This window comes from Homo sapiens, chromosome X (assembly GCF_000001405.40).
Source record: "Homo sapiens chromosome X, GRCh38.p14 Primary Assembly".
Lineage (NCBI taxonomy): Eukaryota > Metazoa > Chordata > Mammalia > Primates > Hominidae > Homo > Homo sapiens.
The window spans coordinates 118,722,949-118,830,513 of NC_000023.11; the positions used below are offsets into that span (position 1 = coordinate 118,722,949).

A 107,565-nucleotide genomic window follows, 5' to 3' on the forward strand; every position below is an offset into this window, starting at 1 on the left:
GCAACACTCCCTTGAGTGAACTCCACTAAAACTGTAGAAGAAAACCACCTGCTGAAGAGCAAGGACCTTTAATTCAATTAAACCCAAACATTGAGAATGAGTTATGAGCCACTAACCATGTTCCATTCATCTTTATATTCTCTGTGGTGCCAGAGGATGCCTTTCTCCAAGCTCCCCCGACTCAATCCACTCAGAATCTAAGTAAGAGTAGAGCTCTTGCTGTACATACATGGCTCCAAGACAAGGCCCCTGGGGATTGTTCCTTCCAATCAGATTACCACCACTAAGCTCCTCCTAGGTAGAAAACCTGGAGTCACCCTGGACAGTCTGACCTCCAGGAGCTTGAATCCAGTGGCAGAAATAGACATGCACACAAACCTCTGTGTGATTTGATATGATAGAGGAACGTGTCTGGTGCTATGAGCACACACACAGGAGGGAGCAAAGAATTTTGCATTTGGGAGTTAGAGAAGCCCCTAAAAAATGTGACACTTGAGAAATGGAAAAGCATTTTAGATAAAGGGAACAGCAAGATAAAAGGTTTGCAGTGAGAAAATATCACAGGTGACAAACAAGAACCGGGCAAGTCATAAGTGAGGAAACGCTGACTAGGCCAGGGAGCAATAGGGAGCCCTAGGGCATGTGCAGACAGGAAGTACATGCCCTGTTAACAAGGTGGCAGCCCATCTGACATCTGCTGACGGTTTCTACACTGAAACAGGTCCAATATTACCAGGACTTTTGATTTATTAAGAGAAGCTGGAAATCTGGGGCCTTAGGCAAAATCTCCTGACTTAAAAAAAACACTTTGGCATCTAGATCCCCATGAATTCCAACATGATATGGACCAAACACAATTGCTCACAAGGGAGATTCAGCCTGAAGGTGGCCAGTCAGCCACCTGGAACCTGGAAGCTTGGCTGGAAGTGAAGCTAGGAAGAGTGTGGGGAATCTAACCTGAAGAGGCAAGCCTGCAGGCAGAGGAGTTGAGACTGCCTTTTGTGGCATTTGATGAAGGGAGGGGTGTCACTTAAGCTTAAGCTGAGGAGTGACATGGACAGATTGCTCATTGGGAAGATCTGTCTTGTAAAGGGTAGACCCTCATGGCCAGTTTGAAGACTGTTTCTGGAATGGTAATAAAGTCCTGAAATAGAACCATAGAGGCGAAACTGGGTGGTCGGGGGAGGAATAGATCTGAGAGATGTTTTACCATCTAATCAGTGACTGCAGGACTAGACAGTGGATGGGGAACTGGGGGTACGAGATACAGGAAAGGGAGTTGTCAAGAGTACATACTTTTAGCATTCATCTCTAATTTTGGCCAGGCATGGGGGACAGTGGGTGGGTGGGGACCAAATACAAAAGACAACAAAGAGTATTCTAGCTTAGGATCTCTCTCACCTTTGGCGCTGTTGTCATCTTGAGTAGAGTAAGTCTTTGTTGTGGGGGCGGTCGTGTGCATTGTATTAACAGCAGCATCCCCAGCCTCTACTCACTGCATTCCAGAAGCATGCCCCCGCTTCAGTCATGACAACCAAAAATATCTCTCCATATTGCCGAATGTCCCCTGGGATGTAAAATTGCCCCTGGTTGGGGGCCACTGATCCAGAATCGGGAGGGAAATTCCCTGTTTTCAACTTCTCCTTTTTCTTTGTTTTGCAGTGGTGTGAGGTTTTGCTTAGAGGACTCTTTGTGAGATTTTTGTCTAAGGGACCAGCACTTTTAGCTAAGCCCTTGGAATATGCTGGTGTCTGTGTCCCTTTTGGACTCAGGAAGGTGTCTCTAAATGGATGGAAGGACACCTGACTTTGGAAAGAGGGACATCATTCTTTCCTGCCAGACATTTTCTTGCATATGCCCTTTTCAGCCTCCAGTTACAGAAATGGACGAAGACTTAGTGAGAAGGGCAAAGGTCAAAACAGTTGAGTGGAGTGGCCTAGGTACACAGGGCAGCGCAGAACTCCAGCCACCCCGGGCCAAAGTGAAAGAAAGGCCACTGGTAGTCTCGCACCCAAGTCATCAGGACTCTAAGGGTTAAACTTGATGTTGACTCATCATGATTTTGATTTACACAAAGCCAAACTGAAAGCTCCTTGTCTACTGCAGTTCCTGGAAAGCCTTCTATCTGTCTTCATTCTTCCTGCAGACCAGGGCAGTGGCCTGATTCAATCCAAGACGCTCTTCGAATCACACTACACGGAGATTACAAATACAAGTTTTATGTTGAAGAAACAGCATTCCTGACTCTTTCCACCCCCTTCCAAAAATTTGAAAAATCGTTGCATGATGTTCAGGGTCGGGAAGAAAGGAAAGTAACAATATAGTCTTAAGGCCAGCAGGCCGGAACTATCTTGGTGAAAAGAAATCAGGTCTCTCCCCTCTCCACACTGCCGTTTGTTTTTTTTCCTCACGATGTTCAGATTCTCAGGGCTTTTCTGGAAGCTCATGACAAGCTGCAATCCCTATTTTTCTAATCATTTGCTACCATTACTGTTTTATTAAGCGCTTGGTCAATCTATGCCAAGCAGTGCCCATGATGGCACTCAGCCAGTCCCCAGGGGCTCCTGTTCCAACTAAAGACTCCTTAAAAGGCAGATGACATAACCATTTTGGAAACGTTATTATAAACTTATTGTATAATGTTTATAGCAAATGTCAACAAGTGTATATGTCCGTGGTGGTGGAGGAAAGGCCTTGGGATACACAGTGGCTGACCTATTTGTGGGAGGGATTTAGAAATAATGATACTATCTCTCAGTTCTACAGGCCTTGATACTTTACAAACTGTTTTCATAAACATTATTTTGTTCGATAACACATGCAAGCCAGGATTTATTTTTTTTTTTTTTGAGAACGGGGTCTCACTCTGTTACAGACCCAGGCTGGTTTTGAACTCCTGGGCTCAGGTGATCCTTCCACCTCAGCCTCCAGAATAGCTGGGATTACAGGTGCATGCCACCATGCCTGGATTCTGGAATTTATTCTGAACCGTTAGCCAAAAGAATCAACATCCTGAGATTCAGCACAGGCAGGCCCTCCTCCTGGAAGCTTCCCTTGCTCCTTCCCTCCCAAAAGGTACCCTTTTTGTATCCCATAATTCCTTGTTCTTGCCCTTATCATTGCCCCTCAGACTGACTGCAGCTTTCTGTTAGCAGAGCTTGCTTTTGGTGAGTGTCTTCAACAGTTCCTGGAACAATTTCATAAATATTTATTGAGTTTGAGAGCCTTAATTCCAAGAGTGGAACCTTTGTTGTGAATAGGTTAAACAACCCTGTGCCCTTTGGGTGGGGTCTAGACTAGGTATATTATCAGCATTTTTATTGCTATACTTTTTGTAACTGTTTTCAGGTATATGCATTGGCTTAATTCGGCCAAAATACACCTCATTATGGGTCTCATCATCCACCTAGACATGATTCTTTTTTGGGAGAAGGTGATAGAATAATGTCCCCCTCCCATGATTCCATATCGTGATCCCCAACACCTGTGAATATGTTAACTTACATAGCAAAAATGACTTTTCAGTTATGATTAAATCAAGGATTTTGAGATGGGGAGATTATTATGAATTATCTGGTGGACCTAATCTAATCACAAGGGTATTTATAAGGGAAAAGGGGAAGTAAGAGGGTCAGAGTCAGATACGACAAGGGAAGCAGAGGTCTGAGTAGTTCCGCAACAAGCCAAGGAATGTGGGTAGCCTCTAGAAGCTGGAAAAGTCAAAGACACAGATTCTCCCCTAGAATATCCAGAAGGAATACATCTCTGCCCACACCTTGATTTAAGCTCAGTGTCACTTCTGACCTCCAGAACTGTAATAAAATAAAACTGTTAAATCACTAAATTTGTGGTCATTTTTGACAGCAGCAACAGGAAACGCCTAAGGACTCTTGTTTTCCTTCCTCCCAGCCTCACTGACCCTCATAGGCGCCCAAGTATCAATGTGTATTCTTCCGATTCACCTCCCATCCCTTTGAAAAATATGTAGAAAGTTTGTCGTGTGCTTTAAAAAATGCACGTATGGTATCCTCCCTCATGTTTGGAATGTTCCTTTTAAAATCAACATTATGTATTGCCAGCTTTCAAATATGCCCTTTGTCCTTTTCACAAAGCACAGTACTGCCAGTGTCCCCAACTCCACCCAGTGAAGTAGGGCTGGTATTACTAACCCTGGAGTCAGCGCTAGCAAACAAGGGCTCAGAGGTCAAGGGCTGGAAGCCAGGTCTCCAGACTCCCAGGCCAAGGCTCTTTTCCGCAGATGACTCTGTCCTGGTGTCCAGCAGGGCACAGCCCCTAGCACCTCCGAGGCCCCGCAAGTGTGCTGGCAGCGGCGACGCCGGCTCCGCCACGCGGAGGGAGGAGGCCCAGGCAGCGCCCGGAGTGGGCGGCGACGTGGTGGAAGAAGTTTTGTTCGGTCAGAGACCGGACGCGGGAGCTGCGGGTGGGCCAGGTGTCCAGCCTTGGGAGCCGTAGGAGCCGCCAGAGCCGCCAGAGCCGCCGGCGCCCCGCCCCGCCTCCTCCGGCCGCTCTCGCCGGCTCAGGTTACCTGAGGCCGGTGGGCGGGGCGGCCCTTCCCGTCTGCGCCGGCCCCCAGCCTCCAGGGCGGCGGAGCCGGGAAGTGGAAGAGGGAGCGAAGGAGGCGGGGACTGCCAAGGCTCCAGCCCGGCCGGGCTCCGAGGCGAGAGGCTGCATGGAGTGGCCGGCGCGGCTCTGCGGGCTGTGGGCGCTGCTGCTCTGCGCCGGCGGCGGGGGCGGGGGCGGGGGCGCCGCGCCTACGGGTGAGTGCGACCCTCGGGGCCCGAGGGGCGGCCGGAGGGCTGAGGGCGGTGAGGGTCACGGCTGAAAGGCCCCGGAGGTCAACGCCGGGCGGAGGGCCGAAGCTGGGGTGGGTGCTGGGGGCTGCCCTCGCGAGGCCCCGCGCTCGGCGGCTGCGGCTTCCCGCGCGGGATCTCTGGGGCCCGGTACTGGGGCCGGTTCGAGGTGGGACCCGGGAGCTGCGGGGTTTTCCCGAACTCCGGGTGCGGCGGAGGTGGCGGCAGCGAAGTAAGAGGGCTGCGACTTGTAGTGGGAAGAGCCCAGGAGGCTGGCGTCCAGGCGTGCGGGGGCGGGGGGCCCGAAACATGCCCACGGCGTCAGAGGGCCGTGGGTCAGCGCCCGGAATGTCGCCTGTGAGCCCGGGAGGAAATGAGGCGCCAGAGCCGGCGGGGACCACGACCGAAGTCCAGGCGAGCTGAGAACGCGCCGGGGCTCTTTGCCCGAGGCCGCGCCAATCCTCACTGTCTAAGGGTGGCTCTTGCGAGTGGAAGTTGAAGGGAACCTCTAAACATCTCAGTCCTTGTTGAAAAAGGACGTGACGCTCATGACCTCCTCTGGCGTCGAAGAAATCCTTTGGGAAATCCAGAATAGCATCCCGGCAGATGCTCCCCCCACCCCACTCTCTTTAATAAACCTTATATTTTAGGGTAATTGTAGATTTATGGAAAAGTTGCAAAGATACTTCAGAGAGTTGTGTATATCCCTCACCCTGTTTGGTAACTTCTAGTTAATCAACCTGGCAGTTGTGAAAAATTGGGAGTTAATGACTTCCTTAGGAGCAGCTCCTGGAAGGAATGGCCTTCTGGACGTTTTTGGTGACAATGAAAGCCCCAAACTGTATAGGTTTTATTATCACATTGACACAAACACTTATATATGCTTATTGCATTTTTACCAATGTGCTTTGAAATCCAAGTTGAAATGTTGATTAGGAAACCTTAATGCCCTCTATGGATTCAGTCAATAAAATACATGCTGCCAGGCAGTGTTTAGGGGCTGAGGATGCAGCAGTGAGCAAAACAGATGAGGTGCCTGCCCTCAGACATATCGGGGGGTGGGGGTAAAATATATGATATGTCTGAGGGTGTTAAGTAGAGAAAAACAGAGCAGGTGGGAAGGGGTTTGCCATTGTAAAAAGGGTGGATCGAGAAGAAAACAAATGTTGCTGAAAGGTGGCATTTGAGTAGAGACCTGAGGGAGACTTGAAGCTTGTCAGTCAATAATTATTCAGGTGTCTGCCTTATTTAGTACTGAGTCAGGCCCTCTAGGTTGACTTAGAACCTGAGAGTGTATAGCAAAATTCTTGCCCCAAAAGGGCCTCTAGTTTAGTTGGGTACACCTGATTTCCGTAATCATATGGGGACATTGCAGTCCAGAGAAGGGAAGGAACTTGTCTAAAGTTACCCGTCTCATTAGTCTCCTGATTTTCACAGTGCCACTCCAGCACCCTCCCTCCTACAGACTCACTCCCACACACACCTGAAACAACAGCTGGCCATCTAGAGAATACTGGCAACTCCCAACTTCATCAGTCCTGTCACAATGGTTTGTCGTTAGCTTGCTTATTTAGAAAACAAACTTCTTTCCCCATTAAAAGTATTGATAGAATTGCATTGAGGTATGGTGGGAAAAAATTAGATGTTTCCAGTGAGACTTGAGTTTTAGTGGTTCTGATATTTACCACCTGTGGGACTCTGGGCTGGTCATTTCCTCTCTTTTGTGCTGCAGTTAGTTTTCTCATCTGTGAAATGAGGAGGTTGAACTGCATAAATTCTAAGAGCTCCTCCAGCTCTAATCCTCAGAGTGTTTATAAAAGTGATTAGATTACTAGCTTAGTTTAACCTGTCCCACTCAATGGCCCACATTGTGGCATGTCTTAATTATAACTAGCATGTATATAGCATTTATGCCCAGCAGTTTTCTAGCTGCTTTACTTGTACTATTTCATTTAATCTTTACCAATAATATAACTTGTAGGTGCTGTTATTAGTCCCATTTTGTACACGAAAAAGTTGAGGCACAGTGCGACCAAGACCCTTGCCCAAATTCGCATACCTGGCAAAGTGGAAGAGCTAGGTTTCCAACCCTGGCAGCCTGATTCCAGAGGCCATGCCCTTAACCACTGTACTCATTGCTTCTGCCCAGCAGAAAAGACGAGAGTCCTTAGCTGGACACCTCCCAGGGTAGCAGGGCAGGACGGCTTGGGACCCACGAAAGTATGTGCAAGCCATTTGTTAAGAAGCTAATGATACTATATTAGGCCGGGTGCAGTGGCTCATGCCTGTAATCCCAGCACTTTAGGAGACTGAGGCAGATGGATCACTTGAGGCCAGGAGTTTGAGCCTGGCCAACATGGCAAAACCCCGTCTACTAAAAATACAAAAATTAGCCGAGTGTGGGATTACATGCCTGTAATCCCAGCTACTCAGGAAGCTGAGGCATGAGACTCATTTGATCCTGGGAGGCAGAGGTTGCAGTGAGGGAAGATCAGGCCACTGCACTTCAGCCTGGGCGACAGAGCAAGACTGTCTCAAAACAAAAAAAGAAGCGAATGATACTACATTGGAGACTGGCTTTATAGTGGCTGGGCTGTGTGGTCCAAACAACTAGTACTATAGGCATTCAAAAGAGAAAAAGCTGACGGTTGGTAGTGTTATGGAAGAGGTAAAACTTGAGCTAGATCTTCTGGATGACTGGGATTTGAGTAGGTGGAGAATTTATTCCAGGTGGGGGCAATAGCAGGAGCAGAGACCCAGAAATGAGGGCAAGAGTGCTCCTTTGTGGTCAAGAAGGAACCTGGCTTGGCAGGAGAGTGCATTGGTAAAGTCAATCCAGGCAGAATAGCTTGATTTGCCCTTGAAAGCTCTGAGTCCGGCACAGCATGGGAAAAATAACACAGAAGGAGGAAGCAAGCAGGGAGACTTCACTGGGTAGGGGAGCCCCTGGAGTGTGAAGCTACATAAGAATCTATGGTTGCAGGTCTCCACTAGAAAAATGTGCTGCGAACCCTTCCTGTCCAGGACCATGACTTACTGGTATCTTCCCACCTGGTGGGGCACAACAGAGCATATTTGCATGATTGGGGTAACTAAGAAAGATGTTGGAAGAAAAAAACGAACAGGAGTTGATGCCTGAGTGGATGTAAGGGAAGGGACAGATGACTCATATATGACTCTTGTGATTTCCTTAACTTTTCCCAAAATGTGCATGCCTCTGCTAGCTGCTGTGATTGGACAGGCGAGAGCAAAAGCTATAAGCTAAGCAAAATGCCTTCTTATGAAATAGTAGATTGTGTTAACTCTTAATTTAAATAGGATGTTGTGCTAGATGACTGTACAGACTTGGGATTTGAGGTTTAGATACAGACATACTTGGGTCCCTTCCTACTCCCTTTTCTGAAGTCAGTGGTGCAATCCCCAAGACATGGTTGAAATTAGGTGCCTAAGGGAAGCTTATCAGGTAGAAGGGATACTTGTTCTGTCTCAAAGGCCAGGGACACATATCAATTCAACAGAAAACCAAAGCAACCCTGGCCAGGCACAGTGGTTCACACCTGTAATCCCAGCACTTTGGGAGGCCGAGGTGGGTGGATCACTTGAGGTCAGGAGTTCGAGACCAGCCTGGCCAACATGGCGAAACCCAGTCTCTACTAAAAATACAAAAATTAGCCAGGCGTGGCAGTGCACACCTGTAATCCCAACTACTCGGAAGGCTGAGGCAGGAGAATCGCTTGAACCCAGGAGGCAGAGTTTGCAGTGAGCTAAGATCACACCAGCGCACTCCAGCCTGGGTAACAGAGCGAGACTCCGTCTCCAAAAAAAAAAAAAAAAAGCAACTCTTTAGAATTGTTTTGTCTTAAAGAAATAAAGCAGATAGCTAACACATAGCACTTGCTGCCTGTGGGCACTATTCTAAGCACATTGCTTGTATTAACTCATTTAATCCTCATAATAACCCTTTGCAAGAGGTTACTATTATTATCCTCATATTAGAGATGAGAAAACTGAGAAATAGAGAGGTTAAGTAATTTGCCTGCTGGCAAGTAGTAGAGGTGGGATATAAACTCAGGCAGTCAGGCTCCAGAGTCTGTGCTCTTAAACACTACACTATGTTGAAGTTATACACGAAGAGCTGTTAGAGACCTTTACAAGTAGTATAATCATCACTTAATCATATATATGTCTAGGCATGTTGTATACACACACAGTTCACATGTATTTGTATATATTTAAACATTTGGAGATTAAAGTTTCAGTGCCTGTGTTTTTTTCAATTTTTTATTATAAAATACACATAAAATTTACCATCTTAATCATTTTTAAGTACACAGTTCAGTGTTACGAAATACATTCATAATGCTGTGCAACCATCATCACCATCCATCCCCATAACTCTTTTTATCTTGTAAAACTGAAACTCTGTACCCATTAAACAATAACTCCTCATTTTCCCCTGCCCCTAGCCCCTGGCAAACACCATTCCACTTTCTATCTCTATGATTTTGACTACTCTAAGTATCTCATATGAATGTAATGATATACTATTTGTCTTTTTTGTGACTGGCTTATTTCTGTTAGCATAGTGCCCTTATGGTTCATGGTGTATCATATGTCAGAATTTTTCCTTTTTTAAATTTATATATATATATATATTTATTATACCTTAAGTTCTAGGGTACATTGCACAACGTGCAGGTTTGTTACATATGTATACATGTGCCATGTTGGTGTGCTGCACCCATTAACTCGTCATTTACATTAGGTATATCTCCTAATGCTATCCCTCCCCCATCCCCCCACCCCACAACAGGCCCCGGTGTGTGATGTTCCCCTTCCTCTGTCCAAGTGTTCTCAATGTTCAATTCCCACCTATGAGTGAGAACATGCAGTGTTTGGTTTTTTTGTCCTTGCGATAGTTTGCTGAAAATGATGGTTTCCAGTTTCATCCATGTCCCTACAAAGGAGATGAACTCATCCTTTTTTATGACTGCATAGTATTCCATGGTGTATATGTGCCACATTTTCTTAATCCAGTCTATCATTGTTGGACATTTGGGTTGGTTCCAAGTCTTTGCTATTGTGAGTAGTGCTGCAATAAACATACGTGTGCATGTGTCTTTATAGCAGCATGATTTATACTATTTGTCTTTTTTGTGACTGACTTATTTCTGTTAGCATAATGCCCTCATGGTTCATGTTGTATCATATGTCAGAATTTTTCCTTTTTAAAAGCTGACTAATATTCCATTGTATGCATATACCATATTTTGCTTATCTGTTTATCTGTCAATGGACACTTAGGTTGCTTCCATGTTTTAGCAATTTCACAATACTATTATGAACCTGGGTGTAGAATATCTCTTTGAGACCTTGTTTTCACTTCTTTTGGGTATATACCCAGAAATGGAATTATTGTATCATATGATAATTCTATTTGTAATTTTTTTGAGGAACCACCATACTGTTGTCCATAGTGAAATTTTAAATTTCCACCAACTGTGCACCGGGGTTTGAATTTTTCCATATCATTGCCAACATTTATTTTCTGTTTTTTGATAGTAGCCATTCTAATGGGAGTGAGGTGAAATCTCATTGTGGTTTTGGTTTGCATTTTCCTAAATATTAGTGATGATGAACACCTTCATGTGCTTATTGGCTATTTCCTTATCTTTGTTGGTGAAATATCTATTTAAGCCTTTGCCTATTTCTGAATTGAATTTTTTTTTATTGTTGAGTTTTAGGCATTCTCTGTATATTCTGGATATTAATCCCTTATCAGATATATGATTTACACATATTTTTCCATTCTGTGAGTCACTTTTTTCTGTGAATATTTTGATGCACACGTTTTAATTTTTTCCATGAAATCCAATTCGTCAATTTTTTCTTTTGTTACCTACATTGTTGGTGTCATATCCAAGAAATTGTTGCTGAATCCAATGGTATGAAGCTTTTGTCTTATGTTTTCTTCTAAAAATTTTATAGTTTTAGTCTTAAAATTTCAGTCTCTGATCCATTTTGAATTTTTTTTTTACTTGGTATTGGGTAAGCGTCCAATTTCATTCTTTTTCATATGGATATCCAGTTTTCCCAGCACCATTTGTTGAAAAGATTGTCTGCATTGAGTGGTCTTGGCACTGTTGTCAAAATCATTTGACCATACATGTGATGGTTTATTTCTGGACTGTCTATTCTATTACATTGATCAGTATGTCTGTCTTTATGCCAGTACACACTGTTTTGATTATTGCAGCTTTGTAGTAAGTTCAGAAATCAGGAAGTGTGAGTCCTACAGCTTTGTTTTTCCGTTTCAAGACTGTTTGGCTATTCAGGGTTCCTTGAGATTTCATAAGAATTTTAGGATGGATTTTTCTATTTCTGCAAAACTATGCCATTAAGATTTTGATAAGGATTGAATTGAATCTATATATCACTTTGGATAGTATTGACATCTTAACAATATTAAGTGTTCTAATACGTGAACATGGGATGTGTTTCCATATCATCTACAAACAGAGATAATTTTACATCTTATTTTAACTGGATGTCTTTTATCTCTTTTTCTTGCCTAATTGCTCTGGGTAGAACTTCAAGTACTATGTTGAATAGGAGTGGTGAAAGTGGGCATCTTTGTTTCATTCCTGACCCTAAAGGAAAAGCTTTCAGTCTTTCACCATTAAGGGTGATGTTTACTGTGGGTTTTTCATATATAACTTTTAAGTCAATTTTCTTACACTCCTAGTTTGTTGAGTGTTTTTATCATGAAAAGTAAATTTTGTCTAATGCTTTTTCTGTATCAATTGAGATGATCAGGTAGTTTTTTCCCCTTTATTCTGTTAATGTGGTATATTACATTGATCAAGTTTTGTATGTTAAAACATCTTTGTATTCCAGGAATAAATCCCACTTGGTCATGGTCTATAATCCTTTTGATATGCCCGTGTATTCACTTTACTGCTATTTTGTTGAGAATTTGTACATCAATGTTCATAAGGCATATGGGTCTGTAGTTTTCTTTTCTTGTAGCGTCTTTGTCTGGCTTTGGTATCAGGTAATGCTGGCCTCGTAGAATGAGTTACGAAGTTTGAGAAGGTTTGGTACTAGTTCTTTAGATGTTTGGTAGAATTTTATCTGTGAAGCTATCAGGTCTAGGGCTTTTCTTTGTTGAGAGATTTTTGATTACTGATTCAATCTCCTTACTACTTATAGGTCTGTTTAGATTTCCTATTTCTTTGTGATTTAGTTTTGGTGGTTTTGTGTTTCTGGAAATGTGTCCATTTCATCTAGGCTGTCCAATTTGTTAGTGTACGGTTGTTCATAGTACTCTCTTATAACCCTTTTTATTTCTCTAGAATCAGTAGTGATTCTAGAGAAATACTCATTTTCATTTTTGAAAATGAGTAAAGTTCTCATTTTCATTTTTGATTTTAGTAATTTCAGTCTTCTTTCTTATTAGTCCATCTAGCTAAAGGTTTGTCCGTTTTGTTGATCTTTTCAAGAAGCTTTTAGTTTCATTGATTTTCTCTATTTTTCTATTCCCTTTTTCTTTTATCTCTGGTCTAATCTTCATTATTTCCTTCCTTATGATAGCTTAAGATTAGTTTGTTCTTTTTCTAGTTACGCAAGTTGTAAAGTTAAGGTTGCTGATTTGAGATCTTTCTTGTTTCTTAATATGTGTTTATAGCTATAAATTTTTCCAATAGTACTGCTTTCGCTGCATCGTCTACATTTTAGATGTTTATATTTACGCCTTTCATCAAATTTGGGAAGTTGTCATCCATTATTTCTTTATTTTCTTTTTTTGAGACAGAGTCTCACTCTGTCACCCAGGCTGGAGTGCAGTAGCACGATCTCAGCTCACTGCAACCTCTGCCTCCCAGGTTCAAGCGATGCTCCTGCCTCAGCCACCCAAGTAGCTGGGATTACAGATGTGCACCACCACACTCAGCTAATTTTTGTATTTTTAGTAGAACTGGGGTATTGCCATGTTGGCTAGGCTTGTTTCGAACTCCTGGACCCAGGCAATCTGCCTGCCTTGGCCTCCCAAAGTGCTGGGATGAGCCACCACACCCGGCTCATTATTTTTTCAAGTATTCTTTCTTCCTCTTTCTCTCTCTTCTCCTGGAACCCCCATAATGCATACACTGGTCTGCTGATGGTGTACCACAGGTCTCTTAGACTCTGTTCACTTTTCTTCAATCTTTTTTTCTTTCTGTTCCTCGGACTCAATAATTTTTATTGCCCTAATTTCAAGTTTATTGATTCTTTCTTCTGCCTGCTCAAATCTACCTTTGATTCTTTTTAGTGAATTTTTCATTTCAGTTGTGCTTTTTCTGCTCCAGAGTTTCTTTTTGGTCTCTTTTTAGGTTTTCTATCTCTTTATTGGTATTTTCATTTTGCTTACATATCATTTTCTTGACTCTCTCCACATCTTCCTTTAGTTCTGTGAACATCTGAAGATATTTGTTTCAGAATCTTTCTTTAATATATTTGCCATCAGGTCTTTTTCAGGGACAGGTTTGCTGTTGTTTAACTTTTTTTCTTTGGGCCATAGTTTCCTGGTTTTTTTGTTTTGTTTTGTTTTGTCTGTCTTGTGATTCTTTGTTAGAAACTGGACATTTAAATCTGGTTTCTCTGGAAACCAGATTCCCCCTTCCCCCAGGATTTGCTGTTTTTTGTTATTGTTTTGTTTATTGTCTTTATTTTTTTGATTATTGTAGGCTGTCTGTGTGTTGAGCATCAACCTGAAGTGTAAACTTAGTCTTCTCAGGTTTTTTTCTGGGCTTTCCCTGAGCATGTGTGGTCACTTTCTGTTTTTCTCTGTATATATAGTTTTGTTTCATTTTGTTTTGTTTTGTTTTTGAGACCTAGTCTCGCTCTGTTGCCCAGGCTAGAGTGCAGTGGTGTGATCACAGCTCACTGTAACCTCGAATCCCTGGGCTCAAGTGATCCTCCCACTTCAGTCTCCTGAGGAGCTGGAACTACAGATTCATGCCACCACACCTAGCTAATTTAACCAAACAAACAAAAAAAATTGTTTTGGTGGAGATGGGATCTCGCAGTGTTGCCAGGGCTGATCTTTAACTGCTGGCCTCAAGTAATCCTCCTGCCTCGGCCTACCGAAGTGCTGGGATTATAGGTGTGAGTCACCATGCCCAGCCTCTGTAGTTGTTTAAGAATTTCTAATCTTTAATGCCTGGCTCCCAAAAGTGGAAAAGGAGAAAAATGAGGCGACAAGGGAAGAGCGCCATTCTTTTACATCTTCTGGAAATCACTTTAGCTAGATAGGGAGGGCTTGCAACAGTGGGGATAGGTGCAACCACAATGGCTGCCAGCCTCTTTGTCTGTACCTCTGTGATCAGAAGCAGCAATCAGTAATCAGAATACAAATCCCTGATATTTGGAGGACAGAGTACTTCTGCCCACATAGCCCACAAGCTGTGGGCAGAGGGCTCCAGGAACATGTGCACAGCCGCCTGCCATGGGGTTGGGGATGAAGGATGGGCAGCTACTACTATGTAAAAGCTGACATTGATTGAAATTTATGGCAATTTGTTGTTCAAGCCTTTCCTGGGAAATTGCAAGCCTTCAATGTAAGTGTTTCCTGATATAACTCTGCAGTCTTCCAAAATTGTTACATCAAACAGACTCTGCCACTACCATTGTTATCTAGGTGAGGAGATAGATGTCTGGTGCTTCCTACTCTTGCCTTATTCCCAGAATCCATGTGTGTGTGTTTTTAAAGTGTAGGAAGTAGAAAAATCAAAAGATATGGAGGAAACCAGAAGAGAAAAAGAAAAGGATAGCAGATAGCCCCAGGAAGCCCAAAATGCAAACCAGTTAGAAGATCTGACCAAAGGACACTTCAAAACAGATGGGAGAATATTAATCCCATTTGAAAGGTTGAATATAGGGCAGGCCATTGTTTTATTTCAAAACTGAGGTTAAAGTAGGTTTTAAATTACCTTGAAAATAAATTGGAGTACAATTGAAATGAACCACAAATAGGTATATTTTTATTATCAGGGCTTTAATATTTGTGTGGGAGTGGGAGGTAGGTGGGTAGGGAGAGTACTGGAAGTGCTAAACTAGGTTTCTTGGATGTGTTTCTGGGAACTGCAGAATAAGGCAGATAATCCTACAGTAAATTGTAGTCTCCAGTAGGAACAATGTTTTTATTGGAGGCTCTCTACCTGACAAATGATTTGTCTTCAAAAATATCATTGATATGGTGTTAGAAAGGCCAAAATGGAATAGCCATACATGCTTTTAATCACTTAAAATCCTAACTTTAGCACTGTTGCCTGAGCCATTGGTGCTCCCTGGTACTAGCTCAGTTTTAATGCAGTGCAATAGGAATTCTTTGTTTCCACAAGGCCTTGTCCTGCTGTGGGCTGCTCCTTCCCACAGTTGGACCTTGGGAAAAGGTAGAGTTAGAAGAGGGAATGATTTTTTTTATTTCAAATTTTATTATAGATTAAAGGGTATATGCACAGATTTGCTACATGGGTAAACTGCATGACGCTGAGACTTGGGGTCCAACAATCTGATCACCCAGGCTGTAACCATGGTACCCAACAGGTGGTTCTTCGGCCCCCAAACCCACCTCCCTCCCTCCCTTGTCTAGTGATCCCCAGTGTCTATCATTTCCATCTTTATGATCATGTGTATTCAGTGTTTAACACCCACTTATGAGTGAGAACATGCGGTATTTGGTTTTCTATTCTTGCATTAGATCACTTAGGATAAAGGCCTCCAGCTCCACCCATGTTGCTGCAAAGGGCATGGTTTCATTCTTTTTATGGCTGCGTAGTATTCCATGGTATATATGTGCCACATTATCTTTATCCAGTCCACTGTTGGTGGGCACTTAGGTTAGTTCCGTGTCCTTGCTTTTGTGAATAGTGCTGCAGTGAACATACAGGTGCATGTGTCTTTATGATAGAATGAGTTATTTTCCTTTGGGTATATATCAAGTAATGGAATTGTTGGGTTGAATGGTAGTTCTATTTTAAGTCCTTTTTTTTTTTTTTTTTTTTTTTTGAGACATAGTCTTGCTCTGTTGCCCAGGCTGGGGTGCAGTGGTGCAATCTTGGCTCACTGCAACCTCCACCTCCTGGGTTCAAGTGATTCTTATGCCACAGCCTCCTGAGTTTCTGGTATTACAGTTGTACACCACCATGCCTGGCTAATTTTTGTATTTTTAGTAGAGACGGTGTTTCGTTATGTTGTCCAGGCTGGTCCCGAACTCATGATCTCAAGTGATCCAACCGCCTCAGCCTCCCAAAGTGCTGGGATTATAGGCGTGAACCACTGTGCCTGGCCTATTTTAAGTTCTTTGAGAAATCTCTAAAGTGCTTTCCACGGTGGTGGAACCAGTTTGCATTTCCACCAACAGGGTATAAGCATTCCCTATTTTCCACAGCCTCATCAACATCTGTTTTCTGACTTTTAAATAATCACCAGGGAATGAATGTTGAGGGTCAAGGGCCTTTGTAGACTGCTGACCAAGTAGCTGCTATGTATAAAATTGACTGTTAGAGAAACCTCAACTACAGAGTGTCTGTGAGTTTGATGTTTTGATGTTTTGGGACAAATGGAATTTTTTGCTCAGTTAGGGAGGAAGGTAACAGTATAAATATTGCTGATTATGTAACAGGCCCAGTGCACTCCAAAGTATTAGCATAGAGTACAAGATTTAACTCTATCATTTGGTAAATTACTATTACTATAATCCTTAAGTAATTAATAATGGTTCCGTTCATCACTTTAGAAAATTTGGGGGAATTATTTTCAAATAATTTTAATAAACTTCTATGTTGAAATAATTTTTGATTTACAGAAAAGTTGCAAAGGTGGGACAGAGGGTTCCTGTATACCCATCACCCAGTTTCTGGGGGATGATTTTGATAGTCTCAGGAGAACTTCTCAGGAAAGTTTAAAATGATGTTTCACAGTTCCTCCTCTTTCTCTTCCCTCTTCAGATTAGTCAAAGCTCTAGCTCCAGCTGTTTAGTGTCAGACCTCAGGGGAACAAGGGCTGCTAAGTCTCTTTCTCAGTACTTCTTTGGAAAAGCTATAAAAAAACAATTACCAGGTCATGTTAGCAAGCAGAATTAAAGATGAGCTTCTTAAACTTACTTATAGAACTGCTGAGATTTTGAACAATCTGATTTTTTGTTGTTGTCATTGTTTTTGAGACAGGGTCTTGCTCCGTCACCCAGGCTAGAGTGCAGTGGCATGATCTTGGCTCACTGCAGCGGCATGATCTTGGCTCACTGCAGCCTCAAACTCCCGGGCTCAAGTCATCCTTTTGCTTCAGCCCCCCAGTACCTGGGACTATAGGCATGTACCAGCATGTTTGGCTAACTTTTGTAACTTTTTTGTATAGATGGGATTTTGCTATGTTGCCGGGGCTGGTCTCAAACTCCTGGGCTCAAGCCGCTTGGTCTCCCAAAGTGCCAGGATTACAGGTGTGAGCCGCCGTGCCCAGTCTGAAGAGTCTGTATGGAGTGAGGTGTGGATCCCAAGGTTAGGGAACCCCAAATTCCTGGAAGAGAACAACTTGGAAATATTAGTATTTAAGAATATCACTCTTCTCTATGGAAGTGGTTAAGAATGTGACCTTGGAGCCACACTTTTCAAGTGACACTCCCAGCTCTGCCGTTTACTGTAGCCATGGGATATGGAACAAATTACTTCACCTGCTTGTTGCTTCAGTTGCCTCATCTTTAACATGAGGCCAATAGGCCAGGTGTGGTGGCTTTATACCTGTAATCCCAGAACTTTGGGAGGCCAAGGTGGGCGGATCACTTGAGCTCAGGAGTTCGAGACCAGCCTGGCCAGTGTGGCAAAAACCCATCTCTACTAAAATTACAAAAATTAGCCAGGCGTGGTGGCATGTGCCTGTAGTCCCAGTAACAGGCTAGGTGAATCACTTCACCCCAGGAGGCAGAGGCTGCAGTGAGCTGAGATCGTGCCACTGCACTCCAGCCTGGGTTACAAAGTGAGATTCTATCTCAAAAAACAACAACAACAAAAACATGAGGCTAATACTAGTCCCTATCTCCAAGATTGTTGTGAGGATTAAATGGATTAATATGTGTGGAATATTTAGAATAGTCCCTGGCCCAGTAAATGTTAGATGTTGTTAACTCAGTTATTACTGTCTTGTCCTCTAGGACTTGGGAGAATTAAGCAAACCATTAAAAATACTGTTGATAAATTCATTTTTTTTTGTCCTTGATTTGAACAGAAACTCAGCCACCTGTGACAAATTTGAGTGTCTCTGTTGAAAACCTCTGCACAGTAATATGGACATGGAATCCACCCGAGGGAGCCAGCTCAAATTGTAGTCTATGGTATTTTAGTCATTTTGGCGACAAACAAGATAAGGTAAGTTTTCTGCAACATGTTACATTGATGAGGTAAAGTGAACACTATGAATTGGAGCCAAGAATAAGCCAAATTCTAGTCTTACGTCAAAGTGGAAATTGTATTTTAGGGTGTGTTTAAATTTCAGTTGGGGAAATTATAGAAGCAACTATTGACACAAGTGAACACTTAAAAATATTTGCTAATTATTTGACAATTAAATGCAATTGAGATTGCTCTGACAGGAAATACTAGATATCTTTTTCTCTAAGGTACTCAATAAATAATTATGTTATTGTTAAAATTTGTTCCTATGTTCCTGCCTGTAGCTGTATTGCCTTGTATCTATATAACACTTAATTTTGGGGAATTTTTACATTTACCATCTTGCTAATCACATGGACAAATAGATGTACAGGCACTATGTGGTGTAAAAGTAAACGGCCATATGGAAAGTGAAAAAGTAAGTTGTCAGTGGCAGGTGTGTTTGAGTAGAGGGTTCTGTAATGCCCGCGGAAAAAGGAGGAAGACTTTCAAGATTTCTAGTCAACTGATATAAGTGAATTTTTGTTAATAGGTTTGGATAATTTCAGGTCCTTTATGATAATCTTATTCAACTTTTTTTTCAAAATCTTTTTATACCTTCTTTCGGTGTGTATGTGTTTGTTGCAGGGTGGCGGCGGTGAGTGGGTTGGGTGTTTGGGGTTGAATTTGTCCAGGATTTTGAGTAGGCAGAATGAGAAGTTATTAGCAACAGTGCTTTGCATCAGTGAATTGTAGAAGCACCAAGTTCAGGCAGCTTTGGTGGCAGGAAGTCAGGAGAACTAGCTTCTGATTGGCACTGTCACTCTTAGCTGACTCTATGGCCTGGAATAAATTGCTTAACCTCTCTGAGCGTTTGTTTCCTTATGTATAAAGTATGGCTTTACTCACTTCGCTGGCTTGCTGGGACACAGAAAATAATGTATATATACAAAAGTTTAATAGTCAGGATGGAACATGCTCTTCCTCTGGAGGGAAATTTGCTAATCTGCCTTCCTCTCCCTTGTCCTGCTGAGGTGTTACTTATGGTTTAGGCGTTAATTGATAAAGAATTGAGGCTTATCAGAAGTATTTGCATTTTAAAAGAGGTCTTCTAAATGTGGAAGCCAATGATACTACTAGCAGTGAGACTGGAGTTTGCCTTTACATACTGTCGGCTTCCTCTTGTTCCTCCTAAGGAAGGGCCTTAGGCATTTGGAGTCTTAGTGGTGATTTTTGGTAATTGAGCCTTGAGAAATTCACAGAAAGACCCTAAGTGCCTCTGGCTGTAAGCCCTGTAATCACCCAAGTGTCTAACTGAAACCCTGAGCAGAGGTTGCTTTTCAGGTCCCTTTTCCTTAAGTTGTCAAGGATCAATCAGGTAGCCAGGCTGGTGTTCTAGCCTAGAAATGGGGCTATTTCCTCAGAGTATGTGCAGAAATCTAGAGTTAAATGTAACTTTAGGAGACAGTAGAATCAGATAGAATTGTGCTTGAAATTTTATCTCTTCCCGTTTCAAGCTGTTTGATTTTGGGCAAATCACTTAACCTCTCTGAGCTCCCATTTTCTTGTTTATAAAATATGGGGTTGTTTTGGCGGGGGGCGGGTAATAATAGTACCAACTGAATATGGATGGTGTGTGCATTAAAGGAGATGAGGTTTGTAATGCACCTGACACAGAGTTAGTGCTAGGTAATTGTTAGCTTTTATTATTGTTACTGTTGTTAGGTTGAGCCATGTGAAATTACCACTTTTATGGGTCAAAATGGTTGAATGTTGTCAGTATTATTTGTCAGCCTAATATTATCATTTAATCTTGTTTCCTCCATTTTACCCCTGAAGAAACCAGATAGAGACCAAAAAGGGTGACCTCTGCCTAAGGCCAGCTCATTCATTGTAGCCATTTGACAGCATTGATGGCCATCAGTCCTACATTTGTGATGAACACGGATTATTCCTTCCAGTCAGTGATAGGAGATATCCTGTCTGGACCTTTTTCAAGTTTATCATCAGGAGGCTGAAAATGAATGGCAGAAGTAATTTTCCTCTCCTCTTTCTGTCCTTTGGGTACAGCATTAGCATCATTGGGCCAAACTGAGGTATCCCTGAAGCATATTGAAGCAATGGCATTATGATAGTTTGTACATTAGGGGGCTTAGGAAAATGTTCAAAGGTCCCAAGTTGCTAAATGAGATAAACCCTTGAGGTCATTTTCAATCTTAAGATTGGAGGCTCATCAAGTTGAGAGACAGGGATTTGCAGAGGATTTTTGGAAAAGAAAAGATTAGTGTAAATGGCAGCCCTCCACCATTTTTTAGGCAGTGTCTAATAGTTCCTCAGCTGGCAAGTAGAAGGAGGATCTAGCATCAGATTTTAGATATCTTTCATCACTAAGAGATGGGCAAGTCCCATTAGGCAAACTAATCAAAAGGCCAGGCATCCAAATAGGAAGATGCTGAAGCTAACTCCCTTTCTTTTTGAGAAAGGAATTCTGGAGTTGAGAAAGGTGCAGTCCAGCCAAGTGAACATTGGTCTGGGGAGATCAGTTCAGGACTCTTGCCTTGGTTTTTGATAAATTTTCAAAGGGAATCAGATTCCCTGCAGGGTGGAGCATAACATCATACAGCAGCTACCAGTGGGAATGATTCACCAAAGCCAAAAGTCACATGGGAGCCATCACACATACCTCATCAAGATCTGATGGGAGGGTTGAACGTGGTGACTCATGCCTGTAATCCCAGCACTTTGGGAGGCCGAGGCGGGCTGATCACCTGAGGTCAGGAGTTCAAGACCAGCCTTGCCAACATGGTGAAACCCTGTCTCTACTAAAAATACAAAAGTTAGCCAGGCGTGGTGGTGTGCACCTGTAATCCCAACTACTTGGGAGGCTGAGGCAGGAGAATCGCTTGAACCCAGGAGGCAGTGGTTGCAGTGAGCCGAGATCATGCCACTGCACTCCAGCCTGGGCAACAGAGCAAGACTGTTTAAAAAAAAAATCTGATGGAAGGAATTTAGGAATTTAGTTTCTTGTGTGATACAGAGAGGTGTACTTGACTTGGCAGTTGTTGATAATCTGGGTTCCTACTTTATTAGTGCCAGTTTAATATTGTTTACCTTGAACTTTGAAAGAAATTAAAAAAAAATTATTTGAAAAAATTTTCCCTCTACTGTCCCTTTTCTATGTTATTATTCATATGCCTGAAGCATAAGGTTCGGATTTAGATACTAAGGCATTTTTTAATTTTTTATGTTATTTTATTTTGAAATGGAGTCTGCTCTGTCACCCAGGCTGGAGTGTAGTGGTACGATCTCAGCTCACTGAAACCTCTGCCTCCTAAGTTCAAGCAATTCTTGTGCCTTAGCCTGCCAAATAGCTGGAACTACAGGTGCATGCCACCACGACCAGCTAATTTTTTTTGTATTTTTAGTGGAGACAGTGTTTTGCCATGTTGGCCAGGCTGGTTTCCAACTCCTGACCTTAGGTGATCCTGACCTCAGGTGACCTTGGCCTCCCAAAGTGCTGGGATTACAGGTGTGACCCACCACGCCTGGCCACTAAGGCATTTTTTAAATTAAAAATTCCATTGTGATAATTTTTGTGTACTAAAACTCCGTAACCCTCTAACTGGAACAATGTCCATTATAATATGAAAACTGGGATTATCTTCATGATGATTCTAATTTGACTGTATTTGACTGTACAGTCTAATTTGACATTTGACTGTACATTTTCCCCTGATGTCTTCAAAGGGCAAATATAGCTTCCAAACAAGAATTGCCATGGATCCTTGGATAAGGGTGGCTTCTTCAAAGATATATGGGACTTGTGCTTAGTAAAATTGTGAGGTTGGTAAAATTTGTATTCGAAGCCTTCCTGCCACCACTACCATGATCCTGGAGGCAGGTCTTCAGCTTCACATACTCAGAAACTTCATTTCCTCAGCACACATGCATCTCTCAGGGGCTGATTTTTTACTTTGTTGTGAAAATGGAATGGTAATGGTGAAGCATTCTAGGAAGATTTCTGTTAGCATAACTGGTGCATTTCATCCCTGTCGGCAGAGCCTATATGGGAAGCCAAATGTTAAGTAGGTTTCTTGGTGAGGAATCAGAAATTAGTTGTAAAAATATACTTGTCTAAGAATAGCTGGAGGCCCTACTGAGAGTAAACAGCTTTGCCAGTGGGACAGAAAAATTCAATGCCCACATTCCTGTATCACCCTCTTTTTCCTGCCTGTCAGGATTTTGCTCACAGACATTTCTTTTTCTGTTCTTCCAGGGCTGACCAACTCCCTTTTCAGAGTACTGTCTTGACTGGACCTAAGAGCTATTCTGGTTCTATAAAGTGATTTTGTTTTTGTGTCCTTGCTATGATTTATTCATTGTTGACTTGGTAGTTACTTCTCAGAGGCCATCCATATGTCCTGGTTTTGGGGGTATCTCACAGTTGCCCTCATGCTCAGCTGGCAGCAGGCATGTGACATGGCAGAATAGCTCTTTAGGGTAGCAGATAGAACTAACTGTGGCAAATTTTCCTCTTCATGGCCGTCAACATGTAGATGAAAGGAAATACTATCTCTGACTTGAGTCAGAAGCTATTGCAAAACAGGAGGTGCTCTCCTTGGAGCTCTGATTAAAAGCAGCTCCATTCTTAATTATTCCAACTCTGTCAGTTTGGGAAATGTTAATTTCCCGGAGAGCCCATTAATCTTATTATTCTCAGTCATAGTAACCAGACTGGTGATTTATGTCTCTATGATGTCTATAAATTGGCTTCCTATGGTTCCACAAAGCTTATCTACTTTTCAGAATGAGAGTGTATATACTCAGCACATATAGCAATGTTTGAAATTTATACATATATATGAGGTAGTCAAAATAGTCAAACAGTAGAGAAAGAGGTTTAATGAAAAGTCTCTCTTCAGCCCTCAGGCCCTCCTCCTTTACTTCCTTACCCAGAAGTAACCATGATTACTGGATTTTTTTTTTGAGACAGGGTCTCACTGCATTGTCCAGGCTAGAGTGCAATCTTGGCTCACTGCAGCCTCCCGCTCCCAGGCTCAAGTGATCCTCCCACCTCAGCCTCATGAGTAGCTGGGACTATAGGCATGAGCCACCATACCTGGCCAATTTTTTTTTGTACAGATGGGGTTTTGCCATTTTGCCCAGGCTGGTCTCGAACTCCTGGGCTTAAGTGATCTGCCTGCCTCAGCCTCCCAAAGTGCTGGGATTATAGGCATGAGCCACTGAGCCTGGCATGATTCCTGGATTCTTAAAGCATCCCTTTTTAACCTTAATTTTCCTGGTACAGTGCATCTACTTCTAAGTGAATTTTGATAATCATATTGTTTCCTTTAAAATTGCTTTTAGAGAGTTGATATGTTAGCATTGTAGGTTTATAGGTAAATTTCATGTTTATACCTTTAAAATGTGGGAAATTGTTGTATCTACACCAGGGTTTCTCAATGGTGACACTAGTGACATTTGCTGAAGGGTTTGTTGTAGGAGGAGGGGGGCTGTTGTGTGCATTGTAGGATGTTTAGCAGCGTCCTTGACCTCTACTTACTAGATGCTGGTAACCTCCCCCTCCCAAGTTAGGACAATAAAAAGTGTTCGATATTACCAAATGTCTCTGAGAGCGGTAGGGAGAACAAAATCAGCCCCAATTGAGAATCACTGATCTATACCATTTGATAACTTTTTTGATAAAAAAAGCACCACATTTAGACATGCTAATGTTTCATTATATAAGTGTGTGTTAGCTGAAGCAATGCCTTTTTCAATTTTCTAACCTTAGAAAATAGCTCCGGAAACTCGTCGTTCAATAGAAGTACCCCTGAATGAGAGGATTTGTCTGCAAGTGGGGTCCCAGTGTAGCACCAATGAGAGTGAGAAGCCTAGCATTTTGGTTGAAAAATGCATCTCACCCCCAGAAGGTAACAACTGAAAGCGCTATCTCTTGGTGTTTAGAGAATAAATCTGAATGCTCCAATGCTTTTGTGCATTGTTCATTAATTAATTCAATTCTCAAACATTTTCTGAGTCTAATAAGTGCCAGGCATTGTACTAGGTGCTAGCAGCTCAATGAAAATATGAGTATGTCTCTGCCTTGAAGAAGCTTACAAACAACTTGAATAACAATGCCTAATAGTTATATAAAATTTAATAATTTAAAAAATGATATACACATGCACGCGCGCGCACACACACACTCACACACACACACACGCACACCCCTCCTTTAGATCGAGAGTCACAAGCTTATCTTGTGAAGTGAGTAAGGCATGTATTATTACCCTGATCCATTTTATGAGGAAGAAAGGAACTGCGTGACTTGCTGTATGTCTTCACATTTCAGGCCCAGTGCTTTAAAAATAAAACACAAAATACTCTCTTACCCATTATGTGTGATACTTAGTTTGATATGCAGGATATATTTGGGAAAAGATGTTGTTTAAAGAGAAAAATATTATGCTGGCCTGGCTCCAATACAAGTCTAGACAAGATAGTACAAGACAACCTTAGGAAAAGCTGTCAAGTAGTGAGGATGATCATTGTTCCCCAATCCCACCTCTCCCAATGTCCTTCTGGCTCTTATGTTACATACAGGGAGTAGCATATACTGATTAAGAGCAGGGCTACCAGAAACCAACTGTCTAACTTTAAATCCCAGCTCTGCCAGCTACTAGCTGTGTAACCTTGGGCAAATTTCTTAGCCCCTCTGCACCTTAGTTTCCTCATCTGTAAACTGGGCATGATGATAGTATCTATCTCCTAGAATTATTGGGATGATTACGTAAGTCAGTATATGTGAGGTACTTAGAATAGTGCCTGGCAAAGAGTGAATGTTGTGTGTGTGTGTGTGTGTGTGTGTGTGTGTGTACACACACAAAAAACATATATATATAACACATATATATACTATATATAATATATATTATATACATTATATGTAATATATATAATATTATATAATATATAATTATATATAATATTATGTTGTCCCTTGGTTGGGTAGGGCTGGGCCCCATCTCTTAACCTCCAGTCCTTAGCTCTATGTGCCCTTTGCTCTAAGCCATTCCATTTACCTGCTTTGTACTGATCACAAACACATGAAGTGCTGTTTGTAAAATTATAAAATTCAGGACTGCCAGGAGATTTGAAACAACTTACCTGCCCTATTCTCCTTTCCTTAGGAGTTAACGAAAAAAAAAAAAAAAAAAACGGCTAGATGCAGTGGCTCACACCTGTAATCCCAGCACTTTGGGAGGCCAAGGTGGGCGAATCACCTAAGGTCAGGAGTTTGAGACCAGCCTGGTCAACATGGAGAAAAATAATAATAATTAGCCAGGTGTGGTGCATGCTTGTAGTCCCAGCTACTCAGGAGGCTGAGGCAGGAGAATCGCTTGAACCTGGGAAGCAGAGGTTGCAGTGAGCCAAGATCACATGACTGCACTCCAGTCTGGGTGACAGAGCAAGACTCTGTCTCAAAAAAATAATAATTACTATACTATGACATAAAATGGTTGATGATGGCTCAGTGTAGTACCCCTTCAAGGATCATGAGGGATAACAGATTTACATTTTAAACAGAGGTGTTTAATTTAAAGACATTATACCTTAACTAAAATGGCTTTATAAAGATAGAGATTTTAGGTCAGAAAGATACTAGGGCTCTTAAAGTCATGACACTTAAGAGGCAACTACTAAGAGTTAAATTAGGCTTACCTTTCCCCAGAATTGCTTCAGGAGGAATGTTTGTTTGTTTGTTTATTTAGAGACAGAGTCTTGTTCTGTTGTCCAGGCTGGAGTGCAGTGGCAAGATCTTGGCTCACTGCAACCTCCACCCCCCTGGTTTAAGCAATTCTTGTGCCTCAGCCTCCCGAGTAGCTGGGACTAAAGATATGTGCCACCACACCTGGCTATTTTTTGTATTTTTAGTAGAGACAGGGTTTTGCCGAGTTGGCCAGGCTGTTCTTGAACTCCTGACCTCAAATGATCCACCCTTGTTGGCCTTCCAAAGTGCTGGGAATACAGGCGTGAGCCACCCTGCCTGGCTGAATGTTTATTTTTTAAAAAATGTGTCAGTATTGATCAAAAGACAGAAAGTTAAATTGTACCTCAATAATTTTTTAAGACAGATATATATAAGGGTTGTTTGTATATCCACATTCATTTAGGAATTGTGTAGATATTGTCTATGATTGAAATAGTTTTTGATCTTTTATCTCTCCCTCCAGTTAGGAATATTAGTTAGGGTCCCTCAGTGATAGGGAAGATGTTTTCTTTGTATCAGGAGGTAAGAGAGAAGGTTGTGAACAAATTAGATTTGAGTTTCCTCCATCCTGGGTGACTTCTGGGTAAAATGGGGTGAGAGATGAAGCATTTGCTTTCTGACAAAGCAGCATGAAGCACTCTCATCATCCCCATGCCAAAGAGTGATTTGCTACTTTGCATTACAAGGAAAGAAGGGTCTTAAACTCTTGGCCTGGATATTCTAGGTGATCCTGAGTCTGCTGTGACTGAGCTTCAATGCATTTGGCACAACCTGAGCTACATGAAGTGTTCTTGGCTCCCTGGAAGGAATACCAGTCCCGACACTAACTATACTCTCTACTATTGGTGAGTATGTACAGTACAATTACTGGAAGACTGATTGTAATTGTGTTGGGAGCCTTTGGATCCAACCTAGTCAAAAAAAAAAGAACTGTTTAATTTTTTCTGCAAACTCAACAAGATGGACAGTTTGCTTCAATGAAAAATGCATCTGTCTTTGGTGTCTACTTTTTAAATAAACTTTCTATTTTTAAATATAGATCCTGTATATTACCAGAAAAAATGTACAGAGAGATCCCATATACTCCACTCAGTTTCTCCCAGTGGTAACATCTTGTGTAACTATAGTGCATTATCAAAACCAGAAAATTGGCATTGGTACAATCCAAAAACCTCAGTCCTATTTCAACAGTTTTACATGCACTCGTGTGTGTGTATATGTAGTTGTATGCAATTTTATCACATGTGAAGATATACAATGGTTGCATCACCATAAGGAGTTGCTCTTTTATAGCCACACTCACCTCCGTCTTAAACCATCTCTCCTTGTACACCCCTCTCCCCCAATCCTCTAACCTCTGGCAACCACTAATCTGTTCTCCAGCTCTTTAATTTTATTATTTCAAGAATGTTACTGAAATGGAATCCTATAGTATATAACCACTTAAGACTGGCTTAAAAAAAAAAAACTCAGCGTAATACCCTGGAGATCTATACAAGTAGTTGTATATCACGAGGCCACTCCTTTTTATAGCTCAGTAGTATTCCATGATATGGATGTACCAGTTTTTTAAACCATTCATTCATTAAAGGATATCTCAGTTTTTTCCAGTTTTTTGCTATTATGAATAAAGCTACTGTAAATATTCACATACAGATTTTTATATGAACATAACTTTTCATTTCTCTGGAATAAATGCCCAAGAGTGCAATTGCTGGGTCATATAGTAATGGCTTATTTAGTTTTTTTTTTTAATGCCAAACTGTTTTCTAAAGAAGTTAGTTCACCTTACATTTCCACTAGCAATGCATGAGTTATTGATGTCTACTTTTAAAAAGGAAAATGATATGTCCGGGGTCAAAAAGTTGTTTGTTTGTTTATTTATGTTTTTGAGATAGAGTCTTGCTCTGTCACCCAGGCTAGAGTGCAGTGGTGAGATCTAGGCTCACTGCAACCTCTGCCTCCTGGGTTCAAGTGATTCTCCTGCCTCAGCTTCCCAAGCAGCTGGAATTACATGCATGCACCACCATGCCTGGCTAATTTTTGTATTTTTGGTAGAAACAGGGTTTCAACGTGTTGGCCAGGCTGGTCTCGAACTCCTGGCCTCAAGTGATCTGCCCATCTCGGCCTCCCAAAGTGCTGGGATTACAGGTGTGAGCCACCACACCCAGCCTCAAAAAGTAGTTTAGCTTCCTGCAAAACAACTTTGATATTTTGATATTTGATACTTTAGTATTTGGTATTTGTGACTATATCTACTACAAAGTTTGTTAAATTTCTAAGTTAGTCTTCCATCATTCCCTTTAGAGCCTAGAATTATTAGCAACAGAACAAGGAAGAAAGACCAGATTAATCCAGTTTAATTCAGTAAACCTTTATTTAGAACACTTTGTGGATAAACCACTGAATGCACAGCAGAGACAAAAAACATATCTCTTCTCTCCTAAAGCTCAAAATATAGAGGAGAAGATAGTGCCTGATACAGTGACCTGCATTAAATTAAGTAAGACAGTGTATGCTGAAGGCTGTTGCAGAGGGATAGATAGATTCCTGTGGGAAGTTAGGTTGGAGCTTGGGGTGGTGGTCGAGGGGAGGTGGATGGGTGGATGGAGAGGGGACTGAGAGGCTTTGATGAAGGAGGAAGACTGCCTAGATGGGGGAGTTTCTCTGATGCTGGCCTCTGGGGAAGAGCATTTTGAGAAATGGAGGTATTTAATCGTTGTGATGTCAGGGTGGAGAAGGGGAGACCTAGCATAGGCAGTCTGCCTCTACATGGCCTTGTTCCCTGACTGTCATTTGTTAAGACTTCTTCTGAGAGAATGGGATGTGGAGAGCCATGTCCAAGACTTGTGAAGCTACTGGATAAACATGGCCTTTCATGCTAGAGTGTCTATTTTGCCTGATGACATGATGGAAAGCATTTTTGATACATTAAAACACTCATGGCTATATCATGGAATAGAATGCAAAAAAAAAAAAAAAAAAAGTAACACACATTTTTGGATGAAAACCTCCAAAGTTGCCCCAGGATTCACATCCGCACTCCTCCCTGGTGGAAGGATCCTCCTGGCAAAGTTGGGAAATCCTGCAGGTGGAGCCAGAAGTTCTGTGTGGTTATGTCTGAGGTCTGTTTCTTTTTCCCCCCCTGATGTAAATCTCATTTGAGGTTTTGTAGTTTCACCTGCTCACTCTTGGTACCTGTTGTTTCTCCTTTACTTAAAACCCTTCAGTGGCTCCCTGGTGGCTTTAGGTTAAAGTCCAAACTCTCCAGCATGACAGACAAATCGCTTTATGACAGACCTGGCCCCTGTCAACCTCTCCAGACTCGGTTGCATCTGCCTCCATGCACCCCCGCCCCTCTTGCAGCCTACCATTCGCCCGCAGCAAACTTCTTTCAGTTCCTCAGACTGCTTTCTTCAAATACTCAAACACAACACTAGATTTCAAACAGAATATTCAAACAGAATAGTGGAAACATTCTGCATCCTCTTGTAGCCTAGGCCTTTCCTTTTCATTTGGATGCCTCTTATTTGTCTTTATCCTTATTTCAGCCCAGACACCATTTCCTCTCCAGAAAGCCTTCCTTGACCTCTCAAGTCTAGACATGTGTCCCTTCCTCTTGTCTCACGGCACCTTGCAATTTCTTGTGTCATACTACCCAGCACATTGTGTTGTCATTTCCTGTTACTTGGTGGTAGCCTGCTACAGGCTTCAGTTTCTCTTGAGAGCGGGAGCTGTGTCTTGTTTCTCCTGGTGCCTGATATATAGTAGGTATTCCATAAATAAGTTGTGAATGTTTGGTAGGATCCAAAGCTAGAGAATATTCAGGGTTGCGGTGATGACTTATGAGGTATAAGCAACTGAGGAATATTATGGTTCATGAATAAAAAGAGAGAAGGATTGAGTAGATCCAGCTCCCTAAAGAATTGCTAAGAAGGGGCCAAAGAACTAAGCCTTACTAAGAAGGAGTAGCCTGGCTGTTGATGTTGTAGTAAAGTTTAGGGAGAGCTGTTACACAGGCTTTTAAGATGTCTTGTGAGTTGGCAGCATCCATGTGTTTATTATGCTATTAACCCCTCTTGTTTTCCCTGGAATCATTATTGGTAAAACCGCAGGGAAAACCTTTAAAGAATCTATGTCTATATAAGGGACTGGAAAAGAAGGGAAGAAGTCTTAAAACTGTATCTCATTCCATGGCAGACTGGGTAGAAAATTATCCCAGCTATTAGAATCAGGGTGGCACTGGAGGCAGATGGTAGCCTAGTCCTTGGGGTTCTTCTAAGACAAAAATAGGGAAGTGCCTTGGGGATATACTAGCAAAAACAAAGTCTCAATGCAAATTGTTAAAAGAATGTTTCCTCTGGGTGAATGAATTACAAAAAAACCTGGACTGACCAATTTGAAAAAGCATTCCTCTTCCTCTGGGCTGAAGCAGGCTCTCACCAAAGCTGAGAGCAGATGGTACTTGGGCTGGCTTTCAGCCCTCAGTTGATGTCTTTTTGCAGGGAACAATCTGCACAGCCACTGGAGGTCGCTCAAGATGCAATTCCAAGATAGTGGTGGGTCACTAGCATCCAAGGGGGCAGATATCAAGGATCCTACTTTTTTTTGCGATAGGGTCTTGCTCTGTTGCCCAAGCTGAAGTACAGTTGGTGTGATCATTGCCCACTGCGGCTTCAACCACCCAGGCCCAAGCCATCCCCCCATGTCAGCCTCCTGAGTTGCTGGGATCACAGGTGTGTACCACCATGCCCAGCTAATTTTTGTGTTTTTTGTAGAGATGGGGTTTTGCTATGTTGCCCAGGTTGCTCTCGAACTCCTGGGCTCAAGCCCGTCTCGGCCTCCCAAAGTGCTGGGATTATAGGCATGAGCCACCGCACCTGGCCTACTTCTTGTCATATACAGTCCCAGAGCTGGTCATCAGCAGGGGATCTTTCTGTAGTGTAGTTCTGTGCCATCCAGTATAGGAGCCACTGGCTACATGTGGCTAGTTACATTTTAATTTAAATCAATTAAAATTGAATCAAATTAAAACTTCAGTTGCATAGTCTCGCCAACCACTTTCACAAGTGATGAGTGGCTCTTGTATTGGACAGCACAGATAGCGACCATTTCCATAATCCCAGAAAGTTCTGTTGGATGGTGCTGGTATAGATTCTGTATCTTATCCCCTTACCACCCCACAGCTTATTCTTTCTGGAGCCACACTGCTTGGGTTGAAATCCTGGCTCTCTTCCTTACTTTAGTGTGATTTTGGGTAAGTCCCTTCTCTCTCAGCCTTAGTTTCATAATCTGTGAAATGGAGATAGTAATAATAGTGCCTACTTCTTAAGGTTGTTGTGAGGGCTAGTGTTTAGAGCCATGACTAGCTGCTAGCATATGTAGAGTAAGTGCTCAATCCATAATAGCTATTATTACTATTGGCCAGGCGTGGTGGCTCACGCCTGTAATCCCAGCACTTTGGGAGGCTGAGGCAGGTGGATCATGAGGTCAGGAGATCCAGACCATCCTGGCTAACACAGTGAAACCCCGTCTCTACTAAAAATACAAAAAAATAGCCAGGCGTGGTGGCGGGCACCTGTAGTCCCAGCTACTCAGGAGGCTGAGGCAGGAGAATGGTGTGAACCCGGGAGGCGGAGCTTGCAGTGAGCCGAGATCCCACCACTGCACTCCAGTCTGGGCAACAGAGCAAGACTCCATCTCAAAAAAAAAATACTATTTATTATTATTATTATTGTTATTATCCCCACTCCTTTGCAGATGCAGTCAGTACACAGCGCTGGCCTCTTCCCGTCTCACAGAATTAGTACCTAACCCATATCTCCTTCTTTCTTGCTCTCCTCTAGATAGATCCTTTCTAATCAAAACCACAAAAGAAAGGGAGTCAAGACACAGTGCTCATTAGCAAGCACCAGAAATGGTTTAGGTACCAGTATAAATCACATCAAACAAACTGCCAGAGACTGTTTTCCCTAACCCCCAACCATAAAATACGGAGTCTTTCTTTTTTTTTTTTTTCTTTTTTTTTTTTTTGGAGACAGAGTCTCATTCTGTCGCCAGGCTGGAGTGCAGTGGTGCGATCTCGGCTCACTGCAGCCTCTGCCTCCCGAGTTCCAGTGATTCTCCAGCCTCAACCTCCTGAGTAGCTGGGATTACAGGCACGTGCCACCACACCTGGCTAATTTTTGTATTTTCAGTAGAGACAGGGTTTTACCATGTTGGCCAGGCCGGTCTGGAACTCCTGACCTCAAGTGATTCACCCACCTCAGCCTCCTAAAGTGCTGGGATTACAGGCGTGACCCATGGCGCCTGGCCTGGAGTCATTTTTTGAAATCAAAATAATTCATTGAAGCCCTAGGGCAATGACTTGTGTCCCTGTAGGGACAGTCTGGCATTGAACAGACCCCGGCCTGAAGAGCTTCAGACTAGTCATGCCAGCGAATTTTAGGGATTTTTTTTTTTTTTACCACATTAATCATCTTCTGAGTTGGGAGAATAGTCTTTAATTTGTCAATTTCCTTCTCATATCTGCAGTGTGACTCTGCAGATGAATTCAGTATATAAATTTTAACAGGAATCACCTGCTGTTTTAGGTTAATGTTTCACAAGAATTCAAGAAATGTTATCTATTCAGAACCAGTATTTTCCCTTCTATAATTATTTCTAAATTACAACAAAATTGTTTTAAAATTTCATTATCTGAGATCCATGAGCATATGCAGAATACTCAGGGTACAGAAATGAAAAAGGGATCAAGAAGATTGTGCATTCGAGGAGTTCCTTTCATCATTAAAAACAATTTTACACATGGCTTTCTTTAGTTATGTAAGAAAAATGTCATTAAATTTCTTCAGTTTCTGTTTTTGGCCATGGGCGGAAAACATTCCAGGACAGTCTGATCCAAAAACTAGTCATGACAATAACTTCATTTTTACAACACTGTTTTCTTCATAAACCACAGGGCGCTGCAACTAGGGGGAAAAGCTTATGTACTACCTATTGAAGGAAAAAAGCATTTTCTATATCGAAGCATTCCTTTGTGCAGCCTTTGAAGGAATAAATACATTAGCTCTGAGTTTTTTTTTTTTTAAACTGACTTGCAGCAGAATCTCCTGGAGAATTGCTGTTCAAATGCTGGTTCCTAGGTCCTGGCAAAACCTTCTAAATCAGATTTTCTGGGAGAGGGTTTGAGAAACCTGCATTTTAAAGTAGTACAGAGGATTCTGAGGTAACAGGTTAAGGATTTGGGACTCTTTACTCTTAGTTCATTTTTCTTAAAATTGTCTTCCTTTTCTGCAAAACCTTTGTGCAACTCCCTTTGTGGCTGATGATGTAAGACTTGACTCTGTCTTCTGCCAGTTACTACAAAACAGTTCTCTGATAGCCTAGACTAAAAAAAAAAGTGTAATAAACACATTGTCTGCCTGCGCTGGGCTAGGTGCTGATGATCTTTGGGGAAAGGTATGTGTCGAGGAGAAATGGGAAATAAGGTACCTGTAATACTGCTTATGGAAGACAGTTAAAGCCACACAGTGGAGTGAGACACTTAGAAAGCCATTGTGTTTTAGAACATTGACCTGGCAGTGATTGGAGGGCACTAATAATGAAGGTCAGGGAGGTCAATCTGAAGAAGCAATGGAGCCTGTAGTCATTAGGGTATGAATCTCAGGGTGTGGGCAATGGATGTATCATAAAAGACGAGGATCCATGAAGCTTTGCAAAGGAAGAAAGAACAGAATTTGGTGATAGAATACAGGGAACAGAGGTGGGGGAAAAGGTGATTTTAATTTAAATTACCTAATCTAGGAGCCCAAAGAAAATGAGCTCTGGCTGATAATGGGAAGGTTGGAAGAAAAAACAGTTTGGTGGAGAAGAGGGTGCATGATGTGTTTTGGACACTGGATTTGAGGCAATGGTAGAACACTCAAATGGAGCAGTTGGAGATCTGGGATTTGTTCTGAGGTGAGATGTCAGGATTAGGAATTACCAGCATAGAAACTGTAGTTGAAGGATGAGGGAGTGATAAACTGGATGTGAGTGGATGAGGGAGTCAGAAAGAGGGAAGAATGTGAGTAGTCCTCCTACTCCCCCTCTGCTGGAAGAGAGAGGAGGGAACAGAACAAGCCAAGAAACAAGGAAGGAGCAGGGCAGAGGGACCAGAGGAGGAATCGTAGACTTCAGCAGATAGGCATTTTCAAGAAGCATGAAACTTCTAATCCCAGCCTTAGAATGTCTTCTCTTATACAGAAGAAATAGGCCTCCTGTAGTCTCTATAGCTGCTGACAGTACCAGTGTTCATCAAAAAGGAACAATCTAGGCTGGGTGCAGGGGCTCACGCCTGTAATCCCAGCAGTTTGGGAGGCCGAGGCGGGTGGATCACTTGTGGTCAGGAGTTCGAGACCAGCCTGGCCAACATGCTGAACCCGTCTCCACTAAAAATACAAAAATTAGCCGGGCGTAGTAGTGTGTGCCTGTAATCCCAGCTACTCAGGAGGCATGAGATTCACTGGAACTCGGGAGGCGGAGGCTGCAGTCAGCTGAGATCGTGCCACTGTACTCCAGCCTGGGCAGACAGAGTGAGACTCTGTCTCAAAAAAAAAAAAAAAAAAAAGCAGAAAACAGTCTTTTCTTCCTAGCATATGAAATGAGTCACATTGTACAATAGGGTTTTTTTAAAAAAAGTTATCTTGCCCATTGCAAATATTGCTTTTCATGGACATCTCAGTCATTAAAAAGAATTCTGCCTTTTTTTTTTTTTTTTTTTTTTTTTTTTTTGTGGAAGGGTCTTACTCGGTCACCCAGGCTGGAGTGCAGTGGTGCAATCTCAGTTCACTGCAACCTCTGCCTCCCAGGTTCAAGAGATTCTCCTTCCTCAGCCTCCTGAGTAGGTGGGATTACAAGCACCTGCCACCACACCCGGCTAATTTTTGTATTTTTGGTAGAGACAGGGTTTCACCATGTTGGCAAGGCTGGTTTCCAACTCCTGACCTCAAGTGATCCGCCTGCCTCAGCCTCCAAAAGTGCTGGGATTACAGGTGTGAGCCACCGCGCCCAGCCTGCTCTTATTTCTTGAATACTCTGTTGAATATAATGCAGAAGATTGTCTCATTTTATCTTGTAGGCACAGAAGCCTGGAAAAAATTCATCAATGTGAAAACATCTTTAGAGAAGGCCAATACTTTGGTTGTTCCTTTGATCTGACCAAAGTGAAGGATTCCAGTTTTGAACAACACAGTGTCCAAATAATGGTCAAGGATAATGCAGGAAAAATTAAACCATCCTTCAATATAGTGCCTTTAACTTCCCGTGGTAAGTTTTAGAAGTCCTCTAAAACAGTATGGATAAAAAGTGTGTTATATCTTTTGCACAATCAATACAAATAATAAAAAATGATCATTCTGGGTTTAAGATCTTCTGAAAGAAGGGACTATATTGATGTATAACTTTCTTTGATAGATCCTTTTTAAAGAAGTAAACTTGGAAATTCTTTTTATTGAACACATGTGCCAGATGCTTTATCCTTGTTTAGAGTACACTGAGAGTTAGAACAGTTAGTTGTAGAACCAACATTGGAATTGTCTTAGTTCATTTTTTGTTTGGTATTTTCTGGTATTCTGTTGCTTATAACAGAATACCAGAGACTGGGTAATTTATAAAGAAAAGGAATTTATTTCTTAGAGTTCTGGAGGCAGGGAAGTGGAAGGTCAAGGGGCCAAGTCTGATGAGTGCCTTCTTGTTTGTGGGGACTTTCTGCAAAGTCCCAAGACAGCACAGGGCATCACATGGTTAGGGAGTTGAGCATGCTAGCTCAGGTCTCTCTTCCTCTTTGTATACATCCACGAGTCCCACTCCCATGATAATCCATTAATCGGTCAATAGATCAATCAATTCATGAAGGCAGAACCCTCATGACCCAATTATCTCTTTAAAGGTCCAACCTCTCCATACTGCCACATTGGGGATGAAGTTTCAACATGAGTTTGGGAGAAGATAAACATTCAAATCATAGCAGGAACCCAGGCCATCTGACTCTAAGGTCTAGTCTCTTGATACTTAAAGAGGATGATACTCATAATGATCATATGTAGTTCCTAAATAATCTGTCTCTTAGAAAAGGCATAGACTTAAGGTAGTGTAATCGGGTGATATTCAAAATATTTAACATTCTGTATGGCATGGGCACTGATCAGTTAGAAAAACCAGTATAGCCTTAACTGTGGGTGCCAGCTGCATGTCAGCCTGTTAGAAAGCACCCTCAGCTTGAACACAGATTATCTGATTAGGTTCTAACTCCTTCACTTTGGGCAAGGCATATAAACCCCCTTCAAATATTTCCTTATCTGTGAAATGGAATATATAATCTCCCTCTATCTAAAAAAATTGTCATAAGGTCCAAATGACATAAAGCGTATTAACACATTGTGTAAATTACTAAAGCAAATTCCATTAGCGTAATGGTTTATTTGTTGAAATATCCCAACTGGGAGCTCAGATTCTGGCTTAGATAGTCATAGAAGTGAATTCTAATAGGGTACCAAAGTCAGCTTACTTTGTAGGCCAAGGGAGTGAGGTTGGAGTATTTTGCCTAGTGGGGTAAGCTGAAGCAGAGCCCTTCTCTTTGTTTGGCAGATTATCTTAGATGATCTTTTAAGTCTTATTTTGCTGTTTTCCTCTCTGGATATTAATGGTGACATAAAGGAAGAAGGAAGATCCTTCTCAGATAGAAGATGATATCTTCAAGTTGTTTTCTGTTAATTACCCATTATCTTCTATTGCTTGGTCTTAAGTATAGCTGACTCCTGAAAAAGTAAATTGACCAGGCTAATGCATTTTTAAAAATAAATTATTTTTTTCTTTTTCTGAGACAGGGTCTCTGTTGCCCAGGCTGGAATGCAGTGGCGTGATCACAGCTCACTGCAGCCTTGACCTCCCGGGCTCAAGCTATCCTCCCATCTCAGCCTCCCTAGTACCTGGGACCACAGGCATGTGCCACCACGCCAGGCTAATTTTTGTATTTTTTGTAGAGACGGGGTTTTGCCATGTTTCGCAGGCTGGTCTCAATCTCCTGAGCTCAAGCGATCTACCCACCTTGGCTCCCAAAGTATTTTACTCTTAATTGTGGTTATAAACACACAACATTAAAATTACCATCATAAACATTTTAAGTGTACAGTTCGGTAGTGTTAAGTATATTCACATTGTTATGCAGCAGCTCTTTAGAACTTTTTCATCTTGCAAAACCGAACTCTGTTCATTAAACATTAATTTCCCCTCCCCTCCGCCCTTAGCAACCACCTTTCTACTTTCTGTTTCTATGAATTTGACTACTTAAGATACCTCATAGGAGTGGATTCATACAATATTTGTCTTTTGTGACTGGCTTATTTTACCTAGCATAATTTCCTTGAAGTGCATTTATGTTGCAGTGTGTGTCAGAGACTAAGCCAATGTTTTAATGGTGGTCTTTGATTGGCATTAATAAGTGACAACTAGGGAAGCCCCTTGTATCTGGTGCCTTATTACTCATCAGGTGGAAGTACATCTGGATCCAAGCCTTTCTTTATTCTCTATGTTGCGTCTAGATGTCCTGATTATACCCTGGCCATTTTCTAACCAGATGCAGGTCAGAGTTCATATCATCTGCTAGATACCCCAAATATGTTCCTTAAATTCATTTTACTAGGCAGTTTTAAATAAACTTCTTCTATAATTGTGGCTAAATAGAAATTCTAAAACTATGTATCTGATCATGAAAGGCCACTAAATGCATCAGCTCTGTTTTGATTTAACTTTATGAACCCTGCATATATCTGCAGTTGTCTCTCAGTATTTGTGAGGGATTGCTTCCAGGAACTTCCAAGGATACCAAAATCCATGGATGCTCAAGTCCCTGATAAAAAGTAGCATAGTACTTGCATATAACCTATGCATATTTTCTCACATACTTTAAATCATGTCTACATTACTTATAATACCTAATACAATGTAAATGCTATGTAAATAGTTGTTATATTATCTAGGGAATAAATGAGAAGAAAAAACTCTGTACATGTTCAGCACAGATGCTATTTTTTAAAAAATATTTTCAGTTCATGGTTGGTTGAATTCATGAATGTGGAATCCATGGATATGGAGGGCCGACTGTGTGTTTGTGTGTATAATCAAGCTTTGGAAGCTTACTTGTGTTCTATTTTTGTTTTTCAGTGAAACCTGATCCTCCACATATTAAAAACCTCTCCTTCCACAATGATGACCTATATGTGCAATGGGAGAATCCACAGAATTTTATTAGCAGATGCCTATTTTATGAAGTAGAAGTCAATAACAGCCAAACTGAGACACATAATGTTTTCTACGTAAGGTTTTAAAATTATTGTTTTTATTTGGCTATTTTTCTTTTACTTGAATTTCTTACATTGAAATATCAATGAAACATAGCTCTTACATTTGTCACCTTATGATGATGATGGTAATGAAACTTCTTGTCTAAAATAAGGCATGGTGGAAGATTTGAAGATTTATGGTATGATAGTATCAGCTGCAAGTTTCAAGCCATTTATTCATCTGTAAGCTTCTTAGAAAGGCCTATTAAACGATAATTCATTTGCTCAACACGTTCTTATTAAATATCCACCACATGCCAAGCACTCTTTTGTGTGCTAGGGATAAGGCAGTGAACATGACACCTGACAAGTTTTTTTCTTCATGAAACCTACATAATAGAAAACGTAAGTAAATAAGCAAGCTAATTTCAGAGGATGAGTGCTGTGAAGAAAATAAAATGGGCTGATGTAGTAGAGTGACTGGGAGAACGAGAGGGAATATTAGGTAGGGAAATCATCTGAGGTAATAACATTTGAGATGAGACCAGAATGATGAGCAGACGCTAGCCATGTGAAGATCTGGGTGTAGGGGGTCAGCAGATACAGACTCTGAGGCAAAAATGAGCTTAGCATGTGTGAGAGAACAGAAAGGAGGGTGGTGTGAACAAAATGTAGCAGGAAAAGATGTCTAAGCAGTAGGCAGACATCAGATCTTGCGGACACTTTGGAGGCTCTGATAATACCATTCTGTTTTCTTGGAGTTTGTGGCAACTAAAGTAATCAGATTTGAGTAGTCAATATTTGTTGGATTATGTGCCTGTATGCTATTCAGAATCAAATGCAGAACATGCTAATTAGAGGCCCTGTAGGACACTGACCAGAGTGTACTATAATCTCAGGACATCAGTCCAGTTGTTCTGCTTTAGGGTAAAGGTCACAAACTAGGGCCTCACACTTTTTTGTGTGGAACACAAAGTCGTGTTTTGTTTGTTTGTTTGTTTACTAGATTTGAATTTTTTGCCCAGATTTTAAATCATAGTACTTTAAGAGTGTGTGTCCATAAGATGGCGCCTTAAGACCATGAAGACTGCACCACTCACTTGTCTGCTACCTGCCTGGACCCTTTGTGTGTTTGAGTTTTAGAGATTAGAAGTGAAGTGTTTTATATTGGCTTTTAAAGGAGCCTAGCATCTCGCACGTGGGTAAATTCCTTGGTCCAGTTGTTTTAGCTCATCATGGAACTTCCAAAATGCTTGCTAAAATAAGCCAGTGTTGACAGGCTATAATTCCAACTCCAGAGGGAGTGACCAAGTCCACAGCAGAACAGAACAGCAAATGCTCTTCTGGGCATTTGCATTATGAATCCTTCTGCTGAAATATAATAATCATTACTAGTACCAGAAATTAAGTGCCCCATGAAATGCAGCAAAGGGAAAAATCTAAGGGCTTTCATGTGGAAGGGGGCTGGTACTTGAATTTACAACAAAAGGAGTTATCAGAAAGCTGAAATACACTTGTTTACTCCAGTCTTTACTGTTCTCTCCTGTCTGAAATCCTGAGATGCATGTCTGAAATCCTGAGATAGTATTCATTTTGCCACTCAATTATTTTCTGCTGTTTAACCTATCACATGTATGCATTTTCTCTCCACTGAAAATATAGACTCCTACAGAAAACCAAATGCCACATGTTCTCACTTATAAGTGGGAGCTGGACAATGAGAACACATGGACACATGGAGGTGAACAACACATACTGGGGCCTGTGGGGGCTGTGGTGGGAGGAGGGAGAGCATCAGGAAGAACAACTAATGGATACTGGCCTTAATACCTGGGTGATGGGTTGATCTGTGCAGCAAACCACTATGGCACACTTTTACCTATGTCACAAACCTACACACCCTGCACATGTACCTCAGAATTTAAAAGTTGATATTTTTTAAAAAAAGAAAATATAGACTTCTGTAGGAAGGAGTTTGGTGCTGTCTACTTTGTGCAGTTCCTGCTACTAAATAGCAGCTAACCTGTATTGAGTGATTACTATGTGCTAGGTATCTTAATAAGCACTATATCTGAATTGTTTCATTTAATCTTCACAATAACCCTAAGGATCTAGGTCCTGTTATTTTGTCTCCATTTTACAAGATAAGAAAACTTAGTTACTCCTAAGGTCACATTTTTAGTAAGTGGTAGAATCAACATTTAACCAAAGTTGTAACGCTAAGACTTGGATTCTTAACCGCTAGAGAACACCTCAATACTTCCTCTTAATAGCAATAGCTATCATTCATTAAGTGTTTATGGCATGCTACAAAGATGCTCTTCTATGTGCTTCTTAATACAGTAGCTCATAGCAACCCATGAAATAGAAACTATTTTAACCTACATTTTATTGAAAAAACTAAGGCTCAGAGAGGTTAAGTAACTTGCTACAAGCCACACAGCTAATAAGTCAGTAACACTTCAAAGGTTGGTTGGTCTCCATGTATTTAACTTTGACCAAGAATACTTAGCATAATGTCATGTGCACAATCATCATTTAATAAATTATTATTGAATTGAGTTACTTTTTTTTTTTTTACAAACTTCTGAACTGAAGAGAACACATACACTATGGAAGTTATCTACCTAAATCAGAACTATTTTCTATTTGGAATTAACTCTGTTTGTACACTTGAGTTTAATATTCTTCCTCCTAGCAGATGTAGAATGTCATCAGTTTTTTGTGTGCTCACAGATTTTGAACTCTGCTGCTTAGATTTTTCTTTTTTTTTCCTTTTTGAGGAATTATTTTGCCTGGTGTTACACTTAAGAGGGGGAAGTAAGCGGGAACATGAACTGGTACCAACACATGGGGGCTGTGGTCAGAGGTAGCTCATGACAGAATTATGAAGTAAGGAACAACTTGTCTGTGACCACCCCCCACCCCCCACCCCCACCTTCCCAGCAGACTATCTTCTTGGTGCCCTGGCTTTCCTTCTCTTAGTGGTCTCTGAAGAGCCAGTAAACTATGCAGGGGGATTTACATTTGAACAAGAGCCTAGAGACGTAAATCTACAGGTTGATTCGGCAAGTTTGGAATTTCTATATATGGGAGATGGTCCAGGGGAGGAGGGACATCAATTTGCAACTTGATCCCTCACTGGTAGTTGACGCTTGTGATTCCCCAACAGGTCTACGATTCTAAATGGCCAGTAATAGGGTATACTAGCCCCCTGAGTGGGGTTTTTTTTTTCTCAACCTCTGTATGAAATATTGAAAGGATGTCCCTTCATCATTTGCTTGGCCTCTCAGCTCTTTACACAGGCTGGTAGGAACTATTTAGTGAATGACATTGAATGTCAAAAATAATATCTATGTGTTCTGGTCTTGGTTCCAAGTTTAAACGTCTCTTTGATAGAAGTTGACTATTTAAGCAACAGATTTTCATGTGTTTTTTACTCCATTTTGGAAATACTTGCATTTAAGGAAATTAGTATTCTCTTTACATTAGACAGCAAGTGACTTTTATTGTGTGGAGGAGAATTTTGCATTACACTTTCTTTTCTCCAACCCAGTCAAGTTTTATATCTTATACTCTCAACAAGGGACACTGGTTTCTCGCTCCCTGTCTCTTTTTAAAAAGTTTTTACTGAGTTATAATACATGAACAAAATTACACAAATCATAACCTATAGCTCAATGATTTTTCACAAATGATTTTTCACCTATGTAACCAGCACCACAGAAGCCCCCTTCAGTTGCTGTCCTCCCAAAGAGCAGCTACTCTCCTGGCTTCTAATCCCATAGATTGATTTTGTTGCTACTTTAAAACTTTATATAAATGGAATTATATAGAACGTACTTTTTTTTTTCGAGACAGAGTCTTGCTCTGTCACCCAGGCTGGAGTGCAGTGCAGTGGCGCAATCTCAGCTCACTGCAACCTCCACCTCCCGGGTTCAAGCGATTCTCCTGTCTTAGCGTGCGGAGTAGCTGGGATTACAGGCACATGCCATCAAGCCCAGCTTTTTTTTTTTTTTTGTATTTTTTAGTAGAGACGAGGTTTCGCCATGTTAGGCAGGCTCCTGGCTCTCGAACTCCTGGCCTCATGTGATCCACCCTCCTCAGCCTCCCAAAGTGCTGGGATTACAGGCGTGAGCCACTGTGCCTGGCCCAGAATGTACTTTTTTGTGTGTTTGCCCTTTTTTTCACTCAACATTATGTTTATGAGATTCACCAATGTTGTTTCTTATAGCTGTAGATGGCACGTTCTCACTACATTCATTCCATTGTGTGAATATACCATACTTTATCCATTCTCCCATTGATGGACGTTTGGATAGTTTCCCATTTGGTTTTATGAATGGAGTTCTTATGAACGTTCACATACTTGTCTCTTGGTACACATGTGCGTACATTTGTATGGGGCATTTATATAGGCATATGTGGGTCATAAGGTTACATATGATTGTCTCTAGTAGATAATAACAGTTTTCCTGGATGGTTGTGCCAGTTTACACTACTAAGCAGAAATTGTGAGTTCTAGATGCTTCATATCCTCACAACACTTGTTGTTGTCAGGTAAGTGTGTGTATTGTTATCTTGTGGATTTAATTTGCATTTTTCTCATGACCAGTGATGTTGAACACTTTTTCAGATGTTTATTCGCAACTTGCTTATCCTCTTATGAAGTGCCTGTTCAAGTCTTTTGCCAGTTTTTTTAAAATTGGGTTTTCTGTTTTTGCCTTATTAGTAGGGTAAGAAAAAATACATATGCAAGTCCTTTGTCAGAAATTGCAAATATGTTCTCACACTCTATGCATTGCCTGTTTATTTCCCTATAAGGTGTCATTTGATCAACAAATGTTTTTAATTTTAATATGGATGACTTTATTAAAAAATTCTCTTTATGGTTAATATGGGAGGTTTTTTTGGTCTTGTTTAAGAAATATTTCCCTTCTTCAAGGTCATTAAGATATTCTCTGTTTTTATCTAAAAGCTTGCTATAGTTATGTATTTATTAATTCATTTTATCTTACACATTTAAATCTGCAATATATCAGGAACTGATTTTGTGAATAGTATGAGGTAGGGCGTCAAGAATCTTTTTTTTTTTCATATGCATATGTAATTGACCCAGCACCATTTATTAAAAAAGGCCAACCTTTTTTCACTGTACCTGATCATCTTTTAATGGGATAAAAGGAAAGCTTGTTAGAAATGACTAGGTGATAGAAAATGGGTTTTTAAACATTTAGGACTCATTAGTTTATTTATTTATTTTTATTTTCAAGGTCCAAGAGGCTAAATGTGAGAATCCAGAATTTGAGAGAAATGTGGAGGTCAGTAAATTCAACATTAGCTATTTGGGTTTAGACTTAGAGCAGTTGGGGGTGGAGCATAGCCTAAATATGAGCTGCTTTGAGAAAAACAAATTACGTTGTTCCGTGAGTTATTGACAATTTTTTCGAAAAGTCAAAGATAATTTGAATTGCAATCCAAGTCTTAATCATAGACAGAATTTGGCAGATAATTGTATTATGATTCAATAACAGTGAAAAAGAATAAACTGGTAATATTCCTTGTGTATTTTTATTTTATGCCTAAGAATACATCTTGTTTCATGGTCCCTGGTGTTCTTCCTGATACTTTGAACACAGTCAGAATAAGAGTCAAAACAAATAAGTTATGCTATGAGGATGACAAACTCTGGAGTAATTGGAGCCAAGAAATGAGTATAGGTAAGAGAACAGAATTTTTATTAAAATTTAAAACACTGATGTATAAAAACTAAGCTGAAGCAGAAAATAGACTGGGGAAAGGGACTGTCATGCTCTCTTGATGTCAGGAAAAGAGTACTTACAATTGAAATTTATTTTCTTCTTAATCACTTTCAAACCACCCAGGGTTAATTGACAGTATACAGTTATTTAGAAAACCATAATCCAAATGGTTTTATGTTCTTTTCTATCTCATTTCCATTTTTATTAACAAACTGAACAAAAATATAGAAAGCAGGCATAGGCTGCACACAGTGACTCACGCCTGTGATCCCAGCACTTTGAGAGGCTGAGGCAGGAGGATCGCTTGAGCCCAGGAGTTGGAGACCAGCCTGAGCAACATGGTGAAACCCCATCTCTACAAAAAATACAAAAATTAACCAGATATGGTGGTGCACGCTTGTGGTCTTGGCTACCCAAGAGGCAGAGATGGGAAGATCTCTTGAGCCTGGGAGGCGGAGGTTACAGTGAGCTGAGATTGTGCCACTGCCCTCCAGCCTGGGCGACAGAGTGAGACCGTCTCAAGGAAGAAGAAAAAAAAAAGGCAGGCATAATAAAATTTGCACATTGTACAATACTAGAGACTGTCCTACATGCTGGTTGGCAGAAACAAGAGTGGAGCCATTTAATAGAAACCTGTACCTAAGTTTGAAAAAAATCATTTATTAATTGAAAGGCTGAGCAAGCTAGGCTCAAGTACAGGACTGGAAAGACCTGTGCTTTATGGATGTGTGTGTGGTGGGGTGGGATACACGGCTTTATAAGTGCAATGTGACTCAACATTGTAATCTTAAATGTGTCAAAAAGGCATATACAATCTTAGGAGTGATAAGTGCAGCACCCAGAAAGGAATGCTGCAGGTTGGGGCACAGAGCTATGGTCACATCAGAATTGTGCAGTATTCCATTCTGAGCACCACATTAAAGGAGTTGCCTTGGCAGACTGGAATCTATCCTTGAAAGGATAATCAGGATGTTGAAGAATCTCAAAACTTGGCAAGGAACAATTGGTAAAGTAACTTTGAGGAGTCATGATTGCTGATTTCTAATATTTGAGGTATTGTCAGGTACAAGAAGGAATAGGCTTTACTTTTTGTGTCTCCAAGGGGCAACACAGAACCAACTTAAGAACTTTTTAAACAGCTGTATATTGGTCAAACAGGTTGTCGAGGTAGCCAATTCCCTATTAATTGAGAAGCTCAACAAGTTATGTGCCAGGCATGGTTGTATTCGTTTATTTATTGTTGTATAACAAATTACTCCAAAGTTTAATGGCTTGAACCAACATACATTTACCATCTCACAGTTTCGGTGAGTCAGGAGTCTAGCCACGGCTTAGCTGGAGGTCTCATGAGGTTGCAGTCAAGCTGCAATGAGAACTGAAATATGTCTGAAGGCTTGACTGGGGACAGAGCATCCATTTCCAAGTTCACTCATATAGTTGTTGGAAAGCCTCAGTACCTCACTGGTTGCTGGATGGAGGCTGTTGCAGGTTGAATTGTATCTCCCAAAAAGGTATGTTCGTAGGTTCCAACCCCGGTACCTGTGAATGTAACCTTATTTGGAAATAGGATTTTTGCAGATATAATCAAGTGAGGATGAGGTCATGCTGGATTAAAGTGGACAGTTAATCTAATGACTAGTATCCTTATAAAAAGAGAAGCCACACAGAGACACACAGACACACAGGGAAGAAAGCCATGTGAAGATGGAGGCAGAGATTGCAGAGATGCAGCTACAACCAAGGAACAACAAGGATTCCCAGGAGCTACCAGAAGCTAGGAAGAGGCAAAGAGGGATTCTTCTCTAGAGCCCTCAGAGGGAGCATAGCCCTGCTGACACCTTCATTTTGGATTTCTAGCCTCCAAAACTGTGAGATAATACATTTCTGTTGTTGTAAGCCATTCAGTTTGTGGTAATTTGCTTCCCTTAGTTCCTTGCCACTTGGACCTCCCCATAGGGCTACTTCCTGACATGGAAACTGGCTTTCCCAAGTGAGTAATCCAAGCAAGAAACAGTGTGAGAGAACACGCAATATGGGAACCATGGTCTTTTATAACCTAACCTTAGAAATGACATCCCATTACTGCTGCTGTTCTGTTTTTTAGAAGTGAGTCAATTAGTCTAGCCCATGCTCAAGGAGAGGGGATTACACCAGGGAATGAATATCAGGAGGCAGGAATCATGTGGAGAAATCTTAGTGACTGCCTAAAACAATGGTGCCAGGCCTTGATGATGCTTTCTAGATGTTCATGACCTAGTGGGAAAAATGAATTTGTATATAGACAAATGACAGTCTATATGTTAGATGTAGCAAGGCAGGCTTTGGAATTGGACAGTGGAACTGGAATTTGAGGCCTGATGCCATTATTTACTAAATCCTTCCGGATGACTTACTAAACCTCTCTGAGCCTTATCTTTCTCATCTGCTTAAATGGGAGATAATGCTATCATTATAGCATATATATGAGATAAGCATGCAAAACCACCTAGTGTGGTATCAGACATATAGTAGGTGCTTATTTAAGAATAATAGTAGTTGTTAGGATTATTTTAGGTATTTTAGTAGTGGTAAGTAACCAGTAAAATATGTAGTCACTGTTAATAAGATTACATATTTAATATAGCATCTTTGTTAATAGTATTTAAAACTAGTTAAGATCTTCTGATTTACCTGAGCGGGTGGGGAAACCCACCCCATGAGCATCCCCTGGGCTCACCCAGTGCACAGAGGGAGGCCTCCCGTGGCTGGGCCCCTCTCAGTCAGCCCATGTGGCTGCCATGACCTGGAGCACCACAGCCGGGGGCGCCCACCAGCTCAACACCACCACATTCACGTGGCAGCACCTCCCTGCCTGGCAACCGCTGCTGTTGGCCAGCATTAGGCTGCAGCTCTTCTTCTACGTGGGCCTGGCCTTCATCAGCCTGGACCTCTATTACTCCTCCACCAGCATCAAGGAGCTGGAGTACAACTACACCGGCGACCCGGGCACCAGCAACTGCTCGGTGTGTGCTGTGGCTGGCCAGGGCTGTGTGCCACTGCCCATCTGCTCATGCGCCTGGTACTTCTCACTGCCTGAGCTCTTCCAGGGCCCTGTGTACCCCTACTACGTGCTGACCAACTTCTACCAAAACAACCGGCGGTATGGAGTGTCCGCGACAACGCGCAGCTGAGCGGGCTGCCCAGCACGCTGCACCATCCAGTCAATGAGTGCACCCACTGCGCCGCCTGCCCATCGTGCACCCTGCAATGTCATCACCAACAGCCTCTTCAACGACTCCTCGCTGTGGCACCAGTGCTGGCCCGGCGAGCCCTACGTGGAGGTGCCGCGCTACCGCACTGCACCTGCATCACCCGGTAGACCAACTACCCCATCAAGTTCTGCAACCCACCACTGGTCAACGGCAGCCTGGCACTGGCCTTCCATGGCACAGCACCCCTGCCCAACTGGCGCTGGCTGGTCTACGACAAGCTCAGCCCCATCCCCAACAACAACGGCTTCATCAACCAGGACTTCGTGGTGTGGATGCGCATGGCAGCGCTGCCCACGTTCCGCAAGCTGTTCCGCAAGCTGTACGGGCACATCCGCCAGGGCAACTACTCAGCTGGGCTGCCGCGGTGTGTCTACTGTGTCAACATCACCTACAACTACCTGGTGCGTGCATTTGGCGGCCACAGGCTCCGCATCTTCAGCAGCATCTTGTGGATGGGTGGCAGGAACCCCTTCCTGTGCATCGCCTATGTGGTGGTCAGCTCCCTCTGCATCCTTACTGGCTTTGTCATGCTGGTCATCTACATTAGCTACCAGGACCTACCAGAAAGATGATGACAATGAGGAGGAGGGGTGATTCCAGCTTTCCAACGACCCTTCCTGCTTCTTACCAAAATTCTGCAAGCTTTTTTCAGTCTCTCCCCTTTGCCTCTCATCCTATTCCAACCTCTCCTCACTTTTCCTCCCTTTGTGAATGAGGGGGCCAGAGAAGGGAATTACCCACTTACTCTTGGGGGCTGCTAAACTCTGTTGCCTGGTGGCGGAGGGTTGACTGCAGAGTGAAACATCCTTGCAAACTCTCCCCACCTCCTTCATGATGCTGAGATGCCATGTTAGGTTCTCCAAGTCCAAGAGTGGAAGGGATCCTTATAGAGACTCATTTTCAACCCCTACCAGAGGAAGAGATTGAGAGACCTAGCAACATCAAATAACTCAATCAAGATCAGGCAGCTGGCAAGTGGTTCCTGACGCTAAGGCTAGAGCTTTTGCCACTACAGTACAGTGGTTTTCTTTTCTTTGTGGGGAGGGTGGGTTGGGATGGAGAGTGAGACCCACAAATTATCTGCAGAGGCATGGAGGGGTGTGGGAGAACATATTTGTTAAATATGCAGATAGATGAGGAGGCACCAACCCCAGAGATTCTGACACAGTAATGCTGGGGTGAGATGCTTGAAACTGTGTTTTAACAAACTCCTCTGGAGATTCCTGTATTCTCTCAAATTTGGAAATCACTACCCTGAACCTGGTTGGGCCTGAAGCAGTCACCTGAGTCCAGTTTTTCAGATAGTAATTTGTTCCCAGGGACAGTGACACCATAATGTTGCAGGTTTGGTCTGGCACTCTGCCTTAAATATAGTATGCTCTAATGACTTGTGGAATGAATTTTTAAAAAATCACTATCTCTGGGCTGGGCGCCATGGCTCATGCCTATAATCCCATCACTTTGGGAGGCTGAGGCGGGTGGATCACTTGAGGTCAGGAGTACAAGACCACTCTGGCCAACATGGTGAAACCCTCTCTCTACTGAAATATAAAAATAAGCTGGGCATGGTGGCAGATGCCTGTAGTTCTAGCTCCCGGGAGGCTGAGGCAGGAGAATCGCTTGAACCCGGGAGGCGGAGGTTGCATTGAGTCGAGATCGTGCCACTGCACTCCAGCCTGGGTGACAGAGTGAGACTCTGTCTCAAAAAAATTAAATTAAAAAAAATCACTATCTCTGGAAAACTAGTTGGTGTACAGATTTGTAGGCCAGGGTTTGTGTCGATTTATTTGATATTTTAGTATAACAGCAAACAGGCAAACTTTACCAGATACTGTGTAGAAATTTGAAAATGTGAGGCCAGTTTGTACAGTTCAGAGGGAATGCTTTTTAACTGTAGAATCAGATAGCTGGAAGGGATCTTTGAGGGAAAGTAATTTCCCTAGTCACATCTATGTCTCCTGGCTCAGTCTTCTTTGTCATTTAATCTGTGTGTGTGGGTGTGTGCGTGCGCACACGTGCGTACTTACAAAGGGCTTCATTCATACCTTTTCTCTTGGATCTGGAAAAAATTTTTTTATGTTTTCCAATGAGATACATTTGTAGTAATCATATTTGAAACAATGCTAAGGTATATATAGTCTTATATGTAAACTAGAATCTTAACATTATTTGAATCTTGGAGATAATGTTAAAAGTCTTAGCTAAAATGATTCCATTGATTTTATCGATTGACTAACATCAATCAATATGTTTAAAGTTATTCTAAGAAGCAATATTTTTATTTAAAAAAACCTTTCTTTCATGGCAAAATAGCTTAAAAGAACTTTAAAAAAAAACCCTATGTGATATGTTCCAGTTTATTTGCTAAAAGCAAACAGTTATTTGGTATTTGTCAGACAGAATTCTTCAGTACCTGCTTTCTATTATAGCTATTTTCCAGTTACCACTCATTCGTTTATACTCCTTCCTTTAAAGCAGCACAAGATCTTGAAGTTTTTTTTTTATCAGTTAAGAAATATTGGATTGTATTGGATAGTATACATAGTTTAGTCTGTTAGTTCTCTGAAAGTTACTGAACAATGGACAATGTGCATGTCACTGACATCCGTCTCAGATCTTCTGGGACAACTATGATTTAAGAGATTCTATCTCATTATTACAGATACCAAAAAAATACTTGGGTAATTCCAGTGTGTTGGCTTTCCAACTCCTGAACACTACACAATTTTATTATCAGTTTTTGTATGGTGATTTTAGGCTATGAAAACATTATTTTATGTACATAGAGAAATTTTTATTATGAATGTTTGAGCTCACTAGCCCAGCCCTCCTCTATTTTGAAAAAGAGAGTTTACTACATTTTTTACTATGTAGTTGAAAACAACATGTATTTTGTCATTTTTAGAATGGTCAGTCTATTTCTATAAAATTTTAAATGTGGCTGGGCGCAGTGGCTCATGCCTGTAATCCCAGCAATTTGTGAGGCTGAGGCGGACAGAACACTTGAGGTCAAGAGTTTAAGACCAGCCTGGCCCAAATAGGGAAACCCCGTCTCTACTAAAAATACAAAAATTAACTCGGTGTGGTGGTGTGCGCCTGTAGTCCCAGCTACTCAGGAGGCTGAGGCAGGAGAATCTCTTGAAACATGGAGGCGGAGGTTGCAGTGAGCCAAGATCGTGCTATTGCACTCCAGCCTGGGTGACAGAGTGAGAGACTCTGTCTCAAAACAAACAAACAAACAAAAGTTTAAATGAGACCATCAAATTTAAGGGATTCTGATCCAGATTAAATTAATGAATATGGTTCCAGGTCCTAGTCTCTGAGTTTTTGAAAGAGAATAAAGCTTATGTTTGTCTTTTAAAAAATATCCTAATTTCAGGTAATCTTTTAGGTATTTGCTCGCCTAGGGAAGTTCAGGCACCAGAGGAGGACTTTTTTTTTTTAAACTATTAATTTAACAGAAGATAAGATAATTGAAGAGCTTGGGAAAATAGGTTGGGGGAGGGAGCAGAAATATTTGTGATCTTACTAGCTAACAGAATTGCTGCTTGGTTTATTACTAAAAGGGTTTTATTTCTCAAGTCTTTCTGTTTGCTTTTCATTCTCCAGGTAAGAAGCGCAATTCCACACTCTACATAACCATGTTACTCATTGTTCCAGTCATCGTCGCAGGTGCAATCATAGTACTCCTGCTTTACCTAAAAAGGTAAGGTAGCTGCCCAGGCAGGTTTTGCAGTTTCTGATAGCCTGTTTGCTGTGGTTATTACTTTTAGTGCTTGTGTTTTATGTCTGCCCAGTGTATTAGAAGCATGTTGCCTGTAAGTGGCTTTCGGGAGTATGACATGACAAGGAAGTATTACCACGCCCACTTTCTTTTCTTTTCTTTTTTTTTTTTTTTTCCTGAGATGGAGTCTCTGTTGCCCAGGCTGGAGCGCAGTGGTGTGATCTCGGCTCACTGCAGCCTCCACCTCCTGGGTTCAAGCAATTCTCCTGCCTCAGCCTCCCGAGTAGCTGCGATTACAGGTGCCCACCACCACGCCCGGCTAATTTTTTGTATTTTTAGTAGACAGGGTTTCACCATGTTGGCCAGGCTCGTCTCAAACTCCTGACCTCAAGTGATCCACCCTCCTCAGCCTCCCAAAGTGCTGGGATTATAGGCATGAGCCACTGCACCCAGCCGCTATGCCCACTTTCTAATGAAAACCATGTTGGATTAGTTTTCCAGGGCTCCCTGCTCAAGCACTGCTGCCTTTGCATGTGTTTAGGATTGTTGAATAGGTCCTATGTTCACATAATACTCTTTCAAATGCCTAATCTATCAAGTTAGTCAGTAGTTCTTAGAATGAAGTTTTAGAAATGGAGACCTTTACTAATAAAATGACTTGTCTGGTATTAATGCAAAGTAGGCTACTACTTAATATTGTGGGAAAGAGAACTTCATCAAGTTGTCATGAATGTATGGTATCCATTCCTTGAGAATATTTTATTTTCTCTATCTCATTATAGGACTGTTATTTGCTCTTGTAGTAAATAACTAAGGTTGAAATAAGGTTATTAAGTTGGATCCAGAACCAATATTTTATCATTATTTCAACATTTATTCAACATATATATATACTCTCTCTATATATGTATATTTTTTGAGTGCCTATTTGTGAACCAGGTACTGTTCTAAGTGCTAAAGTTACAGCAGTGAACAGGACAAAGTCCTCATCTACATTCTAGAGGGAAAGATACACACATGCACATACACACACACACACAAAATAAATAATAAATACTATAATTTCACTTAGAAGTATAATTGACAGTAGTGGGGTATGGCTAGGAGGTGATAGGAGGTGCATTTTATGTAGGATGTCACCAAGAAAGTGACATTTGAGGAGAGACTCCCAGTAATGTAAAGGAGTGAATCATTCAGATATTCGAGGAAAGAGCACTCCAGGCCATGGGAACAGCAAATGCAAAGTCCCCAAGGCTGAAATGCACTTGGTTTGTTTGGCTGGAGTGGAGAGTGCAGGGTAGAGAGTGGCAGCGAGGGAGGACAGAGGTTGGCCAACCACATCACGCAGGCCATGGCAAGGAACTGAGATTTTATTCTAAGCATGATGAGGAGCATTGGAGAGTTTTGAGCAGAGTAGGCACATGGTCTGAGTTACTGTCATAAAGGATTATTGTAGTTGCTGAGTGAAGAACTGACTTGGGCAAAAGTGGAAGCCGATGGAGTAGTTCGGAGGCATTGCAGTGTTTTGGCAGAAAGATGAGGATAACCTATACTAGGGGGTTAGCAATGGAGATAGCAAGAAGTGGTCAGAAATAGTATATATTTTGAGAGTAGAATTGATAAGACTTGCTGTTAGTTGCCTGTCTGTGGAGGTGTGAAGGTAATTAAGGATTCAGAGATACCTCTTAGATTTTTGGCTTGAGCAACTGAGTGAATGCTGGTGCCATGTACTGAGACAGAGAAGGCTGTGAGGAGAGCTGGGTTTGAGGGAAAGATAAGGACTTCAGTTTTGCATATGTTAAGTTTGAGATGCTTATTAGATATCCAAATAAGGATGTTAAATAAGCGATTTTGTGCATGAATCTGGAGTTGAAGGGAGAGGTCTGGGCTGAAGATCTAATTTTGGGAATCCTCGGCATGTGAATGGATTTAAAGCCTAAAGACCGAAAGGAGTGCTCATAAAGTGAATGAGATAGACAAGAAGACAAAAAACTGAATCCTGGGGCACATCCATGGACACTCACTGGGAGATGGAGGCAAGCTATAAGATTGAAAAATGGAGAGAAGTAGGAAGGAAAAAGAAACAGAGGAATGTATCCTGTTCTCAGATTATTCTTTTCAAAATTATACAGAGCAAGCGCCCATCTGGTCTGTTAAAAGTAGAGTAGCATATTATTTAGATGATAGGGTATAAGTAATTCATTTATTCTGATGGTCCCTGTGCTCCACCTATGGGCAAGAGTAGAACTTAATGCCCTTAGAACATTGATTTTTGTGTACCCTATTTTAGAAATTTCTTCACAACTGCCTTGTCAATAAAGATGACTTGTGTACCATGTCTTTTGTCCATGCCTTCTTTTAATATGGTGGTATTTATGTGGGACACTCCTATGGACTGGAAGGTTTGAATCAAATGTCTCTGTTTTCTTAAAGGCTCAAGATTATTATATTCCCTCCAATTCCTGATCCTGGCAAGATTTTTAAAGAAATGTTTGGAGACCAGAATGATGATACTCTGGTAAGAACAGATTTCATGGGGCTTGAAATGTTTTTTTTTTTTTTTTTTTTTGGAAGCTATGGCATTTTTTAAAAAAGTGTGGTAAGGTATCCATAACATAAAATTTATTATTTTAAGCATTTTTAAGTATACAGTTCAGGCTGGGTATGGCAGCTGACGCCTGTAATCCCAACACTTTGGGAGGCTGAGGCAGGAGGATCACTTGAGCCCAGCAGTTTGAGACCAGCCTGGACAGCATGCCACTGCACCCAGCTAATTTTTATATTTTTTTGCGAGATCTCATTTCCACAAAATATATAAAAATTAGCCGGGTGCAGCGGCATGCACCTGTGGTCCCAGCTACTCAGGAGATTGAGGTGGGAGGATCCCTTGAGCCCAGGAGTTCAAGGTTGCAGTGAGCCATGATCATGCCACTGCATTCCAGCCTGGATGACAGAGCGAGACTCTCTAAAAAATAAAATATATATGTGTGTATATGTGTGTGTGTATATATATATATATATATATATACACACATACAGTTTAGTGTCATTAAATACATTTATAAGTTGTACAACCATCGCCACTATCTCTTTCCAGAAATTTTTCATCATCCCAAATAGAAACTGTGGCTGTTAAACAATAATTCCCCATCCCCTCATTCCTCCCACCCCTGGTAGCCTCTATTCTACTTCTTGTCTCTATGAATTAAATATTCTAGATACCTCCTATATGTGAAATCATGCAATAATTTGTCCTTTTGTGTCTGGCTTATTTCATTTACCATAATGTTTTAAAGGTTCATTCATGTTGTAGCATGTATCAGAATTTCCTTTTGAAATTGGTTCTTCTAAAGTACAATTTATTTTTAAAAATTTGAAGGAGAGCTGATTTAAAATATAGTATCTGAGGCCAAGCATACCAGTTAAAAAGTCTTCAGAATACTTTGCTCATCTTATATAACTGGGCTCCATTCTCTCTCTGGTTAGGAGACATATTTTATCAAAACATGCAGGAAGAAGGGCCTCCTTTATGAAGCTAGCCTAATGAGCAGGCCTTCTGACTCTTGGATAATTTAAAAAACTTGATGTGGGGAAATATAAACATAGGGTAAGCAATTGAAATGCATTGTGTTCATGTTGTTTCTTGGAAGGCTAGACTCCAAAGATATAGAAATGGAGCAGCCCTACCCCAACTGTTATAGTTGGTTTCCTGCAGATTCTCATGCTAGAATTTGTGGCCAGAAAACCTAAGACATTATGGGAACAAAAGGGTTTGAGGCTTCTAACTTTAGTTGGATTTATCATCCACCCTACTGAAATAATAAAGACACTAAATGAAATAAATATTATTATCATTGTGTATATCTTAAAGGAATAATAACAAGCATAGGGCAGTTAATTTAGGGAAGTAGTACTGCATAGTAGATAATAGCCTGATTTCTGGAGTCAGATTGTCTGGATTCATATCCCTGCTGTGTCATTTACCATCTTTTTGACCTTGGATAATTTTCTTAGCTTCTCTGTGACTCAATTTTTTCATTAGTAAAATGGAGGTAACAATAGCACCTGCCTCATAGTGTTGTTATGTGGATTAACTTAATACCCAACAGTTAATTGAATGGAAACTGCTTAGCCTACCTGGTACCTTGTAAGTGCTTAATAAGTGTTAGTGATTAGTATTACTATTGATAATAATTTATTTTTATCTTTAATTCCCAAATAATTATTGTAATAATGGGTGATTCTCAATGGTAGTGATGATATTTGGTTAGGGAAGGAAGGCAGAGAGGCAAATATGCTATCAGAAGAGGATTCATTTGGATCACTTTTTAACCAGGTCATCTTCACAGACAGTAGATAACTCTGCCAGACCCTGGGAGTCAGGGCATGTAGACCCAGAAGTTAGGTACCTGATGAGGAAATTGTATGCCGTATCTGGAGCGAGTATGATAGCTATGGTTCTCCAACTTTAGTTGAGTCACAGTCAACTGGAGTGCTTACAAGAAATACAGATTTCTGGACCCTACTTCCAATTCCCTGACCTGACCTGATTTGGCAGGTCAGGGACGAGTTCTAGGACTCTGCATATTTAATAGGAGCCCACAGATGATCCCTGTCCTGCTAAGAGAGTCTGTGGACCACACTTTGAAAATCAGTGATAAAGATATTTACCCCTGTCTCTTACTTCATTTCACCAGCTGTGATAGATGCTGGAGGTTGGGAATTGTACAAGTACCCTAACAACTTTCACCAGCTATTGAAAGTCTACTATGTGTCAGACAATGTATTAAGTGCTTTGCCTATATTACCTTATTGAATCTTCATAACCACCCTATGGAGAAGATGCTGTTGGTATTATTTTACAGATGAGGAAATGGAGCCCCAATGAGGTTAAGCAATTTAGCTGCAGTCACACAGCTAGTTGGTGGTAAGGTAGAATTTGACCCAGGGCTGTCTTAATGCTAGACTTCTCTTGGTCTTTCTACTAGGCTGCATTGCCTCTTGTAAGATAGAATGCTTGTTCTGAAGAACCTCACCATCTTCTAAGACATCTGTATGACAGAAGTAGAGGGTTGGCATAGGGGATTTCTGAGAAAAAGATTTAGGGTTGTATTATGAATAGCTTTAAATGGGAAGATATTGGCATGTCTTGTATATATTAATGGCACTTTTCATGCACTGCTGGTGGGCCTGTAAAATGATAGATATCCTTTCTGGAGGGCAAACTGGTAAAATGTAACAGGAATCTTTGAGCCTATGATTATACTTTTAGGAACCAATTTTGAGGAAATGATCCAACAATGGCACAAGAGTGGTCAATGCGGCATTTGCTTTTAACATGAAAAATTAGAAGCCAATGAAACATAACAATTGAGAATTAGTTTAAAAAAATATGTTAGGTTTTCAAAGCATTTAATGTTATAACAAAATACTCAAAATACAGGAGTAAGAAACTTACCATAAACATGTAGTATATTACAATCATAATTTTTATCAAAAATGCATTAATATATACATAGAACGAGGGGAAGGAAATGGGTCCGAATGAATGATCATTTCTAGGCAAAGGGATTGTGGGTAACTGATATTACTCTCTCTCTACCTTTCTAAAATTTCCAGATTGCCTATAGTGAGCATGTACTACTTTTATAATAAAAGAAACCCTGTACAAGTCATTAAGGGAAAAAGAAAATACTGTAGTCATCCAGGTCTGAGAGATAATAGGAACTTGAACTTAGGTGGTAGCAGAGGAGATTGACGTAAGAGACATTATTAAAGGAAATCAACTCATTATGACTTGGTGAGTCTGTGTGGGTGATGAGAGGTAGGGAGAGTAAAAAATAATTTCAAGTTTTCAAGTCTGAGTAATAGAGTGAATGATGGTAACATTGACAGCAAAATCAGATCAATTATCTTTCTCAGAGATGGGAAAATTGCTTTTTTCAATTTGCTGTCTAGAGGATAATATGTTGTTTTTGTCCCGATGAGTCAGATAATTCTGTAATTTGGTGACGCAAATATACTGACAATATGGACCATTAAAAGCACAAGGTATTTTTGTTTTGTCCATTGCAGACCATTAAACAAAATCAGTTCTTTAAAACTAAAAGTATAATAAAAATTCCAGATATGGGGAAGGGTAAGAGAACAAATTTTTATGTCGGCTTTTAACCAAATGAAAAAAATCTGCTTTCTTCACATGGCATCAATTCTCACAAATTGAACTGCATATGCTGCATACTCTTTTACTTCTAGCATCATTGAATTATTGAATGAACATAGCCCTAGAGGTCATCTAATGAGGTGGATGTTGACATGTTTAATTATTTCCCTTTAATTATAAATGTTCAAAACTCGAGATTCTCACTCATCTCCCTCTCTTTAGAGATGGGGACATGAGGAGCCACAGAGAAGTTTCTCAAGGACTGTCACTGTGTTAAGCCAATCTTGTATTGCTATAAAGACATACCTGAAACTGGGTAATTTATAAATAAAAGAGGTTTAATTAGCTCATGGTTCTGCAGGCTTCACAGGAACTGTGGTGCCAGCATCTGCTTCTGGTGAGTATCTCAGGAAGCTTACAGTCATGGTGGAAAGTGAAGGGGGAGCAGGCATCTTACGTGGTGAGAGTGGGAACAAGAGGGGGTAGGAGGTGCCATACACTTTTAAACAGCTCTTATGAGAACTCACTGTTGTGATGACAGCATTAAGCCATGAGGGATCCACCCCTATGACCCAAACACTTCCCACCAGGCCACACTTCCAACGTTGGGGATTACAATTCAGTATGAAATTTGGCAGGGACATATATCCAAACTGTCAGTCACATAGAGAGGCAACTGCAAAACCTGGACTAGAACCCATATAGCCCAAAGTTACCAACTTCCAATCCAAATAAATAATCTTGTCCTTTTTTAAACACTGTCTTCTTCCACACTGCACCATTAATAGTTGTTCTTATAAAAACTTATTTAGTTATGGCCATGAATAAGTTAAATCTTCAGTATAGTTTTCCTTAAAGTTACTCGTGTTTTGATGATGTTTTGTTCATTACTATAGTAATGTTTTGGCCAACAGCATTTCTTTCTGTTGCTTTGCTATTTGCCTTTTCCTTGTGACTAATTGGGCTTCTGGCCATATTGAGGGGAGGTAAGGGGAGTTGCAGAGGGAATTGCTTCTCCTCTCTATCTGCATTTCTCTTATCCATAAAAAAAAAATCTGTCCTCCCCCTGCTTCTTGGAAACCAATTCTTATTTTCAGCATTGTGCCATTTTTATATTCTTGTTCAGAAAGGAGCTTTTTAAACATGGGGATAACATCCAAATACTGCTGATTGTTATTTTTTACTTCAGTGTGTATCTTTTTTTTTTCCTTTTTGAGATGGAGTCTCATTCTATCACTCAGGCTGGAGTGCAGTGGCACGATCTTGGCTCACTGCAAACTTTGCCTCCCAGGTTCAAGTGATTCTCCTGCCTCAGCCTCCCGAGTAGCTGGGACTACAGATGGTGCCACCATGCCTGGCTAATTTTTGTAATTTTAGTAGAAATGGGGTTTTGCCATGTTGGCCAGGCTGGTCTCGAACTCCTGACCTCAGGTGGTCCGCCCGCCTTGGCCTCCCAAAGTGCTGGGATTACAGGCGTGAGCCACCACGCCCAGCCTCAATATTTATCTTTAAAAGCTAAGAATGCTTTCCTACATAGCCAAAATAGCATTACTGTACTTTAAAAATTATTAATTCCTTAATTTCATCTAATACTCAGTCCATATTCAAGTATTTCCAACTGCCCAAATTGTCAGGAGACAGATATTATCCAGTCATCTCACCACTGACCACTAAGACAGTGGTTGAGATTGACCACTATATTTAAGGTGATACAACAGCATGTCCCCTCCTGCCATCTGCACTTATTTCCCCATTGCTTCAACACAGATAATCTGTGTAGTGTTATGCTAGCACCTTGTCAAGTCTTCAGCTAATGCTTTTTACATCAGTTGATATCCTTGCTTGAATCAGTAATTTCCTTAGGGGTTGGGTTGAATATTACAGTTTTTCTCTTTCTATCATTTCTACATTTACTTTTCTTTTTTTTTTCTTTTGAGACAGGATCTTGCTCTGTCACCGAGGCTGGAGGGCAGTGATGCAACCTCTGCTCACTGTAGCCTCGACCTCCTGAGCTCAAGCAGTTTTCCTGCCTCAGCCTCCTGAATAGCTGGGACTATAGTCACGTGCCACCACACTCAGCTAATTTTTAAATTTCTTTTGTAGAGACAAGGTCTCACTATGTTGCCCAGGCTGGTCTTGAATTTCTAGGCTCAAGCGATCCTCTTGCCTCAGCCTCCCAAAGTGCTGGGACTACAGGCATGAGTCACCGTGCCTGGCCCATTTCTACACTTATTAGCTGACAGGTATCTATAAAGCGCTGCTTTCAGTCATCAACTGAGCTCTTTAGTTGTTCTGAAATTCAGTTCCTACTAAAAAGGCAAGATGCATATTTAATCATTTCCCTTTATTTATCCATTAAGGTGAGGAGTTGGATTAATAGACACCTCATAGTACCAAGTTATTCCTCTCCATACCACCACATTCAACTTGGTGTTTTTTTGTTTTTGCTTTTTTTTTTTGAGACAGCGTCTCACTGTGTTGCCCAGGCTGGAATATAGTGGTGCAAACATGGTTCACTGCAGCCTCAACCTCCTGGGCTGAGGCAATCTTCTGATCTCAGCCTCCCAAGTAGCTGGGAATACAGGTGTGCACTACCACGCCCAGCTAATAATTTTTTTTTTTTTTTGTATGAATGGGCTTTTGCCATGTTGCCCAGGCTAGTCTCAAACTCCTGGGCTCAAATGATCTGCCTGCCTTGGCCTCCCAAAGTGCTGGGATTACAGGCATGAGCTACCGTGCTGAGCCTCAACTTGTTCTTTTTCAAGTTGCAATGATTTTAAGGTGTGGAGATCTACAATTCATTTTGTATAACTTTCTGTTTTGAATGATAATCTGAAGAGAGACTGGGGCATGAAATAGGTAGACTTGTATACCAAAGGCCAGTGTTTTTGCATGGGGCTAAGGTACATGAAGCTCACTTCACTTCTGTAGACAATCCACTCTGGAAAATATCTTAACCAAATCTTGAAAGTAATCTTAAGTTGAGACTTGATATTTCATTGTACTACCAAATTTATGCCTTTAAATTATAAAAACCTATATAACATGCCGTTTTTCTAGGCTCACATAATTACCAACTAAAAGCCAGTTGTGTAAGCCCCCTAATCACTGATTTTCTTCATCTATGATGTTTTTCATCTTTGGCCATTACTCTGTTGTTGATTACTTTGTTTTTAAAATTGGCAGTAAGGATTGAATTTTGGGCTGGTAATTGTGTGGATTTGTTTATTTTTTTCTACAAGTGGTTTTAAAATTAGACAGGCATATAATTCACAGAATTGAATAATAGGAAAGAGCCATTGCATTTATTTCTTTTACCTTACATGGACATATTCATAGAAGCAGTACTCAGGAAAAGGCCACTGTGTTGATAAAGGGTGGAAATGAGAGTAATTCAAATTTTGGGGATGAAAAAAGGCAATCAGAAAGATTAATGTATTCTGAGAAGCCCTTTCTGTTGTAGTGTTCACCTCATTAAAACAAATTGCTTTTTTCTTGTCCAGCACAGCCAAGTGTTGGTCTAATGACCGGAAACAAAAGTAATTTTCAGGGTGCATTTTTAATAGTTATACAGTTTTTATTTGTGAAAAATCCATATTACACACACACACACACACACTTCACCACTATACATTCATGCATTTTTTAAATTAAAACTTTTTTTTTTTTTCTGATCACTTGGGAGGATGAGGCAAGCGGATCACCTGAGGTCAGGAGTTCGAGACCAACCTGGCCAACATGGTGAAACCCCGTCTACTAAAAATACAAAATTGACCAGGCATGGTGATGCATGCCTGTAATCCCAGCTACTTGGGAGGCTGAGGCAGGAGAATCGCTTAAGCCTGGGAGGCGGAGGTTGTAATGAGCCGAGATTGAGCCACTGCACTCCAGCCTGGGCAACAAAAATGAGACTCTGTCGCCAAAAAAAAAAAAAATATATATATATATATATACGTATATATGTATATATATGTATATATATATATATATACGTATATACACATATATACGTATATATATTCTTTTAAAAGCAATATACATTTAGTATAGACAAATTAGAACTACAGATAGTCAAGAGAGAAAGACAAAATCACTCTTAATCCTGTCACCCAGATATAACTATCTTTAATGGTATGTGAACAACATAGGGAAACTGAAATACCTTTAGTGATAAATGGAGTAATAGCAACCACAATAATAATAGTTCATACTTATGGAACCTTTACTATGTGTCTTAATAACACTGTCATATTGAATTGTATTTGAATGTAACAAATGAGAATTAAAAGAATTTCTGAACTTTTGATATAAAATAAATTTTAATGATGATTGAAAAGATATTTTTCCATATGCTCTCCCCATTTGCTCCCCATTTTTATAGTTGTTGAACATCTCCATTGTGTCCTCATATAGAGCCCTCATTTAGTCTTACTTCAGTGTGTGGAGATACACTTGATGCTCACTACCATTTTTTATGTCAACATTGCTCCAGTCATTTGGGTTGTTTGAAGCTGGAAAGTTTTCTCAGGAAGTATTCATGGGACCGGCATTTCCTGAATTATTTACAAATTGATGGAATTTGCTACATTTATCATTGAAAGTCATTTTGGCAAAATATAAAATCCATGGCTCATAGGTCCTGCGTTGCGTATCTTAAATGTGTCATCCATTTTCTTCTGGCATAATATGTTTTGTCAGAGTCAGCAGACAATATAATTTTCCTCCTGTATTAAAACACTTGGTCTTTTTGGCTGGTTGTCAAATGATTTTTTTCTTCAAAGTCCAATAATTTTACCAGAATATGTGTTGGCGTTGTGATTTTTTGCAGTGTATGGTGTGCTTTCTCAGTATGTAATTTTAGATCTTTTTTTTTTTAATTTTAGTAAAAGTTTCTTCACTTACAGATTTTAGTTATTCTCTTCCCATGTTTTCTTTGACCTTTCACATCTTTTTTGTTTTGGCACAGGGTCTTGCTCTGTTGGCTGGGCTGGAGTATGGTGGCACCATGATAGCTTATTGCAGACTCCAACATCTGGGCTCAAGTGATCCTCCCAACTCAGCCTCCTGAATAGCTGGGACAGGCATGTGCCACCATGCCTGGCTAATTTTTAAATTTTTTTTAGAGATGCAGTCTTGCTGTGTTGCCCAGTCTGGTCTTGAACTACTGGCTTCAAGTTATTCCCCCACCTGGAACTTCCAGAGTTCAGGAATTATAGGTGTGAGCCGCTGCACCCAGCCCTTCCAGCCCTTTCACATCCTCTTGAATAATTTTCATCCACCTTCATTTCATTTTTGTTAAAAAATCCTACTTTTTAATCTATTTAAGATCTTATCTGATGATATGTTGTGTTTATTTGCCCTGTGTTTCTTCTAGCTTAGTCTTCAATTTTGAAATGATTATTTTCCTTTACTTTTATTTTGTTTTATTTTTTGAGATGGAGTCTCACTCCATCGCCCAGGCTGGAGTGCAGTGGTGCGATCTTGGCTCACTGCAAACTCCGCCTCCCAGGTTCAAGTGATTCTCCTGCCTCAGCCTCCCAAGTAGCTGGGATTACAGGCACATGCCACCATGCCTGGCTAATTTTGTATTGTTATTAGAGATGGGGTTGCACCATGTTGGCCAGGCTGGTCTCGAACCCCTGACCTCAAGTGATCCACCCACCTTGACCTCCCAAAGTGCTGGGATTACAAGCATGAGCCACTGCGCCCAGCCTTCTTTTACTTTTAATTCTTCTGTGAGTTTTGTCATCCAATTTCTGAGTTGTTTATATTGACTTTTAATATATTCTTCTACATTGATTACTTTTTTTATATCATGTAACTTTTTAAATATACTTCAGCTAGTTTTGAAATATTAGGTTGTAGTTTTCATCTATTTTGTGGATATATCGTTCTGTTATGTTTTAATTCTGTAAGAGTATTATTCTGTGGCTCATTTTTATTTTATTCTTTAATTTTAAACATTTTTTATTTTAAAAATAATTGTCACTTTGGGAGGCTGAGGCAGACAGATCACAAGGTCAGGAGTTCAAGACCAGCTTGGCCAACATAGCAAAACCCCGTCTCTACTAAAAATACAAAAAAATTAGCCAGGCTTGGTGGCGGGTGCCTGTAATCCCAGCTACTTGGGTGGCTGAGGCAAGGAGAATCGCTTGAACCTGGAGGCAGAAGTTGCAGTGAGCCAAGATCACGCCTCTGCACTCCAGCCCGGGCAACAGTGTGAGACTCCATCTCAAAAAAAAAAAAAATTATTATTTTTGTAGAGGTGGGGTTTCACCATATTGCCCAGGCTGGTCTCAAATTCCTGGGCTCAAGCAATCCTCCTGCCTTGGCCTCCCAAAGTGCTGGGATTATAGGCGTGAACAACCACACTTGGCTTCTGTTGTTCATTTTTGTATGAAATCAGTTTCCTGAACTTTTAGAAGGAGGCTTGATTGAGACAAGTTGTTTCTTTCCCTAATTTTATGGCTGTAGAGCTCCATCCTCTAATGAATTACATTCTGAAATCTCCTGGCCCTTTCTGTCTACCTTTCTGCTTTGATCTAGGCTTTCTTTTTTGTCGCTCTTGTCCCTGTCCTGACTAATTTGTAATCCAGTTTCACCAGTTTCTCCTCAGAGTGCAGCTTTGCCCTGGAAGGGATTAAGGATTAGTTTTGAGTTTCTGGAGGCCCAGGCTGCTTTCAGTCTAGACCACGGACTCCTTGCACTCAATCACTGTTTGAAAATGCAAACCCTTCCCTTTATCAGTTGTTCATAAATTTGCTTGCTGAAGTTGAGTTATTTTACAGTTCTCAGATCTATAGGATGCCATGTTGAGTCCGTTTATATACTCTTCCACAGCTTATACCATTTTGGTCCTGTAACTATCTCTAATTTGTCCACATTCACTCTTACTTTGAGGTTCATGGGGGAAATGTTTTCATCTTGTTTTGTTGTAGATTTCATCTTGTGTTGGTAGATTTTGGATTTACTTTCCTATTGGGGGAACCAGCCCCCAATATTTCAACGTAAGTTCTTTTCTATTTTCCCTAAGTGTCAGCCGGTCTGATAAATAAAGGGAAAGAGTACAAAAGAGAGAAATTTTAAAGCTGGATGTCTGGGGGAGACATCACATGTCAGCAGGTTCCATGATGCCCCCTAAGCCGTAAAACCAGCAAGTTTTTATTAGCAATTTTCAAAGGGGAGGGAGTGTACGAATAGGGTGTGGGTCACAGAGATCACATGCTTCAAGGGCAACAAAATATCACAAGGCAAATGGGCAGGGCAAGGTCACAAGGCCAGGGCGAAACTAGAATTTCGCCTGGTTCCTGGTCCTGCTGTGCATGCATTGTCATTGATAAACATCAGGAAACAGGGTTTGAGAGCAGACAACCATTCTGACTAAAATTTACTAGGCAGAAATTTCCTAATCCTAATAAGCCTGAGGGTGCTGCAGGAGACTAGGGCGTGTTTCATCTCTATCTATGACTGCATAAGGCAGACACTCCTAGAGCAGCCATTTTAGAGGCCTCCTCCTGGGAATGCATTCTTTTCCCAGGGCTGTTAATTGCTAATATTCCTTACTGGGGAAATAATTCAGTGATATTTCTCGTACCTGTTTTTGGCAATAAGAGAAATATGACTGTCCTGCCCGGCTCCAGGCAGTCAGACCTAATGGTTATCTCCCTTGTTCCCTGAACATTGCTGTTATCCTTTTCTTTTTTCAAGGTGCCCAGATTTCATATTGTTCAAACACACATGCTTTATGAACAATTTGTGCAGTTAATGCAATCATCACAGGGGCCTGAGGCGACATACATCCTCAGTTTATGAAGATGACGGGATTAAGAGATTAAAGTAAAGATAGGCATAGGAAGTTATAAGAGTATTGATTGGGGAAGTGATAAATGTCTATGAAATCTTCACAATTTATGTTCAGAGATTGCAGTAAAGAGAGGCGTAAGAAATTATAAAAGTATTAATTTGGAGAACTAATAAATGTCCATGAAATCTTCACAATTTATATTCTTCTGTCATGACTTCAGCAGGTCCCTCCGTTCGGGGTCCCTGACTTCACGCAACACTTTCCTATTTATATTTCCAACTTGTGTTTTTTTATGGTGATATTTGGGAATATTCAAAAACGATGCTGCTACCACCATCTTCTTCGCAGAATTTTTCTGCAAACTATAGACCAAGGGGCAAATTCTGCCTGCCACTTGTTTTTGTACAGTCTTTAACCTAAGAATGGTTTTTGTGCTTCTAAATAGTTGGGAAAAAAATGTAAGAATACTATTTCATGGCACATGAAATTAAGATTTCAGTGTCATACAGTTTCGTTGGCCAGGCCCATTCATTTATATATTGTCTGTGGCTGCTTTCATGCTACAACAGCAGAGTTGTTTTATAGGCACAGAGACTATATGGCCCCCGAAGCTGAAAATACTTCTTATCTAGCCATTTTCAGGAAAAGTTAGTCAACCCTGGTCCCCTATAATATAGTTTTTAGTGGCTAAATAATATTCCATTGTGTGCACATATTATAATGTACTTAACAAAATTCCTATTGGCATTTGGATGAATCCTAAATTTCATTGTATAGGCATCATTTCACAGCTAAGTATAAGCATATGTATTAATATTTTATTACTGTCTTAGGATAAATTGTTACAAGCCAAATTGCATGATCAAGGGGGAGGGTATATGTATTTTAAACTCTTTGACTGATACAGGCTGAGTATTCCTAATCTGAAAATCTAAAATCCGAAATGCTCCCAAATCTGAAACTTTCTAACATGACGTTCAAAGGAAATGTTCATTGCAACATTTGGAATTTCAGATTTTTGCGTTAGTGATGCTCAGCTGGTAAGTATATAGTGCAAATATTCCAAAAGCTGAAACACTTCTGGTCCCAAGCATTTTGCATAAGGGATATTCTACCTGTATTGACAAATTGTCATCCAGAAAGGTTGTACAAATTAAATTCCCATTAAGGAAACTGGCTAAATAAGTTATGGTGCATTCATGCAATGAAATATTATGTAGAGGTTAAAATGAGGTAGATCACTTTTACTGATGTATAAAAATATAACATACACTGTTAGGTGAAACACCCAGGTTACATATGGAGAGTATGATTCCTTTGTGTTAAGGAAACTGGGGCATTAAAATGCACAAACAAATTTTTTCATAAGAAGCATAGATTACAACTAAGTTGTGCCAGTTCATATACCTACCAGCAGTATGTTCGACTGGTTGTTTGACCATACTTTTGCCAATATGATATTACCTAATTTTAAAATTCTTGCCAAGTTAATAGATGAGAAAAGAGCGTCTTAATTTTACAGTCAGGTTTTGTACTTTTTCCCAAGTTTATTGGCTTGAATTAATTCTTTTGTGAAATTCTTGTTCCACGTCCATTTTTCCTTGTTGTATTCATCTTTTGGTGGTTTGTAAAGCTCTTTACGTATTAGATATTAACCCTCTGGCTTCTTATCCATGTTTTCCTTTGTATTGTATTTAGGGTGATTAATGATGTACAAAAGGTTTTTCCTTTTTTATGCAGTCAAATCTTCCTGTATTTTTAGGTGTAAAGAGCCCTTTCCACCTTAGATTTATATAGTTGTTCCTCTACATATTTTTCTAGTACTTATTTGATTTTTTTTAACATTGAGATCTTTAATCCATCAGGGATTTATTCATGTAGGCTATGAGGTAGGGTTTAGCATTGTTTTCAAATGCTTATATTACCCACTTGTCTTAGTGTCATTTATTAAATAAGCCATTTTTTCAAGGTTATATAATTTTTTCAAATTGTTTTTATTAGAAATCTATACATTTCACATGTTTTAAAATCAAGTTTGAGGTGTAATTTACAATAAAATTTACTCTTTTTTGAGTGTTCAGTTAGAAGAATGTTAGCAAATATATGCAATTTTGTAACCACTGCTCCATTAAAAATATAGAATATTTCCATCATCTCCTAAAAGTTATCTTGTAGTCCTTTGCAGTCAACCCCCTCTGTTAATCGCCTTGCAAACACTGATCAGTTTTCTGTCCCTAAAGTCTTACAAGATGTCCTATAAATGAAATCACACAGTACATAGCTTTTTGAGTTTGGCTTCTTTTACTCAGCATAATGTGTTTAAGAGACATCCACACTGTGGTGTGTGTCAGTAGTTCATTTCCTTTTATTGCTGAGCAGTATTCTATAATATGGTTGTAACCACAGTTTATTTAACCATTCACTTGTTCAAGGACATCAGAGTTGTATCTAGTTTTTAATCTATTATTAGTGAAAATGCTATAAACATTCATGTAGAAGTCTTTGTGTGACATGTTTTCATTTCTCTTGGGTAAATACCTGGGAGTGGGATTTCTGGGTCATGTGGTAAGTGTATGTGTTATTTTATAACCAAGTGTCAGACTGTTTTCCATAATGATTGCACTATCTTATTTTTACCAACAATACATAGAGATCTAGTTTCTCTGCGTTCTTATGAGCGCTTGGAATTGTCGGTATTTTTAATTTTAGCCATTCTAGTAGGTGTGTCAGGGTTATATAATTTGTTTAGAATAATTTGCATATTTTGAGCAGTGTTTCCCAACTCATCCCCTCATCTCTTAACTTGCCCAGTCCATCTTCAGTTGCACAACCTGAGGCAGCTCTTGTTTCTGTTTTTCTTCTTTCCATTTCTTTTCTAAGAACATCTGTGCAGAAAACGAGCTTAGACATAACCTAATGCAGGGTTTGGTAGACTTTTTTCTGTAAAGGGCCAGATAATAAATGATTTTGTTTTTGCAAGCCATTCAGTCTCTGTCACAACTCAACTCTGCCATTATAACATGAATGCAGGTGAAGGCAATATGAAACAAAGACCAGCATTCAGCCGGATTTGACCTGTGGACCATAGTTTGCTGACCCCTGGTTTAGTATAACAACTTTATTTTACAGATGAGAGGACCGAGCTCATGTTTCACCCTTTCCTCTGATTTACAAGTAAAAGTAAAAAAAAGGCAAGGACCAGGATATTGGCTTTTACCATAAGAGACATGCTTGAATTGGGTTCAAGATAAGTGTGCTTTATGTGTAATTTCCTGTTCTAGCAAATGATGTTAGATGAAGCTCTTAATATAGGGTCTTTCGGCAATTTCGATTGCAGTAAGACTTTAGGAACATCTTATGTTTTACCATTCATCTCAATGCTACTTGACTTTTTGAACCTATTATGTCTCTGGAGCAATGAGCATTAAGAAAATAAAGGTAATAAAGGTCTCAGCAAAACAGTTGGAGTAAGAACGGCATGACATCCTTTTATTCTTCTTAATAGATTTTATTTCCAGTGGTGGAAATGTCCAAATTTGTTTATTTCTGGAGATAGTCATTGTACATCATGTAACTATCTCATGATTCCCACCTCCATTTAATATTAATTCCTGATTGTTCTGTTTCATTAATCATTCAGATAGATAAAGATTCTTAGGTCAAAAAAAAAAAAAAAACAGGAAATCATACCCCTACGGTTCCATCCACACAAACCTAAAAATAAGCATTGGCACTAAGTACTCAGGGAAAGAACACTGTTTAGATATGTCATTGTGTATGTGTTTTTTTCCTCCCTTCTAGCACTGGAAGAAGTACGACATCTATGAGAAGCAAACCAAGGAGGAAACCGACTCTGTAGTGCTGATAGAAAACCTGAAGAAAGCCTCTCAGTGATGGAGATAATTTATTTTTACCTTCACTGTGACCTTGAGAAGATTCTTCCCATTCTCCATTTGTTATCTGGGAACTTATTAAATGGAAACTGAAACTACTGCACCATTTAAAAACAGGCAGCTCATAAGAGCCACAGGTCTTTATGTTGAGTCGCGCACCGAAAAACTAAAAATAATGGGCGCTTTGGAGAAGAGTGTGGAGTCATTCTCATTGAATTATAAAAGCCAGCAGGCTTCAAACTAGGGGACAAAGCAAAAAGTGATGATAGTGGTGGAGTTAATCTTATCAAGAGTTGTGACAACTTCCTGAGGGATCTATACTTGCTTTGTGTTCTTTGTGTCAACATGAACAAATTTTATTTGTAGGGGAACTCATTTGGGGTGCAAATGCTAATGTCAAACTTGAGTCACAAAGAACATGTAGAAAACAAAATGGATAAAATCTGATATGTATTGTTTGGGATCCTATTGAACCATGTTTGTGGCTATTAAAACTCTTTTAACAGTCTGGGCTGGGTCCGGTGGCTCACGCCTGTAATCCCAGCAATTTGGGAGTCCGAGGCGGGCGGATCACTCGAGGTCAGGAGTTCCAGACCAGCCTGACCAAAATGGTGAAACCTCCTCTCTACTAAAACTACAAAAATTAACTGGGTGTGGTGGCGCGTGCCTGTAATCCCAGCTACTCGGGAAGCTGAGGCAGGTGAATTGTTTGAACCTGGGAGGTGGAGGTTGCAGTGAGCAGAGATCACACCACTGCACTCTAGCCTGGGTGACAGAGCAAGACTCTGTCTAAAAAACAAAACAAAACAAAACAAAACAAAAAAACCTCTTAATATTCTGGAGTCATCATTCCCTTCGACAGCATTTTCCTCTGCTTTGAAAGCCCCAGAAATCAGTGTTGGCCATGATGACAACTACAGAAAAACCAGAGGCAGCTTCTTTGCCAAGACCTTTCAAAGCCATTTTAGGCTGTTAGGGGCAGTGGAGGTAGAATGACTCCTTGGGTATTAGAGTTTCAACCATGAAGTCTCTAACAATGTATTTTCTTCACCTCTGCTACTCAAGTAGCATTTACTGTGTCTTTGGTTTGTGCTAGGCCCCCGGGTGTGAAGCACAGACCCCTTCCAGGGGTTTACAGTCTATTTGAGACTCCTCAGTTCTTGCCACTTTTTTTTTTAATCTCCACCAGTCATTTTTCAGACCTTTTAACTCCTCAATTCCAACACTGATTTCCCCTTTTGCATTCTCCCTCCTTCCCTTCCTTGTAGCCTTTTGACTTTCATTGGAAATTAGGATGTAAATCTGCTCAGGAGACCTGGAGGAGCAGAGGATAATTAGCATCTCAGGTTAAGTGTGAGTAATCTGAGAAACAATGACTAATTCTTGCATATTTTGTAACTTCCATGTGAGGGTTTTCAGCATTGATATTTGTGCATTTTCTAAACAGAGATGAGGTGGTATCTTCACGTAGAACATTGGTATTCGCTTGAGAAAAAAAGAATAGTTGAACCTATTTCTCTTTCTTTACAAGATGGGTCCAGGATTCCTCTTTTCTCTGCCATAAATGATTAATTAAATAGCTTTTGTGTCTTACATTGGTAGCCAGCCAGCCAAGGCTCTGTTTATGCTTTTGGGGGGCATATATTGGGTTCCATTCTCACCTATCCACACAACATATCCGTATATATCCCCTCTACTCTTACTTCCCCCAAATTTAAAGAAGTATGGGAAATGAGAGGCATTTCCCCCACCCCATTTCTCTCCTCACACACAGACTCATATTACTGGTAGGAACTTGAGAACTTTATTTCCAAGTTGTTCAAACATTTACCAATCATATTAATACAATGATGCTATTTGCAATTCCTGCTCCTAGGGGAGGGGAGATAAGAAACCCTCACTCTCTACAGGTTTGGGTACAAGTGGCAACCTGCTTCCATGGCCGTGTAGAAGCATGGTGCCCTGGCTTCTCTGAGGAAGCTGGGGTTCATGACAATGGCAGATGTAAAGTTATTCTTGAAGTCAGATTGAGGCTGGGAGACAGCCGTAGTAGATGTTCTACTTTGTTCTGCTGTTCTCTAGAAAGAATATTTGGTTTTCCTGTATAGGAATGAGATTAATTCCTTTCCAGGTATTTTATAATTCTGGGAAGCAAAACCCATGCCTCCCCCTAGCCATTTTTACTGTTATCCTATTTAGATGGCCATGAAGAGGATGCTGTGAAATTCCCAACAAACATTGATGCTGACAGTCATGCAGTCTGGGAGTGGGGAAGTGATCTTTTGTTCCCATCCTCTTCTTTTAGCAGTAAAATAGCTGAGGGAAAAGGGAGGGAAAAGGAAGTTATGGGAATACCTGTGGTGGTTGTGATCCCTAGGTCTTGGGAGCTCTTGGAGGTGTCTGTATCAGTGGATTTCCCATCCCCTGTGGGAAATTAGTAGGCTCATTTACTGTTTTAGGTCTAGCCTATGTGGATTTTTTCCTAACATACCTAAGCAAACCCAGTGTCAGGATGGTAATTCTTATTCTTTCGTTCAGTTAAGTTTTTCCCTTCATCTGGGCACTGAAGGGATATGTGAAACAATGTTAACATTTTTGGTAGTCTTCAACCAGGGATTGTTTCTGTTTAACTTCTTATAGGAAAGCTTGAGTAAAATAAATATTGTCTTTTTGTATGTCACCCAAATGTTTTCCTTTGGTCTTATTTTGGGGAAATGGTGGGAGGTAGAGAAAATTGGAGTTAAAAGAAGAAACATTATGAAAAAATTCCAAGCCAGCTATTTTATCTTATAATCATTCATCATGAGTTTCTTTGATGTTCTGGCTGTTCCGGTGTGCCTATGTTTTCTGATAAGGGCATAAATACACTTAGTTTAATATTAATTTAGCCTTTGTAAGCAGCACTTGAAGGGACTTAAGTATTCAATAAATTGTAGTTATGATAATTAATGGAAATGGAGGGTTGGTCCTTTCTAATATTAAGCTAAAGTGGAATGCAATATGATTAATGATATACATGATGTGCAATGTCTAGTCACAAGGGAATATATTAGCAGGTTAGATTAGAGACCAAGAAAGTCAGTTTTTGACTGGACGCAGTGGCTCACGCCTGTAATCCCAGCACTTTGGAAGGCTGAAGCGGGCTGATCATGAGGTCAGGAGATCCAGACCATCCTGGCTAACACGGTGAAACCCCAGCTGTACTAAAAATACAAAAAAATTAGCTGGGTGTAGTGGCGGGCGACTGTGGTCCCAGCTACTCAGGAGGCTGAGGCAGGAGAATGGCGTGAACCCGGGAGGTGGAGCTTGCAGCATGCCACTGCACTCCAGCCTGGGCAACAGAGCGAGACTCCGTCTCAAAAAAAAAAAAAAAAAAAGAAAAAGAAAAAAAAATCAGTTTTCAATAGCTGTCCTTTTAAAAGCTGGTGATACAGTTTCATATTTTCTATAACTACAGCAAAATGGTTTTAATGTCATGGAGGTTTTCTTCCCCTCATTTGTGTTAAGCTCAAGGAGTGTGTCTTCAGCCAGATCACATTTGCTAATTACCCTGAATCTTTATAGAATCCAAACCCTAGGGAAAGAGTGAGGGTGCTGATCTTGGTCAAGTTATTTATCTGGAATTATCCAGGAAGATTCTGAAAATCCGTTTCTAGGTAAGTGTAGCTGTTTTGTTGTTCTTGTTATTTTAAAATAAGAAACCTCTTTTCTGATTCTTAACACATCAACAGTGAGTATTACAACAGAAAACATTTAAAATTGAGAACCCCCTTGAGGTCGTAAATTTGTGTGAGATCTATGGAAAACAAATTCCTGTAGCCACAAACATGATCACTTTGTCTCAGGGGTAGAGGAGCCAGAGTGATCTAAGCACATTTGATTTCCAGAGGAATTTATCATTTCCTTGTTTCCATGAACTCTTGCTCTTTTGAAGGTGTAACTTATGCTCACATGAATAGCACATTATGCTACTAACTTATTAGTAGTTTTAAAAGAAAGCAAGAGGACAAGAACATTTATTTCAGAGACTCTGTTTTCTTTTAAACCCTAACGGTTGAGTCAAACAAAGTCTTTTTTGTAAATACTGTAGCTAAATCTTGGCATGCTTTTACTTTAAGCAAGGGAGGAGTTTTACTGACATTTGGATGTGCTAGATATTTTTGACATCAATCCCCAAGATGATTTCTTCTTGAAGGTTCTCTGGCTTTTTACTATCTTTCCTAACGGTCACATTTTTAGTTTACCATTAGCAACAGGAAAATATTTAACTGCTGGTTTTCAGCATTTATTGGGTAGACCATTATAAAAAGAAAATTAATAGTTTCTGAGTGGCTCCTATGTGCCGAGTTACATGTGTGATTTCACATAATCTGTATGCTGGTCCCATGAGTTAGGTTGTGTTGTTAACGTCATTTTACAGATGAAGAAACTGAGACATAGAGCGATTGAGCTGTGTATGCAAGATCACATAGCTAGTAAGAGACTAAGACAAAATTGGGAAGCAAGTCAGCCTGACTTTAAAGCCTGTATAATATAGTCAGTGGTATATTTACTTGTCCCCAAAAGGCAGTTACCTAAAGAAAAAAACATCTTATTTCGCATTTTGCCAAATTGCTTATCAACTGGAAGATTTCTGATTTTAAATCATTAATTGCAAAGTGAGCATTTTATAGCATCTTTTTTGTTTTGTTTTGTTTTTTTGAGACGGGATTTTGCTCGTGTTGCCCAGGCTGGAGTGCAATGGCACAATCTCAGTTCACCACAACCTCTGCCTCCCGGGTTCAAGGGATTCTCCTGCCTCAGCCCCCCAAGTAGCTGAGACTAGGTGACCGCCACCACGCCCGGCTAATGTTTGTATTTTTAGTAGAGATGGGGTTTCTCCATGTTGGTCAGGCTGGTCTCGAACTCCCGGCCTCAGGTGATCCGCCCGCCTCGGCCTCCCAAAGTGCTGGGATTACAGGCGTGAGCCACCGTGCCTGGCCTATAGTGTCTTTTAAGAGATTCATTTGTGCATTCATTTATCTACGAGCTAGACAATGTGTTATGTAATAGGAATTTAGAAGTCAATAAGATTTGGCTTAGTATCAGGTGGTTAGTTAAGGGAAGGCTACTTTGTATAGGGGAAAGAAACCTGGATTATCATTTAGGAGTTCCAAATGAATGTGGGCAGATAACTTTCTCTGTCTGGGTCTGTTTCCCTATCTGTAAAATGAAGGTGTTAGACAGTGATGTATAATCCCATCCATGACTCCTAATGGTGACCATAGGTTGTGGAGTTCATTTGGAAGTGAGAATCTTTGCTATAAACACTAGCTCTAGGCATCAGCGTTCTCATCTGTAAAATGAGGAGGTTGGACTAGATTAGCTCTATTAATTTTGACATCCAATAAAGGTTAAGATGATTTTTGTTTTACAAATCAAGAAAATACCTCTTATTCACTACAGGATGTAGCGAAACTGCCAAAAATAACCAGAGGAGCAGGCCCTTTAATGCAGTGGGAAGAACAAAGGAATTAATACATTAGATGAAACCTGTGGTCTACCCAAATCAGGATTTTCACAAGGGCCCAGCCATGATTGCATCTAACAAATATTTCTTAATATGCATGTATGATACTTTAAAAGCCAAAGAGTATTATAGGGCTTATCATTTAAAAAAAGCAGCCTCCTGTCCCACTCCTCCTTACCCCTGATTCCTGCTCCTAGAAAAGATGTCAACACCCTAATTCTGGGACCTGTGGCTATGTAACTTTACATGGAAAAAGGAACTTTGCAGATGTAATTGTGGTTCAGGCCTTAAGATAGATTTTCCTGGATTATCTGGGTGAGCCCAATATCAAGCCCTTAGAAGCCGAGAAATTGGCTGCTTTGGCTGAAAGCAGAAGAGGGAGAAAGAGCCAAAGCACAAAAAGGGCTCAAAGTGCTGTTGCTGGCTTGAGGATGTAAGGGGCCATGTAGGAAGTGTGAGAAGGAACTGGATACTACCAGTAACTTGAGTGGGCCTGGATGCAGATTTTCTCCCAGAGCCTCCATATAGGAGCACAAGCTGGCAGACACCATAATCTGGGCCTTGTGAGACCCTGAGCAGAGAGTGCAGCCACACTGTGCTGGACTTCTGACCTACAGAAGTGTGATATAATATGTTTGTGTTATTTTAAACTACATTTAACATGTTTTACCTGTTTCTTTTGGTATATAACCCTTTACTTTTGAATAATACCCTAATATTGCAATTTCTTTAGATTTAGAAATGATCTTTCTTCTGTAGAAGATGAGGAATTAGCTTGCTTTTATGCCTCTCAACACGCACTTGTGCACACATACTCACACTTCTCTTCCAAAAATATAAATATTTTCGTTAAAATAGTCAATATTTGCATTATACTTATATAAATATTGCTTGTGGTTAACTTATGCACTGTACCATTAATTATATTTTTTTGTTTTTTTCCCCATATTGTCTCCCCTTTATTTTTTTATGTACCTGTCATGAGTTCAATCCCAAACTTTTCCCCATATTGTCTCCCTTTCTTTGATTTATTTTTGTATGTACCTGTCATGAGTTCAATCCCAAACTTTTCTGAAGAACCATAACACTTCACTCAATATGATCAAACATGTTAGGTAATCCATGAGTTTCATGAATTTTTGGGGGGAGACAGCCCTCTTTAGAGTTTGCTGCCCTCCTGATCCATCCTGAAATGGTTGTTCTCTAGGCCGAGCACCTAGCTGCCATCCTGGGAATTCCCTCCACTTCCAGCTTCTGTTTCCTGCATTCCCAGTTGTCCCCCTTCTTGGATTATGCCCTGGTTTTGCTGGACCACACCGTTTACTAAGTTCCTTAGAAAGGTTGCATGGGAGGTGATTTTTATTTTTTTCAGACAGGGTCTCATTCTATTGCCCAGGCTAGAGTACAGTGGTGAGAGGGGACAGCGTGCTGGCAGTCCTCACAGCCCTCGCTCGCTCTCGGCGCCTCCTCTGCCTGGGCTCCCACTTTGGCGGCACTTGAGGAGCCCTTCGGCCCGCCGCTGCACTGTGGGAGCCCCTTTCTGGGCTGGCCAAGGCTGGAGCCCACTCCCTCAGCTTGCAGGGAGGTGTGGAGGGAGAGGCACGAGCGGGAACCGGGGCTGCGTGAGGCGCTTGTGGGCCAGCTGGAGTTCCGGGTGGGCATGGGCTTGGCGGGGCCCGCACTCGGAGCAGCCAGCCAGCCCTGCTGGCCCCGGGCAATGGGGGACTTAGCACCCGGGCCAATGGCTGCGGAGGGTGTACTGAGTCCCCCAGCAGTGCCGGCCCACCGGCGCTGTGCTCGATTTCTCACCGAGCCTTAGCTGCCTTCCCGCGGGGCAGGGCTCGGGACCTGCAGCCCTCCATGCCTGAGCCTCCCACCCACTCCATGGGCTCCTGTGCGGCCCGAGCCTCCCGGACGAGCACTACCCCCTGCTCCACGGCGCCCAGTCCCATTGACCACCCAAGGGCTGAGGAATGCGAGCGCACAGTGCAGGACTGGCAGGCAGCTCCACCTGCAGCCCCTGTGCGGGATCCACGAGGTGAAGCCAGCTGAGCTCCTGAGTCTGGTGGGGACGTGGAGAGTCTTTGTATGTAGCTCAGGGATTGTAAATACACCAATCAGCACCCTGTGTTTAGCTCAAGGTTTGTGAGTGCACCAATCGACACTCTGTATCTAGCTGCTCTGGTGAGGATGTGGAGAACCTTTATGTCTAGCTCAGGGATTGTAAACACACCAATCATCACCCTGTGTGTAGCTCAAGGTTTGTGAGTGCACCAATCGACACTCTGTATCTAGCTGCTCTGGTGGGGCCTTGGAGAACCTTTATGTCTAGCTCAGGGATTGTAAACACACCAATCAGCACCTTGTGTTTAGCTCAAGGTTTGTGAGTGCACCAATCGACACTCTGTATCTAGCTGCTCTGGTGGGGCCTTGGAGAACCTTTATGTCTAGCTCAGGGATTGTAAACACACCAATCAGCACCTTGTGTTTAGCTCAAGGTTTGTGAGTGCACCAATCGACACTCTGTATCTAGCTGCTCTGGTGGGGCCTTGGAGAACCTTTATGTCTAGCTCAGGGATTGTAAATACACCAATCGGCACTCTGTATCTAGCTGAAGGTTTGTAAACACACCAATCAGCACCCTGTGTTTAGCTCAAGGTTTGTGAGTGCACCAATTGACACTCTGTATCTAGCTGCTCTGGTGGGGCCTTGGAGAACCTGTGTATCCAAAGTCTGTATCTAACTAATCTAATGGGGAGGTAGAGAACCTTTGTATCTAGCTCAGGGATTGTAAACGTACCAATAAGTGCCCTGACAAAACAGGCCACTGGGCTCTACCAATCAGCAGGATGTGGGTGGGGCCAGATAAGAGAATAAAAGCAGGCTGCCTGAGCCAGCAGTGGCGACCCGCGCGGGTCCCCTTCCACTTCTTTCACTCTTTGCAATATCTTGCTACTGCTCACTCTTTGGGTCCACGCTGCTTTTATGAGCTGTAACACTCACTGCGAAGACCTGCGGCTTCACTCCTGAGCCCAGCGAGACCACGAGCCCACCGGGAGGAACGAAGAACTCCAGACGCGCTACCTTAAGAGCTGTAACACACACCGCCAAGGTCTGCAGCTTCACTCATTAGCCAGTGAGACCACGAACCCACCAGAAGGAAGAAACTCGGAACACATCTGAACATCAGAAGGGACAGACTCCAGACGCGCCACCTTAAGAGCTGTAACAGTCACGGCGTGGGTCCGCGGCTTCATTCTTGAAGTCAGGGAGACCAAGAACCCACCAATTCGGGACAGTGGCATGATCACGGCTCACTGCAGCCTCGACCTTCCGGGCTGAAGTGATCATCCCACCTCAGCCTCCCAATTAGCTCGGACTATGGGCACATACCACCATGCCCAGCTAAGTTTCATTCATTTTATTTTATTTATTTTTTTTGAGACAGGGTCTCACTTTTATCATGCAGGCTGGAGTGCAGTAATGCGAGCTCGGCTCACTGCAATCTCCACCTCCCAGGTTCAAGCGGTTCTCCTACCTCAGCCTTCCGAGTAGCTGGGACTACAGGCACTTGCCACCATGCTCAGCTGTTAATTTTTATTTTTTTGTAGAGATGGGGGTCTCCCTGTGTTGCCCAAGCTGATGTTGAACTCCTGGGCTCAAACAATCCTCCCACTATGGCCTCCCAAAGTGCTGAGATTACAGGCATGAGCCATTGCTCCCAGCCAAGATGATTTTTGTAAAATCATTTTTTGTCTAAATATAATCTTCACACATGATTAAAATTTTTACTAGGTGAAGAATTACTAATTGGAAACAATTTCCTCTGAGAATGTTGAAAGCATTATTCCGATGTGTTGTTGCTTCTAGTGTTGCTTTAGAAATGTCTGATTTCTAATTTTCTACATGTAACTTTTATCTGCAAGGTTTTCTCTTGGCCTCTTTTCTCTTGGTGTTTTAAATTTTAATGATATGCCTTATTGTGGATCTTCTTCCATTTACTGGGCTGGACTTTGTGAGCCCTTTCAATCTAAAATCTCATGCTTCATTTTTAAGACATTGCTTTCTATTATTTCTCACACAATAGCTTCCCTTGTGTTTTCTTTATCTCTAGGATTCCTATTAGTTGTACATTGGACATCCTGGACTGATTCTGTAATTTTCGTATCTTTTTTCTCCCATGTTCCCTTTATTTGTCTTTTGGTTCTGCTTTTTGGGAGATTTTCTTAACTTGATCTACCTGAGGCTCAGTCCTCATCTGTAAAATGCTGATAAAAGGACCTACCACCTAGCGTTGCTGTGAGGTGTCAGTGAAATAAAATGTAAAATGCTTAGCACAGTGAACTTTAATAAATGGTAGTTGTGGTTGCACATACTGTTATTCTGGAACCAATTTCTTGTCCCTCCTCATGTGAAAATGACAATCTTGGTTTACAATATCATACTATAATATTTGCCTTCATTGTAGTGAATTTGTAATGACATGGCATTTTCCAATTATACTGTTTTTAGAAAAAAATTCTATGGTATAAATCCAGTTAGCAACATTAATTCTTATTTATGCTTCTACAAACACTTAAAAGTATTTTTTTTCTTTTTTCTTTTCTTTTTTCCACTCTCCCCTCATCCCTGGGGTAGATGAGAACTGGAAAAATAATGCTGGGTATCCACTCCCTGACAGTGAAATAGGTAGTTTGGAGCCCCAATTAATTACTTTGTTAGGATGAGAGTGCAGATCAAACCTTTAACATGTGAGGGTTGCCGTACACTCTGCCTGCTATGCAGCCCCAAATAAGGCTGGCCAGTACCTAGGAGCACTGAGGAGGCTAATGGACAATTAACAAACATCGAGTCCAGAGGAGGCCTGGATTCTCTGTAAGCTTTGCAGCCAAAGGTGGCCCTGCCTGCCCACTTAGGGCCCCATGAAGACTAGAACTAGAATTACAGAAAAAGAATGTCTGCAAGTCAAGAACAATCTGGCTTTACTACTTTATTTTCATTCCTTCATCTGTTCAGTTGGGGGGCGATGTTAAAGCTATGTGACATGGGCACCAACCAGTCAGGTCAGATGCTGGCTATAATTACTTGGTAGGTTATGTATCAACCCTGGATTCAACAGATATTTATTGAGTGTCTACCATGTGCCAGCACTGTGCTAGCTAGGTACTGTATGATGCAGGGCAAGTTTCTTTCTTTCTCTGAGCTTCAGTTTGCTCACTTGTGAAAAAAAAGGAGTAAGTGATCTACAAGGGCTCCTTTAGGTCTAACATTCGCAATCAATAAAATAGTAACTTTTGATTGTTTTGGGAAAATAATGGAAACAGCTATAGAAAACAAGCAGCTGACCTAAGACTTGTAGATTTGAAAATGGGGGAAAAAACAGAAAATTATTCTGAGTTATTGTTTGACTTGAGATTTGGATTAAGAATCAGTTCTACATGTCTTATTTTCATGATGTTTCCAAAGGGAGACAAAGATAGCTCTAATCAAAGGGTGAGTTTGTTTTACAGCCTTGAACATTCAAGCTCCACCCCACTATCCCCCACCAACATGCATATACAAGACACCTTCCCCCTAAGGAGGCTACTACTTTCTTTTAGCATCCTCTCTCCAGCTGCTACACTTCAAACCCTTTCGTTCAGTGGTTGGCAATAGCTTGTCCACTCTGGCAAGAGTCCATGTTCCAAGCCTTTCTTAACTTCCTCTTTTCAGACTTGTCCTGCCTCATTTCCTGTTCCTTGTGGCCTCTGCCTCATAAGATGTTTGATCAATTCATCTTTGCTAATGTAGCCAAGGAGGGCTAAGAAGTTTGTGGGTTACCATTTCTGGATAAAATTCATATTACAAGGAGCCTCCCCAAACCATGCTACCACTTTTATGGTGGATTAAAAAAATATTATGGGAAAGTTCAAACATATATAGAAGTAAGGAGACTGTTACAGTGAATGGTCATATACCCATCAACTAGCTTCAACAATTATCAAAATGGTCAATCTTATTTCATTTATACTGCCACCCATTTCCTACTTCCTACATGACGAATTATTTTTAAGCAAGTCCCAGACATCACATCATTTCATCTGTAAATACTTTAGTATATATCTCTACAAACTAAGGACCCTTTTTGTTTTAAAAAACTGCAATACCATTATCACACTTTAAAACTAAACAATAATTGCTTAATATTCTCAATTATCTAGTCAGTGTTTACATTTCCCCAATTGTCTCATAAGTCTTTTTTTCCTACAATTTGCTTGAATCAGGATCCAATAAGGCTCACGGTGATTTTTTAAATAATGATGCTTTGTAATATACAGGGGTGAGAATTTGGGAACAAATGATTGTTTGGCCTTTAAAATCGTACTACATTGGCATTTAGGAATGAATACAGCCCTGCTGCCACAAAGTAGCTCTTTTTCCCTTCCAGATTGCTTTGACTAAAAATTTGTTTAGCATCCCATTGGATTCTGGAAATTCTTCTTGTTTTCTCTTTTCCTTCCTTCCTTCCTTCCTTCCTTCCTTCCTTCCTTCCTTCCTTCCTTCCTTCCTTCCTTCCTTCCTCTCTCTCTTTTTTTTCTTTTTTCTTTCTTTCTTTCTTTCTTTTTTTTTTTTTGACAGAGTTTTGCTCTTGTTGCCCAGGCTGGAGTGCAATGGTGCGATCTCGGCTCGCTGCAACCTCTGCCTCCTGGGTTCAAGTGATTCTCCTGCCTCAACCTCTCAAGTAGCTGGGATTACAGGCGCCCGCCACCACGCCTGGCTAATTTTTGTATTTTTAGTAGAGACGGGGTTTCACCGCGTTAGCCAGGCTGGTCTCGAACTCCTGACCTCAAGTGATCCACTTGCATCAGCCTCCCAAAGTGCTGGGATTACAGGCGTCAGCCACAGTGCCCAACAAATTCTGGAAATTCTTTATAAGCGTAGTCAGACATCTGTGAAGGAAGTGAAAACTGAAGTTTGGCCTTGAAGCTTAGAAGTTCTCACACAACCAAGACATAGTCTTCCTTAAAACAGAAAAAAAACACAGCCATGCATACACACACACACACACACACACACACACACACACACACACAAATGCCAACTTCTAATATGTCTACGGAATGTTTTTGCAAATGGTAGTACAGAGCATATCTGTGTTGTGTAATTTTTTCCCACATGATAAGGACCAATATAAACAAATTGGAAATGTGATACTAAAAGAGAGTACTTCAGCATGGATTAATTAAGACCAATATGGGGCAATCCTTTTCTGATATTTTACAATGCACTGAAAATTTTAAAGCAAGGTGGAAAAATAGGCTTATGGGTCTGAATGTTAGGTTGAGAAAAATTATCTGTGGTCAAGTGTGTGCTTTGTAAATCTGCTGAGTTTACACTTGATCATGCAGTTTTCTATAAGTTGCTGGCTTGAATACCACTGGGAAATATACAGACCATGTGACTATGAAACCAACCCAATTGTCCCACAGAGCTGATGTTTCTGATCTCTTTGAATAAACATAGAAATTGATCCTTCCAGTCTTAAAACTTGAGAAAGTTACATTTGTCTTATCTGAATTCCTTTCTCAGGAAACAAACCATCAGGCCTCCCAGAAAGTATCCGGGATCTGAAAATCACCAAATCACCACATCCGGACAGTGAGAAGCCAGATCCCTCACCCTTCTTGATTGGCTGACAAACCAACTGCTTCCTGTTGACCAACTCCTCTTCCTTATCCCTCCCTAATTCCTGTTTTCCCACACATGGTTTCACTTCTTCCCTGCTATACAAACACCTAATTTTAGTTGGTCAGGGAGATGGAATTGAGACTGATCTCTTGTCTCCTTGGCTGCTGCACCTGATTAAAGCCTTCTTCCTTGGCAATACTCATTGTCTCAGTGTTTGCCTTTCTGTGCAGTGAGAAAACAGGACCTAGATGGAACTCCTGCTGTTTTGGTAACATTACTACAGACCTCTCAGAATGGCTAAAATAAAAATAATGACAACACCTCAATAATAGTAAGGATGCAAAGAAATCATATCACTCATATATTTCTTGTGGGTACATAAAATGGTACAGCTACTCTGAGAAAGAGTGGCAGTTTGTTTAAAAACGAAACATGCAACTATCACATGGTCCAGCAATTGTACTGTTGGGCCTCTATCCCAGAAAAATAAAAACATATGTTCACACAACAAACTTTACATAAATGTTTATAATGGTTTTATTCATAATTTACAAAAACTAGAAAAACTCAGATATCCTTCAATGGGTGGGTGAATGGTTGAACAATTTTTGGTACAGTCACATCATGGAATACTACTTAGCAATAAAAGTGAATGAATATCACCTCACGCTCATTAGAATGGCCACTATAAAAAAAAACCCATAAAATAGAAAGTGTTGGTGTGGATGTGGGGAAATGAGAATCCTTGTGTGCTATTTGTGGGATTGTGAAATGGTGCAACAGCCATGGAAAACAGAATGGTAGTTCTTCAAAAAGTTAGAAATAGATCTACCTAGGCTGGGTGCGGTGGCTTACGCCTGTAGTCCCAGCACGTTGGGAGGCCGAGGTGGGCAGATCAACTGAGGTTGGGAGTTCCAGACCAGCCTGACCAACATGGAGAAACCCCGTCTCTACTAAAAATACAAAAATTAGCCGGGCGTAGTGGTGGGCACCTGTAATCCCAGCTACTCGGGAGGCTGAGGCAGGAGAATTGCTTGAACCTGGGAGGCAGAGGTTGCGGTGAGCTGAGATCGTGCCATTGCACTCCAGCCTGGGCAACAAGAGTGAAACTCCGTCTCAAAAAAAAAAAAGAAAAAAAGAAAAAAAAAAGAAAAAAGAAAAAGAAATAGATCTACCATATGACTCAGCAATCCCACTTCTGGGTATTTATGCAAAAGCATTAAAAGCAGGGTCTTGGGATATTTGCACACCCATATTCATAGCAGCAGTATTGAAACATGGAGTCTGGGAGCAGCATTCCTATGATCAGTGTCTATGCTATTCCACTTTGTGCTTTTATTAATTCATTCAAGAAGGCTTTTGACGAATATAGATCGTGTACGAGATGCTGTAGTAGATTCAAAGAATAGAGCATGCTTTCTTTTCTTTTTTAAAAAATTGAGATGGTGTCTCACTATTTTGCCCAGGCTAGTCTCAAACTCCTGGGCTCAGGTGATCCTCTTGCCTGCCAAGTAGCTGGGACTACAGGTGCAGTGCATACTTTCTGTCCTATTATTGCTGATAGTCCAGTGCAGGAATGGCAAATTTGTTTCATTTTGTGGATCAGTTCTTCTGGAATACTGTTTCCCGAAGGATTTTGAGATTGGGTTTGGGCTCAGTGGGAAGATGGCTAAGATCTATCAGTGATGTCTCTTGTTGGGTACTGGTGGGGGGGTGTTGATGTACTTGTGCCACATGGTTGCCACCTTGGCTAAGGGCTAGAGTGACATATTTATGTATATAAATAATGGATTATCAACAAGACAGAATATTAGCAATTAGAGTTATGAAAGGAGGTCCAAGTAAAGTGCTGTATACAGGCAGTGGAAAAAATGATGGGGGTGTCGGGGCTGGGAGGATACCCAGAAAAGTTTTTTGAGGGCAGTGCTAGTTGGTCTGCACATTAAAGCAAGAGTAGAATCTGAAGAGATTAACAAAAGGGGGCATCCCTGTCCTCAGAAGGAGTTTGAGTAGAGTGGAAGGATGGATTGTGAGAGAAAGATGACAGAGATAAGCAGATGACCTAGGGATTAGGCAAGAGGTGGAGAGGATCCGCTCCATGCCTGGCAAACAGGAGAGGAGGACACAGATCTGAAGTAGTTTAGAGGTTGACTCACCAGGACTCCATGAATGGGAGGGAGATGCTCAAAATGTTATAGAGAAGCACAGGCTTGGGTGGGGAATGGGGAGTAGATGAGAAATACGAATTTCATTTTGGACATGTTCACTGTAGTATGCTAGAGGAACCATTAGGTTATGATTTCCTACAGGGTTGGGGACACTCACGGATGGCAATGAGAGGAGGGCAGCTTCAAGAGTCAGGGTTATGGGAGCCAGCTGCCAGGGAAAGACCAATGAGGTCATTCCCAAAATAAGACACATTGCAAGCCCTCTCAGCACAGTGTGAGGACAACCCAAATCTAAGCTAGCTCTGGGGGCAGTCATGGCATGGTAGGTTAGATGTCAAAGCAGAGACTTCATCACGAACTTGGCAGCCCAAGAGTAACACACTGCTGCCATCTGGGGGCTGCATGTAGAAATTGTAATGGCAGCTTTGTGAAAGCCACTTAATGAGAGAGGACATTATTTTGGAACCAGCAAGACCCTTCCTCTCAAAAGCCTTTTATAGTTCTTCCTTAAATTCTTTTCTGCCTAGTTCTACTTCTCTGTCCCCAATGAAGGAAACCATGGGTGCACATGTTCTGTAGCATATTTCCAGAAGGACTGAACCCCTGAAAGCAGAATACTTTCAGTCAGCTACAGCATCCTAGCACTGGATTGAGATACTCCATGCTGCTGCTGCTACTGTGCTCTAGCAACTGACCAAAGTTCTTGCCTGAACCACCCTCTGCCGGATCTCCCAAATCCCCTCATTTTGACTTCATCACTGCCTGGTTCTGACCTTTGATACTAGAATACTGAATTTTTGCCTCCAGGGGCACAATTTACTCTTCTATGTTTTCTTTTGCTAGCATCTTTTTCCTAAGTGGAACTGGATTTTCATTTACTCATTTTTCATTCAACAAACATTTATTGAGTGGCCACAGTGTGTCAGGTACTAGGATACATTTGGGAGCAAAAATAGATGGGTCCCCTCAGAAACCTGTATTACAGTCTAACTGTAAAGACAAAACAATCATTTTAAATGTGATAATTGCTATGAAGGAAAGGTCAATGATGCAGTGAGATGTAGTGAGGTGAGATGAAGAAAAGGTCGATGAGGCTGTGAGAACAGGTAACAGGGGATTCTGACCTAGTCTTGCAGGGTAGCAAAAACTTTTCTGAGGATGTGACATTTAAGCTGAAATTTTAAGGATTGGTAGGAATTAGCCAGAAATTAACTGTTCTGAAAACTATGAAACCTATAAGACTGGGAAAGAAGGGGCCATCCTCCTTGTTCCTCTGTCTTCTACAGTGGTAATACAGCAGGGAGATTCAATTGCTTTACATAGGACAGTCTCTAGGAAGATCTTTCATTCTGAATTAGCATGTCAACTACAGTGAAAACATGTCTAAAAAATAACAATTACAACAACTAGAAAATCAGGAAATGTAGAAATAAAGAACCCCCCCTAAAACTCCTCCAAATTAGACTGCCCTAATGAAAATAGGAATAGGTATAAACAGACAAAGAAATACTAATGTTCTTGAAGTCTTGAAATACTATCTTTTGGTTTATTTCTTTTCATTTTTATTTTTCATTTAAATAATTGAACCGATTTTTTATTTTTTGAGACAGGGTCTTGCTCTGTTGCTCAGGCTGTGGTGCAGTAATGTGATCACACCTCACTGCAGCCTTCAATTCCTGGGCTCAAGCAATCCTCACACCTCAACCTCCTGAGGAGCTGGGACTACAGGTGTACACCACCACACCAACTAATTTTTTTTTTTGTATTTTTAGTAGATACAGGATTTTGCCATGTTGTCCAGACTGGTCTTGAACTCCTGGGGTCAAGTGATCTGCCTGCCTCAGCCTCCAAAATTGCTAGGATTACAGGCGTGAGCTGCTGTGCCCAGCCGAACTGCTTTTTAAAAATCTCCATATACACTTATTTGAACAACTTGATCATAATTTCTGAAATCTTTTAACACATCAGACCTGAACCAAATCAAGATACCAAAACCCACCTGAGCTTCAGATGCCTCATTGGTAAAATAGGGATTATAGTATAGTAATAGCTACATCTTACGGCTTTTGGAGACTTAATGAGTTGACACTTACAAAGCACACCATTGCCCTGCTCATTGTAAGTGCATAATACATGTTAATATTATTATTCCAGGGCTGACCTGTTTGTAGAAGGTGTCAGGGGAAAATATTTCCAGGTTGATGGAACGTTGAGGTTGCTTCAACCCCATGCCATGGTTGGTTACTTCAGCTACGCAAGGACCAGCCCCGACATGAGAAATGATAAGTGAAAAAAAGAGAATCAAGCCCAGTACATAGCATATAATTCACCTGGCCTGCAGAAGTACACACAAAAGCTTATTCTGTAGTTCATATTCATAAGAGATATCCCCTCCCTCGTTCCTAACAGGTAATCGTCTAGTCTCTGCCTAAATCCCTGCAGCAACAGGGAGTGCCCTATTTATGGAGAAAGGCCATTTTATTTATTGATAGTTCTAATTTTCTGGATCTATCTTCAAATTCCAGAGTAAAAAGTCATTTTTATCATGTATCTTCCCATTAATCTTCCTTATGCCCTGGAGAACCAAACAGAACAAAAAAAGTCCTCACTCAAAATTGGCAAAATTGAGTAAGGACATAGATTACAATATTGCATCAACTATCAAGTGTCCTAATTTTGGTAATGGTCTTCTATAAGAATGGCTGTGTCCCTGGGAAATATGCATTGAAGCATTAGGGAGTAAAATGGCATGATGCATGTGACCTGCCTGCAAATAGTTCCTAAAAAAAAAGAACATTAATATGTAAGTAATGAGAGAGAGTGATAAAAACAAATTGCCAAAATATTTAAAATTGGTGGGATCTGCATAGATGGTGTATGGGAATTATTTGTTCTACTTTTACAACTCTTCTGTAATTTTTAAATTATTTCTAAATAAAAAGTTAATAAAAATCCTGGGCTGGGCATGGTGGCTCACGCCTGTAATCCCAGTACTTTGGGAGGCTGGGGTGGGTGGATCACTTGAGGCCAGGAGTTTGAGACCAGCCTGGCCAACATAGCTAAACCCCATCTCTACTAAAAATACAAAAATTAGCTCGGTCTGGTGGTGCACACCCATAGTCCCAGCTACTCGGGAGGCTGAGGCAGGAGAATCGCTTGAACCCTGTAGGTGGAGGTTGCAGTGAGCCAAGGTGGCACCACTGCACTCCAGCCTGGGCGACTGAGCGAGACTCTTTCTCACCAAAAAAAAAAAAAAAGATAGTAAAAATCCTCTCTCTTCCATAGCAAAGCTCTTCAAAGGTTTGAGAGCAATTACCACATTTATTCTGTTCTACATTTCCATCTCACTTATTTGCTTACTCTTCACTCATTCATTTATTCTTTGATAAATATTGATTGAGCACTTGCTTTGTACTATGCCCAGAGCTGGGCACTGTGGAAGTGGTGGAGAAGAAAGTCAATTCTACCTGGCTCTCATGGAATTCAGGGGCACTTGGTGGAGTCCAAAGGTAATCAAATTATTCTACAAGTAATTGTATTATTTCTAACTCTGATAGGGCTATGACATAAGAATCAGGGAGGGTGGGATGGTATGAGAGAGCCTGCCAGAACGTTCTGAACCTGCTAAGTGGACCCAGCATTTAAGGTTGTAGGGGTGCAAAGGGCAGTGTGCCAAAGAGATTAGCATTCCTTTATGAAAAATCTCTTGGCTGAGGGGAAGGATTTGTGAGCCCAGGTGAGCAGCTTTGGACAAGCTGTTCCATTTGTCAAGTTGTTCCATCTGCTTCCTTAAGTGTCACAAAGTATTGAAGAGAGATTGCCTGGGCTTGAATGACAGCTGCTGTTTCCTAGCCATGTAGTTGTGAAAGAGGATAGCAGAGCCTTGGTGCCTTCACGCAGATTGAGACCCTTGTCCCCCATCAATCATAGCTATGTCTGATGGCATGGCTATGGCAGTTGGGTCCCTTGCCACACAATTTCAAGCCTGGGCCTGAGTTGAGCCCAGATGAGTCCTGGGAACAGAAACTCCAACAGGAATCATGTCAGTTTCTGTAACAGGATTTGCCTTGCAACCTAGATGAGAAAACTGAGCTTTAGAGTCATCAGCATGTATTTTTTTTCCCAAGAAAAATAGCCATTAAATGTGGGGGTGGATTTGAAGATCAAGCTGAGAATGTGCATGTGAAGCTTAGCACTTAGAACATAATATGCCTCCAACAAATGGCAGCTATCATTCTTTTCATCACTGATACCAAGGTGGGCTGAGTGAAGAAAAATGAGGTGGCTGAGGATGCTGGATATTTAATACCTCCAGGGCACTGTCAAGGGACAGGGGACAGGGCTCCAAATGGAAGGATGCAAGAACTTGCTTTTTTTTCTTTTTTTTTTTGAGATGGGGTCTTGCTCTGTCGCCGAGGCTGGAATGCAGTGATATGATCTCGGCTCACTGCAGCCTCCACTTCCTGGGCTCAAATGATCCTCCCACCTCAGCCTCTCGAGTAGCTGGGACCACAGGTCCACATCACCATGCCTGGCTAATTTTTTATTATTTGTAGAAATGGGATCTCCATATGTTTCCCAGGCTGGTCTTGATCTCCTGGACTCAAACAATCCTGGCACCTTGGCCTCCCAAAGTGTTGGGATTACAGGCATGAGCCACCGCACCCAGCCGAGAACTTACTTTCACCCATCTCATAGTTTTGCTTGTGATGATCACCTAGTATTCTAAACAGTCAGTACTCGAACTCTAGTGCAATATTATTCATTCAATGAATGTTTATTGAGTACTTGCTATATGACAGACACTGTCCAGGTGCTGGGGCTACACAAGGAAACAAAACAAGTGAACACTTAGCTTCATATTTCTATATACCATGAGAGTTTTCACAGTGCTTTCATGTCCATGATTTCATCTGTTCCTCATGACAATACAATGAGATAGGTCCTATTATTATTTTCATTTTATGGGTGGGGGAACTGATATATCCAGAGATTAATTAATTAACTCAAGAGCGATAGAACCCAGGCCCCAGGTTGTAGTTTAATGCTCCCTTCACCACACACACATTCGGAACGGCCACCATCCTGATCTACCTCTTGCCAGTCTCCCTCTTGCCAGTGGGCCCCCAGGGCTTTCCAGCCTGACTTCTGCCTCTGGACCCCACCCTCCTCCCCCACTTGCTCTAGATCTTGTCTCTGCCACAGCAGTCCAGCTGATCAGTCAGCAAGGATTTCTGAAGCACCCAGCACCATGATTTTACCATGATTTCCCAAAGGGCTACTTGGGTCTCAGTCATTTCAGTCAATCCAGACCAGCAGGCTGGCCTACATTTTCTGAGGTGTTGCAGCTATGCAGAATTGGTTGGACTTTTTGCTGGGCCCCTCTATGGTGGTGCTTTGGGAGGGCACTCTCCTGTGTTCAGATAACTGGGGCAGAATTAGAGGAATTAACAAAATAACAGTTTTGGATGCCAGGTTCCCCATTAGGAGTTTGACTCTGCACTCCCTCAGATTTGGTGGCGTGTGCTCTCCTGCTGGTAATACACTTCCTGTGACCTGGAAATCCTACTGCTATATTCCTTAGGTTTGGCCAGACTTTAAAACCCGCCAGATCATTGCAACTTAAGCAACTTCTAAGAACATCTCTTTACCAGGTGTTATTTAGAGAACGCAAGAGATTTACGTCTGCTCTGAAATGTTACATTGGCACTATATAAACTTTCCCAGTACACAAAGCTCTCAGGCTTTTGGACATGTTTTCTCCTATTAAGTCATATAAATAGCTTAATAAAACAGTATTTGGTTAAACATCATTTGAATTTCCCACTGAATGATGGTTATATTCAACTCCAAGAAAACGTGGAAAGTGCAAAGGCTTTGGAATTAGACGGATCTGTTTTCAAAACATTACGCCACCTCTTAAAGCTGTGTGACTCCAGGCTTCTTACTTAACCTCTCCGAGTGTCAGTTTCAATTACACATACCATGCCTGTAATCCCAGCACTTTGGGAGGCCAAGCGGGGTGGATCATTTGAGGTCAGGAGTTTAAGACCAGCCTGGCCAACATGGTGAAACCCCAACTCTACTAAAAATACAAAAATTAGCCAGGCGGTAGTGGTGCACGCCTGTTATCCCAGGTAGTCGGGAGACTGAGGCAGGATAATTAGTTGAGCCTGGCAGACGGAGGTTGTAGTGAGCTGAGATCACGCCACTGCACTCCTGTCTGGGCAACAGAGTGAGACCTTGTCTCAAAAAAAATGCAATTGTATTATTTTCATGTATGGTATCTAGAATAAATGGAAAATAGGACAATAACAGACATACAACAGGGACTCAGAATTAATGTATCTCATAACGAGCTTTAGAAAGAAATAATAACAGATGCCAATTATAAAGCACTTACATGTCAAAAAACATACTCAGCTGGGTGTGGTGGTAGGCACCTATAGTCCCAGCTACTCGGGAAGCTGAGGTGGGAGGATTGCTTGAAGCCAGGAGTTGGAGGCCACAGTGAGCTATGATGAGTACAGTGAATGGCCACTGCACTTCAGCCTGGGCAACAGTGAGTTCCCTTATCTAAAAAAAATATTCACAAGGTATTACAAGGATAATCTTCTTTAATATGCACAGTAACATTTTAGCTAGATGATATTATAATCTCCACTTACAGATATGGAAACTGAGGCCCAGAAGGATTGTGAAACTAAAACTTAAGTGGTAGATGCAGAACCTATTTGGTTTTGCTGTAGAGCCTGCATGCTTTACCACTATTTCCCTATCTTTAGTGCTTTGCACAGGAACCAAAGAAGCACGTCTTTTAGGAAAGTCAAATCTTTTTACTCTATCCAACACTCTCTCCACTCCTATTCCCTCTTTTAATCTTACGGACACTTAATTTAGGAACCCTTTTCTTGAAATATCTGGAATCAATAGCCTGGCTCAGTCCAATATTTTAACAATTCAGTGTAGTCCACATACACTCAGGTGAATGAGTTTAATGTTAACAGTTTATTGAAAATAGAACAGATATACAGAAATGTGCATAAAACATGTATGTAGATTTTTAACAAATCGTTAGAAAAGAAATACCCATGTAACCACCAAGAAAGATCAGAAATCAAACACTAGGATGCCACAGAAGCCCTCTGTGGTTCTCTTTTTAATCAAAGCTCTTCTCTCACCCCCAGGCGGAACCACTAGCCTGACTTTTATAGGAATAGTTCCATGCTTTCTTTTAGTTTTTGATCATCTCTGTATGCAAGTCTAAGCAATATAGTTTAGGCTCACCTTTGTTTGAACTTTATATAAATGGATCCACACCGTAAATATTCTTTTTCTAAAAAAATCTTTATTGTGATATAGTGTACATCTTTAAAATTCATCCTTTGAAAGTGTACAATTCAATGGTTTTTAAATATATTCAGTTACATGACCATCATCACAATCAATTTTAGAACATTATCATCACCACAGAAAGAAACCCTGTACCTATTAGCAGTCACTCCCTTTTCCTTCCTACCCCCAACCCCTGGCAACCTCTAATCTACTTTCTATCTATGTGGATTTGTCTCTTCTGAATATTTCATATAAACAGAATCATACAATATGTGGCCTTTTGTGTGGCCATCTTTCACTTAGCATAGTGTTTCCAGGGTTCACCCATGATGTAGCATGTAAAAGCACTTCTTTCCTTTTATCCATTCATTAATTGATGGACATTTGAGTGGTTTCCCCTTTTCGGTTATTAATAATGACACTATGCACATTAGTATACAAGTTTTTGTGGCCGGGCACAGTGGCTCACGCCTGTAATCCCAGCACTTTGGGAGGCCAAGGCGGGCAGATCACGAGGTCAGGAGATTGAGACCATCCTGGCTAACACGGTGAAACCCTGTCTCTACTAAAAAATACAAAAAATTAGCTGGGCGTGGTGGCAGGCACCTGTAGTCCCAGCTACTCAGGAGGCTGAGGCAGGAGAATGGCGTGAATCCGGGAGGCGGAGCTTGCAGTGAGCCGAGATCACGCCACTGTACTCCAGCCTGGGCGACAGAGCGAGACGCAATCTCAAAAAAAAAAAAAGTTTTTGTATGGACATAGGTTTTCATTTCTTTTGGGTATTCACCTGGGAATAGAATTGCTGGGTCATATAGTAATTCTATATTTAACCTTTTGAGGAAATTTCCAAACTATTTTCCAAAGTGACTGCACCATTTTACATTCCTGTGAGCAATATTTCAGGATTCCAATTTCTCCATATCCTTGCTAACACTTGTTATTATCTGTCTTTTTAATTATAGCCATCCTAGTAGGTATAAAATGGTATCCAATTGTGGTTTTCGTTTGCATTTCCCTGATGACCAAATAATGTTGAGCATCTTTTCATTGGCCATTTGTATATCATATATATTCCCTGGAGAAATGTTTACTCAGATCCTTTGTCCATTTTAAAATTAAGTTGTCTTTTTATTGTTGAGTTGTAAAACTATATATACTAGATAAAGATCCTTCATCAGATATATAATTTCCCTATACTTTCTTTCATTCTGTGGATTGTCTTTTCCCCTTCCTGACAGTGTCTTTTTTTTTTTTTTTTTAAACTAGGTCTGGCTTTGTTGCCCAAGCTGGAGTGCAGTGGCGTGATCTTGGCTCACTGCAACCTCTGCCTCTCAGGCTCAAGCCATCCTCCTACCTCAGCCTCCCGAGTAGCTGGGATTACAAGCACATGCCACCGTGCTGGCTAATTTTTGTATTTTTTGTAGAGACGGGTTTCACCATGTTGGCCAGGCTGGTCTTGAACTCGTGAGCTCAAGCAATCCACACCCTTGGCCTCCCAAATTGCTGGGATTACAAGTGTGAGCCACCATGCCCGGCCCTGACAGTGTCTTTTGATGCACAAAAATTTTAAATTTTGTGAGCCGAGATCGTGCCACTGCACTCCAGCCTGGGCAACAGAGTGAGACTCTGTCTCAAAAAAAAAAAAAAAATTAAATTTTGATGAAGTCTAGTTTTTCTGTTTGTTGTTGTTGTTGTTGTTGCTTATACTTTGGTGTCATATCTAAGAATGCTTTGCCTAACTCAAAGACACAAACATTTACTTCTATGACTTCTTAGAGTTTTTATAATTTTAGCTTTTATACTTAGGTCTATGATTCATTTTGAGTTAATTTTTGTACATGGTGTGAGGTGGTAGTCCAAATTCATTCTTTGCTTGTGACATCCATTTGTCCCTGCACCATTTGTTGAACAGACTTTTGTTTCCCCATTGAATGGTCTTGTCATCCTTGTCAAAAATTAACTGACCATAAATGTATGAGTTTATTTTTGGACTCTCAATTCTATTCCACTGATCTATATACTATCCTTATTCCAGGACCACACGATTTTGATTACTGCAGCTTTGTAGTAGGTTTTGAAATTGGGAAGTGTCAGTTCTCCAACTCTGTTTTTCTTTTTCAAGATTGTTTTGACTATTCTGGGTTTCCTGCATTTCTTTCTTTCTTTCTTTTTTTTTTTTTTTTGAGACGGGGTCTCACTCTGTCACCCAGGTTGGAGTGCAGTGGTGTGATCTTTGCTCACTACAACCTCTGCCTCTCGGGTTCAAGCCATCCTCCCATCTCAGCCTCCTGTGTAGCTGGGACTACAGGCTCAGGCTTGCACCACCATGCCTGGCTAGTTTTTGTATTTTTAATAGAGACAGGGTTTCACCATGTTACCCAGGCTGGTCTCAAATTCCTGGGCTCAAGTGATCCGCCCACCTCGGCTTCCCAAAGTGCTGGGATTAGAGGTATGAGTCACCACACCCGGCTCCCTGTATTTCTGTGTGAATTTTAGGATCAGTTTCTCAGTTTCTACAAAGAAGCCAGCTGAAATTATGCTAGACATAACATTGAATCTACAGATCAATCTGTAGATTGCCATTTTATCAATATTTGGCCCTCTAAACCAGGATGATCAAATGTCTTTCATTTATTTATATCTTTAATTTCCCTCCACAATGTTTTGCAATTTTTAGTGTAAGCTTTACACTTCATTTGTTAAATTTATTCATAAGTATTTTTGATGTTATTGTAAATGGAATTGTTTCCTTAATTTCATTTCCAGATTGTTCATTGCTAGTGTATAGAAATACAATTAAATTTTGTATAACAATCTTGTATTTTACAATCTTGTTGAACTCATCTATTAGTTCTCATAGTTTTTCAATGGTGTCCTTAGAATTTTCCATGTACAAAATGATGTCATCGTTCAATTCCCACCTATGAGTGAGAACATGCGGTGTCTGGTTTTTTGTCCTTGCGATAGTTTGCTGAGAATGATGGTTTCCAGCTTCATGTAAATGACGAGTTAATGGGTGCAGCACAGCAACATGGCACATGTATACATATGTAACAAACCTGCATGTTGTGCACATGTACCCTAGAACTTAAAGTATAATAAAAAATGATGTCATCTATGAATACAGATGGTTTTATTTCTTCCTTTCCAATCTGGATGTCGTTTATTTCTTTTTTATCTTGTCTAATTTCCCAGGCTAGAACCCCTAATACAATGTTAAATGGAAGTGGCAAGAGAGGACATTCTTGACATGTTATAACATTGCTTTCTATTTCACTAATTTCTATTTATCATATTATCGTTTTTAAATTTTATTGGGCTTATTTTGTTTGTTTTCTTACATCTTGAGATGGACAATTCATTAACTCATTAACTCGTGGATTTTCATCATTGCTTACAGATACAAGGGTGGGTTTTTTTGTTTTGTTTTGTTTTGTTTTAGAGACAGGGTCTGGCTATGTTGCCCAGGTTCATGTGATCTTCCTGTCTCAGCCTCCTGAGTAGCAGGGACTACAGGTATGCAGCACTGTACCGAGCTCCCACAATTTTTGATATGAGTATTTCCATTATTGTTCAGCAAAAAATATTTTTAATTTCACTATCATTGTTCTTTGACTCATCAGTTATTTTAGAGTATGTGTCTTGGTTTCCAAACATACTGACATTTTCCAGTTATCTTTTTATTATTGGTTTGTAACTTACTTGCATTGCAATCAGATTTTAATTCTTTGAAATTTGTTGAGGCCTGCTTTCTGGCCTAACATATGGTCAAATTTTTTTTTTTTTTTTGAGACAGAGTCTTGCTCTGTCGCCCAGGCTGGAGTGCAGTGGCATGATCTCGGCTCACTGCAAGCTCCACCTCCCAGGTTCACGCCATTCTCCTGCCTCAGCCTTCCGAGTAGCTGGGACTACAGGTGACCGCCACCACGCCTGGCTAAATTTTTGTATTTTTAGTAGAGATGGGGTTTCACCGTGTTAGCTAGGATGGTCTTGATCTCCTGACCTCATGATCCGCCCGCCTCGGCCTCCCAAAGTGGGTCAAATTTTATAAGGGTGTTGTATGTGTATTCTGTAGTTGTTGGCTGTGGTGTGGTGTTCTATATATTGGCTATTAGTTCATTATTAATAACATTGTTCAAAAATTCTATATCCTTAGAGGCATTTTTTGTCTCCTTGATCAACTACTGAGAGAGGTGTGGTAACACTTTCCATTCTAATTTTATATTTGCTTATTTCTCCTTTAGTAAATTAATTTTCCTTTATATATTTCAAGGCTTTGTTATCAGCATAATCATTCAAATTTGCTAAACTTCCCGGTGAGTTGGAACTTTTATCATAATAAAATAACCTTCTATATCTCTCGTAATGCTTTTTGCTTTTAAGTATATTTTGCCTGCTATGAATATAGCTATACAAGTTTTCTATCTGTTATATATTATTTGCATGATTTTTCTGTCTCCATGTTTTTACTATCAACCTATGTGTACCCTTATATTTTGGATTTGTCTCTTTTAAACAGCATGTAGTTGTGTTTATTAATCCCATTTGACATTATTTTTTAACTTGAGCCTTTAGCTTTTAAAATCTTTTATGTTTTGTAATTTTAAAAATCCTTTTATTGATACATACTATTTATACATATTTATGGGATACATGTGACCTTTTGATACATGAATACAATATTTAATGATCCAGGGTAATTAGGATACCTATCACCTTGAACATTTGTCATTTCTTTGTGTTGGGAACATTTCAAATCTTCTCCTCTAGCTATTTTGAAATATACAACATATTGTTTTTAACTATGGCCACCCTATTGTGCTATTGAACACTATAACATATTATTTTAATGTAAGTCATTAACTAATCTCTCTTCAACCCTCCCCACAACACACACCCTTCCCAGCCTCTGGTAACAATCATTCTACTCTCTAACTCCGTGAGATACACTTTTTTAGCCCCCACAGATGAGTGAGAACGTGCAATTTTTATCTTTCTGTGCCTGGCTTATTTCAGTTAACGTAATGACTTCCAGTTCCATACATGTTGCTGCAAATGATAGGATTTTATTCTTTTTTATGGCTGAATAGTATTCCATTGTGTATATATACTCCATTTTCTTTATCCATTCATCCATTGATGGACATTTAGGTTGATTCCATATCTTGGCTATTGTGAATAGTGCTATAATAAACCTGGGGGTGCAGGTATTCATTCAATACACTAATTTCATTTCCTTTGGCTATATATCATATGATTTCTGGATGGTATGATAGCTCTATTTTTTGTTTTCTGAGGAACCTCCAAACTGCTCTCCATAGTGGCTGTACTAATTTACATTCTCAGCAACAGTGTATAAGAGTTTTCTTTTCTCTGCATCCTGGCCAGAATTTTTAATTTTTATCTTTTGATAATAGCCATGCTAACTGGGGTCACTGTGGTTTAGATTTGCATTTCCCTGATGATTAGTTGAGCATTTTTTTCATATATTTCTTGGCCATTTGTATGTCTTTGAGAAATGTCTATTCAGATCCTTTGCCCACTTTTAAATGGGATTACTTGGGGTTTTTGATGTTGTGGATCATAAACATTTAATAAAATTATTCATATATTTGGGTTTAAAGCTTAATTTTATTTTGTGCTTTTATTTGTCCCATTTATATTTCTTTCTTGATTTAAAAAAAATTGAAAATTTTGTGTTGATTATTCAACTTTTTCCCCTCCCTACTATTGATAGCTTGGAAATTTACATCCTGTTACTATTATTTTAATAGTCACATACTATTAATTACTAGATATATAATTACCTTATCAGAATATAAATTTAATAAATACCTAAATAACTTCCAATACGATACCAGGCCCTTAGAAAAGTTGAAATCCATTTAAGCCCCTCCTGACGTTTTTTCTGATTGTATGATACATTAAGTTTATTTTTTAAAAAGAAGAATAGATGTTTTTCTGATTTCTTCTTCTGCCAATGTTCTCTTACATTGCCCACGTACTACCACTTCCTTTGCTCTTCATTCCTTCCTGTATTTATTTCTTTTAAGGTCATGTTCCTCCTGAAGTACATACTTCAGAATTTCCATTAGCTTGGTTTGCTGGTTACAAACTCTCTGTTTTGTTTGTCTAAAAATAACTATTTTATCCTCTTTTTGAAAACTTTTTTGAGTGATGCTGCCCTTAGAATGCCAGGTTAATATGTGCAGCATCTCCCATAAGCACCCCCATCCAGTCTTTGATATCCCTGAGCCGAAGCCCGAGTTTGAAGTGACCATATGCTCTCAGAAACCTTGGTGAAATAACAATGCCTATCTGAATAGGTTTGATGAGACACTTACATGAGATAAGGATGGAAAATTCCTGGCACAGAGGTTGAAGGCAACTAAAGGGAGTTATTCTTTCAACTGAAGGCATTGGCTCTGAATCTTAAGGATTTTAAGGGTTTTTTGTGTGTGTGTTTTTGTTTTGTTTTGTTTTGCAATTGGAAAATGAAATGTGGCCTCCTTAGAACCACCAGAGCTAGAATTCTTGTAATTGGAAGCCCCCTTACCCCCAACCCCTCTCCTATAATATGAGGCCAGAGATAAGGTATGCTCTGTATCCAACTGGAGCCAGTTTAGCAAATGCTCCTCCAAGCCCTATATGAAGAGACCTCCGCTTGGTTCTGATGATGCAACCCAGGCAACTTTACACAATCAAAATTTTTTGCACAGCTCTGAGACACAGTCTTTGTCCTTTCTGATGCCACCAGGTCCAACTGCAGAACACCTGATTTGGCGATGAAGCCAATTTAAATGTAGAACACGATTCTGCTTAGAGGCCAGGGTCAGATGTCATAGTATTGGGGAGCAGAAGCAAGAGTCTGAAGAAAACCCCTAAGCTATTGCCAGCATCACCCCCGACTGTGTGAAGTAAGCAACCTGCCTTCTCTGCACCTCCAAAATCCTCCACCCACCACCACCACCATTCCAGTGTTCCATCCACAAGAGAAAGGTCATGCCCCTGAGATGAAGGTGCTTTGTCTTTAAATGTAGATTGTTTACTCCAAGGAATTCTAGGTATTGGAGTTGGAAATAAGAAGGCAGAAAGAAGCAGGTAAAGTACCTTGGCAGGCTGAAGCTGAAATTAACAGCAGCTGAAAAGCATCAGACTGTTCACTCACTTCCAAACATCAGGAGTCAAGAACAAGCAACTCCTTTGCACTTGGGCAGTCCAAGTGCACTTGGTCTTGACCCCCCAAAGTTCCCACAGGAGTCTCTTAACCACACTTTACATGAGAGAAGGAAGGCTTGCTTTCCCAGAACCAGAAGTAAGGGAAAATGGAGTGCTGCAGGCTGAATTATGTTCCCCCAAATTCATTGTAATCCTAACCCTCAGTACCTTAGAGTGTGACTGTATTTAAAGATAGGGCCTTTAAAGAGGTTATTAAGGTAAAAATGAGGCCCTTAGGGTGGGCCCCAATCTGACTTGTGTCCTTATAAGAAGAGGAAATTTGGACACACTGAGAGAACCCAGAGGCACATATGCACAGAGAGGATGGCCAAGCAAGAGGGCAGCCATGTGCAAGCCAAGGAGAGAAGCCTCAGGAGAAACCAACCTTGCTGGCACCTTGAAGTTGGACTTCCCAACCTTCAGAACTATGAGCAATACATTTCTGTTGTTTATAAACCACCCAGTCTATGGTATTTTGCCATAGCACCCCAAACAGACTAAAACAGCACTGTAACAAATTATCACAAACTTGGCTTAAAACAAGAGAAGTTTAATTTCTCACAGTTCTAGAAGCCAGAAGCTTAACATCTGTTTCTCTGGGCTGAATTCAAGGTGTCAGTAGGACTGTGCTTTATTCCTTGCCTCTTCCAGTTTCTGGTGGCTGCTAGCATTCCTCTGCTTATGGCCACATCACTAATCTCTGGTCATTGCCTTCTCTTCTTGGTGCACCAACTCTCCCTCTTTTATAAGGGCACTTGTGGTTTAGATTTCAGCCTGCCTGGAAAATTAAGTCAAAAAGCCTTAACTTAATCACACCTGCAAAGACCATTTTACTTTATAAGGTAACATTTACAGGTTTCAGGGATTAGGACTTGATACATTTGGGTGGCCATTATTTAGCTTCATACAGAGTCCGAAATCTTTGCATACAATTTCAGGAAGATCATGGATTCCAGGTAGGCACATCTGCTCTGGAGTTGCATTTCACCACAGATACCTGTGGACAGATATTGGAGACAGGCTCATTTACTTATTCACAAACCTTGCTACAACTCAGAACCAACCGCAGCGCCGGTTAAAAATACTAAATACAAAACCACATCACAACCGCTAGTCCTAGTAAATCTGAATCCACCAGAGTTGGGGCCCAGAGCCTACATTTCTTTTCTTTTCCTTTTTTTTTTTTTTTTTTTTTTTTTTTTTTTTTTTTTGAGAGGGAGTCTTGTTCCCTTGCCAGGCTGAAGTGCAGCGGTGCGATCTTGGTTCACTGCAACCTCCGCCTCCCAGGTTGGAGAGATTCTCTAGCCTCAGCCTCCCAAGTAGCTGGGATTACAGGCACGCGCCATCATGCCCAGCTGATTTTTTTTTTTTTTTTTGTCTTTTTAGTAGAGACGGGGTTTCAACATGTTGGCCAGGATGGTCTCGATCTCTTGACCTCGTGAGCCGCCCGCCTCGGCCTCCCAAAGTGCTGGGATTTCAGGCGTGAGCCACCATTCCCGGCCAGAAGACTGCATTTCTAACAAGCTCCCCCAAATGACTCTGATGTCTTGCCCCCATACTTGAATGGGTATTGGTTGAGAGCCTTGTTCTCCAGCTCTCCTCTCTGTTAAATGGACATACTGCTACTTCTTTCACAGTAAAAGAGGAGATGTGTGTGAAAGCCTGTTTCCGCAATGCACGTGCTAATGCTCTTCCCGCCCCTTCCCCTCTTCCCCGTCTTTTCCCTATACCAAGGTGAAGAACTTTTATTATTCACTTGATTTTGGACCCACTTCGTGTTTAATGCACCTGGCCTAAGATGCAGAGTTGAGCCCAGGGAGAAGGGACGGGTTGGGGGAGGAAGAAAGAGTCGCAAATTCCCAGGCAGATTGGCTCCATCGGTCTAATCAAGCTGCACTTGACGCTCCGCGGGCCTGCTGCGCCCCCGCCCCCTCAGGCGAAAACTCGCCTCTGCCCAAGGCTGTGCGGGGCGTCCGCCCCCGCACTTCGCTGATTGGCCGCACTAGCCCGCTCGTCACGCTCTTTTGTCTCAGCTGGCAGAGGATAAAAGCCGCCGCGGCTGCCTTAGGAACGGCGCTGCCTCGTCTCTGCTACCCCTGGTTGGGCGGCCCTGCGAAGCAGCTCCTTCGGGCAGCCCCGGGTCGCTTAGCGGCCAAGGAGGCTTCAGTTCTTTGCCGCCTGCAAGGCGGAGACCAGAAGGCGGAATCCACAGCTGGCGACGCGGGAGCATCTGCTGTCCACCAGCGGAGCACAGGTAAAGAATGGGGGTGTGATTGCCCGGCGGGGAGAGGGGTGGGGGAAGACCCACCAGTACTGGGCGGCTCCCAGCTTGGAGAATCGGTGACTGTGAGGCAGGGGTAGGAGTACTCTCGTGGCCCGGCTGCGCTGAGGGAGGAGGTGGGGTTCACCTGGATACTGCGGGCTAGGTAGGATTTGCCTGGATTTGGGGGTGGGAGGAGAGGCGAGGAGTAGCGGGGGGAGGAATCTCGAGCTGTTTGCTTCGAACATCCTTTGCATCTCCTCATCTCTTTCTGGGAGGAATATGTGGGTGGGTGTGTCCAACTCCTATTCCCTTTCTCCGTGGCAGGCCATCAAAGCCGCATCTGAACTTGAATTCTGTGCAGCTGATTGCAGAGCTGGTAGGCCGACGGCTTCCCGGGGGAAATGTAATGCTGGAGGGTGGGGGGCTGGTCTCTGGCTTATAGTCAGGAGGGGGCAGAGAGAATTTTTCGCCTGGCAACAGCGGAGGTGGTGGGTAGCAGGATGACGGGTGAAGCTGCTTCTAACCCTTCCCTTCTCTGGCCTTCTCCGCTGTGGCGCAATCTTGAAACCTCAAGGACCCGGATCTGCGACCCCCTGTGGACAGAGGTTGACCGTACCCCGGAGAGGAGCTTTCTCACGGAGGGCACTGGTTGCAGAGGCTGGAAGTGAAATAAAGACGCGCTCTTGTTTCAGAGTTCGTGTAAGAATCTGAGAAATAACAAGGGGGACGGGCGTGGGGGGCACTTTGAGAAGGGGGTGTGGTTGAGACCAGAGACCATGAGGTTAATGAGATCTTATTTTATTTCCACAAATCTGCGATCATTGTACTCTATTTGGAGAGCCCAATATCAGCTCCAGACACTGCTACACCTAGAATTTGAAGCAACAGTTACCGTCCCTCTTGGAGGACTGGTGGGAGGGATGGATGTGGCTGCAAAAAGCACCTTGCTAGCACGCAGGCATCGGGTAGCTCTGGGAGGTTGTAAGTGTCAATCTCCTACAGGATTATTTTTAGGGTAGTGGGCAAATATAAAATGTACTGCAGGATATTCAGGTAGGAAGAGAATGCAGCTGCAGCCCGCTCCCTTATTAACCAGCCCCCCTTTCTTTTTTACAGCCCCTGCTGAGATAGGAAGGCAGAGCCACCTCCTCTCCTCTCCCACCTGCAGATTAAGCTTTTCTAAAAAGCCTAGGCATCTTCTTATATTCAGATACCCTATCGTCGTCAGTCATGGCTAGCATCATTGCACGTGTCGGTAACAGCCGGCGGCTGAATGCACCCTTGCCGCCTTGGGCCCATTCCATGCTGAGGTCCCTGGGGAGAAGTCTCGGTCCTATAATGGCCAGCATGGCAGACAGAAACATGAAGTTGTTCTCGGGGAGGGTGGTGCCAGCCCAAGGGGAAGAAACCTTTGAAAACTGGCTGACCCAAGTCAATGGCGTCCTGCCAGATTGGAATATGTCTGAGGAGGAAAAGCTCAAGCGCTTGATGAAAACCCTTAGGGGCCCTGCCCGCGAGGTCATGCGTGTGCTTCAGGCGACCAACCCTAACCTAAGTGTGGCAGATTTCTTGCGAGCCATGAAATTGGTGTTTGGGGAGTCTGAAAGCAGTGTGACTGCCCATGGTAAATTTTTTAACACCCTACAAGCTCAAGGGGAGAAAGCCTCCCTTTATGTGATCCGTTTAGAGGTGCAGCTCCAGAACGCTATTCAGGCAGGCATTATAGCTGAGAAAGATGCAAACCGGACTCGCTTGCAGCAGCTCCTTTTAGGCGGTGAGCTGAGTAGGGACCTCCGACTCAGACTTAAGGATTTTCTCAGGATGTATGCAAATGAGCAGGAGCGGCTTCCCAACTTTCTGGAGTTAATCAGAATGGTAAGGGAGGAAGAGGATTGGGATGATGCTTTTATTAAACGGAAGCGTCCAAAAAGGTCTGAGTCAATGGTGGAGAGGGCAGTCAGCCCTGTGGCATTTCAGGGCTCCCCACCGATAGTGATCGGCAGTGCTGACTGCAATGTGATAGAGATAGATGATACCCTCGACGACTCCGATGAGGATGTGATCCTGGTGGAGTCTCAGGACCCTCCACTTCCATCCTGGGGTGCCCCTCCCCTCAGAGACAGGGCCAGACCTCAGGATGAAGTGCTGGTCATTGATTCCCCCCACAATTCCAGGGCTCAGTTTCCTTCCACCAGTGGTGGTTCTGGCTATAAGAATAACGGTCCTGGGGAGATGCGTAGAGCCAGGAAGCGAAAACACACAATCCGCTGTTCGTATTGTGGTGAGGAAGGCCACTCAAAAGAAACCTGTGACAACGAGAGTGACAAGGCCCAGGTTTTTGAGAATTTGATCATCACTCTCCAGGAGCTGACCCATACTGAGATGGAGAGGTCAAGAGTGGCCCCTGGCGAATACAATGACTTCTCTGAGCCACTGTAAGGGACCACCCCCAGGTTTCAGTGAACCCTTACCTATATTCAGCATCCAGTAGTGGGAAAACTGGGGTGGGGGTGGGGGTGGGACTTCTAACTGCATGAATTAATCCACAAAGCGGCTATCTTTTGGGGTGGAGTAGAAAGGGTCTTGGATACCAGCACATTGGAGGGAGATAGCCTGACCTCTGTCCTTGCTCCTTCTCCCTGCAGCCTACGGGTCTGTTTTCTGTGTGTGCCCATTTCCTTGACAGCTTTATTCTTTGTGAAAGTGGTATAATTTATTGTTAAATATTTGAACAATAAAAAAGGTACAAAAAGTGAAGTACAAATTACCCAAATCTCTCCACCCTTATATAATCATTGTCAACCCTTTGATGAGTGATATTTCCCTATACCTATGTACCCAGATAGATATATGCATAGATAAAAGTGATGAAATATAAGTGCTGTTCTATCTGTATTTTTTCACCAAACAATATATGTTGTGAGCTTCTATGTCAATAAATATATATATCAGCATCTGCCTTAATGTGTCTGTGCTGTTAGGAAGAATTTTTAAAAAAGAAAATATAGTAAAAAACTGTAAAGGGGGGTTGTACTCTGAGGTGGGATTTTTAACCGCATTTTGCAAATGAAAAAAAATAAATGGGCTGAGATACTTCCCAAAGGTAAAAGGACAGAGCCCCCTTACCACAACTAACCTGTCCCTTCGCTCAGAGAGCCAAATTGTGACACCCACTTGTTGACAAAACACCAGTGCTTTCTTCTCTGATATACCCAGGAGACTGATGGGGGATGGGGGAGTCCGGTGCTGAGGTAATAGCCCAATATGGGGATTCCAGGGGCTCCATTTCTGTTCACTTTGGGGATGGGCAGTTCTTCATCTGGGCAGATTCCTTAGATTGTTGTTGCTGTTGCTGCCTCTGGACAACGTCCTGGTCACAACAAGGAATCTCTCCTGTGGGCTGACACCACCTTCTGCCCCCTCCCCAGTTAAGGAAAAGAGAGAGCAGCCACTCATGGGAGCTCAGCATTAGCAGGCTCAACTCCTGACGGCGCCAGAGCCTCCCCTATAAACTCTGAAGCTATGCGCTGGAGGCCACCGGCAGCCCACGGACTCCAAGTTAGCTTGGGAGACACGAAAAGCAATATATTTGCTGGAGCACGTGAAGGAACATGGGAATCGGAAAGCCAGGAAGCCCTGCACTCTATGTGAGCAGAGCCAAGGGCATCCATAGGAGAGGGAGAGAAAAGAGGGACCACCTCCTCATCTCATCCTGGAGGGCGATAGAAGAGGACTCGCGTGTGACCTCAGGCCCCAAAGGTCCCTATGTTTCTTGTAGGTGCCTAGGTCCCTATTTTTGCGAGCAGGACAAGGCTGGGGAATGGGGTGGAGGTGGTTGCACTTAAGGCAGAGGTCGAGTGTGAAATGAATATGCAGATTTGGGACCCTCAGGGAGTCTGCCCTGCCGGAAATAGGGGCTCCACGGAGCTGAGAGGATAGAGTATGAAGCAGTGAGTGCTGGTGTGTCGAGGAGAAGCACAGGGCTCGATGGGCGGGAGAGAGGAGAGAGTGCTGTGACCAGTCAATTCACAACTTCATTGACTGGGACAGGGAGCCTCGGAGATATCATAGACCCTAGGGTTTCAAACTCGTCTCTGGGCTGTGTTGTACCAGAAATGGCTCCGGTTGAAGGTCCCATGGAGGGGTATTGGGGTTCTGATTATGTTGGCAGTTGATGGTCCACTCCGTGGGGACAAAGGGGGTTCAGTCTGAGGCCCCAAGGAAGGAGTGGTAGCCAGGCACTACAAGAAGTGTTCCCTGGGCTGCCATGCCAAGAATCTGGCGTGAAGTGCTTCTCTTTCTAGAAACAGGCTCTCAGCTACTCCCTGGCTTATTGCCCCTGCTCCACTCATGACCCCACCATTTGACCTTATAACCACCAGCCCACTGCCCTCCTGGAGCCACGTACAGCTGCTGGTGGAGGGTGTGGAGCTCAGTCTCCTGGGCTCTGCCCAGTCTCCCTTCCCTCCTCCCCACAGCATTCAACATTTACCTTAAGCCTCAGCCTCCTTTACCCTCCTGGCCAAAAGGAGACTGGGAGGGCCCTTCTGCCTCTAACTCTTTTTATTTGAGACAGAGTCTTGCTCTGTCTCCCAGGCTGGAGTGCTGTGGCACGATATCGGCTCATCACAACCTCCACCTCCCAGGTTCAAGCGATTCTTCTGCCTCAGCCTCCCAACTAGCTGGTATTATAGGCAAACGCCATTGTGCCTGGCTAATTTTTGTAGTTTTAGTAGAGACGGGGTTTCACCGTGTTGGCCAGGCTGGTCTTGAACTCCTAACCTCAGGTGATCCACCCGCCTCAGCCTCCCAAAGAGTTGGGATTACAGGTGTGAGCCACCGTGCCAGGCCTCAGCTTCTGACCTTTTAGCTTAAGAAAAACTGGGTCAGGAGCAAAGACTCAAGAGGGCCACTCCTTGCATCCTTCTGGGGCATCTCTGGGCCCCTGGCAGCAATCTCAGTCTCTCCAGAGCCAAGAGGGACCACTTGTGCACCCCCAGACAGGTGGCAGCTCCACTCAGGCCCCCAAAGCCAAAGAGGCCCCCAACATTCTCCAGCTTGCATAGAGTTTAACCCTTAATTCCTCCCTAAATCTACTCCTGGGTGATATCTACCCTTCTCATCTAGTACAGATTCGAATATTGTTCCATTTCCTGTTCACGTTTTTTGGTTTTACTCTATAAACACTTGTTGAGTGATTTGTCCAAAGACACAGATTATGCTGCTATTTCTTTCTATTACCAGGGGGAGTAGAAAAATGAATAAATCCTATCCATACCACTACTTCCCTTTCACTGGAGTGAGCTTGGATGTTCAGTATAGACCACTGCTTTCACTGCTTTGAAAACCTATTTTGTGACTCATTCCCTTTCATCCTCGCCCCCTCCCCTTTTTTTTTAAACTCTGACACTGGCTTTTAGTTTATTCAAGAAATATGCATTCTTCCTAATTGGATACCTGGGCATTCAGATCAGATGAATAGAGTTACCTAAAAGGCTTTTAGAGAATTTTGTGTCGGATAGCCTTCATTTAAAGATATGGGCTTATTTTCTTCCTTTCTGCCTTCATTCTCATTGGTCGCTAAGAGATGAGAAATTGCTATTTCATCTTGTCAGAAGAAACCAGTCTCTGAGTGCCCTTTTACACAATCTCCCCGCTTCCTGGCATCTTGTCCCTCCGTTTCCATGACATCCCCCCTCACAGTTCCCGCTTCCTGACCTTTTGATGCCCACTTCTCGGTCTCCTTTGCTGAATCTTCTTCTTCTTCTTCCTGATCCTTCCATAATAATGATACAATAAACATCATTAAAATTTTTATTTTTTTTGAGACACAGTCTCGCTCTGTTGCCCACGCTGGAGTGCAGTGGTGCAATCACAGCTCACTGCAGCCTTGACCTTCCCGGCTCAAGCAATTCTCCCATCTCCCAAATAACTGGGACCACAGGTGCATGCTACCATGCCCGGCTAATTTTTTAATTTTCAGTAGAGACAGGGTTTTGCCATGTTTCCCAAGCTAGAAAATTGCTATTTTTAAGAGCTTATTGTGTGCCAAACATCCTGTATCAGGCTCTTTGAAGGCGTTGGTTCCTTGAATCCTCATCTTAACCCCATATGGTATTGCCATTTTTACATATTTTAGATGAGGAAATAAACTGGAACATTAAGCAGCTCACCTAGGGTCGGGCAGCTAGTTAGTGGTAGAGCCAAAGGTCACATTCCTGGGGACTGGCTCCAAAGCATATAATTCTTTTTTTTTCTTTTCTTTTTCTTTTTCTTTCTTTCTTTTTTTTTTTTTTTTTGAGATGGGGTCTCACTCTGTCGCTCAGGCTGGAGTGCAATGGTGCAATCTCGGCTCACTGCAAGCTCCGACTCCTGGGTTCACACCATTCTCCTGCCTCAGCCTCCCGAGCAGCTGGGACTACAGGCACCCGCCACCATGCCTGGCTAATTTTATTTTATTTATTTTATTTTTTGTATTTTTAGTAGAGACGAGTTTTCA

At 41.6% G+C, this 107,565-nt stretch overlaps 2 protein-coding genes, 1 non-coding gene and 1 pseudogene across 5 annotated transcripts, besides 3 other annotated features; all 4 read left to right on the top strand.

Moving 5' to 3' along the window:
* Positions 4,267-4,696: a silencer, noted in NCBI's record as "silent region_20950". NCBI's record gives its function as "represses an Ori minimal core promoter by ATAC-STARR-seq in GM12878 lymphoblastoid cells {active_cell/tissue: GM12878}" and the evidence as "EXISTENCE:reporter gene assay evidence [ECO:0000049][PMID:35858748]".
* IL13RA1 (interleukin 13 receptor subunit alpha 1) lies at positions 4,658-82,280 on the top strand. Of its 2 annotated transcripts, none has more exons than XM_047442096.1 (11): positions 4,658-4,778; positions 18,069-18,208; positions 24,006-24,144; positions 26,710-26,830; positions 35,107-35,294; positions 38,190-38,341; positions 43,582-43,629; positions 43,896-44,028; positions 50,931-51,027; positions 53,479-53,563; positions 81,984-82,280. In XM_047442096.1, the coding sequence occupies exons 1-11, from the start codon at positions 4,691-4,693 to the stop codon at positions 82,023-82,025; spliced, it is 1,233 nt and encodes a 410-aa protein (XP_047298052.1). In that variant the 5' UTR covers positions 4,658-4,690; the 3' UTR covers positions 82,026-82,280. The 2 variants fall into 2 exon arrangements, with proteins under 2 accessions (XP_047298052.1, NP_001551.1); NM_001560.3 differs by lacking the exon at positions 81,984-82,280 and adding an exon at positions 68,814-71,585.
* LOC124900501 (small nucleolar RNA SNORA35) lies at positions 15,107-15,234 on the top strand. Its single transcript, XR_007068430.1, has one exon. It is a non-coding gene; the product is annotated as a small nucleolar RNA SNORA35 (small nucleolar RNA).
* Positions 29,298-29,397: an enhancer, noted in NCBI's record as "active region_29878". NCBI's record gives its function as "activates an Ori minimal core promoter by ATAC-STARR-seq in GM12878 lymphoblastoid cells {active_cell/tissue: GM12878}" and the evidence as "EXISTENCE:reporter gene assay evidence [ECO:0000049][PMID:35858748]".
* On the top strand, positions 46,739-50,264 carry TMEM30BP1 (TMEM30B pseudogene 1; annotated as a pseudogene).
* Positions 47,340-47,839: an enhancer, noted in NCBI's record as "H3K27ac-H3K4me1 hESC enhancer chrX:117904251-117904750 (GRCh37/hg19 assembly coordinates)". NCBI's record gives its function as "activates a minimal SCP1, AML or CMV promoter by ChIP-STARR-seq in naive H9 embryonic stem cells {active_cell/tissue: H9 hESC(naive)}" and the evidence as "EXISTENCE:reporter gene assay evidence [ECO:0000049][PMID:30033119]".
* ZCCHC12 (zinc finger CCHC-type containing 12) lies at positions 100,876-104,020 on the top strand. Of its 2 annotated transcripts, NM_173798.4 has the most exons (4): positions 100,876-101,057; positions 101,391-101,442; positions 101,641-101,765; positions 102,183-104,020. In NM_173798.4, exon 4 carries the CDS (start codon positions 102,297-102,299, stop codon positions 103,503-103,505), a length of 1,209 nt encoding a protein of 402 aa, NP_776159.1. In that variant the 5' UTR covers positions 100,876-101,057; positions 101,391-101,442; positions 101,641-101,765; positions 102,183-102,296; the 3' UTR covers positions 103,506-104,020. The 2 variants fall into 2 exon arrangements, with proteins under 2 accessions (NP_776159.1, NP_001299820.1); NM_001312891.2 differs by lacking the exon at positions 101,391-101,442.

Excerpts from the sequence above, each read along its gene's own strand:
- IL13RA1 (NM_001560.3), top strand. The coding sequence starts at position 4,691 with ATGGAGTGGCCGGCGCGGCTCTGCGGGCTGTGGGCGCTGCTGCTCTGC. Across the intron at positions 18,209-24,005 it reads TTGGCGACAAACAAGATAAG|AAAATAGCTCCGGAAACTCG; the intron begins GTAAGTTTTCTG and ends TTCTAACCTTAG. Across the intron at positions 53,564-68,813 it reads ACCAGAATGATGATACTCTG|CACTGGAAGAAGTACGACAT; the intron begins GTAAGAACAGAT and ends CCTCCCTTCTAG.
- ZCCHC12 (NM_173798.4), top strand. The coding sequence starts at position 102,297 with ATGGCTAGCATCATTGCACGTGTCGGTAACAGCCGGCGGCTGAATGCA.